Source organism: Myotis daubentonii, chromosome 13 (assembly GCF_963259705.1).
Source record: "Myotis daubentonii chromosome 13, mMyoDau2.1, whole genome shotgun sequence".
In the NCBI taxonomy this organism is placed as follows: Eukaryota; Metazoa; Chordata; class Mammalia; order Chiroptera; family Vespertilionidae; genus Myotis; species Myotis daubentonii.
In genome coordinates, this window is record NC_081852.1 from 13,940,153 (window position 1) to 14,083,468 (window position 143,316).

Sequence of the window (143,316 nt, forward strand, 5' to 3'; positions counted from 1 at the left end):
AATGGCTGCCTAAGTCCCAGGCTCAGGCATGACTCTGCCCATTCCTCTCTTGCTGCACTCTTCAGCCTTTACTGACTGTGGATCCAGATCTAGAATCCCCTGTGATGGGGGAAAGGCTGTGCCTCTGCGCACTCTTCTGCAGGCACTCCTCAGCCTTTCCTGATTGTGGACCCAGATCTAGAATCCCCTGCTGACCAGCAGTTCTGCGTACCTTTTTTTTCTCCCCACTGTGCCTGTCCCAAGGGACACGGCCCAAGCCCGTGCCGTGTGGATTCCCTCTGATCCTCAGGGCTCAAAGGTCTGGCTGATTATCCTTCCCAGAGCCTTGACTTTACCTTTCTTTGGGAGTCCTCTGCCTTTCCCGCTGCAAACTATCTCCCAGCTGAATCTCCTCTGCCAATTCAGGCTGGATGTTACTGGTTTCAGCTGCTCACCCTATTTGCTCCGGGACAGGGCACAGGACACCTCCGTCTATAACTGCCACCATTTTGTCTCTCCTGTCTGGAAATTTTCATTGGCTTTTATAGCACATCAAGCCCTAACCAGTTTGGCTCAGTGGATAGAGCATCAGCCTGTGGACTCAAGAGTCCCAGGTTCGATTCTGCCCTTTTCCTCTGAGCATAGCTTGAACTCTAGTCCATGAATTTTTGGATGCTTATTGCTGTTTAATTTGAGTTTCTTTAATTACTACTAAGATTGTACATTTTTCGTGTTTCATTACTATTGGCCATCAATATATCTTATTTCTTGAATTTTCTCTTCTCATTCTTAGATATTTCTCTTCTCATTCCTACTTTGATATTCACCATTTTCCTGTTGATTTGTCCGGTATATACTTTGCAAATAAATGAGCATTTCATTTTAATCTTACAGTGTTTTGCTTTTTGACAGAGAAGTTTTATATTTTAATTCTGATTTTATTTTTCATCTAAATGTTTACCCAATAACTGAGAATTATTAATTGAATCATTCATTATTTTCCTATAACCTTGGCAATCTATTTTATCATGCATATATGACATATATTTATAGACATATTTGGGCCTGGTTTTGGTAGCCTATACATTTGGTCCATCTAGTCCTGTGTTAGTAACACACTATCACAATTATGTTAGTTTTATAAAACCTTTTAACATAAGAGGACCAACTCCATTCTCATTGTACTTTAAGTAATTTTTTTCTGACCTAGGTTTTTTATTCAATCATAAGACCTCCTGATGAGGTCCTCCAGCCTGATTTTGTTTTGGAACTGAGTCTTTGGAGAACTCACATCCCTATCATCCTCTTGCTATCCTCTCAGGACCTCTGTGGCCAGGGCCAGTTGTCCTGGGATTGCTCAAAACTCAGCAGCACTTGTACCCTCCCTTCCTGCCCCAATCCAGGCCTCTGGTCACAGAATGCAGTCTCTTGGCCTGAAGATGCCATCTGACCTTTGGCCTTGACCTGACCAGAGCCACTTATATGTGAAATGAAGCATTCAGGGAATTAATAAAAGTGCAGAGGCTGGCAGTGGGGTCACAGTGCTATTTTCTCAAGTCAATGGGCCTGGAAATGTCTTGAAAACACTTTATTCAACCGTTCAAACAGGAATTCAGGATTTCATTCACTCAACTCTTTCATTTTTTTCATTCTGTCTTCTTACTGAACAAATAGGAAAAGTACTGTTTTTCTCAGGTAGGGAGGGCCTTCATGAGTCTTTCTGTGGCTCAAGATTGTTTGAGTCAGGCAGCCTGAGAGAGACTGTATTGCTAGGGTAACTGAAAGTCAAGTAGGTTAATATTCAAAATTTATGCAGTAAAGATGGGCTAGGTATGCTGCAGTGACTAACTCCAAATCTCACTCAAGATCCAGGTAGATCCATCCAGATAAATATTTAAATTATAAATATTTGGTTCCCACTAGTAGATACTTGGGTTGTTGGCTCTAGTATATAAACACCGGTAGCTTGAAAAGGTCAAGCACACCATTAAGCTTGAGTTAAGGATATCCGGAAGATAAGAGTGATTGAGAATGCCCCGAACTTAAGCAACTCAGTTCTCGGTGTTTTATACCGAGGGAATTCAGGACAAAAATAAAAGATCCTAACACCAGCAAACACCAGAGTGCGCCCCACTGTCCGTTCATAATGGGAAGTGGGTTGGTTGAGTAGCAGGAGGGTTGAGAACCAGGAGGTGATCTGAGAATATACTATGGAACTGAGCAGGGGCTTCCTCATGGAGCTGCTGTGGTTGTCACCCTCCCACGTGGAAGGACCCCAGGCTGCTTCCAGGATGTCACCTGGCACTGTGAGGGTCATAGCATCTCCTGAGAGGTCAGAGTCACGCAGTCCTGACTTCATGTGGCACCCAGGCTAGTACACTAGGAAACAAGGCTACAATGGGTGGAGCAGGGCTAATACTGTTTAATGCCTGTGTTCACCTCTGCCCATGAATGTGAGTGTAGGAGAGGTCTCTGTGCTAAGAAAGGGTTAAAACCTGAATTTTCTGAAATACTTGCCTTAATCGTTGGCTTTTGATGGGCTGTGTCTACAGAATCCGAATGACCCTCCTTACTTGTTCTCTGTGCTGGAGAGCGAACCGGACCCCGTGCTGAGGTGGATCTAAAGCTTCTCCTAGGGCCTGGGGTCTCAACAATCCTGGTCTTCAACCCCACCACAGGACACATCTTTTCTCCCTATTGAGTCAGTTTTGCCATTTCTCTCCATTTTTGTCAAAGAAATAGGTTGTCTTATATACTGGGATGGGAAGTGGTCACTTTTAGAGGGACTGCCAGACCACCATGACCTTCCATGGGTCCCAATGGCCATATTGTGCTGTGAGGTCCACCCCCAGGCATTGTCTATTGGGCCAGAGGCGGGCATCTGAGACAGGCAGATCCACTTCCACAGGAATTTTGACCTGATATCAAGCAAGCGTTTCTGATCTCTGTGTGACACATGAATCTGTGCTTGGGCAGCTCAGAGCCTGAAGCAGAAGAAGGTGGTGGGAGAAGGAGGAAGAGAGGCGAGGATGCAGAGGCAGAAGCAGGGAGACCGCACAGCGCTGCTTGTGCACCGAGTCCTTGAGCCACCTCAGAACTCTTTATTCTTAGAAAAAATGCTTCCCCGGGCTTAAACCATACCCACTGCTTTTTCCTTTGTATTTGCAATGAAATACCTTTCTAATCTCCCTGGCGGATGGTGTCCAGGTGTGACTTCTTAATTAAAGACTATTTACTCACTGTTGCATAACTGACATATTTCAGAAGCTGCCAGGACTTGGGTTTGTTTTTTTTTCCAGTAACAGAAAAAAGTTCTTAGCAGAGAGACTGAGCTGTGTGCTGTTGGGAAGTGTGGTTTTTGTTATCCTTTTTTTTTTTTTTTAACCTATCAATAATCACGTTATTTATTAAAATTATTTTTCATTTTTAAATTATAGGTGACATACTGTATTATATTAACTTCAGGTGTACATCCCAGTGGATAGTCATTACATAACTTACTAAGTGATCATCCCGATAAACCTCATACCCATCTGACACCATGGTTATTAGATGTGGCTTTTTGCTTTCAGACCTGCTGTCCTACATCTGAGGTGTGGCTGCTGAGGGGTGTGGCCTCTGGTCCCTGGGAACAAAGGGGGGCTGCTTTCCTGTCTTGTTGCCTCTCCTATGAGCCTGGGCTTCATCCAGGTGTCCTTCCAATTTCTTAAGCACAAGTGTCATTAAAATCAACTGGTATACAGAGGTCTTTGGCCTAAATGTTGACAGGCCAGAAATATAAGGTTTGGGATCAGATGACCTTTCACGAGACCAATTTGTAGCACTGACACACCTGAGGCCATGAGCAAGTCTCCCCGCATCTCTGTGGGAGGAGGAGGAGGAACTGCCCTGCTGTCTCTGAGGTGGCATTGGGGAAGAACCTCCTGGACGGAGGCCAGGGCAGGGCTGGGGGTGAACTTGAGCGTGGCTGGACCCTCTGTGCCTGAGATCTCAGCTGGAATGGGGATGTGCAGGAGGGACTCCCTCCCATGAGCCGACAGGCAGTCACAATGACAGGGTAGAATGAGGTCCTGGTGTGCAGGGATGCGGAGGAGGCTACTCAACTGGGCCACACAGTCCTGCCAGGGAGGCAGATGACCTGCCAGGTCAGCCCATGGCACTGTGCACCTTCTGGGACTCAGCCCTTGAAACAAGGAGCAGCCACAGGAACCACTCAGCCCTGTGGCTCCAGCTGGCATTGGCCAAGGGGTCCGGGGCTCCGGGAGGTCCTAGGCAGGCATGTAATGTGGGTGCCAGGGATCTGAGCCCTCGACATAATGAGCTCATCCCTGGAGTGTGGGTGAGGAGGGGAGAGAATGGAGAGGTAAGGCTTGAGCAGGTCACCATTGAGTGGTTAAGAAGAGGAGGAGGGGCTAGCAAAAGAGGAAGATAAGGAACTACCAGAAGGGTACACCAAAGCAAGAGGAGGGAGTGACAGAGGAGGGAGTGACAGAGGAGGGAGTGACAGAGGAGGGAGTGACTAGCTGGGTTGACAGTTTGAGGAGGCAGAGGACTGAGGAGAAGCCTTTGGATTTTGGGACTTAATTTTATCCCTTGCAACTGGGAAAGCAGACTGGCCCCTAATTCCTCTGACAGAACAGCCACTGAAGCAAGTTTTGTATTTTATTCTGACAGAGGAGTTCCATGGGAGCCCTTGGCTGGACTCATCCCACGGCTCTGTGCAGAAGCCCGGCCACAGAGCCCTCAGCTCTTTCTTGTCATGTCGGCAGCACACGTGACTGGGCCAGGAACCTGGACCCCGGCTGCCCCACCCATCCCAAGGGCTCAGAACTCGCAGATCACAAGGCGCTTCTCTCCACAGGACTTGTCGTTCCACTTGCCGTTGGTGAACATCTCCACACAGTTCTCATTGCCACCATTGTTGTTGGGCTCCCCAGGGGCCCAGTTGGTATAGACCAGGGGCTCCCCTCCTGGGTAGGTGAACCTGCCCTCCGTCTGGGAGTCAGTCATGCTCAGAAACACAGCTCCTTTGTTCTCAGCCTCCAGCAGGTGTTGCAAGGCCTCGTTTTCAGCTGCAGTGCGTGGGGAGGGCAGCTGCCCCCCGGCCTGTGCGCACACTTGCTCTGCCTCCTGGAAAGGTTTCTCAAAGCCTGCTGTCTTGAAGACCTTCTGGCCAACACCTCGGCCATTGGGGAAGAGCTCCACTAGGAGGAGAGGACAGTCGGGTTGGGGTTCTGGAGGCACCTGCCAACACTGGATGGCTCTGAGACCTTTGTGCTCCAACCAGAGCCCCAGGCCTTCCATATAGGGCCTGAGAGCACCAGGGAGGACAAAGGTGAGACCCCAGCTCCACGGTGCGCTCTGGGAGGTGGATCTGCCTGTCTAGTTACAGGTGAGGACACTGGGCTCAGAGAGGTTAAGTAAGAGGCTCAACATCATGTGACCATCACATGTAGAGTTGGGGGTCACCCTTATCTGATCTCACACTAGAGCTGAGATGTGCTCTTTCTATTGCACCCCATGTTGCATGGCAGAATCGGTCTCCCAGTTACTGGGTGGGACTGGGAAGCTTTGGCAACGTGCAGCGAAGTGGCATCACAGCCTCTGAGAGCTGGAAACAAGGACGGTGCTCCCTCTGATCTCACTGTGAACCCTGCATAACAGCAGGGCATGTGGCATTGACAGGGAGGTCCGTGCCGCGTGTGGGTGTGGGAAAGAAGAGGAGAGGGTGGGCCATCTGAGGGCAGCGCTGTGCTAATCTCTGCACTGTGTGCGCCCAGTGCTGGCCTCCAGGTGTGCATGTGGGGGAGGCTGGAGAGCTGGGAGAGAGGACAAGGACAGCTGAGAGGTGTGCATGGGCGTCAGGGGCAGGAGAGAGTCAGTGCTGGAGAGAGGCCTGTCTGGGAGTCAGAGAGCCAGGTGTTCAGCCCCACCTTGGCCATGACTGTCCAGGTGGACAAGGGAAAGTCAGTTCCTTTTTGGGGGTTTCCAGTTCCTCATCTCTAAGATGGGAATACAATTTAAAAGCATCATCTCTGTGACATTCAACTATATGTTTTCATTCCATCTAATTTTCCAAATCTTTGTTGTTGTTGTTGTTGTTGTTGTGTGTTTATGTGTGTTCTTTAATATATTTTTAGTGATTTCAGAGAGGAAGGGAGAGGGAGAGAGAGATAGAAACATAAATGATGACAGAGAGTCACTGATTGGCTGTCTCCTGCATGCCCCCTACTGGGGATCAAGCCCACAGACCAGGCACATGCGCTGACCAAGAATCAAACCATGATCTCCTGGTTCATAGGCTGTCTCTCATCCACTGGGCCACGCTGGCCGGGCTCATTTTCCATCCCTTTGACTTCTGGGTCTGTGCATAGAAGCCTTCAGGGCTCCTGAGAGGGATGTGCTCCAGCCCAAAGGACTGTTGAGGAGCCCAGGCTGCACCCTGATTCACTGTGACCCTTTCACAAGGGTTCAGGGGGCAGACTCTCCACAGGCTCAGGAGGGCATCCAGAGTAACCCTGGACAGGAATACCTGGGTGGGTCTGTGTGTGCATACACAAATATGGCCACATGCCCATCTGAAGGCACATGGGAGCACTGAAGGCCCACCTGGTATGTGTGAATATGCATGTGTGTTCGTGGGTGTAGATGACGTGAGGTGAGTGATGGCATGTGTGTAATACACATACATGTGGCAGGTACATATGATGACTTTTCCTTTGTATCAGTGTGCATGTGTTTGAGTGAGCACACATGCATGTTTGTGGAGCGGGGGAACATACTAAATGCTTGAAACCTCACCCTTGGTACGTGGGTACTTAGTGGTTTTAGGTACGTAGGAGCTAACTCCATGTCTCACCCCTGCATGCTCTCCTCCTTCAGAAACTCCTCTTTGGATCAATGAGATTTGCTGAATGATGTGAGCTCAAAGCTGATATGGGGAAAGCAGGGAGGAGGAGGGGCAAATTAGGGACTGAGGTGGAGATGCCACAGGCACAGGGCACTCGGCTGTGCTCCTGGAGCCTCTGACTCCGCAGCACCCAGGTTAGGGAAGAGTCTCCACGATGAACACCCAGGGAAGAGCGGGAGAGTCCAGCACTGGGCAGAGCCCAGAGGCAGCCTGCCCCCTGCCAGACCCAGGGCATGTCTCAGGTGAGACTCTCAATGGCCATATGCCAAGGTCAGACCTCACAGCCTTGAATGCAAGCACAGCATGCCAGCCCCAACTCTCAGGACAGTGTCAGGAGTCACTGCTGCTGTGGGCTGGGCAGCAACATCTTGAGGGGTGTGCACCCCTAGCCCCATAGAGATAAGAAATGCATCCTGTGGAGAAACCAAGATGGCGGCATAGGTAAACACCTGAAATTGCTGCCTCACACAACCACTTCAAAAATACAACTAAAAGACAAAACGGACATCACCCAGAACCACAGCAAGGCTGGCTGAGTGGAAATTCTACAACTAGAAGGAAAGAGAAAAGCACACTGACACACAGAGGAGGTGCGGAAGTCATGTGCAGAGGTACGGAGGCGCATGTGGAAAGGGCTGCAACTGAGGACACCATTGTCTTTTTCAATCAGGAGGGAGACACATGCTCCCTCTCTTATTCCAGTTCCTGGCTAGTCTCTGGGGACCCAACTCATACGGGGAGAAACTGGACTGTCTGGTATCGGGCGGAACTGGAGGGTGGCTTTCTCTCAGAGGTGCTTTCAGTGATTACCGCAGGTCACTGAGACCAGGGGCCTATTAGGGCAAGACTGAGGATCAGCCATAGCTGTTTGCTCCGCCCTGTTGATTCCCTGAGACCCCGCCCCACCCAAGCTGTGTGTCGAGGTTTTTGCATATGAATGGCCTGGCCCTTTGCAATCTAAGATTACCTAACAAAATGCAGCTGGGTCAGAGAGACCCAGAACTTCCAAAAGAAGGTCCAAGGCCACACAGCAGCTTGCATTGCTTCACAGCTGGGCCTCATCTGGTTACCTCCAAACCCCAAACAAAGAAGAGGAATCTGCAGATCTCTCCGTAGCTCCTGCTGGGTAGCCTCAAGCAGAGGCTAAATCATCACCTCCTTAGAGATCCAAGACCAGTGTACCCAGTGGTCAGAGTGGGACCATCCAGATTACAACTCCTCAGATCCATAAGGGACACACTCAGGGGGCAGACTCAGTGAGCACCAAAGGCCCACTGAAGCAAGTCTTGCCTCAGAAGGGTGTCTCCAGCACAGAAGTTCTCCCACCATAGACACATCTGATTCACACAACCAATTGGCCTGGAGGTCTATTCCCCCCAGTGATACCTACAACAATCAAGGCTTAACTACAACAATACTCTGCACAAAGTCCACAAAGTGGTGCACCAAGAGTGTCCACCTCAGGTAATTGGGGAGGCTGAGCCACTGAGCCCTATAGGACACGTAGCACAGAAAAGCCACTCTATCAATACAGGAAAGCAGCCAAAATGCAGAGACAAAGAAACAGGTCACAAATGACAGAAATGGAGGAAAGCAAACTACTGGATATAGAGTTCAAAGCCATGGTTATAAGGTTTTTCAAGAATTTTCTAGAAACCGCCTATAAATTAAGTGAGACCCTAGATAAATCTAGTGAGACCCTCGAGGAATGAAAAAGGACCAACTAGAAATTAAGCATACACTGAATGAAATAAAGAATATTATACAGAGATCCAACAGCAGACTAAAGCAGCGGTTCTCAACCTGTGGGTCGCAACCCCTTTGGGGATCACCTAAATACATCCTGCATATCAGATGTTTACATTATGATTCATAACAGTAGAAAAGTTACAGTTATGAAGTAGCAACAAAAATAATATTATGATTTGGGGTCACCACAACATGAGGAACTGTATTAAAGGGCTGTGGCATTAGGAAGGTTGAGAACCACTGGACTAGAGGATCTCAAGAATCAAGTCAAAGATGTGAAATACAAAGAAGCAAAAAACACCGAACTGGAAAATCAAAAAGAAAAAAGAATCCAAAAATATGAAGATAGTGTAAGGAGCCTCTGGGACAGCTTCACATGTACCAACATCCAAATTATGGGATGCCAGAAGAAGAGAGAGAGCAAGATATTGAAAACCTATTTGAAGAAATAATGACAGAAAATTTCCCCTACCTGGTGAAAGAAATAGACTTACAAGTCCAGGAAGTGCAGAGAACCCCAAACAAAAGGAATCAAAAGAGGACCACACCAAGACACATCATAATTAAAATGCCAAGAGCAAAAGCCAAAGAGAGAATCTTAAAAGCAGCAAGAGAAAAACAGTTAGTTACCTACAAGGGAGTACCCATACGACTGCCAGCTGATTTCTCAATAGAAACTATGGAGGCCAGAAGGGAGTGGCAAGAAATATTCAAAGTGATGAATAGCAAGAACCTACAACCAAGATTGCTTTACCCAGCAAAGCTATCATTCAGAATTGAAGGTCAGATAAAGAGCTTCACAGGTAAGAAAAAGCTAAAGGAGTTCATCACCACCAAACCAGTATTATCTGAAATGCTGAAAGGTATCCTTTAAGAAGAGGAAGAAAAAAAGTTAAAGATAAAAATTATGAACAACAAATACATCAACAAGTGAATCTAAAAATCAAGTGAATAAATAATCTGATGAATAGAATAAACTGGTGAGTCTAATAGAATCAGGGGCATAAAAAGGGAGTGGACTGACAATTCTTGGGGCGGAAAGGGGTATGGGGGGTGCAGGAAGAGACTGGAAAAAAATTGTACACCTATGGATCAGGACAGTGTGTGTGTGTGTGTCGGGGGGGGGGTAAGGGCAGAGGGTGGGGTGGGAACCGGGTGGAGTGGAGCTATGGAGCGGGGGTGGGGGGTGGGGGGGGAGAGGAACAACTGTAATAATCTGAACAATAAAAATTTAATTAAAAAAAGAAAGAAATGCATCCTGGGTAGTGGGGTGTCCAGGGACCATCACAGGTTGCAGGAGGTAAGGTCTGAACTGCACTGAGCTTGGGGCATTGACCTGGCTCGGGTCACAGGTGGCTGTGATGGTGGGGGCTGGAGCCTGGTAGCCTTGACCATGCTGACGCCAGCCCAATGAGCTGGTGTTGGGGCCACACCCTGCCCCATGTCCCTTAAATCTGCTTCCAGTTCCAGGAACATGTGGCAGCTCTGCTTTGCCCCACCCTATCCTTAGCCCCAGGTCCTGCCCATTGTCCAAACCCACTATCACCCTAGTGCAGTGATGGCAAACCTTTTGAGCTCGGTGTGTCAGCATTTTGAAAACCCTAACTTAACTCTGGTGCCGTGTCACATATAGAAATTTTTTGATATTTACAACCATAGTAAAACAAAGATTTATATTTTTATATTTATTTTATATATTTAAATGCCATTTAACAAAGAAAAATCAACCAAGAAAATGAGTTCGCTTGTCACATCTGACACGCGTGTGATAGGTTTGCCATCACTGTCCTCGAGCCCCCAATCCTAGAACCAGGCCTGCCTTAGGCCCGGCCAACTCCAAACCCAAACACAGACCCTGCCTGGGGCCTGCCCTTGGTGACTGGCTCAGGTTCAGGTCCAGGTCCAGAACTCACCTTTCTTATACTGAAGGAAGGCTCCCTGAAGTTGTCCTACCTGCCCCTGCAAGGCCTCCACCTGCTGCCTCAGAGCAGCGATGTCTGCAGGAGAGAGAGGCCCAGTGAAGACCAGTCCCTCACAGCCAGGGATTGGCTCAGAGTCGGGGTCCCAAGGGAAGGTGCTCAGTGACAGGCTTTCCTGGGGGAGGGTAAGGGGCTGGACCCCAGGAAGCCCACAGCCGCTGACACAGCTGGTTCTGCTGCCCACAGGTCCCTGAGGCTCTGTTGTGAGCACGCTGTACCCTGAGCAGGTGCTGGCACCCGACTAACTCTGATCCAGATGGCATTTCACAGCAAATTCTGAGTCTGGGAGCACATCTCTGGTGGGGGTAGGGGTGGCGGGGGCAGCGATTGCTCATTCCTCAAGCACTCCCCATCCCTGGGTTATTTGGTGCTCAAAGCTCTCTGATGAACTGGGAAGGGAGCTGAGGTGTCCCAGTGATCAGATGGGAAGTTGCTCAGGCAGGCGCTCCCCCGAGCACAGGGTCTATCCAGAGCCTCATCTTCCTACCTTCAGCCTGACAGCCTTTCCCAGTTTCACACCCGCCTCCTGCCCCCACAATGGACTGACCACTGAGCTAGAGGGCCCACCTCCCTCTGCACCCTGGTGGGGCGCTCAGAGCCAGGGGAGGAGACCTTACCTGGAAGCCCACTCTCTCCCTTTGGTCCTCTCTCCCCAGGAGCACCTCTGTCCCCCTTCAGTCCTGGGGGGCCCCTGGCACCTGGAGGTCCCTGTGGGCCCGGGGGTCCTGCAGGCCCTGAGATCAGACAAGAAGAGGAGGGTGAGCTCAGCACACATTTTCCCCCATTTTCCCCCTCCCGGCATAGGAACTGTGCTATTGTCCAGCTATACACCCTCCCATGTACAGTCTGTCCCAAAGCCAGCCACGCACCCTCTCTGCAGACTACTGACCCATCACCCCGCACCCAGCCTTCCCCGGATGCAGACTGTCCCTTCTGTTCACAACGCACTCTCCCCAGTTACAGAGCTCAAGCCCAGGGAGGCACCTCCTTTCACAGACTCCCCAAGGCCCAGTGTTGCAGCTCTGAGCTGGCCGGTGATGGGGGAGGGACAGGCATCTGCAGCTTCAGGTGGACACAGGAGGACCGAAGGCCCGCCCAGCTTTTCCCATCACTCACCTGCTGGCCCTGCACTCCCAGGGGCTCCACGCTCACCAGGGGCACCTTTCTCTCCTTTGGGACCTGGGGGTCCTCTTGTCCCTGCAGAGCCCTGCATGCCTGGGGCACCAACTTCTCCTGAGGAAGGAACAGATTGGGACAAAGGCTGCTGAGAGTGTCTGCAGGCTGAATCATTTCCTCGGTTCCACGTGGAGAAGGAGAACTGGGGTCTATGCACCCCACTGTCTGGGATCCTCCAGATGTGGGAATGTGGGGGGCAGGGGCCACAGCAGGGCCTTCCAGTGGTGATGGCCTGGCTTCCCTGGCACGCTGAGCATCCTTAGGTCACATCATGGGTTGCCACTGTCACTCCTCCCTCTCCCTTCCGGACCTCCACACACCAACCTCCTACCTTTGGGTCCAACGTCTCCTTTGGGGCCTGGTTTGCCTTGGGGTCCTACATTCCCCTGCATTCCTGAGGGACCCCCTGGTCCAGCCGGCCCGCGCATACCTGGAGGTCCCGGAGGTCCTGGGAAAAGGACCAGCCAGTTAGTGCATGGAGTCTTCTTGGGAGGGGGAGAGCGTGAGAAGGTGAGAGCAGTCATAGAGGTCAGAGAACAGCGCCATCCTACAGACGCCGCCCAGCAGTATTACCGACTTCCCTGTGTGAACCCAGCGCCACCCGCAGGGCACCCTCCTTCCTGGGATGGGTATGTGCATCGTCCTGCATGGCCTAGTGGCAGGCATTGCAGTCCATGCCCACTGCTCACCACGTGGTCCCAAGTCTCCCTTCGGTCCAGGTTCTCCAGCAGGACCGTTGTCCCCTTTGGGCCCAACTGGGCCAGCAGGTCCAGGCATCCCCATGGGTCCTCTAGCTCCTGGTGAACCTGCAGCAGCAGAAGAAATGGGCATAAACCTGGCCCTGGGACTAGGGGAAGCAGCACCTGCGGGTCAGCCCTGCATTCCTTCAGGTTCCGCAGGTGTAGACATTCCACCTCCACACTCCTCAGTCCAGTGGTGACCCAGGAGACGGGTGTGCACATCCCCATTTCACAGGTGAGGAACCAGGCCTGCCAGAGCTGGAGGGGGTCACGCCAAAAACTGTCTGATTTCCATGCAGTGCACCTTTCCTGACCAGAGGCTGAAGATTTACAGCAGGGGATCTGCCAGCTTTTACCCTGGATCATGGACACCTTGTTTTCCCCTTCCTAGGACCAAACTTTATATCAGAAATGATCCCTGACATGAGTCACCAAGGAAATGCAAATAAACCCACGAGATATCATCTCTCCCCTCCTAGAATGGCGACTATAAAAAACATAAAAGCTCACAAGTGTTGATGAGGATGTGGAGAAGAAGAACCCCTATGCACTGTTGGTGGGATTGTAAATTGGTACAGCCACCATGTAGATCAATATGGAGTTTCCTTAAGACATTAAAAAGATAATTAAAAAATATATATGATCCAGCAATACCACATCTGGGTTTTATCCAAAAGAAATAAAATACTAGTTTGAAAAGATATCTGGTTCATTGCAACTTTTTTTACAGTAGCCAAGAGGTGGAAACAACCTAATACTGTCCATAATGGATGAATGGATAAAAATGTCACACACACACTGGAATATTATTCAGCCATAAAAAAATCCTACCATTTGCCACAACATGAATGGACCTTGAAGGAATTATGCTAAGTGCCCTAAATCATACAAATTAAGACAGATACAGTATGATCTCACTTATATCTGGATTCTAAGAAACAAAACAAAGAACCTGAACTTAGAAGTGCAGAGGTCAGATTTTTGGTGGTTGCATAAGATGGGAGCTGGGTGGTAAGCAAAAAGGTTGAAGGTCAGTTATAAAATAAATAAGAGCTAGGGATGCAATGTACAGAATGGTGACTATATTTAATACTACTATCTCTCCATATAAAAGGCTATTATGCTAAGTATCTGAGCCTCCGTACAGCTGCTGTAACGCCCACTGACCACCAGGCAGCAGGCCCTCAACGCAGGAGCTGCTGAACTGCAGTGATTTGGCAGCGATGGCTCTCGGGTGATGCACCCCGAACCAGAAAGGAGGAAGCCCGATTCCTCGAGGGGCCATGCGATTCCACCTTTGGCCATGGGTTATGTTGTTGCTGGGGCACAGTTGACCCTGAATCTAGTTTACTGCACACTTGTGTTTGCGTTCCACACCCTGTATGACAGCAACTTTGCATCGTGCCCTCTTGCACTCTGGGACCCCTCGGGGGATGTTGGAGAGCCAGTTTTGGCCCAATCCCCACAGGCCAGGCCAAGGGACCCCACCTGGCAGAGGGACCCCACTGTTGCACCCTCCCAGGTGCAGCCGGCCACGGAGGGACCTCGGGAAGTTGGCTCCAGGGCATGTCCGGCCTGTCTCACCCAGTTACACCCCACTGACCACCTTCTAATTAATTTCCTTTCAATGTGCACGAATCCATGCACCAGGTCACTAGTATTATATATTTGAACATTGCCAAGAGAATATATCTTAAAAGCACTCATCACAAGGAAAAAAAAAAGTAACTATGGGTGATGTTGAGTGATCATTTCACAATATATACAAATATTGAATCATTATGTTGTACACCACCTAAGAGTAATACAATGTTATATGTCAACTAGAGGCCCAGTGCACGAATTCTTGCACAGATGGGGTCCCTCCACCTGTCTGGCAATTGGGGCCAATAGGGGCCAACTCTCCCAGTCCCTGTGGGAGGTTGGCTGGCCAGGGAGGAGCCGAGAAAGGGCTCCAGGGATGTCTGGCCAATATCATCCAGTCCCTGATTGGCCGACACCAGCAGCAAGCTAACCTACCTGTCAGAGCGTCTGCCCCCTGGTGATCAGTGCACCTCATAGTGAACAGTCGAGCAGTCAACAATTCGGTCGACCACTTGGTCGGACACTTAGCATATTAGGCTTTTATATATATAGGTTACATCTCCATAAAAAATAGAAAAAGCATTGTCACATGCTCTGGAACCTATAGAAAACAGACCAAATTATTATCTAATGCATCATTAAGGGGGGAAAGGACGTTGTAAATACTATATTGAATATGATTCTGTTTCATGAGCATCTACAGACATTGTAGGGTGTGTGCACATGTCATACTTATTGGAAAAACCCCAGGAAAGGCATATACAAAACGTTAAATAGTTTTTTTCTAAGTGTCACAAAGGTAATTTTAACTTTCTTCTTGTTGTTTATCTTTAGTGACCACATAGTATTTTTTATTGGAAAAATAGTCAAACATTTTAAAAAGACCTGTTACCCAAAGAAAGGCTGCTTAAGCCTTAAGTTTTACAAGATTTACCCAAAAAGAAAGGAAGCAGCGCCAGCCAGTTTTTCTCAGTGGTTAGAGCGGTGGTCAGGAAACTGCAGCTCGAGAGCCACATGCGGCTCTTTGGCCCCTTGAGTGTGGCTCTTCCTAAGCCTTAGGAGTACCCTAATTAAGTTAATAACAATGTACCTACCTATATAGTTTAAGTTTAAAAAATTTGGCTCTCAAAACAAATTTCAATCGTTGTACTGTTGATATTTGGCTCTGTTGACTAATGAGTTTGCCGACTCCTGGGTTAGAGCATCAGCTCGCAGACTGAAGGGTCCTGGGTTCGATGCTGGTCAAGGGCATGTACCTCGGTTGCAGGCTCCATCCGACCAATTGATGTATCTCTCTCACATCGATGTTCCTGTCTCTTTGTCTCTCCCCCTCCTTTTCCCTCTCTAAAAATCAATGGGAAAAACAGCCTGGGATGAGGATTAACAAAAAAAGACACTAAAGGGAGCAAATGGCTATTAATATTTAAGGATTTTACACTTAATTCTATGAGTTTGGTTCTTCCTTTTTATTGAAGTGAAAGTTGTGGGGAAGCACAGAACTTGGTTGGAATGTCTGTGAGGAGGATTCTCTGAAAGGTCAGGACCTCTGAGGGGACCTTGCCGAAGGCGGCAACCCCTGCCTTGACTTTTCCAAACAAGTCCCATTCCCTGGGGTGTTTTGCTAGAATCTCTATATTTAGTCTTTAAAGACCTGACCTTGTAGAAGCACATACTTTCTCAAGGATACTTGCCCTGCTGATTGTATCTTGAGGTTAATTTGAGTTCAAGCTGTTGTGACAATAAAAAGACAACAAGGCAGGCGAACAGGCCTGCTTTTAGGACTGAAGTAAAAGAGTCCCTTAGCCCTCTCTTTCACAGACACCTGTTTCGGAGTGACCTGTTCATCCGTCGCTCAGGGGCTGCTGGTCAGCCCTGGCAGAAAGTTCTAGAATGTAAAACCAACCTTTTTAAAGTATACAGTTTAGTGGCATTTAGCACCTTCACAATGTCGTGCAACTACCACTTCCATTTAGTTCAAAAACATTTAATCATCCCAAAGGAAAACCTCATAAGCATTGAGCAGTCACTCCCTACCCCCTCTCCCCCTCCCCACCTCTGGCTATCACAGCTCTGCTTCCTGTTTCTATTACCTACTCCAGATAATTCTTATCAATGGAATCATACAATATATGACCTTTTGTGTCTGCCTTCTTTAACTTGGAGTGAGTTCTTGAGGTTTATTCACTTTGTAGAATGTAACATTTTCTTTGTATAACTCAATAATACGCTATTGAATGGTTCAATACTATGCCATTGTATAACCGAATAATACACCATTTTATGGATAGAACACATATTGCTTATCTATTCATCAGTTGATGGACATTGGGTTATTGTGAATTAAGCTGCTATGAACCTTCATGGGCAAACAGAAAAGAAAAGACACCAGAAGGAAAGACAGGTGGGGGAAGGTAGGAGATGGTAAATGAGTGATAAATGGTGATGGAAGGAAACTTGACTTGGGGTGGTGAACACATAATACAATATACAGATGATGTATTATATTGAAACCTATATAATTTATTAACCAATGTCACCCCATAAATTCAATAAAAAATAAATGAGTAGCACTGATTTATTACAGTATGAGTAATGAAGCAAAGAGAGAGAGAGAGAGAGAGAGAGAGAGAGAGAGAGAGAGAGAGAGAGAAATAAACCCAACTTGTTCATTCACTTCCTTGTCCATTTGCTCATTATTTTATTTATTTGTTCACTGGAAACATAACTTCATGCTTCGCACCAGGTAAGATGCAAGTGTGAGCACCAGGTCCTGTTCTGTAAGGGATTAGTAGCAGAATATTGAACCGTGAGGCACAGTAATGAGTGTGGAAGACAATGTGTGAGGTGCCCCTCAACCCATCCCAGCTCCCCACTCAGAGCACACACTCCTGTACTCAGAGCTCTTTTCCTGATGGAGGAAATGGTGCTTCAAGGGTGAGGAAGATTTAGAGAGATTTGTAGAGGAGAGGTGAGTTTTCTGACATGGAATCCATGCTCCCAGGGCAGGGGGGCCAGGCCCAGTAGGGCAAGGTGGGGTGGGGAACTGGTGACTTTAAGAGGCTGTGTGCTGGGCATTGTGTCCTGCTTTCAGCTACAGCCTCACTAGGAAAGAAATGGAACCCAGAGGGCATCTCCATGGGACCCCGGCTCCACCCTTCTCCTCTGCTCAAGGGTCTCCTGTTCAAGTCCATCTTGACCTCGATGGCAACTTCTTGGGACCACGTGCATCGGAATCTGCAGGGCAGGTGGTCATAAGTCCCACCCAGACATACTTGGATCAGGGTCTGAGGCTGCCCCAAGCTCTCCAGGAAATTCTGGACCCATAAGGGTTACGTGACTGAAGTGCCTGGGATTAAGGAGCCAGGGTGGAATGTAGTCCCCAGTCTGACTGGGCACCGTTCTCTCTCCAAGCCCCAACCCAAGGCTAGGCTTGGAATGTGCATGAGGCACCTGCAGAATAGAGGGAGGTCTCAGCCATACTCCATGCCACAGTTCAGAGGGAAAGGCTCCCTCTCGGTTCAATTCAGGGCCCCACTGGGAGCTAAAGGGAGCTGGGATTCTCCAAGAGAGAGCTGGCACCTTGCATACCACCCTTCTTCTGGGTCCACTTCCAGGCGGCCTTCTTAAGCCCCAGCCCAGTCCCATTGGGAGCCACCTTCTCTCTGTAAGGGACAGATGAATACTTCCTTGTTCCTCACCCCACCAAGCTGGCAATGTTACCTATTCTTTCCAGCTTAAATGTCTTCTTCTTCCTTCAATCAAAATGCAAACTCCACAAAGATAAAGGTCACACTGGATCCCTCCTTAGCCCACCCAGGGCCACAAAGGCCCCTTCTTCCTTGTTGCCGGCTTATTGAATTCTCTCTTCTTGTCAATCAGACCCAGACTCTCCCCTATGGGGAGTATTTCTTGGATAACACCCTTAATCATAGCACCTTTAGAAAGCGCAGGAGAATTCATCTGATGGTACAGAGGGAGACACAACTTTATCCTGAAGACTCAACAAAGAATAAAGCCTTGGCTCAATTTTTGTCACCGTGTGGGATTCTTCCCACTTACAGATGAGCACACGGAGACTCAGACACTGAGCGGCTTGTCCCAGGGGTCCCTGCTGTGGAGGGGAGCCAGCAATCAAGCACAGATCTGCCTGGCACAGAAGCCCGTGTCCTTATCACCTTCCATATAGGGTGTCACAATTTCATTACCTGTCAAATGAGGTTAATATGTCACTTATAAGTAGGATTAAGTGAATTACCCAAGTGAATGGCCAAAAGAGGGCTGGACAAAGAAATATGAGCTCCCTTCCCTCCTCTCCATAGTGCATTTAGATAAATCCTTTTGATCAGGCCTGAGTGTGGGACCAGGGGGCCTCATCTTTGCCCACCGCTCAGGCAGTAGAATTAGTTAGATATTTCACACTCTGCACAGAAATCATCACACCACAATGAACAATTGCAAGTGCCGCAGCTTGGTTCTAGAGGGCCCTGAAGACCAGTCATTTACCCACAATTTGCTCATTGTTGGGGTGAGAGGAATCAGAAGATCCTAGGGGAGGAATTCTGACAGTTAGGGGAGGGGAATAACACCTCAGGGCTCAGGGCAGCCTGTCATTTGCCGACTGGTAACGAGGTGCTGTAGGTGGACTGAATGTCTAGGGGACTTCTCCCCAAGGAGGTGGGTTCCATTTCCAGGGCTTCCACGGCAGAACATCCAGAGTTGCTGAGTTGGTTACAATTCCAGTGCCCACCCATGCCCACCAGGACAAGCCTACCTGGATCCCCTTTCTCTCCCCGGGGGCCATCTCTCCCATCTCGTCCATCACGACCAGGCAGGCCATTCTCCACAGGGCTACACATGACCAGGGTGCAGGCGTCAATCAAAGGTTTCTGGGGAAGGATCGTCACTTCTGCTCCCCATGACCTTGGAGGCTGTGTGAGCAGGACCAGCACGGAGAGGAGAAGCATGGCCTTCAGGGGTGAACAGAAAGAGAAAGGACATGCTCTTGGTTCCAGAACATGAGTTAGTGCTTAGCCCAGCACCCGGAAGTGAGAGAGGCATTTTTCTACCACCTTGCTCCTTCTGTGGGATCATGAGCAGCAGGACTCCGAAAGCAATTTACAACAAGGCGGCCATACAGTCTGGCCTGGGAGGGCATGAGTTACCCAGCTGAACTCTGACATGGGTTATCAGCAACATCTACCTCTTCTCAGGTGCCCCGTTTTGTCCCTTCTAGTGACTTTCCTTTCACTGCCATCGGCATGGCTAGGATGAGAACTCCTCACTGAGGCCACCTGTCACATCAGGAAGGACTCATGAAGTGCCTTTGGGCAGGACAGTTCCCTCTTTGAACCTACGTCTCCCTGTCTGTATCAGCAAGGTGGCTGGGCACCCCATTTCCTGTCACTTGTAGCCTTGCATGGACCAGCACTGGCTGTTTCAGTGCTTGTCAGGAAAGAGAGAATGCTCAGTGACATGTGTCCTAACACAAGATGGGCACATGGCTACATGTTTGCCAGGTGGCCTGCCATTCCTGGACTAGACGCTGTCTCCATGAAGAAAATTCCAGATGGAACCCAGAAAAAGTTCTCAGAATAGCTGGAGAGCCCCTGGGACGCCTAGAGTGCTGCCCCTCCACCTGGGACGACTTGGGAGAGAGGCCTCGTGGAGGAGGGCATGTGAGGTGAGCTCCGTCAGGGAAAGGGTAGTTTCAGGTGGGGAAAAAACAGATGTTCAATAGGGTGTCCAGTGACATGTGAGAGGGACTCCGCAGCTAAGTGAGGTCAGGGTGGGTGCAGGACCTCGTCACTCCTAATGGTGGGCTTCTTTCCTCTTGAGAGAAACTGTAAAGTTAGGAGCCAGGAAAGCACGCACGGGAGTGGCAGAGGCTGAGAATAAGCCTGAGGGACAGAGCAAAGGAGAAGGGATCGCCAGGCAGCCTGAAGGGGAGGCAGTGGAGGGCCTTCCTGGCCACAGAAGTGCTTTCTTCTCCACCTGCTGGTGGTTCTGGGCTGCGGAGGACCCTGTTGGCACCAGTTCTTTCTCATTCTGAGTTTACCACTTCCTCAGGCATCATGGGAGTCTCTAAACACCAGGCAAGCTCACAGGCCAGCAGCGTGGCACTTGCTGGGGCAGAGGCTCAGCCATGAGCATCAAAGGATCCAGCCAGAGCCAGGACATTGCCCCCTGGTGTGCAGCCACAATTCAAGGGCCCTGTGCCCACATCTGGGGAAGACTGAAAAGCAACAGACATTCTGTCCAACAGCTCAAGATGGCACAGAGGGCACCACAGCTCATAGTAGCGGAAAGGGGCCTGGGCAGGAACCCCCTCATGCGGTTGGAGACCTAGGACTGGGATGAGGCCTTTTCGCTGGGCCTATAGCGGTACTGGGCAGAGCCACATCCCCTTCAATCAACATAGTGTTCACTTTATGCCTCAATGTCAGACTAAAGTATTATGGAAAAATGACTCCTCTAAAAATTAATTGGAAATCAGTAAACTTGTCCAGTAGGTGTATTTTTAAAACAAAGAATTGAAGCTAAGAGAAGATCATGTTTATCCATGTCCAACGGGCAGTTGGTACCAAGATGGACTTTGACCCCGGGCCTGGGAATGCCTGGGCTGTTTCTCCTCTACCACCTTCCTTCCTGAAGAAATCAGGGATGGAGAGAGCCAAGCGAGAAGTTGAAATTGCATGCCCACCTGAGGCTCCCTGACAATGGCATCTGGGGTCCGGGTGGGTGTCATATCCCACTCACCCACCCTCCCCCAGCCCAGAAGGCTAATCTCCCACTGAGCAAAGGAAGCAGAGTGAGGGGCAAAAGAATGGTCCTTCTTCCCCCACTACGCTGCCCTCTCACGCCCACACGCACACCTCCCAGAGCATAAGAGCCACATAGACCCTGTCTTCCTCAACACCAGTACATTAGACCACCCCAAATGGATAGGGGGACATTCGCTGGACACAGAGAAAACAAAAAGAGAGGCCGGCACTGACACTCACCATTGCTTCCTCGAGGGCTTGGGGTCTCCAGGCAAATGAGCGCTTTCCTGGCACACAATGGCTATTTATGCTGCCCTGTTACCTGAGCCACCAGGTGTTGGTCTTTTAAGAACTCCTTTGGACAATTTTCTTCCTTGTTGCCTCACTCACTCTCACCCCACCTGGGTTCTGGAAACTTTCCCAACAACACACACATGTCCCTTAGAGTTTACAAAGCACCCTCAGTGCATGACCTCATCTGCACCTCAGTGATCCCTGTGAGTTAAGCGGAATCATCAGTGTCTGGATTTTACAGATTTACACTAATCTGAGGTCCTGGGAAGACCAAAGCGAAGGAAGCAGAGTGAGGGGCAGATGAGGAAGCAAGTTGCACAATAACCTACAACTATTGCAAAAGCATTTACATATTTAAGAGGTGCTGTGCCAACCTCTCTTTGTCCTTCACCTCAACATTACTGCCCAGATAGTGGGAAAGAGCTGGGAGCTTCTTGGCATTTCTGGGCAGGGGAGGAGGAGCGAGAGGGGTTGCAGAGGCTGCAGCATTCTGTGAGGACAGTGGCTGGGGGAGCTGCCACCTGCAGGGGTCTAGATGTTGGAGAGCCCCTCATTTGCTTTTTATGGGATGGATGTCCTTAAATCCTTGCCTTCATCTCTACTTCCTTAGCTGGTGTTTACTCTTTGTATTGCTCTAGGAAGCAATTTGGACCCCTGAGCTGCTGATACACTAATGCGGGCATCCCCCAGAAACTCTGACTTCCAGTGGTCATGGGGCAGTTGCCTGCCCTACTGCTGTTGCTGTCATCTCCGCTCCCTTCCAGATCCCTGTGGCTTCACCTCTTGCATCGAGCCTTTGCCTGGGTCCACACACCAGCTGCCTATGCCTGCAATGCTCTCCTTTGGCCACTCCATTGGTGGTGCCAACTGCTCCTGGGTGCTGTTGCTGCTGTGGCATCTCCTTGTGTGCTGTAGAGGCTCTAATGCCAGTTTCCTCGGCTGGTAGGAGAGGGTCTTGTTTCCCATAATGTAATTTTTTGAAGCAGGATCCGATAGTAGAGCCACTTTTGACCCAAATGTTAAAACTCTTTCATTATTAACATCCCCATCCTAGGATGTTCGTGTGCCTCCCAGAGATCTGGATTAGCATGGGGGCTTAACTGAACTGAACCATTGCTCTCCATTCCCCACAGAGCCTACCTGACAAGTCTGATCCTGGTAACTAGACAAACTCCTATTTATGGTGACTTTTATTTCAGAAGACCTATATGTTTTCTCTGTTTGCAACTTAGCTTCTATTAGCTGCTACCTCCTAGCCTATTAAGTACTCCCTCTCAATGCCTTGGGATCCCCCTATAACACAGACTACAGTGTTTCCTTCATCTAACTCCACATTACAACAGGGTCTAATTTTATTTATGATCCATTCAGACACTTTTGTTACAATGATAATGTTTGCCTTTCTCAGTTACACCAACACAGGTGAGAAGAGTCAGATTTCAAATGATGATCACAATGGCTTTCATGAATAAGAAATGAAGATTACCATAGCTGACATGGTATGGTAAGTAGACTGGATGAAGCAGAGGATAGAATCAGTGATTTATGACAATGTACGAAAAAAACCCAATCAGAGCAACAACGACAACAAAAGAATTAAAAAAAACAAAACCAAGGATAGTGTAAGGGAACTTTTGGACAACATGAAACGTAACAATACCCACAAATAAGGGTACCAGAGGGAGCGGAGAGTGAACAAGGGAGAAAGAACCTGTTTGAATAAATAATGATAGGAAATTTCATAACCTAGAGAAGGAAAATGTCATACAAGTTAAAAAAGTCCCAATAAAGATGAAGACAAAGAGGCCCACATCAAGATACATCCCAATTAAAATGGTAAACTTTAAAGACAAGGACAGAATCATAAGGGCAGCAAAAGAAAGACAGTCAATTACCTACAAGTGAGCTCCCATAAAGCTGTCAGCTGATTTCTCAACAGAAACACTATAAGCCAGAAGTGAAGGGCATGAAGTATTCAAAGTCATGAAAAGCAAGGATCTGAATCCAAGACTACTCTATCCAGCAAAGCTGTCATTCACAATTGAAGGTGAAATAAAAAGCTTCCCAGACACACACACAAAAACCACACATAAAGCTAAAGGACTTTATTACCACCCAACCAGCATTGCAAGATTTGCTAAAGAGACTGTTGTAAAAAGAAAAAGAGAGAAGGGAGTGGATATAGGCATAAACACTAAAAATGGCAATAAATACAATAAGTAAGTATCTATTTATACTAATAAAAGAGTAGTATGCTAATTAGACCAGATATCTTCCGGATGTCCTTATGGACAAAAACATGGTGGCAGGAACCAAGGCAGAGGTGGTTAGGGAAGATCAGGCTGGCAGGTGAGGGCAGTTAGGGGTGATCAGCTGGCATGGAAGAGCAGTTAGGGGCAATCAGTCCAGCAGTGGGGAGCAATTAGGGGTGATCAGGCAGGCAGGCAGGCAGGCAGGCAGGCAGGCAAGTGGTTAGGAGCCAGAAGTCCCAGATTGTGAGAGGGATGTCTGATTGTGCGGGATGGTGCCTAAACCAGCAGTCGGACATCCCCAAGGGGTCCTGGATTGGAGAGGGTGCAGGCTGGGCTGAGGGGTTCATTCTGAGGGCACAAGGGCAGCTCAACATATACAATCAATCAGGATAACACACCACAGTCACAAAACAAAGGATAAAAAGTCATATGATCTTATAAATAGATGCAGAAAAAGCATTTGATAGGATAAAACACCCAGTTATGATTAAAATACTCAATAAAATAGGTATAAAAGGAAAGTACCTCAACATAATAAAGACCATGTATGACAAACCTCCAGCCTATATCATACTCAATGGTGTAAAACTGAAAGTTGCAGGATATAAAATCAATGTAAAAATTCCACTGCTTTCCTATATACTAACAATAAAACCTAAAAAATGAAAAAAAGTCCTTTTGCAATTTCAACCATAAGAATAAAATACCTTGGAATAAACTGAACAAAGGATGTGAAGGACCTATGTATTGAAAACTACAAAGTATGATTAAAAGACATTGAAAAAGACACAATGAAATAAAAAGATATTCCAGATTCATGAATTGGAAGAATCAATATAGCTAAAATGGCCATATTACCCAGAATAATATATAGATTTAATGTGATCCCCGTCAAAATCCAAAGTCATTTTTTTTAAACAAACAGAATCAAAAACATCAGCTTTGTATGGAACCACAAAGACCCCCTAATACCCAGAGCAATCCTGAGAAAAAGAATGAAGCCAGAGGTATCACACTACCTGGCTTCAAATTATACTACAGAGCTATAATAATCAAAACAGCATGACATTAGCAGAAAAACAAACACACAGACCAATGCAACAGAATTGAGAGCCCAGAAATAAAACCACATGTATATGGGCAAATAATTTTTGACAAAAAAGCCCAAAACACCATAAAGAGAAAAGAAAGCCTCCTCAATAAATGGCACTGGGAAAGTTGGAAAGCCAGATGCAAAAGGATGAAACTAGATTACAGTTTGTCCCCAGGTACAAAAATTAATACAAAGTGGATCAAGGACCTAAAAATAAGATCTCAAACAATAAATTGCATACAAGAAAACATAGATCCTAAACATAGGGACCTTGGTTGTAGAGAACATTTTATGAATTTGACCCCAAAGGAAAGAAAAGGAAAAAATAAGTGAAATGAACTATATCAAACTAAAAAATTCTGTGCAGCAAGAGAAACCGAGAACAACAACAACAACAAAAAAGGCAACCAACTGAATGGGAGATGATATTTTCAAACAAAAGCTCCAACAAGGGGTTAATATCCAAAATACATAAAGAACTCAGACAACACCAAGCAAACAAACAATCCAATTAAGAAATGGGCAGAGGACCTAAACAGGCAGCTCTCCCAAGAAGACGTACAGTCAACAGAATATGAAAACATGTTAAACTGCACTAGCTACTAGAGAAATGCAAAGAAACACTACAATGTGATACCTCGTCACACCTGTTAGAATGGCTATTATCAACAAGACAGGTAATAACAAGTGTTAGAGAGGTTGTGAAGAAAAAGGAACGTTCATTCACTGCTGGTGGGAATGTAAACGGGTGCAGCCACTATGGGAAACAGTATGGATGATTCTCAAAAAATTAAGAAGAGAGTTATCATAGAATCCAACAGTCCCTCTTCTGGGTCTCTACGCCCAAGCTCAAAAACATTTATTCACAAAGATATATATACCCCTGTGTTCATAGCAGCATTATTCACAGTGGCCAAGAAATGGAGACAACCCAAGTGTACTTCAATAGAGGATTGGATAAAGATGAGGTACATAGCTACTATGGCTATGGCTCAGCCATAAGAAAAAATGAAATACTGCCATTTGTGATAACATGAATTGACCTTGAGAATATTATCCTATGCAAAAAATGTCACTCAGGTCCAGCCGGCATGGCTCAGTGGTTAAGTGTTGACCTATGAACCTGGAGGTTAGGGTTCAATTCTCGGTCAGGGCCCATGCCCAGGTTGCGGGCTCGATCCCCAGAGTGGGGTGTGTAAGAGACAGCCAATTAATGATTCTCTCTCATCATTAATGTTTCTATCTCTTTCTCTTCCTCTCCATACCTCTCTGAAATCAATAAAAATACATTAAAAAAGAAAAAATGTCAGTCAGAGAATCCTAAGAACAATATGATTTAATTCATATGTGAGATATAAAACTGAAACTCATAGACACAGACAACACTATAGTGGTTACCAGACAAAAGAAGATGGAGGGTAGTAGAGGGTTAAAACAAAAAAAAAAGGCCAAATGTATGGTAATGGAAGATGATTTGACAAAGGGTTGTGGGCACACAATGCAATGTAAAGATCATGTATCATAGAAATATACATTTGAAACCAACATGTTCCTATTAACCAACCAGAGGCCCGGTACATGAAATTTGTGCACGTTGGGGGTGGGGGTTGGGCGGGAGGGGAGGCGGGTGTGTCCTTCAGCCCATCCTGCACCCTCTCCAATCCGGGACCTTTTGAGGGATGTCCGACTGCCCGTTTACTGGGATTGGGCCTAAACGGGCAGTGAAATTTCCCTCTCACAATCCAGGACTGCTGGCTCCCAACCACTCGCCTGCCTGCCTGCCTGATTGCCCCTAACTGCTTCTGCCTGCCAACCTGATCACCCCCTAATCACTCCCCTGCCAGCCTGATCAATGCCTAACTGCTCTCCTATAGGCCCTATTGCCCCTAACTGCCCTCCCCTGCCAGCGTGGTCACCCCTAACTGCCCTCCCCTGCCAGCTTGGTCACCCCTAACTGTCCTCCCCTGCACCCTGGTCACCCCAACTGCCCTCCCCTGCTGGCCTGGTTGCCAGTAACTGTCCTTCCCTGCAGGCCTGGTCACCCATAACTGCCCTCCTTTACCAGCCTGGTCGCCCATAACTGCCCTTCCTTGCCAGCCTGGTCCCCCCCTAAATGCCCTCCCCTGCCAGCCTGGTTGCCCCTAACTGTCCTCCCCTGTCGGCCTGATTGCCGCAAACTACCCTCCCCTGCTGGCCTGGTCACCTCCAACTGCCCTCCTCTGCAGGCATGGTTCCCCACAACTGCCCTCCCCTGAAAGCCTGGTCTCCCCCCAAATGCCCTTCCCTGTAGGCCTGATCTGTTTCTTTATTATGGGGCGGGGCCACAACATAGTAACAAAGAAACAGAATTTCTGGAGGATGAGGCCCAGAAATCAGGATTTTAAAAAGATTCCCAGGTGATTCTAAAGTGCGGCCAAGGTTGAGAACCACTGCTCGAAGAAGAGGAATATGACCAGCAGAACATAAAGCAGGTGAAAGTATGATTTTCTATTGGGGAAGTCAATGGCTGAGGTGCAGGCGGAGGGAGAATCTGACTTGATTCCAGCATAGATCACGCCTCCCCAACCAAAATGAGGGATAAGCACCAGGAACAGACTTGATGGGCAGATGACCTCATGGGGGCCTGTGAGTCCGGCCTGTAGATGGGTCCTGGCTGCTGCTAGGAGTTAGAGGCCTGGAGAGCTCAGCCAGCATCTGGGCCGCACTGGGTGTTCTGAGGTAAGAGAGAGTGACATTTGTGAAGGTGGAAGTGTTGAAGGAGTTTGGAGACTAAGAGAGCAAACCAAAGTAAGGTTCAGCCTAAACTCATTTATCTGCTGCTTTTTTCCTGCCCCAATAATCCAGAGTTCACATGAGGTTTTTTGGGTTTTATTTTTTCTCTCAGTACCTTGAATTCACACCAGGTGGCACCCTTCCCTGTGCCTCCTCTATCAAGCTGCTTCCAAAAAACATTTCCAGCAGACTTTCAATTCCTTGCTTTAATTCTTTTCTCAACTCCAGTCACTAGAGCCTCTGTGCCTACTCCATTATTTCAATCTCATTGGCAAAGGTCAACAAAAGCCCTAAATTGCCAGCCTTATGGTTAATCTTCTTCCCTCAGTCATCAAAATTTTTTAAAAAAACTCTCCAACTTCAGGTTCTTATTTTAAAGTTATTAATATAAAATACAAGTTTGTCTTGCCAGGTTTTACAAAACTAAGTTCATGTTATTTATCTCTGTTATAAAAGTTGTCAATAACAATAATAGATACAGAGGCAGAGCTGCCTCAAACAGATTGTCAAACTGCAGCGGGAAGGCCGGGGAGGGTTGTGGGGCAGGAGGTAGGGGGGTAAGAGATCAACTAAAGGACTTGTATGCATGCATATAAGCATAACCAATGGACATAAGACACTGGGTGATAGGGGAGGCTAGGGGACTGTCTAGGGCGGGGGGATAAAATGGATACATATGTAATACCCTTTGTAATACTTTAAGCAATAAAAAAATAAAATAAAATAAAATAAAATATTAAAATTTTTTAAAAAAATAAAAGTTGTCAATAAAATGGCTTGGGTAATAATTACCTTTAAAAGCTCATGCAGTTGGTAAGAGCAAATAAATTTGAATCTGTGAATGAATAGATTTTGTACTTTATTTGAAGTATGTCTCTTGCAAATGTGAGTCTATTTACCAATGAAAAATACCTGTTTCTAGAAGTTATGAAATGTATTCATAAATTTGACAATTCAAGAAATGGTAATTACTTGCTTTTAGGTGTCACTACCAGTTAAGTTTTCTAAGAATTAAGAATTCTAATTCAGTTGGAAAAACGTATATGGTGTTGGTAATGGAATGTGTAAGTTGTCTGTCTCCCTAGTAGCCTGGGAGAAACTCAGAGTCAAAGTTGGTGTGTCTGTGTCCCGAGCACAGGGGCCAGCACACTAGAGGTGGTAGCGGATGTTGGCTACACGGGATGAGATGCAATTCTTTCCCTCACTCCCTCCACTACCAGGTGAGGACCATGCTGTGGTTTGTATCACTTCCCACCCTTCTGTGTGTGGTGACAGTGTCCTTCTCAGAACCCACAACCTGTGAAGGTGCCCAGAAGGCCTGCTCAGTGATTGCCTGTGGCATCCCGGTCACCAATGGCACCCCAGGCAGAGATGGGCGAGACGGAGCCAGGGGAAAAAGGAGAACCAGGTACCCAGGCTGGTCTGACTTCTTGAATCTTTACTCCCCAGAGGGATCTGGGACAGAGCCATGAGCAGGCTCCCCTTACATTATGATGGGCTTGAATCTCTCAGGATAATTCCTGTACATTGTCATTCTCTCCTAAACAAAGACTCTGCTGTGACCTGGCTCCCACCTTTCCACGCAGGAATCGGTGGTGTGTGGTTGTCCGTAAGAGGCGGTATCTGCAGCCCGGGCAGCTGGCGCTGGAGGCAGGAGGCCTTTCTTTCTCAGGTCACCACTAGTTTGCCGTGGTTTCTGGAGTCAACGTGAATCTAGTGCTGAGCTTTTGGAGGAAGAGAATGAGAGACAAACACTGGGTCACATGTCCTTCATCTTCCATCCGGGCAGCGGCTCCGAGGCCTGCAGGGCCCTCCAGGGAAACTGGGGCCTCCAGGAAGTAGAGCGGCTCCTGGGCCGCAAGGAGTGAAGGGTCTAAAAGGAGATCGTGGAGACAGTTCAGGTAAGGGGCTCATCTCAGCACGGCGTGGGCTGTGGGGACCGGCCTGGGAACTGGAAGGCCGGGTTAGGAGGGGCCCTTCTCTGCTGCCCCACTGGCAGACCTCCCCTCTGCTTCCTGACCCAGCACTCTCACTCCCCCCAGTCCTACTTGGGTCCTGATGGGTTTCCCACAGGCGCCTGAGAACAGACTTGCAACCCTGCTGGCCACCCCTCGTGGCCCCTGCAGATGGATCAGCTCCCTCAGCTGCAGCAGCCAATGCCAGGCTCTAGGATGCGAGGTAGGAAACTGGTCCCTTCGGGAGTTGGGTTTAAGTCTATTGACACAAGAGTGGCATGAAGATCGTCTTCTTCATAAGATCCCTGGTGCAATCGAGTAATGAATAGGGCAAATAAATAAATTAATCCGAAGTGAAATAAAGTAATTAGTTACAACAAAAATAAAATGATGAACTCACATAAATATTTGCTCACTGGCACATCACAATTATATGAATATTAGTGACCCCACCACACCGCATGACTCCCCCGAGTCCCTCGGTGCTGCGAGACCCAGAGTCCAGTCCCTCCGCTCCTGGAGACCAAGATCAAGTCCCGGCCATTAGGGCACACCTCACCACGCACGCAGCCCCGCCCACTCGCACGCACCTCCCAGCGCACACAGTCTCCTGGTGACCAGTCTTTGGTCATTAAGGAGTGTCAGGGTCATGGCAAACGGGTTTTCATAATACAGATTAAAGAGCTCATCTCAAATAAGAAATATATGCATGATTAAGAAAATTTTTCAAAAAGAATGAGTTCATTTTTTTCCTATAAATGAGTATAATATTGCAGTATTTAAGCAGTATGTGAAGAAAAGAATCCAGAGCTACAGATTGCAAGTTACCGTTATTGCTGTTTCAGAGTTACAGTTTATAAAAGTTATGAATTATGTCTGAGAAGGCAGGAATACAGTTGTTTTGTTTTATCACCTCCTTTCGTTTTCATTTTTTTCTGGAATAAGAATACTTCTTAATAAGCTTTTATTCCCCTCCAAAATACTCTGTTCTTGAATTTAGGGTCTTTTTCTCAATATATGCCCTTCTCCCGTTGCTTTGCAGTTACGGAGACTAAGCTGGCTAACTTAGAGAGCGAGGAGCCTGGAGGCGGAACTGGACTGCATCAAAAACGTAAGCCTCCTCCTGCCCCCCTGGGTTCCCGCTCTCCCCTTGTCCTTGAGCGCTCTGGGCTTTCAGGAGGTGGAATAGAACTAACAATTGTGAAAACGTATTATATACCAGGGCCTGTGCTAGGTTGACATTTTCTCATAACATGGTTTCATTCTGTTCTCTCAACACTGCTGTTTGTGAGCATTACACTTGTTTAATTTACATGTGAGAGAAAATAGGTCCAGGATTTGTAGACAATTCATTCACCATCACCCAGGTGGGAAGCAGCAAAGAAAAGCTTGCATGGAGGTCTGCTGCCTCCACATCCTTTCTCCTTCCTCAGCACCCACTGTTCTCAGATGGCTGTCCCTGCCCCTTTCTATCCTGGCATCCAAGCCTGGCAGCGGTGCCCATGCCTGTATCCCTGTCCACCTGCACTGGGGTAGTTTGTGCTGGGGGACTGTCTCCAGGACAGGCGCCCCCAGGAGAGGCCGGGCTCTGCTACGGCCTTCCCTACGCTGAGGAGCTCCTCCTCACTAGGACCTCACCTCAGGGGCTTGCACATGGGCTCCTTTTCAGAGTCCTGACTGCCCAACAAGGGCGTGGTAACCTACTGGCCTGGGTTCCAGGCCCAGTTGTGGGGAACCAATATAGGGTTAAGCCTCGGACTGACCTGTTGGAAAAGTCACAAACAAGTCCCACCTTAGAGGGCACAGTCCTCTTAGTATAATTAGGCTTGACCTTATAACACTCCCTAGATCTTATCTGGGAAGCTAGTGGGCTGAGGGAGGTGCAGGAAATGAAACTATGGTCAAAACAAGTGAAACTCACAAGAACAGTGTAACTATGGTAACCACTACCTTGTTTACCTCTGACTATAAAAATGGTTGGTGCGGCCTGAGCACTGGTGGAAGTCCTTCCTCTTGAGTTGGACTTATCTCCCTGGCCCTCCAATATTCCCAAATTATCTCTTGTCTTTTCTCTTTCATTTGTGTGGAGCTCTTCTTCCAGATCCTGAACCCTGAGCCACGCGGGAAGTGGAGGGAAACATTTACAACACCAAGTCAATCCCACCCATCCTTTGTGATTTCAGTGCAAACCTTCTCCTTGGGCAAGAGATCTGGAAAGAAGCTCTATGTGACCAATGGTGAAAAGATGCCTTTGTGCTGAGCTCCAGGCCACCCCCCGGAATGCTGAGGAGAACAAAGCCATCATGGACATGACCAATGACCATGCCTTCCTAGGCATCACAGATGAAGCGACTGAAAGCCATTTTGTGTATGTGACAGGAGGGAGGCTGACCTATAGCAACTGGAAGAAGGATGAGCCTAATGACTTTGGTTCAGGGGAGGACTGTGTGTGCCTTCAGGAGAATGGGCTCTGGAATGACATCTCCTGCTCTTCCTCCTTCATGGCCTCTGTGAATTCCCAGCCTGAAATGGCAGTTCCTCAACCCCTCTTTGGCTCTGCTGAGCTCTCTGCTGCTCTAAAAGAAATTTTAGTGATGTTTTTCTCATGCACAGTGTTGACTCATTCTTTGGTGGGTATGGATGGAAAATGAAGGGATGGATTTGATTATGGGATTAGGGAGTGAAAAGAGGCTGACATGAGGGTTTCTGTTTCAGTTCTTGGCAGAGGTCACATTGTCTTGCCTGAGAGCAGCAGTTCTCAACCTGGGGGCCACGACCCCTTTGGCGGTCTAACGACCCTTTCACAGGGGTTGCCTAAGACCATCCTGCATATCAGATATTTACATTATGATTCATAACAGTAGCAACAGTACAGTTATGAAGTAGCAACAAAAATAACTTTATGGTTGGGTCACAACATGAGGAACTGTATTTAAAGGCTAGAGGATGGATTGCAGGGCAGGTGACAAGATTCCATGCTCTCTTGAGGGTGGTTTCTCTTGAGGGGTCTGCAAAGAGGCAGTTCAAAGGTGTGTTAACCCTTTTACTACAAATGCTAGATGCCTGGAGTGTGACTACTCACTGTGACCTGCCCAGTTAGAAATCTGTGATCCGATCACCCTGGGAGGTTACGGAACATGGAACCCCTTTTGCTTTCACACCAACATGGTACCATGATTAGTCTCCGGAATCCCCAAGTGGCTGTGGCCTCCTTAGAGGCACCAGGGCAATCTTGAGGACAAAGGACAGCCTTTCCTCCCAGCGTACTTCTAGGACTGATTTGATATGGCCCCTGCCAGCGTCACTGTGGGGGCAAAAGGTCAGGCAGACTCCTGACCCCCCTCTTCACAGGGCACTAGCAGTCTCAGTCTGTCCATGGTCAGTGTTCCCTCCCTACGGAGACATCCTCATCCCATTATAGGTCAATGGGTCCACTATTAGTAGACACAAGAGGAAACACTCCACAATGGTGAGCTTCACACACTGAGGGTCAAATGATGCAGCATCAACCAGTCGGCTGATCAAACCCCCTCTGAGCCGGATTCTGACGCTGTGGACCCATAAGCCTGCTCATGACCATGCATGTTTTTAGCAATCTCAGGGGCAGTGGAGCTGAGAGGCTGCAGAATCCATGCAGCAAACTGGGGAGAGAGTGAATTTCAGCTCCACTTTGATGCCATTCACCAAATAAGGTTGAAAAATAGTTCATGAATGTGCCAAAGGCCACTTAATGAAATGTTTTTATTACCCTGACCGGTTTGGCTCAGTGGATAGAGCATTGGCCAGAGGACTGAAGGGTCCTTGGTTTGATTCTGGTCAAGGACATGTACCATGGTTGCGGCACATCCCCAGTGGGAGGTGTGCAGGAGGCAGCTGGTTGATGTTTCTCTCTCATTAATGTTTCTAGTTCTCTATTCCTCTCCCTTCCTCTCTGTAAAAAAATCAATAAAAATGTGTTAAAAAATAAAACTTAAATTAAAAAATATTTTTATTAAAATTAGTTTGCTATTCTGTTTTTCTTTGTATCTGACCTACCAGAGAGAGTACCATAAGCTTAGGAAGTGCTTGATGAGTATTTGTAGAATGGGCACACCTCAAAAAATTCCCACATGGATGCATGGATTGGATCTGATAAGTGAATGTAGAGAGAGGCCTCTCCCAGGTGCCCTCCTTCTGCAGGACTGTAGGGCAGGGGTGAGAGGTGGCCTGGGAAATGCTGAAGGCTGGTAAAGTAGGGGTGACAGGGCAGGATCTGGCTGCTAGCATAACTAGGCTGTCGCATCACTGGATTTTCAATCCCAAGAGAATCTCCTTCAAGCACTGCACTTGGGGGCAATGCCAAGAGTAATTTTGTGATGTCAAGCAGAGCAATTCTCTATTTTAAATTAAAGTCCATTGTGCTTACCAGAGAGTGGGAGACTACTTCAAGTTCAGAGGCACCTATCAAACCAATCATCAAGGCAAATAGAAAAAGGAAAGAACAGAAACTTCCAAGAAGAAAGGAAGATACACATACGATGACTCAGCAAAGAAGGATTACTGCAACTAAGCATGGAAGTGAAGGCCTAAATATCCTCACAGCCAAGAAAACAAGGAGAAAACTCACTGGTATCCATTACATAATTATTTCTGTTTTCTGTAAGGGGTGGGGGATTCGTGCTCTGCCCTGAAGGGAATGTCTTCATGTTTATACTGTGCATAAAGGACAGTATCTTTAGATATAAAATTGTAGAAGACAGTCAGGTACTTCACATGGATTGTTTCCCCATATGTAGTGGTCGCCCCTAGTCAGAGAAACAGTAAAAATCTACAGGATAAGCTGAAATTCTTCCATTCCCCTTCCAGCCTTCTGCTCTGCCTGTTCTTCCCCTGACCTTGCACCAGATCGGCTTTTCAGACCTCCTCTCTCTAAATGCAACTGCCTGCCACAATTCTGCCTCAATTTAGAACTGAGGCAACCACCTTCCTGAGATTCACTTTCCAATTCTTATCAGCAAGTAGTGGACCCCATGCAAGTTAGCTCCTGTGAAGGTGGCATAAATCTAAAGATCCAGGATTCTCATGAGGGTCTAAAGATAGTAACTACAGGGAGAAAACCAAGATGGCGGCAAAGGTACACACCGGAAATTGCTGCCTTGATCAACCACTTCAAAAATACAACTAAAAGACAAAACAGACATCATCCAGAACCACAGGAAGGCTGGCTGAGTGGAAATTCTACAGCTAGAAGGAAAAAGAAAAGCACACTGAGACTCAGAGTTGGTACGGAATTAAAGTTCAGAGGTACAGAAAGGGCTGGCAACTGAGGACACCATTGTCTTTTTCAATCCAGAGGGAGTCTCAAGCTCCCGACTACTCTGAACTCCAGTTCTGGGAAAGTCTCTGGGGACCCAGACTCATACAGGGAGAAACTGGACTGTCTGGCATTGGTCGTAACTCGAGGGCGGCTTTATCTCAGAGGTGCTTGCAGCGATTATTGGGACACTGAGACTCGGGGCCTCTTAGGGTAGGACTGAGGATCAGCCATAGCTGTTTGCTCCGCCCTGTTGATTCCCTGAGACCCCACCCCACCCAAGCTGTGCGCAGAGGCTTTTGCATATGAAAGGCCCGGCCCATTGCAATCTGAAAATTACCTAAAACACTGCAGCTGGGTCAGAGAGATCCAGAACTTCCAAAAGAAGGCCCAAGGCCACACAGCAGCTTGCATTGCTTCACAGCTGGGCCTCATCTGGGCACCTCCAAACTCCAAACAAAGAAGAGGAATCTGCAGATCTCTCCATAGCTCCTGCTGGGTAGCCTCAGTAAGAAACTAAATTAGCACCTCCTTAGAGGTCCAAGAGCCAGTGTACCCAGTGGTCAGAGTGGGACCATCCAGATTACAACTACTCCGATCCATAAGGGACACACTCAGGGGGCAGACTCAGTGAGCACCAAAAGCCCACTGGAGCAAGTCTTGCCCCAGAAGGGTGTCTCCAACACAGAAGTTCTCCCACTGTAGACACAGCTGATTTTCACAGCCAATTGGCCTGGAGGTCAAATCCTCCCGGTGATACCTACAACAATCAAGGCTTAACTACAACAAGACTGTGCACAAAGCCCACAAAGGGGTGCACCAAGACTGTCCACCTCAGGTAATTGGGGAGGCTGAGCCACTGGGCCCTATAGGACACCTAGCACAGAAAGCCACTCTATCAGCACCGGGAAGCATAAAAAATGTGGAGACAAAGAAACAGGTCACAAATGACAGAAATGGAGGAAAGCAAACTAATGGAGGACATAGAGTTCAAAACACAGTTATAAGGTTTTTCAAGAATTTTCTAGAAACCGCTGATAAATTTAGTGATACCCTAGATAAATCTAGTGAGACCCTCGAGGATATGAAAAAGGACCAACTAGAAATTAAGCATACACTAACTGAAATAAAGGATATTATGCAGAGTTCCAATAGGAGACTAGAGGATCGCAAGAGTCAAGTCAAAGATTTGAAATACAAACAAGGAAGAAACACCCAACTGGAAAAACAAAAATAAAAAAGAATCCAAAAATATGAAGATAGTGTAAGGACCCTCTAGGGCAACTTCAAGTGTACCAACACCCGAATTATGTGGGTGCCAAAAGAAGAGAGAGAGCAAGATATTGAAAACCTATTTGAAGAAATAATGACAGAAAACTTCCCCTACCTGGTGAAAGAAATAGACTTACAAGTCCAGGAAGTGCAGAGAACCCCAAACAAAAGGAATCCAAAGAGCACCACACCAAGACACATCATAATTAAAATGCCAAGAGCAAAAGACAAAGAGAGAATCTTAAAAGCAGCAAGAGAAAAATAGTTAGTTACCTACAAGGGAGCACCCATACGACTGTCAGCTGATTCCTCAACAGAAACTTTGCAGGCCAGAAGGGATTGGCAAGAAGTATACAAAGTGATGAATGCCAAGAACCTACAACCAAGATTACTTTATCCAGCAAAGCTATCATTCAGAATTGAAGGTCAGATAAAGATTTTCACAGGTAAGAAAAAGCTAAAGGAGTTCATCACCACCAAACCAGTATTATATGTAATACTGAAAGGTATCCTTTAAGAAGAGGAAGAAGAAGAAAAAGGTAAAGATACAAATTATGAACAACAAATACACATCTATCAACAAGTGGATCTAAAAATTAAGGGAATAAATAATCTGATGAACAGAATAAACTGGTGAATATAATAGAATCAGGGGCATAGAAAGGAAAAGGACTGACTATTTTCGGGGGTGGGGGAAGGGGTGTGGGGAGTGCGGACAAAAGAGACTGGACAAAAATCGTACACCTATGGATGAGGACAGTGGCGGGGGGGGGGGGGAGTAAGGGCATAGGGTGAAGTGGGAACCGGGTGGAGGGGAGCTATGGGGGCGGGGGGAAGAGAGGAACAACTGTAATAATCTGAACAATAAGGATTTAATTTAAAAAATTAAAATAAAATAAAGGCATAATGACAATAAATAAATAAATAAATAAATAAATAAATAAATAAATAAATAAATAAATAAATAAATAAAATAAAATAACTACAGTTCATCCAGGCTTCCCAGGACCTGGAACAACAGGGACATATGGATTCAAGGAGACTCTCCAGACAGCCTCTCTCACTCCCTCACAGGCTAAGGGCTGGCAGTTCCCTTCACCCAGGGATATGGGATGATGACATCTCTTGCACAGGGGACCTAATGAAACCAGGGGCTCCAACGACAAACCTTTGGTCCTTAAGCAGCACATTCCCCTTGGACACCAGGAATGGGGAGGACTATCCATCCTCTTGAGCCCCACTGTTTGCCATGTCCCTCCCCAGGCTGGCTTTTGGACCAAGAAACTGGCAGGCCTATCTGAGCTGCAATTTTTCTCTGCTGCCTCTTCCAAAGAGTGAGGACCTGAAGGTCATGGCTCAGCGCATTCCTGGATAGGAGGCTGGTGCTGAGACCTCTGTGGAGCCTGGGCTCTGACTCCAGGGTTGTGCTCATTGGAGAACCAGGCCTGGGTGTCTGTGCCATGTTGAGGCTGGGGGAAAGGCAGTAGGTTGGTGGGAAATGCAAGGTTGGCAAGCATCTCCCTGCCTAATGCATTGAGTGGCATGTGAGCTCCCTGGGCCTCAATCTCTATCTAAATTGCTCTGTCAAGGCTTCTCCCTGCTAAAGCTGGAGGAGTCAATGGTCACACAGATTCAGATCCGTGGGGCCCATTTCAGGAGCAAACGCTGCAGGATCTCAGAACTGTTTTCAGTCTTTGTTACCTGCCATTGTGTCCAAAGTCATTGTGGCCTGAACACTGATCACCTGTTTCTCAAGTCCATAGAAAGCCAGACGGAGTAAGTTAGAATGGCGAGTCCACCTTGCTCTCAAAATGGGAACCTTGAATTTAAAGTACATGTAAGTAAGTGGTCTCCTGAGGGAGTATAGACCCAGCCAATGTGATTTGCTTCCGCAACCAGAGGGGAAACAGCTACGGAAGTTTTCAGTGTTCAAGGCCCGGCTCCAGCTGGGCTCTGCACCTGGAATTGCAGGGCCTCATTCCTGCAGGATCATCTTTCTATGAAGCCCCATGGCTCTGCTTTTCTCACTCTCAGCCATGCCCACAGCAGAGGATGGGGACTTGGGGTACTGGCTAATGGCCTAGCATTCGCATTCCTCAGCCCTCCTTTGTGCTCTGGCCACCTGCTTCCCTCTGTGTGGCCATTGGAGATCGACCAGGGCTGGGGCATAGTCAGAGCTGGACTTGTATTTGCACGTGGCAGAGGGCCTCTGACCTGGAAGGGTGTTTGTCACAACTGTGTAACTGATCTGTCCATTAGAACCTGCCAAGAATCACGGATTCATTTCCCATTAACCAGGAAGTGACCGAATGTCATCATGGGGATGTCGGGAAGTGAACTTTTCAAAGTGATATTGTATTTGTAACCCTGAGTGCCACTGTTACTGAAGACCAGAGCAAACCAAGCACCATTTTGAAAAATGGAGTGACACTTTATTATTACACGTGGGCCCAGAAGAAAATGCCTTTTAAATTCTGGTCCAAGAAACATGGAGAAAGCTTCTCTATTTATACTTTTTCTAGCTCTTTGTCTCCCAAATAAGGGTTTTTTTTCTGGTCCCCTTTGCAAATTTTTAAAGATCCCTATGTGCTGGGGCTTTGAGACATCAACCAAAGGCCTGGCCTGGCCATCACTGATAACTTCACCCGGGTAAGGTTTATGGCCTCTCTGGAATGGGAGTAGTCTTATTTTTCCTATTATTTAAGCAAGCAAACATTTATAGTTGCCAAACTAGCAGAGTTAAAATTTCAAACAGCAGTTTTTATATAAGATGGATGCTTCATTTCCCACTGGTTTTATGTACATGAGTGAAATCATTGACTCTTTTGGGTTATTGCTGGGGACAGAGTTATATTGACCCCTGAGGACAATGTGCTTGATATAATTAATTTTCTGCTGAATAAAGTTTGTGGGCCTTTTTATAAGATAAGGGCCCAGAATGAGGGCCAGGAGTAATCTTAGAGGTTCCAAAGAGTCTTGACTCTCTATTTTGCCTGGGCTGTCTCAATCCAGGTGTGATGAAGCCACGTCGGGATCCCATTTACCTTGACTGCCATGGGGGTGGTCCTTTCCAGGTAGGAGTCAGTCCTTGAGTGGAAAATTTCTTTACCTAAACAGAGTCACCAGGGCGGAGGGATGAACCAGATCAGAAGTTGGTGCAGGCAGAGCATCTTGGACGTGCTTCTGGACTGCTTTCTTGGTGGACTGTAAAGCCTGTAAGAACCTGAGTAAAGATTGGTTATAGATTGGGTTTCCATGTAAGCTGGTGAGGTGGGTAGGTCAGGGTCTGGAAGAGTTACTAGAATCTGTAAAGGCCCCACTGGTTTTAGGGTCGCCCCCCCAGGTGGCTTCATCTGCAGCCTATTTTCCTCTTGCTTCTGGGGATTCCCCTTGTCTCACATAGGAAGAGGTGGAAAGACTTAGTTACATTTGGTAGCGCTAGTTGGCCCATCATCCTTGCTCTGCTCATGTCTGTCTTACTGCCTAATATATTACCTCAAGGATCCTGGCTCTGAATTCTTTTAGGGAAAATGGACGTTAGATTTCTTCTGTAATTACTTCCTGCTGAGGTGGTTCAGAGGTTTCTTTCAGAGCAAAGAGGTCCTTGCTGTCTGTCAGAGGGACAAGGAGGCCTGGGCACAGAAGGAGGTGGGCTTGTGACCTGGCAGAGACAAACTGTATTATAAAATTTAGTATTATTGAGCAATTAGAATAGTAAGAGTTACAACAAATGGTCTGGTGGAAGGGAAAGAAAACATTTCACTTATAATAATTCCTACTGAAATAGAATTTTTCTCCTTAAAATTACCCCTCTGTTTATTAAAAGAGCCAAATCAAGACTAATTTATCTATTGTATTCCATTTGGCCTGATTGTTTGGATAAACACAACAAGAATGGTAACTGACTACCTTTGCTGGAATTTCATGATTGAATCTTATGTGCCCCATAGGGCCAGGAAGCCAAGCCATTCAGCAGCCATCAGGCCTGCCTGCAGTATCTGCTGAGTTAGGTGAATTCCTCACCTGTAGTGACTCCACCTGGGCCCGGGCCCTAGGCTTCAAGGCCCATCTAAGCAACCCTTCTACTCATCATGGCTCAGAGTGCGTGGGGGTTCTGCAGGGATGCAGAGGTGCCCTTATTGCTCCCCTTCTACTCTGACCAACTGCCAGTGATGGTAGGATGTGGGCCTGATGCTGCAGCGCCAGTTATTTTCAGGGCTACCAAGCAGGACACCAGGCTTTCTCCATGGCACTCTTATTGGCTTCAAGTCTTCAGAGCTCAGGCAGGATTCTTTAAAACATGATACTCCAGTCAAAGTTTTCGGTTAATAAAACCCCTATTGGAAACCGGTCTTATTGAATTTATGAAAAGAAACGTATTGCCATGATTTATTAAGTATTGCCAAATTTTGGAGGAATTGTATAAGGAGAAAAATATACTGACCTGCTTTAAGATCTTCTGATTTTCCTTGCCAGTCCTTTTTATGGACTCTCCAGAACAAAAGAGTAACTGTTGGATTTCTTTTATCAGTACCCCCTGGCATAATTATTTACCCTCTGTTTAGGGAGGCAGAATGTTAATTATTTACTCTTCCTGGCTTACTGGCCTGTATTATTTGATTAATTTCCTCTTCTCCTTCTTATTACATACACAACCTTTATAAATTTTACACTTCTAAATTAGCCTTCAAACCTTCTTTATGTGTTTTAAAAATGCATAGCCATGCTTCAGACCTTCTACTCAGTAATTCCTTATTCTTAGAAACCTCAATCCTTTAATGATTACTAAAAAGTAAACAGCCAGCATTTCTCAGATTACTAAGCGCAGGTAAATTAAAACTTGTCTTGTAAAAACTGCTATATTCTTCTTTATGCATTTTAAAAATGTATTTTATTGATTTTTTTACAGAGAGGAATGGAGAGGGATAGAAAGTTAGAAACATCAATGAGAGAGAAACATCGATCAGCTGCCTCCTGCACACTCCCCACTGGGGATGTGCCTGCAACCAAGGCACATGCCTTTGACCGGAATCGAACCTGGGACCCTTGAGTCCGCAGGCTGACACTCTATGCACTGAGCCAAACCGGTTAGGGCACAATTTTTAATTTAGTAAGGAAGGGTTAAAGAGAACAAAACGGGGCAGAGAAAGCTTATTGTGCTTAGTAGTAGCTAGCGGCCTTGAGTTCAGCATAGTTCAGAGAAGTAAAAATCAACAGAAACCTATCTCTTCCTGCCGGTACCCCCAGTTTTCTGTATTAACCATTTACTCTGTCCTTAGCTGCTCTCCCTCCCAGATTTTCCTTCTTTACTCTAAGCCCCAGAGGATCTCAAATACTCCTCCTCCTTTACCACTTTTGATCTCTCCAACCATCCCCCTGTCCCCCAGCCCAGGGCTCCTCTATCTCAGCAGGCTGAGAGCCTACCACCCTACCCAGCAAGTCCTACCGCCACCACCCTATCTCACACTCGAAGAATAGTTTTCAACTCTCCTCCTCCCCTAGTCAGAGTGGATGCTGCCCCTAACAGAGACCCACTGTACATCTATCAGGAAGGGCAGGCAGGTCGCAGGTCTCGGAACCACATGATAAAAATTCAGCAGTCCCTCTCCCTCGCCCTACACAGCCCATGAGAAAATGTACCAATCCTAACCAAACAAGCCTTTGTTTAAACTTCTCTGGGTTGCAACCTTTACAAATTAACCCTAGAATTCCAAAATGTTAAACTAACACAGCAAAATCACAAATCAGGGAAAAGCAAATTAGAGTCTCTACTGTACAAACATAGACAGAAATTCCATTAGCTAAGGGGGCTAATTATCTCCATGATAGAGAGCAAGAGCAACCTTGAGAAAAGAATTCCTAGCAGTTGCTTGGGACAGTTTCACCATACACAATGAGGCTTGCCCCTAAAGCGGAGTTTGCCCTATATTTGAACAAATTAAACAACAGAAAGAGATAACGAATACTCTCATGTGGACAGCCAGACGGTACGAAGTAGCTTTTGCTTCACACAGACTGTCACACTTACATTTATATGCCAGACAGTCAGAGTTTTTGGCTTCTACCAGACATTTACTCAGCGTTTAAACAGTCCACCTGATTCCTGATTAATTTGCCTGAGGAAGTCTCATGACCTCCAGGGAGTTGATCGAGCTCCCCCTTCCACTCACTCAGAGTGCGCCTGACTGATAGGGGCACCTACCTTACAGTTTTTGTTGACAGGTCCAGAAGTGTCCGTCCACTCTCTCCAGATGCTGGCCGGGTCCTAGACTGAGGTCTGGGAGTGCCTAGAGTCCCACAATTCAATTCTGCTAAATCACCAGAGTGGCGCCTCCCAGAGGCCTATCTGGCTTCCCCAGTCCCCAAACACGGTCCACTCACCAGAGGCCAAAAGGCCAACATGTTTGGCCTTCTTCTCGGTCAGGGAACCATTAATGTTACAGAAGAGAGAAGAAAAACCGTGCAACGCTTAGAGAAAGGGAGTTACATCTTAATTATGATTATGCGCAGGCTCAGAGAAAAATGTGTCTTTCAAATTCTGAGCCCCCCAACATGGAGGAAACTCACTCTATTTATACTTTTTCCAGTTCATTGTCTCCCAAATAACGGTATTCCTGGTCCCCTTTGCAAGTTCTTAAAGAACCCTATGTGCTGGGGCTTTAAGACCTCAATCAAAGACCTGGCCTGGTGCCAGCGCTGATAACTTCGTCCAGGGAAGGTTTATGGCCTCTCTGGAATGGGAGTAGTCTTATTTTCCCTATTATTTAAGCAAGCAAGCATTTACAGGAGCAAAATAGTAGAGTTAAAATTTCAAACAGCAGTTTTTATATAAGATGGATGCTTAACCACCTCATGTGGCTCTTCAGTGTAGTGCCAGCAGAGCTACCTGGAAGGCTTGGCAGAGTCATAGGGTCAAGTTGGTTCCACTCTGGACCCAGTGCATCAAAAGCTCACTACTTCACCGTTGTGAGGTCCCTAGGCGATCCAGATGTTTGGCCAGTTTTGGAAACCACTGCTCAAGGAAATACAACCATCCTAGCAGCTCTCTGGCTGCCTTTTACCTCCACAAGGAGAACCAGAAGCCGTGGGGCCCGGGCTTCTACATCCGTGTAGCCCTTCAGAAGGTGAAGGGGTCCTGCTTAACTCCACGGTGTCAGATGCCAAATAATCTCCTTTAACTGCTCATGTCCCTTTAGTAAAAAGCAGCTGCTGACCCAAATCCTTCCCTCTGCATTTCCTGGTCTGACTGCCTCCTGGCTTCAGGCAATTGGCCTGGCTCTGGAACATCTCTGCCAAGTGTCAGAGAAGGTGAGGCACCGCACAGGTGAACCCTGAGGAGGGAATTGTGCACATGAATTTGGGGTCTTTGTGCATGTGTGAGTGTGTGAGTTTCTGTATAGGAACCAGGAGACCCAGTGCTTGAAATTCCCAGCATCCTGCTGTTAACAGCCTCACCCCTACCTCCCACACCCCACCCCCAGCCTATATCCAGGTGTCTTACCCTACACACCGCTTAGGGAGCAGCATTGGCCTAGGTGGTGTCAGGGACTCTGGGTGAGGTACGTGCATGCTTGGTCATGGACAAAGTGCCCATAAGTGGCCTTGAGCTGAACATTACAACCCCTGGGCTCAACAGAGATTGTGTGGGTGATAACATGAATCCCCTCCTGCAGGTCCTGGCTCTTATTGTCACCATTATCCTCCCCTTCAAAGCCTTTATCTGACCATTGAATGTAAGGCTACTCCAACCCCAGTCCCCATTACAACACCCAGGTTTATTTTCTTATTGGCAGTTGTGGACATCTGAAATCATCCTGACCATTTACCTGTTGGATTTTCTCAGTGTAGCAAAGTCATTAAGAGGATGCTGGAGCCCTGGCTGGTTTGGCTCAGTGCATAGAGCGTCGGCCAACAGACAGAAGGGTCCCAGGTTGGATTCCAGTCAAGGGCACATGCCTGGGTTGCAGGCTTGATCCCCTGTGAGGGTCATGCAGGAGGCAGACAATCAATGATTCTCTCTCATCATTGATGTCTCTATCTTTCTCTCTTCTCTCTTCCTCTCTGAAATCAATAAAAATATATTTAAAAAAATAAAAAGAGGAAGTTGGAGCCAGACTGCCTGTGTTCACACCCTGTACAGCTGAAGTCCTGAGCAAGTCACACACACTCTGGGCGTTAGTTCCCTTCGTGGTAAACATGGGCTATGAATAGTGCCCCCCTCACAGGGCTGTGAGGAATAAATGGACTGGCACAAGCATGGCAGCCAGAAGAGCACTGGCCCTGATGAATGCCGTGCAAGCATTCCTTCTTGGTGTTACTGTGATTAGTATGATCACCTGAGTCATACAATGAAGTCCCAGGGCCCATAATAGGGCTGGGGACCACCTCACTCTCTGTAACTGTTGAGTGAATAAATGAATAAACAAATAAAAGAAGGAACTGCAGTCCTCCCCAAAAATGTGTGACCCCACAACATTCTCTGTAGCTTGACTCGGCTCCAAGCTGGAACCAAGAGGGAAGCTGTCAGACTCATTTTGGAAATGGCTCTGGGCATAGCTTCCTTTCTTGGGTAATTGGGCTTAGCTGGGCAGCAGGAGCAGTGGCTTCATGCTGCCCTCTGCTGGTGTCTCTAAGACAGGGCTAGCAAACTCAGAGAGCCAACATGGAGGGCCTGGTGAGTGGTAGGGCCCTTATCTGCAACTTCAGATGTTCCTGCTTTCTTCCCTTCTGCCCTAACTGCTATAACCAGTTAGAATGCATTTCCTAAATGCCCCTACTCTGTAGGGCCAGGTCCAGACATACTCTCCCACTGGGTGACCAGACAGCCCTCATGTCCAGCAATCCCTGGAACTGGTGGAATTCTTTGCTCCTTGTCTGTGTGTCTCTCATGTCCACACTTTCACTGTGAGCTCTTTAGAGTGCCACCCCATCCTCCTTCTTATCTGCCCGCCTCAGATTTCTGTGTCTAGGCTGATGTCAGAATCCCTGCAAGGACAGGACTGGCTGGTGGAGGCTGGGTGTGTGAGCATCCCCTTTAGCTACCTCTGTGTATCTTTGTGACCTTCAACCAGAATCAAGCTCTATGCTGCCCTCTTCCCCGCCCTCAGCATCAGCCAGGAGAGACTGAACTTCTCTCAGAACCAGGTTCCCTTTTACAACATTGCTAAGTGTTTACCTCTGACCTTTGTGGTGCAGAGGAGTTCAGGCTGAGGACCTGCAACTAAGGGAACTTGAGAGACTGTCCTGGGACCCATGAGGACACCTAGGAGGGCTCAGCCCACATAGAGATGGTGGGGATCTCCTGCAGGTCTCCAGTGGCGATGACATTGTTGTCCCACTAGCTGTCAGTCTGTGTTGTAACTGAACCTGGGCTTCCTGGAAGCCCAGCTGATGGGAGCACCAGGATTATTGCTGGAGACCCAGAAGGTGCCTTCACTTGCTCACTGATGCAGCTCAGTGGCTCCCCCTGGTTGGGTTCGCTGGGGTCCTGCGGAGCCTTGTCCACTTACACCAAGAACAGCAAACACTAGCACACATGTTGCCCATCTCCTCCCCCATATCAGCAGCAGACATGGCTACTCAACTGCCATATACTCAGCCGGGATGAGACACCAGGGCCATTTTAACCCTGCAGTGACTACCAACGGATCTGAGATGGTGTGTGGAAAAGAACCCACTGCCCAGCTCTGCCTGGTGCTTCTGCCAAGTTCAGCTTCTTGTTCACTTAACAAACTGTGCCATTGGGAGTGCTTTTGTGAGAGTTGCCTGTGTGACCCTTTACCCAGGAAGTGTATCCTCCGGAGAGAAAACCTTGGCCACCTGTGCTGACCCTTTCTCCTGCTCTGTCTGCAGTTCCTAGGTGAGCCTCTCCCCTTACATGAGGTCTGGTTCCCAAGCATCCCAAGGGCAGGGACCCGGAAAGGTGGGTGCATTTTGGATGCACATGTGGAAGGGGTCTGAGGAGTCCAGAGACAGAAGCACCCACAGTCTGAGATGGAGGATGGATAGATGCTTCAGAGATGGCCTAACACCACACTCAATGTCCATGCTTTTATTTTGTCATTTTTTACAATGAAAGTAAAGTACCTTTTCCTCTGAGTATAGTTTGAACTTTAGTCCATAATTTTTTGGATGCTTATTGCTATTTAATTTAAGTTTGTTTAATTACTACTAAGATTTTACATTTTTCATGTTTCATTACTATTGGCCATCAGTATATCTTATTTCATGAATTTTCTCTTCTCATTCTTAGATATTTCTCTTCTCATTCCTACTTTGATATTCATCATTTTCTTGTTGATTTGTCTGTTATATACTTTGCAGATAAATGAGCATTTCAATTTTAATTTTACATCGCTTTCCTTTTTGGCAGAGAAGTTTTATATTTTAATTCTGATTTTATTTTTCCTCTAAATGCTTACCCATTTAACACTAGAAAGACTGAAACTTAGTATATATCTATGTTGCCCAAAAAGCAGTCAAAATGACTGCATTGTGAAAGAATAATATCGGAGCACTCTTCACTTATGTTCCTTAGCTTTTCCAATAACTCACTTCTATTTGACATTTCTTCCATGAATTTAGGGCGCAAAAGAAATAAAACAAACAACTTATTAGAAGAAGTATCACTGCATAAAGATTCGAATAACAAGTACTAGTTTAGCTTATTGAGCAACTGCAACTTATCAAGTATCGACAATTTATCATGTACTTGTATGTTATCATGTGACGGTAATCAAAAAAAAATGAAAACTGTTATTTCTTTTTTTTTTAAATATATTTTATTGATTTTTTACAGAGAGGAAGGGAGAGAGATAGAGAGTTAGAAACATCGATGAGAGAGAAACATCGATCAGCTGCCTCCTGCACACTCCCCACTGGGGATATGCCCGCAACCCAGGCACATGCCCCTGACCGGAATCGAACCCGGGACCCTTCAGTCCGCAAGCCGACGCTCTATCCACTGAGCCAAACCGGTTTCGGCGAAAACTGTTATTTCAATACAGAGCCGAACTGGTCATATAAGAAATTTACTTAATTCAATAATAAGAGTCATTTGATTATTTAAAATTTCCCCAGGCAGTCAAAATGACTGCTTTTGGGCAATATAGGTATAACACACACACACACACACACACACACACATATATATATACCAGAAATGAAGGAGGGGAAGGTAACTACAATTATTAATAAACGCATTTATATGTTGTACAAAAAGTCACAAAATTCTAAGACATTGTGTCCTTATATACATAATTGTTTTTCTAATTGAAATTAAAAAGCAGTCAAAATGTCTTCCTTGGGCAATCTAGTGTTAACTGAGAATTATTAATTGAACCATGCATTATTTTCCTATAATCTTGTTAACCTGTTTTTATCATGCATATATGACATACATGTATAGACATACTTGGGCCTGGTTTTGGTGGCCTTTACATTTGGCCCATCTGTTCCTGTGTTAGTAATACACTGTCACAATTATGTTAGTTTTATAAAACCTTTTAACATAAGAGGACCAACTCCATTCTCATTGTTTTTTAAGTAATTTTTCTGACTGTTCTAGGATGTTTATTTGATCATAAGACCTTCTGATGAGGTCGTCCCAGCCTCACTCTTTTTAGGAACTGAGTCTTTGGAGAACTCACATCCCTCTCATCCTCTTCCTATCCTGTCAGGCCCTCTGTGGCCAGGGCCAGGCGTTCTGGGCTTGCTCAAAACCCAGCAGAGCTTGTACCCTCCCCTTCCTGCCCCAATCCAGCCCTCTGATCACAGAACACATTCCCTTGGCCTGAAGTTGTCATCTGACCTTGGCCTGACCCCAGCCACTTACATGTGAAATGAATCATTCAGGGAATTAATAAAAGTGCAGAGAGGCTGGCAGTGGGGTCACAGTGCTATTTCCTCAGGTCAGTGGGCCTGGAAATGTCTTGAAAGCACTTTATTCAACTGTACAAACAGGCTTACAAATAGGAAATCAAGATTTCATTCACTCAACTCTTTCATTTTTTCACTCTGTGTTCTCACTAAACAAATATGAAAAGTACCAATTTGCTCAGGTAGGGAGGGCACTCATGAGTTCCTCTGTGGCTCAAGGTTGTTTGAGTCAGGCAGCCTGAGAGAGACTATATTGCTTAGGTAACTGAAAGTCAAGTAAGTTAATATTCAAAATTTATGCAGTAAAGATGGGCTACATATGCTGCAGTGACTACCTCCAAATCTCACTCAAGGTCCGGGCAGATCCATCCTGATAAATATTTAAATTATAAATATGTTGTTCCCTCTAGTAGATACCTGGGTTCTTGGCTCTAGTATATAAACACTGTTAGCTTGAAAAGGTCAAGCACACCATTAAGCTTGAGTTAAGGATATCCGGAAGATAAGAGTGATTGAGAATGCCCCGAACTTAAGCAGCTCAGTTCTCGGTGTTTTTTTGTCTCAATGGAATTCAGGACAAAGATAGAAGACCCTAACACCAGCAAACACCAGAGTGCGCCCCACTGTCAGTTCATGCTGGGAAGTGGGTTGGTTGGGTAGCAGGAGGGTTGAGAACCAGGAGGTGATCTGAGAATATACTATGGAACTGAGCAGGGGCTTCCCCATGGAGCTGCTGTGGTTGTCACCCTCTACACGTGGAAGGTCCCCAGGCTGCTCCCAGGATGTCACCTGGCACTGTGAGGGGCATAGCATCTCCTGAGAGGTCAGAGTCACGCAGTCCTGGCTTCACTTGGCACCCAGGCTACTACACTAGGGACCAAGGCTACTATGGGTGGGGCAGGGCTAATACTCCTTAATGCCTGTGTTCACCTCTGCACATGAATGTGAGTGTAGGAGAGGTCTCTGTGCTAAGAAAGGGTGAAAACCTGAATTTTCTGAATTGCTTGCCTTAGTCCTTGGCTTTCGTCAGGTTTTGTCTACAGAACTCAAACGACCCTCTCTACTTGTTCTCTGTGCTGGAGAGCGAACCAGACCCCATGCTGAGGTGGATCTAAAGCTTCTCCTAGGGCCCGGGGTCTCAACAGTCCTGGCCTTCAACCCCACAGGACAGTTCTTTTCTTCCCATTGAGTCAGTTATGCCATTTCCCTCCACTGTTGTCAAAGAAATAGGTTATCTTATGTGCTGGGATGGGAAGAGGTCACTTTCAGAAGGACTGCCAGACCACCATGACCTTGCATGGGCCCCAATGGCCATACTGTGCTGTGTGGTCCACCCCCAGGCCTAGTCTATTGGGCCAGAGGTGGGCATCTGAGACAGGCAGATTCACTTCCACAGGAATTTTGACCTGATGTCAAGCCAAAGTTTCTGATCTCTGTGTGACACATGATTCTCTGCTTGGGCAACTGAGAGCCTGAAGCAGAAGAAGGTGGTGGGAGAAGGAGGAAGAGAGGCGAGGATGCAGAGGCAGAAGCAGGGAGACCGCACAGCGCTGCTTGTGCACCGCAGTCCTTGAGCCACCTCAGAACTCTTCATTCTTACAAGAAATGCCTCCCTGGGCTTAAACCATACCCACTGCTTTTTCCTTTCTATTTGCAATGAAATACCTTTCTAATCTCCCTGGTGGATTGGTGTCCAGGTGTGACATCTGAATTGAACATTATTTGCTCCCTGTTGCATAACTGACATATTTCAGAAGCTGCCAGGACTTGGGGCTTTTTTTTTTCAGTAACAGGAAAAAGGTCTTAGCAGAGAGACTGAGCTGTGTGCTATTGCGAGGTGTCGTTTTTGTTTTCCTTTCTTTTTTTTAACCTATCAAAAATCACTTTATTTATTTGAATTATCTTTCATTTTTAAATTGTAGGTGACATACTGTGTTATATTAACTTCAGGTGTACATCCCAGTGATTAGTCAGTACCTAACTTACTAAGTGATCATACCGAAAAACCTCGTACCCATCTGACACCATGGTTATTACATGTGGCTTTTTGCTTTCAGACCTGCTGTCCTACATCTGAGGTGTGGCTGTGGAGTGGTGGGAAGAGGGGTGTAGCCTCCGGTCCCTGGGAACAAAGGAGGGCTGCTTTCCTGTCTTGTTGCCCCTCCTATGAGCCTGGGCTTCATCCAGGTGTCCTTCCAATTTCTTAAGCACAAGTGTCATTAAAGTCAACTGGCATACAGAGGCCTTTGGCCTAAAGGTTGACACGCCAGAAATATAAGGTTTGGGATCAGATGACCTTTCACAAGACCAAGTTGTAGCACTGACACACCTGGGGCCTTGAGCAAGTCTTCCCCTCCATCCCCCCCGACCCTGTCTCTGTGGGAGGAGGAGGAGGAACTGCCCAGCTGTCTCTGAGGCAGCGTGGGGGAAGAACCTCCAGGACGGAGGCCAGGGCAGGGCTGGGGGTGAACCTGAGCGTGGCTGGACACTCTGTGCCTGAGATCTCAGCTGGAATGTCGGACTCCCTCCCATGAGCCGACAGGCAGACGCAATGACAGGGTAGAATGAGGTCCTGGTGTGCAGGGATGTGGAGGAGGCTACTCAACTGGGCCACACAGTCCTGCCACGGAGGCAGATGACCTGCCAGGTCAGCCCACTTCCAGGGCTCAGGCCTTGAAACAAAGAGCAGCCACTGGAACTGCCCAGCCCTGGGGCTCCAGCTGGCATTGGCCAAGGAGTCCGGGGCTCCAGTAGGACCTGCGCAGGCATGTAATGTGGGTGCCAGGGATCTGAGCCCTGGACAGAATGAGCTCCTCCCTGGAGTGAGGATGAGGAGGGGAGAGAACGGAGAGCTAAGGCTTGAGCAGGTCGCCATTAAGTGGTCAAGAAGAGGAGGAGGGGCTAGCAAAAGAGGAAGATAAGGAACTGCCATAAGGGGACACCAAAGCAAGAGGAGGGAGTGACAGAGGAGGGAGTGACAGAGGAGGGAGTGACAGAGGAGGGAGTGACAGAGGAGGGAGTGACAGAGGAGGGAGTGACAGAGGAGAGAGTGACAGAGGAGGGAGTGACAGAGGAGGGAGTGACAGAGGAGGGAGTGACTAGTGGGTTGACAGTTTGAGGAGGCAGAGGACTGAGAAGGAGCCTGTGGATTTTGGGACTTAATTTTATCCCTTGTGAAAGGGAAAGCAGGCTGGCCCCTAATTCCTCTGACAGAAGAGCCACTGAAGCAAGTTTCATATTTTATTCTGAGAGAGGAGTTCCATGGGAGCCCTTGGCTGGTCTCATCCCACGGCTCTGTGCAGAAGCCCGGTCACAGTGATGTCAGCTCTTCCTTGTCATGTGGGCAGCACACGGGTCTGGGCCAGGATCCTGGACCATGGCTGCCCCACCCATCCCAAGGGCTCAGAACTCGCAGATCACAAGGCGCTTCTCTCCACAGGGTGTGTCGTTCCACTTGCCATTGGTGAAGATCTCCACACAGTGCTCATTGCCGCCATAGTTGTTGGGCTCCCCGGGGGCCCAGTTGGAATAGACCAGGGGCTCCCCTCCTGGGTAGGTGAACCTGCCCTCCGTCTGGGAGTCAGTCATGCTCAGGAACGCAGCTCCTTTGTTCTCAGCCTCCAGCAGGTGTTGCAAGGCCTCGTTCTCAGCTGCAGAGCGTGGGGAGGGCAGCTGCCCCCCGGCCTGTGCGCACACTTGTTCTGCCTCCTGGAAAGGTTTCTCAAAGCCTGCTGTCTTGAAAACCTTCTGGCCAACACCTCGGCCATTGGGGAAGAGCTCCACTAGGAGGAGAGGATAGTCAGGTTGGGGTTGTGGAGGCACCTGCCAAAGCTCGATGGCTCTGAGACCTTTGTGCTCCAATCAGAGCCCCAGGCCTCCCATATAGGGCCTCAGAGCACCAGGGAGGACAAAGGTGAGACCCTGGGTCTGTGGTGCGCTCTGGGAGGTGGATCTGCCTGTCTAGTTACAGGTGAGGACACTGGGCTCAGAGAGGTTAAGTAAGAGGCTGAGCTCCATGTGACCATCACATGTAGAGTTGGGGGTCACCCTTATCTGATCTCACACTAGAGCTGAGATGTGCTCTTTCTATTGCACCCGTGTTGCATGGCAGAATCGGTCTCCCAGTTACTGGGCGGGACTGGGAAGCTTTGGCATCATGCAGTGAAGTGGCATCACGGCCTCTGAGCGCTGGAAACAAGGAAGAAGCTCCCTCTGACGTCACTGTGGACCCTGCATAACAGCAGGGCATGTGGCATTGACAGGGAGGTCCGTGCCAGGTGTGGATGTGGGAAAGAAGAGGAGAGGGTGGGCCATCTGAGGGCAGCGCTGTGCTAATCTCTGCACTGTGTGCGCCCAGTGCTGGCCTCTAGGTGTGCATGTGGGGGAGGCTGGAGAGCTGGGAGAGAGGACAAGGACAGCTGAGAGGTGTGCGTGGGCGTCAGGGGCAGGAGAGAGTCAGTGCTGAGAGAGGCCTGTCTGGGAGTCAGAGGGCCAGGAATTCAGCCCCACCTTGGCCATGACTGTCCAGGTGGACAAGGGAAAGTCAGTTCCTTTTTGGGAGTTTCCAGTTCCTCATCTCTAAGATGGAAATACAATTTATAAAAGCATCATCTCTGTGACATTCAACTATATGTTTTCATTCCATCTAATTTTCTAAATCTTTGTTGTTGTTGTGTGTGTGTGTATGTGTGTTCTTTAATATATTTTTAGTGATTTCAGAGAGGAAGGGAGAGGGAGAGAGAGATAGAAACATGAATGATGACAGAGAGTCACTGATTGGCTGTCTCCTGCATGCCCCCTACTGGGGATCAAGCCCACAGACCAGGCACATGCGCTGACCAAGAATCAAACCATGATCTCCTGGTTCATAGGCTGTCTCTCATCCACTGGGCCACTCTGGGCGGGCTCATTTTCCATCCCTTTGGCTTCTGGGTTCATGCATAGAAGCCTTCAGGGCTCCTAAGAGGGCTGTGCTCCACCCCCAAAGGGCTGGTGAGGTTCCCAGGCTGCCCTCTGACCCACTGTGACCCTTTCACAGGGGTTCAGGGGGCAGACTCTCCACAGGCTCAGGAGGGCATCCAGAGAAGCCCTGGACAGGAACACCTGGGTGGGTCTGTGTACATACACGAATATGGCCACGTGCCCATCTGAAGGCACATGGGAGCACTGAAGGCCCACCTGGTGTGTGTGAATATGCATGTGTGTTTGTGGGTGTAGATGACGTGAGGTGAGTGATGGCATGTGTGTAATACACATACATGTGGCAGGTACATATGATGACTTTTCCTTTGTATCAGTGTGCATGTGTTTGAGTGAGCACACATGCATGTTTGTGGAGCGGGGGAACATACTAAATGCTTGAAACCTCACCCTTGGTACGTGGGTACTTAATGGTTTTAGGTACGTAGGAGCTAACTCCATGTCTCACCCCTGCATGCTCTCCTCCTTCAGAAACTCCTCTTTGGATCAATGAGATTTGATGAATGATGTGAGCTCAAAGCTGACATGGGTAAAGCAGGGAGGAGGAGGGGCAAATTAGGGACTGTGGTGGAGATGCCACAAGCACAGGGCACTGGGCTGTGCTCCTGGAGCCTCTGATTCCTCAGCACCCAGGTTAGGGAAGAGTCTCCACTATGAACACCCAGGGAAGAGTGGGAGAGTCCAGCACTAGGCAGAGCTCAGAGGCAGCCTGCCCCCTGCCAGACCCAGGGCATGTCTCAGGCGAGACTCTCAATGGCCATATGCCAAGGTCAGACCTCACAGCCTTGAATGCAAGCACAGCATGCCAGCCCCAACTCTCAGGACAGTGTCAGGAGTCTCTGCTGCTGTGGGCTGGGCAGCAACATCTTGAGGGGTGTGCACCCCTAGCCCCATAGAGATAAGAAATGCATCCTGGGGAGAAACCAAGATGGCGGCATAGGTAAACACCTGAAATTGCTGCCTCACACAACCACTTCAAAAATACAACTAAAAGACAAAACGGACATCACCCAGAACCACAGCAAGGCTGGCTGAGTGGAAATTCTACAACTAGAAGGAAAGAGAAAAGCACACTGACACACAGAGGAGGTGCAGAAGTCATGTGCAGAGGTACGGAGGCACACGCAGAAAGGGCTGCAACTGAGGACACCATTGTCTTTTTCAATCAGGAGGGAGACACATGCTCCCGCTCTGAACTCCAGTTCCTGGCTAGTCTCTGGGGACCCAACTCATACGGGGAGAAACTGGACTGTCTGGTATCGGGTAGAACTCGAGGGTGGCTTTCTCTCAGAGGTGCTTGCAGTGATTACCAAGGGTCACTGAGACCAGGGGCCTGTTAGGGCAGGACTGAGGAAAAGCCATAGCTGTTTGCTCCGCCCTGTTGATTCCCTGAGACCCCGCCCCATCCAAGCTGTGTGCCGAGGTTTTTGCATATGAATGGCCTGGCCCTTTGCAATCTAAAATTACCTAACAAACTGCAGCTGGGTCAGAGAGACCCAGAACTTCCAAAAGAAGGTCCAAGGCCACACAGCAGCTTGCATTGCTTCACAGCTGGGCCTCATCTGGGCACCTCCAAACCCCAAACAAAGAAGAGGAATCTGCAGATCTCTCAGTAGCTCCTGCTGGGTAGCCTCAAGCAGAAGCTAAATCAGCACCTCCTTAGAGATCCAAGACCAGTGTACCCAGTGGTCAGACTGGGACCATCCAGATTACAACTCCTCAGATCCATAAGGGACACACTCAGGGGGCAGACTTAGTGAGCACCAAAGCCCCACTGAAGCAAGTCTTGCCTCAGAAGGGTGTCTCCAGCACAGAATTTCCCCCACCATAGACACATCTGATTCACACAACCAATTGGCCTGGAGGTCTATTCCCCCCAGTGATACCTACAACAATCAAGGCTTAACTACAACAATACTGTGCACAAAGTTCACAAAGGGGTGCACCAAGAGTGTCCACCTCAGGTAATTGGGGAGGCTGAGCCACTGAGCCCTATAGGACACCTAGCACAAAAAGCCACTCTATCAACACAGGAAAGCAGCCAAAATGCAGAGACAAAGAAACAGGTCACAAATGGCAGAAATGGAGGAAAGCAAACTACTGGATATAGAGTTCAAAGCCATGGTTATAAGGTTTTTCAAGAATTTTCTAGAAACCGCCTATAAATTAAGTGAGACCGTAGATAAATCTAGTGAGATCCTCGAGGAATGAAAAAGGACCAACTAGAAATTAAGCATACATGAATGAAATAAAGAATATTATACAGAGATCCAACAGCAGACTAAAGCAGCGGTTCTCAACCTGTGGGTCGCAACCCCTTTGGGGGTCGCCTAAGTACATCCTGCATATCAGATGTTTACATTATGATTCATAACAGTAGAAAAGTTACAGTTATGAAGTAGCAACAAAAATAATGTTATGATTGGGGGTCACCACAACATGAGGAACTGTATTAAAGGGTAGTGGCATTAGGAAGGTTGAGAACCACTGGACTAGAGGATCTCAAGTATCAAGTCAAAGATTTGAAATACAAAGAAGCAAAAAATACCCAACTGGAAAAACAAAAAGAAAAAAGAATCCAAAAATATGAAGATAGTGTAAGGAGCCTCTGGGACAGCTTCAAGCATACCAACATCCAAATTATGGGATGCCAGAAGAAGAGAGAGAGCAAGATATTGAAAACCTATTTGAAGAAATAATGACAGAAAACTTCCCCTACCCGGTGAAAGAAATAGACTTACAAGTCCAGGAAGTGCAGAGAACCCCAAACAAAAGGAATCCAAAGAGGACCACACCAAGACACATCATAATTAAAATGCCAAGAGCAAAAGCCAAAGAGAGAATCTTAAAAGCAGCAAGAGAAAAAGAGTTAGTTACCTACAAGGGAGTACCCATACGACTGTCAGCTGGTTTTCAACAGAAACTTTGCAGGCCAGAAGGGAATGGCAAGAAATATTCAAAGTGATGAATGCCAAGAACCTACAACCAAGATTACTTTATCCAGCAAAGCTATCATTCAGAATTGAAGGTCAGATAAAGATTTTCACAGGTAAGAAAAAGCTAAAGGAGTTCATCACCACCAAAGCAGTATTATCTGAAATGCTGAAAGGTATCCTTTAATAAGAGGAAGAAGAAAAAGTTAAAGATAAAAATTATGAACAACAAATACATCAACAAGTGAATCTAAAAATCAAGTGAATAAATAATCTGATGAATAGAATAAACTTGTAAGTCTAATAGAATCAGGGACATAAAAAGGGAGTGGACTGACAATTCTTGGGGTGGAAAGGGGTATGGGGGGTGCAGGAAGAGACTGGAAAAAAATTGTACACCTATGGATCAGGACAGTGTGTGTGTGTGTGTGGGGGGGTAAGGGCAGAGGGTGGGGTGGGAACCAGGTGGAGCTATAGGGGGGGGGGGGAGAGGAACAAATGTAATAATCTGAACAATAAAAATTTAATTTAAAAAAAGAAAGAAATGCATCCTGGGTAGTGGGGTGTCCAGGGACCATCACAGGTTGCAGGAGGGAAGGTCTAAACTGCACTGGGCTAGGGGCATTGATCTTGCTCGGGTCACAGGTGGCTGTGATGGTGGGGGCTGGAGCCTGGTAGCCTTGACCATGCTGACGCCAGCTCAATGAGCTGGTGTTGGGGCCACACCCTGCCTCATGTCCCTTAAATCTGCTTCCAGTTCCAGGAACATGTGGCTGCTCTGCTTTGCCCCACCCTATCCTTAGCCCCAGGTTCTGCCCATTGTCCAAACCCCCTATCACCCTAGAGCAGTGATGGCAAACCTTTTGAGCTCGGCGTGTCAGCATTTTGAAAACCCTAACTTAACTCTGGTGCCGTGTCACATATAGAAATTTTTTGATATTTACAACCATAGTAAAACAAAGATTTATATTTTTATATTTATTTTATATATTTAAATGCCATTTAACAAAGAAAAATCAACCAAGAAAATGAGTTCGCTTGTCACATCTGACACGCGTGTGATAGGTTTGCCATCACTGTCCTCGAGCCCCCAATCCTAGAACCAGGCCTGCCTCAGGCCCGGCCAACTCCAAACCCAAACACAGACCCTGCCTGGGGCCTGCCCTTGGTGACTGGCTCAGGTTCAGGTCCAGGTCCAGGAACTCACCTTTCTTATACTGAAGGAAGGCTCCCTGAAGTTGTCCTACCTGCCCCTGCAAGGCCTCCACCTGCTGCCTCAGAGCAGCGATGTCTGCAGGAGAGAGAGGCCCAGTGAAGACCAGTCCCTCACAGCCAGGGATTGGCTCAGAGTCGGGGTCCCAAGGGAAGGTGCTCAGTGACAGGCTTTCCTGGGGGAGGGTTAAGGGGCTGGACCCCAGGAAGCCCACAGCAGCTGACACAGCTGGCCCTGCTGCCCACAGGTCCCTGAGGCTCTGTTGTGAGCATGCTGTACCCTGAGCAGGTCCTGGCACCCAACTAACTCTGATCCAGATGGCATTTCACAGCACATTCTGAATCTGGGAGCACATCTCTGGTGGGGGTAGGGGTGGCGGGGGCAGCGATTGCTCATTCCTCAAGCACTCCCCATCCCTGGGTTATTTGGTGCTCAAAGCTCTCTGATGAACTGGGAAGGGAGCTGAGGTGTCCCAGTGATCAGATGGGAAGCTGCTCAGGCAGGCGCTCCCCGGAGCACAGGGTCTATCCAGAGCCTCATCTTCCTACCTTCAGCCTGACAGCCTTTCCCAGTTTCACACCCGCCTCCTGCCCCCACAATGGCCTGACCACTGAGCTAGAGGGCCCACCTCCCTCTGCACCCTGGTGGGGCGCTCAGAGCCAGGGGAGGCGACCTTACCTGGAAGCCCACTCTCTCCCTTTGGTCCTCTCTCCCCAGGAGCACCTCTGTCCCCCTTCAGTCCTGGGGGGCCCCTGGCGCCTGGAGGTCCCTGTGGTCCCGGGGGTCCTGCAGGCCCTGAGATCAGACAAGAAGAGGAGGGTGAGCTCAGCACACATTTTCCCCCATTTTCCCCCTCCCGGCATAGGGGCTGTGCTATTGTCCAGCAATACACCCTCCCATGTACAGTCTGTCCCAAAGCCAGCCATGCACCCTCTCTGCAGACTACTGACCCATCACCCCGCACCCGGCCTTCCCCGGATGCAGACTGTCCCTTCTGTTCACAGCGCACTCTCCCCAGTTACAGAGCTCAAGCCCAGGGAGGCACCTCCTTTCACAGACTCCCCAAGGCCCAGTGTTGCAGCTCTGAGCTGGCGGGTGATGGGGGAGGGACAGGCATCTGCAGCTTCAGGTGGACAAAGGAGGACCGAAGGCCCGCCCAGCTTTTCCCATCACTCACCTGCTGGCCCTGCACTCCCAGGGGCTCCACGCTCACCAGGGGCACCTTTCTCTCCTTTGGGACCTGGGGGTCCTCTTGTCCCTGCAGAGCCCTGCACGCCTGGGGCACCCACTTCTCCTGAGGAAGGAACAGATTGGGACAAAGGCTGCTGAGAGTGTCTGCAGGCTGAATCATTTCCTCGGTTCCACGTGGAGAAGGAGAACTGGGGTCTATGCACCCCACTGTCTGGGATCCTCCAGATGTGGGAATTTGGGGGGCAGGGGCACAGCAGGGCCTTCCAGTGGTGATGGCCTGGCTTCCCTGGCACGCTGAGCATCCTTAGGTCACATCATGGGTTGCCACTGTCACTCCTCCCTCTCCCTTCCGGACCTCCACACACCAACCTCCTACCTTTGGGTCCTATGTCTCCTTTGGGGCCTGGTTTGCCTTGGGGTCCTACATTCCCCTGCATTCCTGAGGGACCCACTGGTCCAGCCGGCCCGCGCACACCTGGAGGTCCCGGAGGTCCTGGGAAAAGGACCAGCCAGTTAGTGCATGGAGTCTTCTTGGGAGGGGGAGAGCGTGAGAAGGTGAGAGCAGTCATAGAGGTCAGAGAACAGCACCATCTTACAGACGCCGCCCAGGAGTATTACCGCCTTCCCTGTGTGAACCCAGCACCACCTGCAGGGCACCCTCCTTCCTGGGATGGGTATGTGCATCCTCCTGCATGGCCTAGTGGCAGGCATTGCAGTCCACACCCACTGCTCACCACATGGCCCCGAGTCTCCCTTCGGTCCAGGTTCTCCAGCAGGACCGTTGTCCCCTTTGGGCCCAACTGGGCCAGCAGGTCCAGGCATCCCCATGGGTCCTCTAGCTCCTGGTGAACCTGCAGCAGCAGAAGAAATGGGCATAAACCTGGCCCTGGGGCTAGGGGAAGCAGCACCTGCCGGTCAGCCCTGCATTCCTTCAGGTTCCGCAGGTGTGGACATTCCACCTCCACACTCCTCAATCCAGTGGTGACCCAGGAGGCGGGTGTGCACATCCCCATTTCACAGGTGAGGAACCAGGCCTGCCAGAGCTGGAGGGGGTCACGCCAAAAACTGTCTGATTTCCATGCAGTGCACCTTTCCTGCCCAGAGGCTGAAGATTTACAGCAGGGGATCTGCCAGCTTTTACCCTGGATCATGGACACCTTGTTTTCCCCTTCCTAGGACCAAACTTTATATCAGAAATGATCCCTGACATGAGTCACCAAGGAAATGCAAATAAACCCATGAGATATCATCTCTCCCCTCCTAGAATGGCGACTATAAAAAACATAAAAGCTCACAAGTGTTGATGAGGATGTGGAGAAGAAGAACCCCTATGCACTGTTGGTGGGATTGTAAATTGGTACAGCCACCATGTAGATCAATATGGAGTTTCCTTAAGACATTAAAAAGATAATTAAAAAATATATATGATCCAGCAATACCACATCTGGGTTTTATCCAAAAGAAATAAAATACTAGTTTGAAAAGATATCTGGTTCATTGCAACTTTTTTTTACAGTAGCCAAGAGGTGGAAACAACCTAATACTCTCCATAATGGATGAATGGATAAAAATGTCACACACACACTGGAATATTATTCAGCCATAAAAAAATCCTACCATTTGCCACAACATGAATGGACCTTGAAGGAATTATGCTAAGTGCCCTAAATCATACAAATTAAGACAGATACAGTATGATCTCACTTATATCTGGATTCTAAGAAACAAAACAAAGAACCTGAACTCAGAAGTGCACAGGTCAGATTTTTGGTGGTTGCATAAGATGGGAGCTGGGTGGTAAGCAAAAAGGTTGAAGGTCAGTTATAAAATAAATAAGAGCTAGGGATGCAATGTACAGAATGGTGACTATATTTAATACTACTATCTCTCCATATAAAAGGCTATTATGCTAAGTATCTGAGCCTCCGTACAGCTGCTATAACGCCCACTGACCACCAGGCAGCAGGCCCTCAACACAGGAGCTGCTGAACTGCAGTGATTTGACAGCGATGGCTCTCGGGTGATGCACCCCGAACCAGAAAGGAGGAAGCCCGATTCCTCGAGGGGCCATGCGATTCCACCTTTGGCCATGGGTTATGTTGTTGCTGGGGAACAGTTGACCCTGAATCTAGTTTATTGCACACTTGTGTTTGCGTTCCACACCCTGTATGACAGCAACTTTGCATCGTGCCCTCTTGCACTCTGGGACCCCTCGGGGGATGTTGGAGAGCCAGTTTTGGCCCAATCCCCACAGGCCAGGCCAAGGGACCCCACCTGGCAGAGGGACCCCACTGTTGCACCCTCCCAGGTGCAGCTGGCCACGGAGGGACCTCGGGAAGTTGGCTCCAGGGCATGTCCGGCCTGTCTCATCCAGTTCCACCCCACTGACCACCTTCTAATTAATTTCCTTTCAATGTGCACGAATCCATGCACCAGGTCACTAGTATTATATATTTGAACATTGCCAAGAGAATATATCTTAAAAGCACTCATCACAAGGAAAAAAAAGTAACTATGGGTGATGTTGAATGATCATTTCACAATATATACAAATATTGAATCATTATGTTGTACACCACCTAAGAGTAATACAATGTTATATGTCAACTAGAGGCCCAGTGCATGAATTCTTGCACAGATGGGGTCCCTCCACCTGTCTGGCAATTGGGGCCAATAGGGGCCAACTCTCCCAGTCCCTGTGGGAGGTTGGCTGGCCAGGGAGGAGCCGAGAAAGGGCTCCAGGGATGTCTGGCCAATATCATCCAGTCCCTGATTGGCCGACACCAGCAGCAAGCTAACCTACCTGTCAGAGCGTCTGCCCCCTGGTGATCAGTGCACCTCATAGTGAACAGTCGAGCAGTCAACAATTCGGTCGACCACTTGGTCGGACACTTAGCATATTAGGCTTTTATATATATAGGTTACATCTCCATAAAAAATAGAAAAAGCATTGTCACATGCTCTGGAACCTATAGAAAACAGACCAAATTATTATCTAATGCATCATTAAGGGGGGAAAGGACGTTGTAAATACTATATTGAATATGATTCTGTTTCATGAGCATCTACAGACATTGTAGGGTGTGTGCACATGTCATACTTATTGGAAAAACCCCAGGAAAGGCATATACAAAATGTTAAATAGTTTTTTTCTAAGTGTCACAAAGGTAATTTTAACTTTCTTCTTGTTGTTTATCTTTAGTGACCACATAGTATTTTTTATTGGAAAAATAGTCAAACATTTTAAAAAGACCTGTTACCCAAAGAAAGGCTGCTTAAGCCTTAAGTTTTACAAGATTTTCCCAAAAAGAAAGGAAGCAGCGCCAGCCAGTTTTTCTCAGTGGTTAGAGCGGTGGTCAGTAAACTGCGGCTCGAGAGCCACATGCGGCTCTTTGGCCCCTTGAGTGTGGCTCTTCCTAAGCCTTAGGAGTACCCTAATTAAGTTAATAACAATGTACCTACCTATATAGTTTAAGTTTAAAAAATTTGGCTCTCAAAACAAATTTCAATCGTTGTACTGTTGATATTTGGCTCTGTTGACTAATGAGTTTGCCGACTCCTGGGTTAGAGCATCAGCTCGCAGACTGAAGGGTCCTGGGTTCGATGCTGGTCAAGGGCATGTACCTCGGTTGCAGGCTCCATCCGACCAATTGATGTGTCTCTCTCACATCGATGTTCCTGTCTCTTTGTCTCTCCCCCTCCTTTTCCCTCTCTAAAAATCAATGGGAAAAACAGCCTGGGATGAGGATTAACAAAAAAAGACACTAAAGGGAGCAAATGGCTATTAACATTTAAGGATTTTACACTTAATTCTATGAGTTTGGTTCTTCCTTTTTATTGAAGTGAAAGTTGTGGGGAAGCACAGAACTTGGTTGGAATGTCTGTGAGGAGGATTCTCTGAAAGGTCGGGACCTCTGAGGGGACCTTGCCCAAGGCGGCAACCCCTGCCTTGACTTTTCCAAACAAGTCCCATTCCCTGGGGTGTTTTGCTAGAATCTCTATATTTAGTCTTTAAAGACCTGACCTTGAAGAAGCACATACTTTCTCAAGGATACTTGCCCTGCTGATTGTATCTTGAGGTTAATTTGAGTTCAAGCTGTTGTGACAATAAAAAGACAACAAGGCAGGCGAACAGGCCTGCTTTTAGGACTGAAGTAAAAGAGTCCCTTAGCCCTCTCTTTCACAGACACCTGTTTCGGAGTGATCTGTTCATCCGTCACTCAGGGGCTGCTGGTCAGCCCTGGCAGAAAGTTCTAGAATGTAAAACCAACCTTTTTAAAGTATACAGTTTAGTGGCATTTAGCACCTTCACAATGTCGTGCAACTACCACTTCCATTTAGTTCAAAAACATTTAATCATCCCAAAGGAAAACCTCATAAGCATTCAGCAGTCACTCCCTACCCCCTCTCCCCCTCCCCACCCCTGGCTATCACAGCTCTGCTTCCTGTTTCTATTACCTACTCCAGATAATTCTTATCAATGGAATCATACACTATATGACCTTTTGTGTCTGCCTTCTTTAACTTGGAGTGAGTTCTTGAGGTTTATTCACTTCGTAGAATGTAACATTTTCTTTGTATAACTCAATAATACGCTATTGAATGGTTCAATAATATGCCATTGTATAACCGAGTAATACACCATTTTATGGATAGAACACATATTGCTTATCTATTCATCAGTTGATGGACATTGGGTTATTGTGAATTAAGCTGCTATGAACCTTCATGGGCAAACAGAAAAGAAAAGACACCAGAAGGAAAGACAGGTGGGGGAAGGTAGGAGATGGTAAATGAGTGATAAATGGTGATGGAAGGAAACTTGACTTGGGGTGGTGAACACATAATACAATATACAGATGATGTATTATATTGAAACCTATATAATTTATTAACCAATGTCACCCCATAAATTCAGTAAAAAATAAATGAGTAGCACTGATTTATTACAGTATGAGTAATGAAGCAGAGAGAGAGAGAGAGAGAGAGAGAGAAATAAACCCAACTTGTTCATTCACTTCCTTGTCCATTTGCTCATTATTTTATTTATTTGTTCACTGGAAACATAACTTCATGCTTCGCACCAGGTAAGATGCAAGTGTGAGCACCAGGTCCTGTTCTGTAAGGGATTAGTAGCAGAATATTGAACCGTGAGGCACAGTAATGAGTGTGGAAGACAATGTGTGAGGTGCCCCTCAACCCATCCCAGCTCCCCACTCAGAGCACATACTCCTGTACTCAGAGCTCTTTTCCTGATGGAGGAAATGGTGCTTCAAGGGTGAGGAAGATTTAGAGAGATTTGTAGAGGAGAGGTGAGTTTTCTGACATGGAATCCATGTTCCCAGGGCAGGGGGGCCAGGCCCAGTAGGGCAAGGTGGGGTGGGGAACTGGTGACTTTAAGAGGCTGTGTGCTGGGCATTGTGTCCTGCTTTCAGCTACAGCCTCACTAGGAAAGAAATGGAACCCAGAGGGCATCTCCATGGGACCCCGGCTCCACCCTTCTCCTCTGCTCAAGGGTCTCCTGTTCAAGTCCATCTTGACCTCGATGGCAACTTCTTGGGACCACGTGCATCGGAATCTGCAGGGCAGGTGGTCATAAGTCCCACCCAGACATACTTGGATCAGGGTCTGAGGCTGCCCCAAGCTCTCCAGGAAATTCTGGACCCATAAGGGTTACGTGACTGAAGTGCCTGGGATTAAGGAGCCAGGGTGGAATGTAGTCCCCAGTCTGACTGGGCACTGTTCTCTCTCCAAGCCCCAACCCAAGGCTAGGCTTGGAATGTGCATGAGGCACCTGCAGAAGAGAGGGAGGTCTCAGCCATACTCCATGCCACAGTTCAGAGGGAAAGGCTCCCTCTGGGTTCAATTCAGGGCCCCACTGGGAGCTAAAGGGAGCTGGGATTCTCCAAGAGAGAGCTGGCACCTTGCATACCACCCTTCTTCTGGGTCCACTTCCAGGCGGCCTTCTTAAGCCCCAGCCCAGTCCCATTGGGAGCCACCTTCTCTCTGTAAGGGACAGATGAATACTTCCTTGTTCCTCACCCCACCAAGCTGGCAATGTTACCTATTCTTTCCAGCTTAAATGTCTTCTTCTTCCTTCAATCAAAATGCAAACTCCACAAAGATAAAGGTCACACTGGATCCCTCCTTAGCCCACCCAGGGCCACAAAGGCCCCTTCATCCTTGTTGCTGGCTTATTGAATTCTCTCTTCTTGTCAATCAGACCCAGACTCTCTCCCCTATGGGGAGTATTTCTTGGATAACACCCTTAATCATAGCACCTTTAGAAAGCGCAGGAGAATTCACCTGATGGTACAGAGGGAGACACAACTTTATCCTGAAGACTCAACAAAGAATAAAGCCTTGGCTCAATTTTTGTCACCGTGTGGGATTCTTCCCACTTACAGATGAGCACACGGAGACTCGGACACTGAGCGGCTTGTCCCAGGGGTCCCTGCTGTGGAGGGGAGCCAGCAGTCAAGCACAGATCTGCCTGGCACAGAAGCCCGTGTCCTTATCACCTTCCATATAGGGTGTCACAATTTCATTACCTGTCAAATGAGGTTAATATGTCACTTATAAGTAGGATTAAGTGAATTACGCAAGTGAATGGCCTAAAGAGGGCTGGACAAAGAAATATGAGCTCCCTTCCCTCCTCTCCATAGTGCATTTAGATAAATCCTTTTGATCAGGCCTGAGTGTGGGACCAGGGGGCCTCATCTTTGCCCACCGCTCAGGCAGTAGAATTAGTTAGATATTTCACACTCTGCACAGAAATCATCACACCACAATGAACATTTGCAAGTGCCGCAGCTTGGTTCTAGAGGGCCCTGAAGACCAGTCATTTACCCACAATTTGCTCATTGTTGGGGTGAGAGGAATCAGAAGATCCTAGGGGAGGAATCCTGACAGTTAGGGGAGGGGAATAACACCTCAGGGCTCAGGGCAGCCTGTCATTTGCCAACTGGTAACGAGGTGCTGTAGGTGGACTGAATGTCTAGGGGACTTCTCCCCAAGGAGGTGGGTTCCATTTCCAGGGCTTCCACAGCAGAACACCAAGAGTTGCTGAGTTGGTTACAATTCCAGTGCCCACCCATGCCCACCAGGACAAGCCCATGGTCCCAGCTCTACCTGGATCCCCCTTCTCGCCCCGGGGGCCTTCTCTCCCATCTCGTCCATCACGACCAGGCAGGCCATCCTCCACAGGGCTACACATGACCAGGGTGCAGGCATCAATCAAAGGTTTCCGGGGAAGGATCGTCACATCTGCTCCCCGTGACCTTGGAGACTGTGTGAGCAGGACCAGCATGGAGAGGAGGAGCAGGGCCTTCAGTGGTGGACAGAAAGAGAAAGGACATGCTCTTGGTTCCAGAACACAAGTTAGTGCTTAGCCCAGCGCCCGGAAGTGAGAGGCACTTTCCTACCACCTCGCCCCTTCTGTGAGATCAGGAGCAGCAGGACTCCGAAAGCAATTTAGGGCAAGGCGGCCATACAGTCTGGCCTGGGAGGGCATGAGTTACCCAGCTGAACTCTGACATGGCTATCAGCAACATCTACCTCTTCCCAGATGCCCCGTTTTGTCCCTTCTAGTGACTTCCCTTTCACTGCTATCGGCACAGCTAGGCTGTGAACTCCTCACTGAGGCCACCTGTCACATCAGGAAGGACTCATGAAGTGCCTTTGGACAGGACAGTTCCCCTCTTTGAACCTCCTTCTCCCTCTCTGTTACGGTAAGATGGCTGGGCAAACCCATTTCCTGTCACTTGTAACCTTGGATGGACCAGCACTGGTGGTTTCAGTGCTTCTCCCTGGACTAGACACTTTCTCCATGAAGAAAGTTCCAGATGGAACCCAGAAAAAGTTCTCAGAATAGCTGGAGAGACCCTGGGATGCCTAGAGTGCTGCCCCTCCACCTGGGAAGACTTGGGAGAGGGGACTCATTGAGGAGGGCATGTGAAGTGTGCTCCAACAGGAAAAGGTGGTTTTAGGTGGAGAAAAAACAGATGTTCAATAGGGTGTCCAGTGACATGTGAGAGGGACTCTGCAGCTAAATGAGGTCAGGGTGGGTGCAGGACCTGGTCACTCCCAATGGGGGGCTTCTTTCCTCTTGAGAGAAACTGTAAAGTTAGGAGCCAGGAAAGGGCCCACGGTAGTTGCAGAGGCTGGGAACAAGCCTGAAGGACAGAGCCAAAGGGAAGGGATCACCAGGCAGCCTGAGGGGGAGGCAGTGGAGGGCCTTCCTGGCCACAGAAGTGCTTTCTTCTCCACCTGCTGGTGGTTCTGGGCTGCGGAGGACCCTGTTGGCAACAGTTCCTTCTCATTCTGAGTTTACCACTTCCTCAGGAATCATGGGAGTCTCTAAACACCAGGCAAGCTCACAGGGCAGCAGCGTGGCCCTTGCTGGGGCAGAGGCTCGGCCATGAGCACCAAAGGCTCCAGGCAGAGCCAGGGCATTGCCCCCTGGTGTGCAGCTGCCACAATTCAAGGGCCCTGTGCCCACATCTGGGGAAGAATGAAAAGCAACAGGCATTTTACCCAACCGCTCAAGATGGCACAGAGGGCACCACAGCTCATAGTAGTGGAAAGGGGCCTGGGCAGGAGCCACCTCATAGGGTTGGAGACCTAGGACTGGGATGAGGCCTCTTCTCTGGGCCTATAGCGGCATTGGGCAGAGCCAAACCCCCTTAAACCCACATACTGTTCCCTTTATGCATCAATTTCAGACTAAAATATTATGGAAAAATGATTCTTCTAAAAAGTAATTGGAAATCAGTAAACTTGTCCAGTGGGTGTATTTTTAAAACAAAGAATTGAAGCTAAGAGAAAAGATGTTTATCCTTGTCCAATGGTCAGTTGGTACCAGGAGGGACTTTGACCCCGGGCCTGGGAATGCCTGGGCTGTTTCTCCTCCACCACCTTCCTTTCTGAAGAAATCAGGGATGGAGAGAGCCAAGCAAGAAGTTGAAATTGCATTCCCACCTGAGGCTTCCTGACAATGGCATCTGGGGTCCGGATGGGTGTCATATCCCACTCACCCAGCCTCCCCCAGCCCAGAAGGCTAATGTCCCACTGAGCAAAGGAAGCAGAGTGAGGGCCAGAAGAATTGTCCTTCTTTCCCAACTATGCTGCCCTCTCATGCCCACACCCACACCCACACCCACACCCACACCTCCCAGAGCAGAAGAGCTACATAGACCCTGTCTTCCTCAACACCAGTACATTAGAGCACCCCAAATGGCAGGGGGACATTCGCTGGACACAGAGAAAACAAAAAGAGAGGCCGGCACTGACACTCACCATTGCTTCCTCGAGGACTTGGGGTCTCCAGGCAAATGAGCGCTTCCCTGGCCCACACACACGGGCTATTTATGCTGCCCTGTTACCTGAGCCACCATGCGTTGGTCTTTTAAGAACTCTTTGGGAGAATTTTCTTCCTTGTTGCCTCACTCACCTTCACCCCACCTGGGTTCTGGAAACTTTCCCAACACCACACACATGTCCCTTAGCGTTTACAAAGCACCCTCAGTGCATGACCTCATCTGCACCTCACTGATCCCTGTGAGTTAAGCGGCATCATCAGTGTCTGGATTTTACAGATTTACACGAATCTGAATTCCTGAGAAGACCAAAGCCAGGGAAGCAGAGTGAGGGGCAGATGAGGAAGCAAGTTGCACAATAACCTACAACTATTGCAAAAGCATATGCATATTTAAGAGTTGCTGTGCCAACTTCTCTCTGTCCTTCACCTCAACATTACTACCCAGATAGTGGGAAAGAGCTGGGAGCTTCTTGGCATTTCTGGGCAGGGGAGGAGGAGCGAGAGGGGTTGCAGAGGCTGCAGCATTCTGTGAGGACAGTGTCAGGGGAGCTGCCACCTGCAGGGGTCACTCCTTTGCTTTCTGGTCTAGATGTTGGAGAGCCCCTCACTTGCTTTCTATGGGATGGAGTCCTTACATCCTTGCCTTCATCTCTCCACTTCCTTAGCTGGTGTTTCCTCTGTGTATTGCTCTAGGAAGTAGTTTGGACCCCTGAGCCACTGATACACTATTGCGGGCATCCCCCAGGAAACTCTGACTTCCAGTGGCCATGGGGCAGTTGCCTGCCCTACTGCTGTTGCTGTCATCTCTGCTCCCTTCTAAATCCCTGTGGCTTCATCACTTTTTTAAAAATATATTTTATTGATTTTTTACAAAGAGGAAAAGAGAGGGATAGAGAGTCAGAAACATTGATGAGAGAGAAACATCGATCAGCTGCCTCCTGCACACCCCACACTGGGGATGTGCCCGCAACCAAGGTACATGCCCCCGACAGGAATCGAACTTGGGACCCCTCAGTCTACAGGCCGTCACGCTATCCACTGAGCCAAACCAGTTAGGGTGTGACTTCACCTCTTGCATCAAGCGTTTGCTTAGGTCCACACACCAGCTGCCTATCTATGCCTGCAGTGCTCTCCATTGGCCACTCCATTGGTGGTGCTGACTGCTCCTGGGTGTTGTTGCTGCTGTGGCATCTCCTTGTGTGTTGTAGAGGCTCTAATGCCAGTTTCATCGGCTGGTAGTAGAGGCTCTTGTTTCCCATAATGCAATTTTTTTGAAGCAGTACCTCATAGTAGAGCCACTTTTGACCCAAATGCTAAAACTCTTTCATTATTAACATCCCCATCCTAGGATGTTTATGTGCCTCCCAGAGATCTGGATTAGCATGGAGGCTGAACTGAACTGAACCATTGCTCTCCACTCCCCACAGAGCCTACCTGACAAGTCTGATCCTGGTAGCTACACAAACTCCTATTTATGGTGACTTTTATTTCAGAAGCCCTATATGTTTTCTCTGTTTACAATTTAGCTTCTATTAGCTGCTACCTCCTAGCCTATTAAGTACTCCCTCTCAATGCCCTGGGATCCCGCTGTAACACAAACTATAGTGTTTTCTTCATCTAACTCCACATTACAACAGGGTCTAATTTTATTTATGATCCATTCAGATACTCTTGTTACAATGATAATGTTTGCCTTCCTCAGTTACACCAACACAGGTGAGAAGAATCAGATTTCAAATGATGATCACAATGGCTTTCATGAATAAGAAATGAAGATTACCATAGCTGACATGGTATGGTAAGTAGACTGGATGAAGCAGAGGATATAATCAGTGATTTAAGACAATGTTGGAAAGACACCCAGTCAGAGCAACAACAACAAAATAATTAAAAACAAAACAAAACCAAGGATAGTTTAAGGCAGGGGTGGGCAAACTTTTTGACTCGAGGGCCACAATGGGTTCTTAAACTGGACTCAGAAGAAGGAGCTGCGGCCGAGTTTCCTGATGTTGCCATGTTAACACTGCTGCTGGTGAAGGAGCGGAGGGGAGAGCAAGAGAACCCTCCGCTCTTTCGGCTCCGCGGGACAGATAGAACAGCCGAATGGGCCAGATCCAGCCCGCGGGCCGTAGTTTGCCCACGGCTGGTTTAAGGGAACTTTTAGACAACATGAAACATAACAATACCCACACATAGGGGTACCAGAGGGAGCGGAGAGTGAGCAAGGGAGAAAGAATCTGTTTGAAGAAAGAATGAAAGGAAATTTCGTAACCTAGAGAAGGAAAATGTCATACAAGTTCAGAAAGTCCCAATAAAGATGAAGACAGAGACCCACATCAAGATACATCCCAATTAAAATGGCAAACTTTAGCCGGTCCCTGTTTGGCTCAGTGGATGGAGTGTCGGCCTGCGGACTGAAGGGTCTCAGGTTCGATTCCGGTCAGGGGCATGTGCCTGGGTTGTGGGCACATCCCCAGTGGGAGATGTGCAGGAGGCAGCTGATCGGTGTTTCTCTCTCATCGATGTTTCTAACTCTCTATCTCTCTCCCTTCCTCTCTGTAAAAAATCAATAAAATATATTTTTAAAAACCCCCCCAAAAATAAAACGGCAAACTTTAAAGACAAAGACAAAATCATAAGGGCAGCAAAAGAAAGACAGTCAATTACCTACAAGTGAGCTCCCATAAAGCTGTCAGCTGATTTCTCAACAGAAACACTATAAGCCAGAAGTGAATGGCATGAAGTATTTAAAGTCATGAAAAGCAAGGATCTGAATCCAAGACTACTCTATCCAGCAAAGCTGTCATTCACAATTGAAGGTGAAATAAAAAGCTTCCCAGACACACACACAAAAACACACATAAAGGTAAAGGACTTTATTACCACCCAACCAGCATTGCAAGATTTGCTAAAGAGACTGTTGTAAAAAGAAAAAGAGAGAAGGGAGTGGACGTAGGCATAAACACTAAAAATGGCAATAAATACAATAAATAAGTATCTATTTATACTAATAAAAGAGTAGTATGCTAATTAGACCAGATATCTTCTGGACATCCATATGGACAAAAATATGGTGGCAGGGGCCAAGGCAGAGGTGGTTAGGGGCGATCAGGCTGGCAGGTGAGGGCAGTTAGGGGTGATCAGGTTGGCAGGGTAGGGCTGTTAGAGGTGATCAGGCTGGCATGGAAGAGCAGTTAGGGGCAATCAGTCCAGCAGTGGGGAGCAATTAGGGTGATCAGGCAGGCAGGGGATGGCAGATAGGGGTGATCAGGCCATCAGGCAGAGGCGGTTAGGGGTGATCAGGCAGGCAGGCAGGCAAGTGGTTAGGAGCCAGCAGTCCCAGATTGTGAGAGGGATGTCTGATTGTGCGGGATGGTGCCTAAACTGGCAGTCGGATATCCCCAAGGGGTCCTGGATTGGAGAGGGTGCAGGCTGGGCTGAGGCGTTCATTCTGAGGGCACAAGGACAGCTCAGCATATACAATCAATCAGGGTAACACACCACAGTCACAAAACAAAGGATAAAAAGTCATATGATCTTATCAATAGATGCAGAAAAAGCATTTGATAAGATATAACACCCAGTTATGATTAAAATACTCAATAAAATGGGTATAAAAGGAAAGTACCTCAACATAATAAAGACCATGTATGACAAACCTCCAGCCTATATCATACTCAATGGTGTAAAACTGAAAGTTGCAGGATATAAAATCAATGTAAAAATTCCACTGCTTTCCTATATACTAACAATAAAACCTAAAAAATGAAAAAAAGTCCTTTTGCAATTTCAACCATAAGAATAAAATACCTTGGAATAAACTGAACAAAGGATGTGAAGGACCTATGTATTGAAAACTAACTACAAAGTATGATTAAAAGACATTGAAAAAGACACAATGAAATAAAAAGATATTCCATATTCATGAATTGGAAGAATCAATATAGCTAAAATGGCCATATTACCCAAAATAATATATAGATTTAATGTGATCCCCGTCAAAATCCAAAGTCATTTTTTTTAAACAAACAGAATCAAAAACATCAGCTTTGTATGGAAACACGAAGACCCCCTAATACCCAGAGCAATCCTGAGAAAAAGAATGAAGCCAGAGGTTTCACACTACCTGGCTTCAAATTATACTACAGAGCTATAATAATCAAAACAGCATGACGTTAGCAGAAAAACAAACACACAGACCAATGCAACAGAATTGAGAGCCCAGAAATAAAACCACATGTATATGGGCAAATAATTTTTGACAAAAAAGCCCAAAACACCATAAAGAGAAAAGAAAGCCTCCTCAATAAATGGCACTGGGAGAGTTGGAAAGCCAGATGCAAAAGGATGAAACTAGATTACAGTTTGTCCCCAGGTACAAAAATTAATACAAAGTGGATCAAGGACCTAAATATAAGATCTCAAACAATAAATTGCATACAAGAAAACATAGGTCCTAAACATAGGGACCATGGTTGTAGAGAACATTTTATGAATTTGAGCCCAAGGGAAAGAAAAGGAAAAAATAAGTGAAATGAACTATATCAAACTAAAAAATTCTGTGCAGCAAGAGAAACCGAGAACAATAACAACAACAAAAAAGGCAACCAACTGAATGGGAGATGATATTTGCAAACAACAGCTCCGACAAGGGGTTAATATCCAAAATACATAAAGAACTCAGACAACACCAAGGAAACAAACAATCCGAAGAAGAAATGGGCAGAGGACCTAAACAGGCAGCTCTCCCAAGAAGACATACAGTCAACAGAATATGAAAACATGTTAAACTGCACTAGCTACTAGAGAAATGCAAAGAAAAACTACAATGTGATACCTCGTCACACCTGTTAGAATGGCTGTTATCAACAAGACAGGTAATAACAAGTGTTAGAGAGGCTCTGAGGAAAAAGGAACGCTCATTCACTGCTGGTGGGAATGTAAACGGGTGCAGCCACTATGGGAAACAGTATGGATGATTCTCAAAAAATTAAGAAGAGAATTATCATAGAATCCAACAGTCCCTCTTCTGGGTCTCTACGCCCAAGCTCAAAAACATTTATTCACAAAGATATATATACCCCTGTGTTCATAGCAGCATTATTCACAGTGGCCAAGAAATGGAGACAACCCAAGTGTACTTCAATAGATGATTGGATAAAGATGAGGTACATAGCTACTATGGCTATGGCTCAGCCATAAGAAAAAATGAAATACTGCCATTTGTGATAACATGAATTGACCTTGAGAATATTATCCTATGCAAAAAATGTCTCTCAGGTCCAGCCGGCATAGCTCAGTGGTTAAGTGTTGACCTATGAACCTGGAGGTTAGGGTTCAATTCTCGGTCAGGGCCCATGCCCAGGTTGCGGGCTCGATCCCCAGAGTGGGGTGTGTAAGAGACAGCCAATTAATGATTCTCTCTCATCATTAATGTTTCTATCTCTTTCTCTTCCTCTCCATACCTCTCTGAAATCAATAAAAATACATTAAAAAAGAAAAAATGTCAGTCAGAGAATCCTAAGAACAATATGATTTAATTCATATGTGAGATATAAAACTGAAACTCATAGACACAGACAACACTATAGTGGTTACCAGACAAAAGAAGATGGAGGGTAGTAGAGGGTTAAAACAAAACAAAAAAAGACCAGATGTATGGTAATGGAAGATAATTTGACAAAGAGTTGTGGGCACACAATGCAATGTAAAGATCATGTATCATAGAAATATACATTTGAAACCAACATGTTCCTATTAACCAACCAGAGGCCCGGTACATGAAATTTGTGCATGTTGGGGGTGGGGGTTGGGCGGGAGGGGAGGCGGGTGTGTCCTTCAGCCCATCCTGCACCCTCTCCAATCCGGGACCTTTTGAGGGATGTCCGACTGCCCGTTTACTGGGATTGGGCCTAAACGGGCAGTGAAATTTCCCTCTCACAATCCAGGACTGTTGACTCCCAACCACTCGCCTGCCTGCATGCCTGCCTGCCTGCCTGCCTAATTGCCCCTAACTGCTTCTGCCTGCCAACCTGACCACCCCCTAACCACTCCCCTGCCAGCCTGATCAATGCCTAACTGCTCTCCTACAGGCCCTATTGCCCCTAACTGCCCTCCCCTGCCAGCGTGGTCACCCCTAACTGTCCTCCCCTGCACCCTGGTTGCCCCAACTGCCCTCCCCTGCCAGCCTGGTCACCCCAACTGCCCTCCCCTGCTGGCCTGGTCGCCAGTAACTGTCCTTCCCTGCAGGCCTGGTCGCCAGTAACTGTCCTTCCCTGCAGGCCTGGTCGCCAATAACTGTCCTTCCCTGCAGGTCTGGTCACCCATAACTGCCCTCCCTTACCAGCCAGGTCGTCCATAACTGCCCTTCCCTGCCAGCCTGGTCACCCTCAACTGCCCTCCCTTGCTGGCCTGGTCCCCCCCCTAACTGCCCTCCCCTTCCAGCCTGGTTGCCCCTAACTGTCCTCCCCGGTCGGCCTGATTGCCGCAAACTACCCTCCCCTGCTGGCCTGGTCACCTCCAACTGCCCTCCTCTGTAGGCATGGTTCCCCGCAACTGCCCTCCCCTGAAAGCCTGGTCTCCCCCCAAATGCCCTTCCCTGTAGGCCTGATCTGTTTCTTTATTATGGGGCGGGGCCACAACATAGTAACAAAGAAACAGAATTTCTGGAGGATGAGGCCCAGAAATCAGGATTTTAAAAAGATTTCCAGGTGATTCTAAAGTGCGGCCAAGGTTGAGAACCACTGCTCTAAGAAGAGAAATATGACCAGCAGAACATAAAGCAGGTGAAAGTATGATTTTTTATTGGGGAAGTCAATGGCTGAAGTGCAGGCGGAGGGAGTTTCTGATTGATTCCAGCAGAGATCACGCCTCCCCAACCAAAATGAAGGATAAGCACCAGGAACAGACTTGATGGGCAGATGACCTCATGGAGGCCTGTGAGTCCTGCGTGTAGATGGGTCCTGGCTGCTGCTAGGAGTTAGAGGCCTGGAGAGCTCAGCCAGCATCTGGGCCGCACTGGGTGTTCTGAGGAAGGAGAGGCGACATGTGCGGAGCTGGAAGTGTTGAAGGAGTTTGGAGACTAAGAGAGAAACCAAAGTAAGGTTCAGCCTAAACTCATTTATCTGCTGCTTTTTTCCTCCCCCCAATATCCAGAGTTCACATGAGGTTTTTTGGGTTTTATTTTTTCTCTCAGTACCTTGAATTCACACCAGGTGGCACCCTTCCCTGTGCCTCCTCTATCAAGCTGCTTCCAAAAAACATTTCCAGCAGACTTTCAATTCCTTGCTTTATTTCTTTTCTCAACTCCAGTCACTAGAGCCTCTGTGCCTACTCCATTATTTCAATCTCATTGGCAAAGGTCAACAAAGGTGCTAAGTTGCCAGCCTTATGGTTAATCTTCTTCCCTCAGTCATCAAAATTTTTTTAAAAACTCTCCAACTTCAGGTTCTTATTTTAAAGTTATTAATATAAAATACAAGTTTGTCTTGCCAGGTTTTACAAAACTAAGTTCATGTTATTTATCTCTGTTATAAAAGTTGTCAATAAAATGGCTTGGGTAATAATTAACTTTAAAAGCTCATACAGTTGGTAAGAGCAAATAAATTTGAATCTGTGAATGAATAGATTTTGCACTTTATTTGAAGTATGTCTCTTGCAAACGTGAGTCTATTTGCCAATGAAAAATACCTATTTCTAGAAGTTATGAAATGTATTCATAAATTTGACAATTCAAGAAATGGTAATAACTTGCTTTTAGGTGTCACTACCAGTTAAGTTTTCTAAGAATTAAGAATTCTAATTCAGTTGGAAAAACGTATATGGTGTTGGTAATGGAATGTGTAAGTTGTCTGTCTCCTTACCAGCCTGGGAGAAACTCAGAGTCAAAGCTGGTGTGTCTGTGTTCCGAGCACAGGGGCCAGCTCACCAGAGGTGGTAGCGGATGTTGGCTACATGGGATGAGATGCAATTCTTTCCCTCACTCCCTCCACTACCAGGTGAGGACCATGTTGTGGTTTGTATCACTTCCTACCCTTCTGTGTGTGGTGACAGTGTCCTTCTCAGAACCCACAACCTGTGAAGGTGCCCAGAAGGCCTGCTCAGTGATTGCCTGTGGCATCCCGGTCACCAATGGCACCCCAGGCAGAGATGGGCGACACTGAGCCAAGGGGGAAAAAGGAGAACCAGGTACCCGAGGCTGGTCTGACTTCTTGATTCTTTACTCCCCAGAGGGATCTGGGACAGAGCCATGAGCAGGCTCCCCTTACATTATGATGGGCTTGAATCTCTCAGGATAATTCCTGTACATTGTCATTCTCTCTTAAACAAAGACGCTGCTGTGACCTGGCTCCCACCTTTCCACGCAGGAATCGGTGGTGTGTGGTTGTCTGTAAGAGGCAGTATCTGCGGTCCTGGCAGCTGGCGCTGGAGGCAGGAGGTCACCACTAGTTTGCTGTGGTTTCTGGAATCAACGTGAATCTCGTGCTGAGGTTTTGGAGGAAGAGAATGAGAGACAGACACTGGGTCACATGTCCTTCATCTTCCAACAGGGCAGGGCTCCGAGGCTTGCAGGGCCCTCCAGGGAAACTGGGGCCTCCAGGAAGTAGAGGGGCTCCTGGGCCACAAGGAGTGAAGGGTCTAAAAGGAGACCGTGGAGACAGTTCAGGTAAGGAGCTCATCTCAGCACGGCGTGGGCTGTGGGGACCGGCCTGGGAACTGGAATGCCGGGTTAGGAGGGGCCCTTCTCTGCTGCCCCACTGGCAGACCTCCCCTCTGCTTCCTGACCCAGCACTCTCACTCCCCCCAGTCCTACTTGGGGCCTGATGGGTTTCCCACAGGCGCCTGAGAACAGACTTGCAACCCTGCTGGCCACCCCTCGTGGCCCCTGCAGATGGATCAGCTCCCTAAGCTGGAGCAGCCAATGCCAGGCTCCAGGATGCGAGGGAGGAAACTGGTCCCTTCGGGAGTTGGGTTTAAGTCTATTGACACAAGAGTTGCATGATGATCGTCTTCTTCATAAGATCCCTGGTGCAATCGAGTAATGAATATGGCAAATAAATAAATTAATCCGAAGTGAAATAAAGTAATTAGTAACAACAAAAATAAAATGATGAACTCACATAAATATTTGCTCAATGGCCCATCACAATTATATGAATACTAGAGGCCCAGTGCACAAAAATTTGTGCACTCATGGGGGGAGGGGGGTCCCTCAGCCCGGCCTGTGCCCTCTCGCAGTCTGGGACCCCTTGGGAGATAACGACCTGCTGGCTTAGGCCTGCTCCCGGGTGGCAGAGGGCAGGCCCAATCCCTAGGTGCAGCCCCTGGTCGGGCTCAGAGAAGGGCCGATTGGGGAGTTGGGGCGCCGCCCCCTGTCATGCACAGAGCAGGGCGATCGATTGAGAGGTTGTGATGCCACCCTCAGTCATGCTCAGGGTAGGGCTGATTGGGGGGTTGGGGCACCGTCCCCTGTCACACTCAAGGCAGGGTTGATGGGGAGGTTGCGGCGCCACCCCCTGTCACGCACAGAGCAGGGCCCATCAGGGGGGTTGGGGCTCTGTACCCTGTCACGCACAGAGCAGGGCCAATCAGGGGGTTGGGGCACTGCCCCCTGTCACGCACAGAGCAGAGCCCATCAGGGGGTTGGGGCGCCGCCCTCTATCACCCACAGAGCAGGGCCAATCAGGGGGTTGGGGCGCCACCACTCTCACACTCAGGGCAGGGCGGATGGGGAGATTATGGCTCTACCCCATCACACACAGAGCAGGGTCCGTGGGGGAGGGGCGGGGTTGGGGCGCCGCACCCTGTCACACACAGAGCCGCAGGGCGATCAGGGGGTTTTGGAGCTCCCCCCTATCAGGCACAGAGCAGGGCTGATCAGGGGGTTGGGGCGCCTTCCCCTGTCACGAACAGAGCAGGGTGGATAGGGAGGTTGTGGCCCCGCCCCTGTCACACACAGAGCCACAGGGCAATTAGGGGGTTTGGGCGCTGCCCCCTGTCATGCTGATCCCGGTGCCGGGAGGCCTCATGGCTCCGCTGATCCCGGTGCTGGGAGGCATTTTACCCTTTTACTATATAGGGTAGAGGCCTGGTGCACGGGTGGGTGCCGGCTGGTTTGCCCTGAAGGGTGTCCTGGATCAGGGTGGGGGTCCCCACTGGGGTGCCTGGTCAGTCTGGGTGAGGGTCTGAGGGCTGTTTTCAGGCTGGGGGTGACTGAAGCTCCCAACCACTCCTTTTTTTCTTTTTTTTGTTTTTATTCTGGGCCAGATTTAGCTTTGAGGCTTGGCTCCAGCTCTTAGGCCTCCACTGCTGAAAGTAGGTTTCTGGCCTTTGCTTACAATGTTGCGATCCAGCTGGCTGAAGCCCGGCGGATATTTGTTACATAGTTGCTTAGAGTTGCAGCTCAGAGGCCTGCAGCAGCAGGCGGGGAACATTGGAGTCCTCCGTCACTGAAGCAAGCAAGCCTCATGTTAGTTTCAAGCTGCCTGGCTGCCGGCCGCCATCTTGGCTGGCAGTTAATTTGCATATTGCCCTGATTAGCCAATGGGAAGGGTAGCGGTCGTACACCAATTACCATGTTTCTCTTTTATTAGATAGGATTAGTGACCCCACCACACCGCATGACTCCCCCGAGTCCCTCAGTGCTGCGAGACCCAGAGTCCAGTCCCTCCGCTCCTCAAGACCAAGATCAAGTCCCAGCCATCAGTGCACACCTCACCACGCAAGCAGCCTCGCCCACTCGCACGCACCTCCCAGCGCACACAGTCTCCTGGTGACCAGTCTTTGGTCATTACGGAGTGTTGGGGTCATGGCAAACGGGTTTTCATAATACAGATTAAAGAGCTCATCTGGAATAATAAATATATGCATGATTAAGAAAATTTTTCAAAAAGAATGAGTTCATTTTTTTCCTATAAATGAGTATAATATTGCAGTATTTAAGCAGTATGTGAAGAAAAGAATCCAGAGCTACAGATTGCAAGTTACCGTTATTGCTGTTTCAGAGTTACAGTTTATAAAAGTTATGAATTATGTCTGAGAAGGCAGGAATACAGTTGTTTTGTTTTATCACCTCCTTTCGTTTTCATTATTTTCTGGAATAAGAATACTTCTTAATAAGCTTTTATTCCCCTCCAAAATACTCTGTTCTTGAATTTAGGGTCTTTTTCTCAATATATGCCCTTCTCCCGTTGCTTTGCAGTTACAGAGACTAAGCTGGCTAACTTAGAGAGCGAGGAGCCTGGAGGCGGAACTGGACTGCATCAAAAACGTAAGCCTCCTCCTGCCCCCATGGGTTCCCACTCTTTCCTTGTCCTTGAGCGCTCTGGGCTTTCAGGAGGTGGAATAGAACTAACAATTGTGAACACGGATTATATACCAGGGCCTGTGCTAGGTTGACATTTTCTCATAACATGGTTTCATTCTGTTCTCTCAACACTGCTGTTTGTGAGCATTAAGCTTGTTTAATTTACATGTGAGAGAAAATAGGTCCAGGATTTGTAGACAATTCATTCACCATCACCCAGGTGGGAAGCAGCAAAGAAAAGCTCGCATGGAGGTCTGCTGCCTCCACATCCTTTCTCCTTTCTCAGCACCCACTGTTCTCAGATGGCTGTCACTTGTCAGGGCCAGCCTGACAGGGTTGAGCCGGGCTGAGGCAGGGAGGTGGGAAATGAGAAAAGAAAGAAAGACAGGAAAGCGGGGTCGGGAGGACCCCAGTTCTCTTGATGAGCTGAAGCGAGTTTATTAGCTATACAATCGTATTTATATACAACACACTGAATCGGAGGTCTGTCAAGAGGAATGTATTCTTTGATCCTCTTAATCTCCAAGGGATAGATACAGCAGAAGGACAAGTTCTCAGTACAGCATATCTCAGTAAATAGTTATAGACTTCTTGGCAAGCTATGAAAGGCTGTTCTCATTCTACAAATGTTACTCCCATTCTACTGATAATCGCCATCCAAACAAGTCTGGGAAAACTGTGTGGGTAAGGGTCCCAGCCTTGCTAGCCCCTACAGGTGCAAGGACCTTGCCAGCTTACATCTGGCCCCCAACAGTCCCTGCCCCTTTCTATCCTGGCATCCAAGCCTGGCAGCGGTGCCCATGCCTGTTTCCCTGTCCACCTGCACTGGGGTAGTTTGTGCCAGGGGACTGTCTCTAGGACAGGCGCCCCCAGGAGAGGAGGGGCTCTGCTACCGCCTTCCCTACGCTGAGGAGCTCCTCCTCACTAGGACCTCACCTGAGGGGCTTGCACATGGGCTCCTTTTCAGAGTCCTGACTCCCCAACAAGGGCGTGGTAACCTACTGGCCTGGGTTCCAGGCCAAGTTGTGGGGAGCCGATATAGGGTTAAGCCTCGGACTGACCTGTTGGAAAAGCCACAAACAAGTCCCAGCTTAGAGGGCATAGTCCTCTTAGTATAATTAGACTTGACCTTATAACACTCCCTAGATCTTATCTGGGAAGCTAGTGGGCTGAGGGAGGTGCAGGAAATGAAACTATGGTCAAAACAAGTGAAATGCACAAGAACAGTATAACTATGGTAACCACTACCTTGTTTACCTCTGACTATAAAAATGGTTGGTGCAGCCTGAGCACTGGTGGAAGTCCTTCCTCTTGAGTTGGACTTATCCGCCTGGCCCTCCAATATTCCCAAATTATCTCTTGTCTTTTCTCTTTCATTTGTGTGGAGCTCTTCTTCCAGATCCTGAACCCCGAGCCACACGGGAAGTGGAGGGAAACATTTACAACACCAAGTCAATCCCACCCATCCTTTGTGATTTCAGTGCAAACCTTCTCCTTGGGCAAGAGATCTGGAAAGAAACTCTATGTGACCAATGGTGAAAAGATGCCTTTGTGCTGAGCTCCAGGCCACCTCCCGGAATGCTGAGGAGACCAAATCCATCACGGACGTGACCAATGACCATGCCTTCCTAGGCATCACAGATGAAGCGACCGAAGGCCAGTTTGTGTATGTGACAGGAGGGAGGCTGACCTATAGCAACTGGAAGAAGGATGAGCCTAATGACTTTGGTTCAGGGGAGGACTGTGTGTGCCTTCAGGAGAATGGGCTCTGGAATGACATCTCCTGCTCTTCCTCCTTCATGGCCTCTGTGAATTCCCAACCTGAAATGGCAGTTCCTCAACCCCTCTTTGGCTCTGCTAAGCTCTCTGCTGCTCTAAAAGAAAATTTAGTGATGTTTTTCTCATGCACAGTGTTGACTCATTCTTTGGTGGGTATGGATGGAAAATGAAGGGATGGATTTGATTATGGGATTAGGGAGTGAAAAGAGGCTGACATGAGGGTTTCTGTTTCAGTTCTTGGCAGAGGTCACATTGTCTTGCCTAAGAGCAGCAGTTCTCAACCTGGGGGCCACGACCCCTTTGGCGGTCTAACGACCCTTTCACAGGGGTTGCCTAAGACCATCCTGCATATCAGATATTTACATTATGATTCATAACAGTAGCAACAGTACAGTTATGAAGTAGCAACAAAAATAACTTTATGGTTGGGTCACAACATGAGGAACTGTATTTAAAGGCTAGAGGATGGATTGCAGGGCAGGTGACGAGATTCCGTGCTCTCTTGAGGGTGGTTTCTCTTGAGGGCTCTGAAAAGAGGCAGTTCAAAGGTGTGTTAACCCTTTTACTACAAATGCTAGATGCCTGGAGTGTGACTACTCACTGTGACCTGCCCAGTTAGAAATCTGTGATCAGATCACTCTGGGAGGTTATGTTCCATGGAACCCCTTTTGCTTCCACACCAACATGGTACCATGATTAGTCTCAGGAATCCCCAAGTGGCTGTGGTCTCCTTAGAGCCATCAGGGTAATCTTGAGGACAAAGGACAGCCTCTCCTCCCAGCAAACTTTTTTTTTTTTAAAGATATTTGATTGATTTTTTACAGAGAGGAAGGGAGATAGACAGAGAGTTAGAAACATCAATGAGAGAGAAACATCGATTAGCTGCCTCCTGCACATCTCTTACTGGGGATGTGCCCGCAACCCAGGTACATGCCCTTGACCGGAATCAAACCTGGGACCTTTCAGTCCGCAGGCCGACGCTCTATCCACTGAGCCAAACCGGTTTCAGCCCAGCATACTTGTAGGACACTGATTTGATATGGCCCCTGCCAGCATCACTGTGGGGGCAAAAGGTCAGGCAGACTCCTGACCTCCCTCTTCGCAGGGCACTATCAGTCTCAGTCTGTCCGTGTTCAGTGTTCCCTCCCTACGGAGACATCCTCATCCCATTATAGGTCAATGGGTCCATTATTAGTAGACACAAGAGGAAACACACTACAGGGAGTTTCACACCCTGAGGGTCAAATGATGCAGCATCAACCAGTCGGCTGATCAAACCCCCTCTGAGCCGGATTCTGACGCTGTGATCCCATAAGCCTGCTCATGACCATGCATGTTTTTAGCAATCTCAGGGGAATGGAGCTGAGAGGCTGCAGAACCCATGCAGCAAACTGGGGAGAGGGTGAATTTCAGCTCCACTTTGAGGCCATTCACCAAATAAGGTTGAAAAATAGTTCATGAATGTGCCAAAGGCCACTTAATGAAATGTTTTTATTACCCTGACCGGTTTGGCTCAGTGGATAGAGCATTGGCCAGCAGACTGAAAGGTCCTTGGTTTGAATCTGGACAAGGACATGTACCATGGTTGCGGCACATCCCCAGTGGGAGGTGTGCAGGAGGCAGCTGGTTGATGTTTCTCTCTCATTAATTTTTCTAGTTCTCTATTCCTCTCCCTTCCTCTCTGTAAAAAATCAATAAGAATGTGTTAAAAAATAAAACTTTAATTAATAAATATTTTTATTAAAATTAGTTTTCTATTCTGTTTTTCTTTGTATCTGACCTACCAGAGAGAGTACCATAAGCTTAGGAAGTGCTTGATGAGTATTTGTAGAATGGGCACACCTCAAAAAATTCCCACATGGATGCATGGATTGGATCTGATAAGTGAATGTAGAGAGAGGCCTCTCCCAGGTGCCCTCCTTCTGCAGGACTGTAGGGCAGGGGTGAGAGGTGGCCTGGGAAATGCTGAAGGCTGGTAAAGTAGGGGTGACAGGGCAGGATCTGGCCGCTAGCATAACTAGGCTGTCGCATCACTGGATTTTCAATCCCAAGAGAATCTCCTTCAAGCACCGCACTTGGGGGCAATGCCAAGAGTAATTTTGTGATGTCAAGCAGAGCAATTCTCTATTTTAAATTAAAGTCCATTGTGCTTACCAGAGAGTGGGAGACTACTTCAAGTTCAGAGGCACCTATCAAACCAATCATCAAGGCAAATAGAAAAAGGAAAGAACAGAAACTTCCAAGAAGAAAGGAAGATACACATAAGATGACTCAGCAAAGAAGGATTACTGCAACTAAGCATGGAAGTGAAGGCCTAAATATCCTCACAGCCAAGAAAACAAGGAGAAAACTCACTGGTATCCATTACATAATTATTTCTGTTTTCTGTAAGGGGTGGGGGATTCGTGCTCTGCCCTGAAGGGAATGTCTTCATGTTTATACTGTGCATAAAGGACAGTATCTTTAGATATAAAATTGTAGAAGACAGTCAGGTACTTCACATGGATTGTTTCCCCATATGTAGTGGTCGCCCCTAGTCAGAGAAACAGTAAAAATCTACAGGATAAGCTGAAATTCTTCCATTCCCCTTCCAGCCTTCTGCTCTGCCTGTTCTTCCCCTGACCTTGCACCAGATCGGCTTTTCAGACCTCCTCTCTCTAAATGCAACTGCCTGCCACGATTCTGCCTCAATTTAGAACTGAGGCAACCACCTTCCTGAGATTCACTTTCCAATTCTTATCAGCAAGTAGTGGAACCCATGCAAGTTAGCTCCTGTGAAGGTGGCATAAATCTAAAGATACAGGATTCTCATGAGGGTCTAAAGATAGTAACTACAGGGAGAAAACCAAGATGGCGGCAAAGGTAAACACCGGAAATTGCTGCCTTGATCAACCACTTCAAAAATACAACTAAAAGACAAAACAGACATCATCCAGAACCACAGGAAGGCTGGCTGAGTGGAAATTCTACAGCTAGAAGGAAAAAGAAAAGCACACTGAGACTCAGAGTTGGTACGGAATTAAAGTTCAGAGGTACAGAAAGGGCTGGCAACTGAGGACACCATTGTCTTTTTCATTCCAGAGAGAGTCTCAAGCTCCCGACTACTCTGAACTCCAGTTCTGGGAAAGTCTCTGGGGACCCAGACTCATATGGGGAGAAACTGGACTGTCTGGCATCGGTCGTAACTCAAGGGCGGCTTTATCTCAGAAGTGCTTGCAGCGATTATTGGGACACTGAGACTCAGGGCCTCTTAGGGTAGGACTGAGGATCAGCCATAGCTGTTTGCTCTGCCCTGTTGATTCCCTGAGACCCCACCCCACCCAAGCTGTGCGCAGAGGCTTTTGCATATGAAAGGCCTGGCCCTTTGCAATCTGAAAATTACCTAACACACTGCAGTTGGGCCAGAGAGATCCAGAACTTCCAAAAGAAGGCCCAAGGCCACACAGCAGCTTGCATTGCTTCACAGCTGGGCCTCATCTGGGCACCTCCAAACTCCAAACAAAGAAGAGGAATCTGCAGATCTCTCCATAGCTCTGGGTAGCCTCAGGAAGAAACTAAATTAGCACCTCCTTAGAGGTCCAAGAGCCAGTGTACCCAGTGGTCAGAGTGGGACCATCCAGATTACAACTCCTCCGATCCATAAGGGACACACTCAGGGGGCAGACTCAGTGAGCACCAAAAGCCCACTGGAGCAAGTCTTGCCCCAGAAGGGTGTCTCCAACACAGAAGTTCTCCCACTGTAGACACAGCTGATTCTCACAGCCAATTGGCCTGGAGGTCAATTCCTCCCGGTGATTCCTACAACAATCTAGGTTTAACTACAACAAGACTGTGCACAAAGCCCACAAAGGGGTGCACCAAGACTGTCCACCTCATGTAATTGGGGAGGCTGAGCCACTGGGCCCTATAGGACACCTAGCACAGAAAGCCACTCTATCAGCACCGGGAAGCATAAAAAATGTGGAGACAAAGAAACAGGTCACAAATGACAGAAATGGAGGAAAGCAAACTAATGGAGGACATAAAGTTCAAAAACACAGTTATAAGGTTTTTCAAGAATTTTCTAGAATCCGATGATAAATTTAGTGATACCCTAGATAAATCTAGTGAGACCCTCGAGGATATGAAAAAGGACCAACTAGAAATTAAGCATACACTGACTGAAATAAAGGATATTATGCAGAGTTCCAATAGGAGACTAGAGGATCGCAAGAGTCAAGTCAAAGATTTGAAATACAAACAAGGAAGAAACACCCAACTGGAAAAACAAAAATAAAAAAGAATCCAAAAATATGAAGATAGTGTAAGGACCCTCTAGGGCAACTTCAAGTGTACCAACACCCGAATTATGTGGGTGCCAAAAGAAGAGAGAGAGCAAGATATTGAAAACCTATTTGAAGAAATAATGACAGAAAACTTCCCCTACCCGGGGAAAGAAATACACTTACAAGTCCAGGAAGTGCAGAGAACCCCAAACAAAAGGAATCCAAAGAGCACCACACCAAGACAAATCATAATTAAAATGCCAAGAGCAAGAGACAAAGAGAGAATCTTAAAAGCAGCAAGAGAAAAACAGTCAGTTACCTACAAGGGAGCACCCATACGACTGTCAGCTGATTCCTCAACAGAAACTTTGCAGGCCAGAAGGGAGTGGCAAGAAGTATTCAAAGTGATGAATGCCAAGAACCTACAACCTAGATTACTTTATCCAGCAAAGCTATCATTCAGAATTGAAGGTCAGATAAAGATTTTCACAGGTAAGAAAAAGCTAAAGGAGTTCATCACCACCAAACCAGTATTATATGTAATACTGAAAGGTATCCTTTAAGAAGAGGAAGAAGAAGAAAAAGGTAAAGATACAAATTATGAAGAACAAATACACATCTATCAACAAGTGGATCTAAAAATTAAGGGAATAAATAATCTGATGAACAGAATAAACTGGTGAATATAATAGAATCAGGGGCATAGAAAGGGAAAGGACTGACTATTTTCGGGGGTGGGGGGAGGGGTGTGGGGAGTGCGGGAAGAGACTGGACAAAAGTCGTACACCTATGGATGAGGACAGTCGGGGGGGGGGGAGGGTAAGGACATAGGGTGAAGTGGGAACCGGGTGGAGGGGAGCTATGAGGGTGGGGGGGAAGAGAGGAACAACTGTAATAATCTGAACAATAAAGATTTAATTTAAAAAATTAAAATAAAATAAAGGCATAATGACAATAAATAAATAAATAAATAAATAAATAAATAAATAAATAAATAAAGTAACTACAGTTCATCCAGGCTTCCCAGGACCTGGAACAACAGGGACATATGGATTCAAGGAGACTCTCCAGACAGCCTCTCTCACTCCCTCACAGGCTAAGGGCTGGCAGTTCCCTTCACCCAGGGATATGGGATGATGACATCTCTTGCACAGGGGACCTAATGAAACCAGGGGCTCCAACGACAAACCTTTGGTCCTTAAGCAGCACATTCCCCTTGGACATCAAGAATGGGGAAGACTGTCCATCCTCTAGAGCCCCACTGTTTGCCATCTCCCTCCCCAGGCTGGCTTTTGGACCAAGAAACTGGCAGGCCTATCTGAGCTGCAATTTTTCTCTGCTGCCTCTTCCAAAGAGTGAGGACCCGAATGTCATGGCTCAGCGCATTCCTGGATAGGAGGCTGGTGCTGAGAAATCTGTGGAGCCTGGGCTCTGACTCCAGGGTTGTGCCCAAGGGAGAACCAGGCCTGGGTGTCTGTGCCATGTTGAGGCTGGGGGAAAGGCAGTAGGTTGGTGGGAAATGCAAGGTTGGCAAGCATCTCCCTGCCTAATGCATTGAGTGACATGTGAGCTCCCTGGGCCTCAATCTCTATCTAAATTGCTCTGTCAAGGCTTCTCCCTGCTAAAGCTGCAGGAGTCAATGGTCACACAGATTCAGATCCGTGGGGCCCATTTCAGGAGCAAACGCTGCAGGATCTCAGAACTGTTTTCAGTCTTTGTTACCTGCCATTGTGTCCAAAGTCATTGTGGCCTGAACACTGATCACCTGTTTCTCAAGTCCATAGAAAGCCAGACGGAGTAAGTTAGAATGGCGAGTCCACCTTGCTCTCAAAATGGGAACCTTGAATTTAAAGTACATGTAAGTAAGTGGTCTCCTGAGGGAGTATAGATCCAGCCAATGTGATTTGCTTCCGCAACCAGAGGGGAAACAGCTACAGAAGTTTGCAGTGTTCAAGGCCCGGCTCCAGCTGGGCTCTGCACCTGGAATTGCAGGGCCTCATTCCTGCAGGATCATCTTTCTATGAAGCCCCATGGCTCTGCTTTTCTCACTCTCAGCCATGCCCACGGCAGAGGATGGGGGCTTGGGGTACTGGCTAATGGCCTAGCATTCGCATTCCTCAGCCCTCCTTTGTGCTCTGGCCACCTGCTTCCCTCTGTGTGGCCATTGGAGATCGACCAGGGCTGGGGCATAGTCAGAGCTGGACTTGTATTTGCACGTGGCAGAGGGCCTCTGACCTGGAAGGTTGTTTGTCATAATTGTGTAACTGATCTGTCCATTAGAACCTGCCAAGAATCACGGATTCATTTCCCATTAACCAGGAAGTGACCGAATGTCATCATGGGGATGTCGGGAAGTGAACTTTTCAAAGTGTTATTGTATTTGTAACCCTGAGTGCCACTATTACTGAACACCAGAGCAAACCAAGCACCGTTTTGAAAAATGGAGTGACACTTTATTATTACACGTGGGCCCAGAGAAAAATGCCTTTTAAATTCTGGTCCAAGAAACATGGAGAAAGCTTCTCTATTTATACTTTTTCTAGCTCTTTGTCTCCCAAATAAGGGTTTTTTTTCTGGTCCCCTTTGCAAATTTTTAAAGATCCCTATGTGCTGGGGCTTTGAGACATCAACCAAAGGCCTGGCCTGGCCATCACTGATAACTTCACCCGGGTAAGGTTTATGGCCTCTCTGGAATGGGAGTAGTCTTATTTTTCCTATTATTTAAGCAAGCAAACATTTATAGTTGCCAAACTAGCAGAGTTAAAATTTCAAACAGCAGTTTTTATATAAGATGGATGCTTCATTTCCCACTGGTTTTATGTACATGAGTGAAATCATTGACTCTTTTGAGTTATTGTTGGGGAAAGAGTTATATTGACCCCTGAGGACAATGTGCTTGATATAATTAATTTTCTGCTGAATAAAGTTTGTGGGCCTTTTTATAAGATAAGGGCCCAGAATGAGGGCCAGGAGTAATCTTAGAGGTTCCAAAGAGTCTTGACTCTCTATTTTGCCTGGGCTGTCTTAAGCCAGGTGTGATGAAGCCACGTCGGGATCCCATTTACCTTGACTGCCATGGGGTGGTCCTTTCCAGGTAGGAGTCAGTCCTTGAGTGGAAAATTTCTTTACCTAAACAGAGTCTCCAGGGCGGAGGGATGAACCGGATCAGAAGTTGGTGCAGGCAAGCATCTTGGATGTGCTTCTGGATTGCTTTCTTGGTGGACTGTAAAGCCTGTAAGAACCTGAGTAAAGATTGGTTATAGATTGGGTTTCCGTGTAAGCTGGTGAGGTGGGTAGGTCAGGGTCTGGAAGAGTTACTAGAATCTGTAAAGGCCCCACTGGTTTTAGGGTCGCCCCCCCCCCCCAGGTGGCTTCATCTGCAGCCTATTTTCCTCTTGCTTCTGGGGATTCCCCTTGTCTCACATAGGAAGAGGTGGAAAGACTTAGTTACATTTGGTAGCGCTAGTTGGCCCATCATCCTTGCTCTGCTCATGTCTGTCTTACTGCCTAATATATTACCTCAAGGATCCTGGCTCTGAATTCTTTTAGGGAAAATGGATGTTAGATTTCTTCTGTAATTACTTCCTGCTGAGGTGGTTCAGAGGTTTCTCTCAGAGCAAAGAGATCCTTGCTGTCTGTCAGAGGGACAAGGAGGCCTGGGCACAGAAGGAGGTGGGCTTGTGACCTGGCAGAGACAAACTGTATTATAAAATTTAGTATTATTGAGCAATTAGAATAGTAAGAGTTACAGCAAATGGTCTGGTGGAAGGGAAAGAAAACATTTCACTTATAATAATTCCTACTGAAATAGAATTTTTCTCCTTAAAATTACCCCTCTGTTTATGAAAAGAGCCAAATCAAGACTAATTTATCTATTGTATTCCATTTGGCCTGATTGTTTGGATAAACACAACAAGAATGGTAACTGACTACCTTTGCTGGAATTTCATGATTGAATCTTATGTGCCCCATAGGGCCAGGAAGCCAAGCCATCCAGCAGCCATCAGGCCTGCCTGCAGTATCTGCTGAGTTAGGTGAATTCCTCACCTGTAGTGACTCCACCTGGGCCCGGGCCCTAGGCTTCAAGGCCCATCTAAGCAACCCTTCTACTCATCATGGCTCAGAGTGCGTGGGGGTTCTGCAGGGATGCAGAGGTGCCCTTATTGCTCCCCTTCTACTCTGACCAACTGCCAGTGATGGTAGGATGTGGGCCTGATGCTGCAGCGCCAGTTATTTTCAGGGCTACCAAGCAGGACACCAGGCTTTCTCCATGGCACTCTTATTGGCTTCAAGTCTTCAGAGCTCAGGCAGGATTCTTTAAAACATGATACTCCAGTCAACGTTTTCGGTTAATAAAACCCCTATTGGAAACCGGTCTTATTGAATTTAGGAAAAGAAATGTATTGCCATGATTTATTAAGTATTGCCAAATTTTGGAGGAATTGTATAAGGAGAAAAATATACTGACCTGCTTTAAGATCTTCTGATTTTCCTTGCCAGTCCTTTTTATGGACTCTCCAGAACAAAACAGTAACTGTTGGATTTCTTTTATCAGTACCCCCTGGCATAATTATTTACCCTCTGTTTAGGGAGGCAGAATGTAAATTATTTACTCTTCCTGGCTTACTGGCCTGTATTATTTGATTAATTTCCCTTTAACATTTCTCTTCTCCTTCTTATTATATACACAACCTTTATAAATTTTACACTTCTAAATTAGCCTTCAAACCTTTTTTGTATGTGTTTTAAAAATGCATAGCCATGCTTCAGACCTTCTACTCAGTAATTCCTTATTCTTAGAAACCTCAATCCTTTAATGATTACTAAAAAGTAAACAGCCAGCATTTCTCAGATTACTAAGAGCAGGTAAATTAAAACTTGTCTTGTAAAAACTGCTATATTCTTCTTTATGCATTTTTAAAATGTATTTTATTGATATTTTTACAGAGAGGAAGGGAGAGGGATAGAAAGTTAGAAACATCAATGAGAGAGAAACATCAATCAGCTGCTTCCTGCACACTCCCCACTGGGGATGTGCCTGCAACCAAGGTACATGCCTTTGACCGGAATCGAACCTGGGACCCTTGAGTCTGCAGGCTGACACTCTATGCACTGAGCCAAACCAGTTAGGGCACAATTTTTAATTTAGTAAGGAAGGGTTAAAGAGAACAAAACGGGGCAGAGAAAGCTTATTGTGCTTAGTAGCAGCTAACGGCCTTGAGTCCAGCATAATTCAGATAAGTAAAAATCAACAGAAACCTATCTCTTCCTGCCGGTACCTCCGCTTTTCTGTATTAACCATTTACTCTGTCCTTAGCTGCTCTCCCTCCCAGATTTTCCTTCTTTACTCTAAGCCCCAGAGGATCTCAAATACTCCTCCTCCTTTACCACTTTTGATCTCTCCAACCATCCCCCTGTCCCCCAGCCCAGGGCTCCTCTATCTCAGCAGGCTGAGAGCCCACCACCCTACCCAGCAAGTCCTACCGCCACCACCCTATCTCACACCCGAAGAATAGTTTTCAACTCTCCTCCTCCCCTAGTCAGAGTGGATGCTACCCCTAACAGAGACCCACTGTACATCTATCAGGAAGGGCAGGCAGGTCGCAGGTCTCGGAACCACATGATAAAAATTCAGTAGTCCCTCTCCCTCGCCCTACACAGCCCATGAGAAAATGTACCAATCCTAACCAAACAAGCCTTTGTTTAAACTTCTCTGGGTTGCAACCTTTACAAATTAACCCTAGAATTCCAAAATGTTAAACTAACACAGCAAAATCACAAATCAGGGAAAAGCAAATTAGAGTCTCTACTGTACAAACAGACAGAAATTCCATTAGCTAAGGGGGCTCATTATCTCCATGATAGAGAGCAAGAGCAACCTTGAGAAAAGAATTCCTAGCAGTTGCTTTGGACAGTTTCACCATACACAATGAGGCTTCCCCCTAAAGCGGGGTTTGCCCTATATTTAAACAAATTAAACAACAGAAAGAGATAACAAATACTCTCATGTGGACAGCCAGATGGTACGAAGTAGCTTTTGCTTTACACAGACCGTCACACTTACATTTATATGCCAGACAGTCAGAGTTTTTGGCTTCTACCAGACATTTACTCAGAGTTTAAACAGTCCACCTGATTCCTGATTAATTTGCCTGAGGAAGTCTCATGACCTCCAGGGAGTTGATAGAGCTCCCCCTTCCACTCACTCAGAGTGCGCCTGACTGATAGGGGCACCTACCTTACAGTTTTTGTTGACAGGTCCAGAAGTGTCCGTCCACTCTCTCCAGATGCTGGCCGGGTCCTAGACTGAGGTCTGGGAGTGCCTAGAGTCCCACAATTCAATTCTGCTAAATCACCAGAGTGGCGCCTCCCAGAGGCCTATCTGGCTTCCCCAGTCCCCAAACACGGTCCACTCACCAGAGGCCAAAAGGCCAGCATGTTTGGCCTTCTTCTCGGTCAGGGAACCATTAATGTTACAGAAGAGAGAAGAAAAACCATGCAACGCTTAGAGAAAGGGAGTTACATCTTAATTATGATTATGCGCAGGCTCAGAGAAAAATGCGTCTTTCAAATTCTGAGTCCCCCAACATGGAGGAAACTCACTCTATTTATACTTTTTCCAGTTCATTGTCTCCCAAATAACGGTATTCCTGGTCCCCTTTGCAAGTTCTTAAAGAACCCTATGTGCTGGGGCTTTAAGACCTCAATCAAAGACCTGGCCTGGTGCCAGCGCTGATAACTTCGTCCAGGGAAGGTTTATGGCCTCTCTGGAATGGGAGTAGTCTTATTTTCCCTATTATTTAAGCAAGCAAGCATTTACAGGAGCAAAATAGTAGAGTTAAAATTTCAAACAGCAGTTTTTATATAAGATGGATGCTTAACCACCTCATGTGGCTCTCCAGTGTAGTGCCAGCAGAGCTACCTGGAAGGCTTGGCAGAGTCATAGGGTCAAGTTGGTTCCACTCTGGACCCAGTGCATCAAAAGCTCACTACTTCACCGTTGTGAGGTCCCTAGGCGATCCAGATGTTTGGCCAGTTTTGGAAACCACTGCTCAAGGAAATACAACCATCCTAGCAGCTCTCTGGCTGCGTTTTACCTCCACCAGGAGAACCAGAAGCCGTGGGGCCCGGGCTTCTACATCCGTGTAGCCCTTCAGAAGGTGAAGGGGTCCTGCTTAACTCCACGGTGTCAGATGCCAAATAATCTCCTTTAACTGCTCATGTCCCTTTAGTAAAAAGCAGCTGCTGACCCAAATCCTTCCCTCTGCATTTCCTGGTCTGACTGCCTCCTGGCTTCAGGCAATTGGCCTGGCTCTGGAACATCTCTGCCAAGTGTCAGAGAAGGTGAGGCACCGCACAGGTGAACCCTGAGGAGGGAATTGTGCACATGAATTTGGGGTCTTTGTGCATGTGTGAGTGTGTGAGTTTCTGTATAGGAACCAGGAGACCAAGTGCTTGAAATTCCCAGCATCCTGCTGTTGACAGCCTCACCCCTACCTCCCACACCCCACCCCCAGCCTATATCCAGGTGTCTTACCCTACACACCGCTTAGGGAGCAGCATTGGCCTAGGTGGTGTCAGGGACTCTGGGTGAGGTACGTGCATGCTTGGTCATGGACAAAGTGCCCATAAGTGGCCTTGAGCTGAACATTACAACCCCTGGGCTCAACAGAGATTGTGTGGGTGATAACATGAATCCCCTCCTGCAGGTCCTGGCTCTTATTGTCACCATTATCCTCCCCTTCAAAGCCTTTATCTGACCATTGAATGTAAGGCTACTCCAACCCCAGTCCCCATTACAACACCCAGGTTTATTTTCTTATTGGCAGTTGTGGACATCTGAAATCATCCTGACCATTTACCTGTTGGATTTTCTCAGTGTAGCAAAGTCATTAAGAGGATGCTGGAGCCCTGGCTGGTTTGGCTCAGTGCATAGAGCGTCGGCCAACAGACAGAAGGGTCCCAGGTTGGATTCCAGTCAAGGGCACATGCCTGGGTTGCAGGCTTGATCCCCTGTGAGGGTCAGGCAGGAGGCAGACAATCAATGATTCTCTCTCATCATTGATGTCTCTATCTCTCTCTCTTCTCTCTTCCTCTCTGAAATCAATAAAAATATATTTAAAAAAATAAAAAGAGGAAGTTGGAGCCAGACTGCCTGTGTTCACACCCTGTACAGCTGAAGTCCTGAGCAAGTCACACACACTCTGGGCGTTAGTTCCCTTCGTGGTAAACATGGGCTATGAATAGTGCCCCCCTCACAGGGCTGTGAGGAATAAATGGACTGGCACAAGCATGGCAGCCAGAAGAGCACTGGCCCTGATGAATGCCGTGCAAGCATTCCTTCTTGGTGTTACTGTGATTAGTATGATCACCTGAGTCATACAATGAAGTCCCAGGGCCCATAATAGGGCTGGGGACCACCTCACTCTCTGTAACTGTTGAGTGAATAAATGAATAAACAAATAAAAGAAGGAACTGCAGTCCTCCCCCAAAATGTGTGACCCCACAACATTCTCTGTAGCTTGACTCGGCTCCAAGCTGGAACCAAGAGGGAAGCTGTGAGACTCATTTTGGAAATGGCTCTGGGCATAGCTTCCTTTCTTGGGTAATTGGGCTTAGCTGGGCAGCAGGAGCAGTGGCTTCATGCTGCCCTCTGCTGGTGTCTCTAAGACAGGGCTAGCAAACTCAGAGAGCCAACATGGGAGCCAGGTGAGTGGTAGGGCCCTTGTCTGCAACTTCAGATAGTCCTGCTTTCTTCCCTTCTGCCCTAACTGCTATAACCAGTTAGAATGCATTTCCTAAATGCCCCTACTCTGTAGGGCCAGGTCCAGACATACTCTCCCACTGGGTGACCAGACAGCCCTCATGTCCAGCAATCCCTGGAACTGGTGGAATTCTTTGCTCCTTGTCTGTGTGTCTCTCATGTCCACACTTTCACTGTGAGCTCTTTAGAGTGCCACCCCATCCTCCTTCTTATCTGCCCGCCTCAGATTTCTGTGTCTAGGCTGATGTCAGAATCCCTGCAAGGACAGGACTGGCTGGTGGAGGCTGGGTGTGTGGGCATCCCCTTTAGCTACCTCTGTGTATCTTTGTGACCTTCAACCAGAATCAAGCTCTATGCTGCCCTCTTCCCCGCCCTCAGCATCAGCCAGGAGAGACTGAACTTCTCTCAGAACCAGGTTCCCTTTTACAACATTGCTAAGTGTTTACCTCTGACCTTTGTGGTGCAGAGGAGTTCAGGCTGAGGACCTGCAACTAAGGGAACTTGAGAGACTGTCCTGGGACCCATGAGGACACCTAGGAGGGCTCAGCCCACATAGAGATGGTGGGGATCTCCTGCAGGTCTCCAGTGGCGATGACATTGTTGTCCCACTAGCTGTCAGTCTGTGTTGTAACTGAACCTGGGCTTCCTGGAAGCCCAGCTGATGGGAGCACCAGGATTATTGCTGGAGACCCAGAAGGTGCCTTCACTTGCTCACTGATGCAGCTCAGTGGCTCCCCCTGGTTGGGTTCGCTGGGGTCCTGCGGAGCCTTGTCCACTTACACCAAGAACAGCAAACACTAGCACACATGTTGCCCATCTCCTCCCCCATATCAGCAGCAGACATGGCTACTCAACTGCCATATACTCAGCCGGGATGAGACACCAGGGCCATTTTAACCCTGCAGTGACTACCAACGGATCTGAGATGGTGTGTGGAAAAGAACCCACTGCCCAGCTCTGCCTGGTGCTTCTGCCAAGTTCAGCTTCTTGTTCACTTAACAAACTGTGCCATTGGGAGTGCTTTTGTGAGAGTTGCCTGTGTGATCCTTTACCCAGGAAGTGTATCCTCCGGAGAGAAAACCTTGGCCACCTGTGCTGACCCTTTCTCCTGCTCTGTCTGCAGTTCCTAGGTGAGCCTCTCCCCTTACATGAGGTCTGGTTCCCAAGCATCCCAAGGGCAGGGACCCGGAAAGGTGGGTGCATTTTGGATGCACATGTGGAAGGGGTCTGAGGAGTCCAGAGACAGAAGCACCCACAGTCTGAGATGGAGGATGGATAGATGCTTCAGAGATGGCCTAACACCACACTCAATGTCCATGCTTTTATTTTGTCATTTTTTACAATGAAAGTAAAGTACCTTTTCCTCTGAGTATAGTTTGAACTTTAGTCCATAATTTTTTGGATGCTTATTGCTATTTAATTTAAGTTTGTTTAATTACTACTAAGATTTTACATTTTTCATGTTTCATTACTATTGGCCATCAGTATATCTTATTTCATGAATTTTCTCTTCTCATTCTTAGATATTTCTCTTCTCATTCCTACTTTGATATTCATCATTTTCTTGTTGATTTGTCTGTTATATACTTTGCAGATAAATGAGCATTTCAATTTTAATTTTACATCGCTTTCCTTTTTGGCAGAGAAGTTTTATATTTTAATTCTGATTTTATTTTTCCTCTAAATGCTTACCCATTTAACACTAGAAAGACTGAAACTTAGTATATATCTATGTTGCCCAAAAGCAGTCAAAATGACTGCATTGTGAAAGAATAATATCGGAGCACTCTTCACTTATGTTCCTTAGCTTTTCCAATAACTCACTTCTATTTGACATTTCTTCCATGAATTTAGGGCGCAAAAGAAATAAAACAAACAACTTATTAGAACAAGTATCACTGCATAAAGATTCGAATAACAAGTACTAGTTTAGCTTATTGAGCAACTGCAACTTATCAAGTATCGACAATTTATCATGTACTTGTATGTTATCATGTGACGGTAATCAAAAAAAAATGAAAACTGTTATTTCTTTTTTTTTTTAAATATATTTTATTGATTTTTTACAGAGAGGAAGGGAGAGAGATAGAGAGTTAGAAACATCGATGAGAGAGAAACATCGATCAGCTGCTTCCTGCACACTCCCCACTGGGGATATGCCCGCAACCCAGGCACATGCCCCTGACCGGAATCGAACCCGGGACCCTTCAGTCCGCAAGCCGACGCTCTATCCACTGAGCCAAACCGGTTTTGGCGAAAACTGTTATTTCAATACAGAGCCGAACTGGTCATATAAGAAATTTACTTAATTCAATAATAAGAGTCATTTGATTATTTAAAATTTCCCCAGGCAGTCAAAATGACTGCTTTTGGGCAATATAGGTATAACACACACACACACACACACACACACACACACACACACACACACATATATACCAGAAATGAAGGAGGGGAAGGTAACTACAATTATTAATAAACGCATTTATATGTTGTACAAAAAGTCACAAAATTCTAAGACATTGTGTCCTTATATACATAATTGTTTTTCTAATTGAAATTAAAAAGCAGTCAAAATGACTTCCTTGGGCAATCTAGTGTTAACTGAGAATTATTAATTGAACCATGCATTATTTTCCTATAATCTTGTTAACCTGTTTTTATCATGCATATATGACATACATGTATAGACATACTTGGGCCTGGTTTTGGTGGCCTTTACATTTGGCCCATCTGTTCCTGTGTTAGTAATACACTGTCACAATTATGTTAGTTTTATAAAACCTTTTAACATAAGAGGACCAACTCCATTCTCATTGTTTTTTAAGTAATTTTTCTGACTGTTCTAGGATGTTTATTTGATCATAAGACCTCCTGATGAGGTCGTCCCAGCCTCACTCTTTTTAGGAACTGAGTCTTTGGAGAACTCACATCCCTCTCATCCTCTTCCTATCCTGTCAGGCCCTCTGTGGCCAGGGCCAGGCGTCCTGGGCTTGCTCAAAACCCAGCAGAGCTTGTACCCTCCCCTTCCTGCCCCAATCCAGCCCTCTGATCACAGAACGCATTCCCTTGGCCTGAAGTTGTCATCTGACCTTGGCCTGACCCCAGCCACTTACATGTGAAATGAATCATTCAGGGAATTAATAAAAGTGCAGAGAGGCTGGCAGTGGGGTCACAGTGCTATTTCCTCAGGTCAGTGGGCCTGGAAATGTCTTGAAAGCACTTTATTCAACCGTACAAACAGGCTTACAAATAGGAAATCAGGATTTCATTCACTCAACTCTTTCATTTTTTCACTCTGTGTTCTCACTAAACAAATATGAAAAGTACCAATTTGCTCAGGTAGGGAGGGCACTCATGAGTTCCTCTGTGGCTCAAGGTTGTTTGAGTCAGGCAGCCTGAGAGAGACTGTATTGTTTAGGTAACTGAAAGTCAAGTAAGTTAATATTCAAAATTTATGCAGTAAAGATGGGCTAGGTATGCTGCAGTGACTACCTCCAAATCTCACTCAAGGTCCGGGCAGATCCATCCTGATAAATATTTAAATTATAAATATGTTGTTCCCTCTAGTAGATGCCTGGGTTCTTGGCTCTAGTATATAAACACTGTTAGCTTGAAAAGGTCAAGCACACCATTAAGCTTGAGTTAAGGATATCCGGAAGATAAGAGTGATTGAGAATGCCCCGAACTTAAGCAGCTCATTTCTCGGTGTTTTTTTTGTCTCAATGGAATTCAGGACAAAGATAGAAGACCCTAACACCAGCAAACACCAGAGTGCGCCCCACTGTCAGTTCATGCTGGGAAGTGGGTTGGTTGGGTAGCAGGAGGGTTGAGAACCAGGAGGTGATCTGAGAATATACTATGGAACTGAGCAGGGGCTTCCCCATGGAGCTGCTGTGGTTGTCACCCTCCACACGTGGAAGGACCCCAGGCTGCTCCCAGGATGTCACCTGGCACTGTGAGGGGCATAGCATCTCCTGAGAGGTCAGAGTCACGCAGTCCTGGCTTCACTTGGCATCCAGGCTACTACACTAGGGACCAAGGCTACTATGGGTGGGGCAGGGCTAATACTCCTTAATGCCTGTGTTCACCTCTGCACATGAATGTGAGTGTAGGAGAGGTCTCTGTGCTAAGAAAGGGTGAAAACCTGAATTTTCTGAATTGCTTGCCTTAGTCCTTGGCTTTCGTCAGGTTTTGTCTACAGAACTCAAACGACCCTCTCTACTTGTTCTCTGTGCTGGAGAGCAAACCAGACCCCGTGCTGAGGTGGATCTAAAGCTTCTCCTAGGGCCCGGGGTCTCAACAGTCCTGGACTTCAACCCCACAGGACAGTTCTTTTCTTCCCATTGAGTCAGTTATGTCATTTCCCTCCACTGTTGTCAAAGAAATAGGTTATCTTATGTGCTGGGATGGGAAGAGGTCACTTTCAGAAGGACTGCCAGACCACCATGACCTTGCATGGGCCCCAATGGCCATACTGTGCTGTGTGGTCCACCCCCAGGCCTAGTCTATTGGGCCAGAGGTGGGCATCTGAGACAGGCAGATTCACTTCCACAGGAATTTTGACCTGATGTCAAGCCAAAGTTTCTGATCTCTGTGTGACACATGATTCTCTGCTTGGGCAACTGAGAGCCTGAAGCAGAAGAAGGTGGTGGGAGAAGGAGGAAGAGAGGCGAGGATGCAGAGGCAGAAGCAGGGAGACCGCACAGCGCTGCTTGTGCACCGCAGTCCTTGAGCCACCTCAGAACTCTTCATTCTTACAAAAAAATGCCTCCCTGGGCTTAAACCATACCCACTGCTTTTTCCTTTCTATTTGCAATGAAATACCTTTCTAATCTCCCTGGTGGATTGGTGTCCAGGTGTGACATCTGAATTGAACATTATTTGCTCCCTGTTGCATAACTGACATATTTCAGAAGCTGCCAGGACTTGGGGCTTTTTTTTTTCAGTAACAGGAAAAAGGTCTTAGCAGAGAGACTGAGCTGTGTGCTATTGCGAGGTGTCGTTTTTGTTTTCCTTTCTTTTTTTTAACCTATCAAAAATCACTTTATTTATTTGAATTATCTTTCATTTTTAAATTGTAGGTGACATACTGTGTTATATTAACTTCAGGTGTACATCCCAGTGATTAGTCAGTACCTAACTTACTAAGTGATCATACCGAAAAACCTCGTACCCATCTGACACCATGGTTATTACATGTGGCTTTTTGCTTTCAGACCTGCTGTCCTACATCTGAGGTTTGGCTGTGGAGTGGTGGGAAGAGGGGTGTAGCCTCCGGTCCCTGGGAACAAAGGAGGGCTGCTTTCCTGTCTTGTTGCCTCTCCTATGAGCCTGGGCTTCATCCAGGTGTCCTTCCAATTTCTTAAGCACAAGTGTCATTAAAGTCAACTGGCATACAGAGGCCTTTGGCCTAAAGGTTGACATGCCAGAAATATAAGGTTTGGGATCAGATGACCTTTCACTAGACCAAGTTGTAGCACTGACACACCTGGGGCCTTGAGCAAGTCTTCCCCTCCATCCCCCCGACCCTGTCTCTGTGGGAGGAGGAGGAGGAACTGCCCAGCTGTCTCTGAGGTGGCATGGGGGAAGAACCTCCAGGACGGAGGCCAGGGCAGGGCTGGGGGTGAACCTGATCGTGGCTGGACCCTCTGTGCCTGAGATCTCAGCTGGAATGAGGATGTGCAGGAGGGACTCCCTCCCATGAGCCGACAGGCAGTCACAATGACAGGGTAGAATGAGGTCCTGGTGTGCAGGGATGCGGAGGAGGCTACTCAACTGGGCCACACAGTCCTGCCATGGAGGCAGATGACCTGCCAGGTCAGCCCACTTCCAGGGCTCAGGCCTTGAAACAAAGAGCAGCCACTGGAACTGCCCAGCCCTGGGGCTCCAGCTGGCATTGGCCAAGGAGTCCGGGGCTCCAGTAGGACCTGAGCAGACATGTAATGTGGGTGCCAGGGATCTGAGCCCTGGACAGAATGAGCTCCTCCCTGGAGTGAGGATGAGGAGGGGAGAGAATGGAGAGCTAAGGCTTGAGCAGGTCGCCATTAAGTGGTCAAGAAGAGGAGGAGGGGCTAGCAAAAGAGGAAGATATGGAACTGCCATAAGGGGACACCAAAGCAAGAGGAGGGAGTGACAGAGGAGGGAGTGACAGAGGAGGGAGTGACAGAGGAGGGAGTGACAGAGGAGGGAGTGACGGAGGAGGGAGTGACAGAGGAGGGAGTGACAGAGGAGGGAGTGACAGAGGAGGGAGTGACTAGTGGGTTGACAGTTTGAGGAGGCAGAGGACTGAGAAGGAGCCTGTGGATTTTGGGACTTAATTTTATCCCTTGTGAAAGGGAAAGCAGGCTGGACCCTAATTCCTCTGACAGAAGAGCCACTGAAGCAAGTTTCATATTTTATTCTGAGAGAGGAGTTCCATGGGAGCCCTTGGCTGGTCTCATCCCACGGCTCTGTGCAGAAGCCCGGTCACAGTGATGTCAGCTCTTCCTTGTCATGTGGGCAGCACACGGGTCTGGGCCAGGATCCTGGACCATGGCTGCCTCACCCATCCCAAGGGCTCAGAACTCGCAGATCACAAGGCGCTTCTCTCCACAGGGTGTGTCGTTCCACTTGCCATTGGTGAAGATCTCCACACAGTGCTCAATGCCGCCATAGTTGTCGGGCTGCCTGGGGGCCCAGTTGGAATAGACCAGGGGCTCCCCTCCTGGGTAGGTGAACCTGCCCTCCGTCTGGGAGTCAGTCATGCTCAGGAACGCAGCTCCTTTGTTCTCAGCCTCCAGCAGGTGTTGCAAGGCCTCGTTCTCAGCTGCAGAGCGTGGGGAGGGCAGCTGCCCCCCGGCCTGTGCGCACACTTGTTCTGCTTCCTGGAAAGGTTTCTCAAAGCCTGCTGTCTTGAAGACCTTCTGGCCAACACCTCGGCCATTGGGGAAGAGCTCCACTAGGAGGAGAGGATAGTCAGGTTGGGGTTGTGGAGGCACCTGCCAAAGCTCGATGGCTCTGAGACCTTTGTGCTCCAACCAGAGCCCCAGGCCTCCCATATAGGGCCTCAGAGTACCAGGGAGGACAAAGGTGAGACCCTGGGTCTGCGGTGCGCTCTGGGAGGTGGATCTGCCTGTCTAGTTACAGGTGAGGACACTGGGCTCAGAGAGGTTAAGTAAGAGGCTCAGCTCCATGTGACCATCACATGTAGAGTTGGGGGTCACCCTTATCTGATCTCACACTAGAGCTGAGATATGCTCTTTCTATTGCACCCGTGTTGCATGGCAGAATCGGTCTCCCAGTTACTGGGCGGGACTGGGAAGCTTTGGCATCATGCAGTGAAGTGGCATCACGGCCTCTGAGCGCTGGAAACAAGGAAGAAGCTCCCTCTGACCTCACTGTGGACCCTGCACAACAGCAGCGCATGTGGCATTGACAGGGAGGTCCGTGCCAGGTGTGGATGTGGGAAAGAAGAGGAGAGGGTGGGCCATCTGAGGGCAGCGCTGTGCTAATCTCTGCACTGTGTGCGCCCAGTGCTGGCCTCTAGGTGTGCATGTGGGGGAGGCTGGAGAGCTGGGAGGGAGGACAAGGACAGCTGAGAGGTGTGCGTGGGCGTCAGGGGCAGGGGAGAGTCAGTGCTGAGAGAGGCCTGTCTGGGAGTCAGAGGGCCAGGAATTCAGCCCCGCCTTGGCCATGACTGTCCAGGTGGACAAGGGAAAGTCAGTTCCTTTTTGGGGGTTTCCAGTTCCTCATCTCTAAGATGGAAATACAATTTATAAAAGCATCATCTCTGTGACATTCAACTATATGTTTTCATTCCATCTAATTTTCTAAATCTTTGTTGTTGTTGTGTGTGTATGTGTGTGTGTGTATGTGTGTGCTTTAATATATTTTTAGTGATTTCAGAGAGGAAGGGAGAGGGAGAGAGAGATAGAAACATGAATGATGACAGAGAGTCACTGATTGGCTGTCTCCTGCATGCCCCCTACTGGGGATCAAGCCCACAGACCAGGCACATGCGCTGACCAAGAATCAAACCATGATCTCCTGGTTCATAGGCTGTCTCTCATCCACTGGGCCACTCTGGGCGGGCTCATTTTCCATCCCTTTGGCTTCTGGGTTCATGCATAGAAGCCTTCAGGGCTCCTAAGAGGGCTGTGCTCCACCCCCAAAGGGCTGGTGAGGTTCCCAGGCTGCCCTCTGACCCACTGTGACCCTTTCACAGGGGTTCAGGGGGCAGACTCTCCACAGGCTCAGGAGGGCATCCAGAGAAGCCCTGGACAGGAACACCTGGGTGGGTCTGTGTACATACACGAATATGGCCACGTGCCCATCTGAAGGCACATGGGAGCACTGAAGGCCCACCTGGTGTGTGTGAATATGCATGTGTGTTTGTGGGTGTAGATGACGTGAGGTGAGTGATGGCATGTGTGTAATACACATACATGTGGCAGGTACATATGATGACTTTTCCTTTGTATCAGTGTGCATGTGTTTGAGTGAGCACACATGCATGTTTGTGGAGCGGGGGAACATACTAAATGCTTGAAACCTCACCCTTGGTACGTGGGTACTTAGTGGTTTTAGGTACGTAGGAGCTAACTCCATGTCTCACCCCTGCATGCTCTCCTCCTTCAGAAACTCCTCTTTGGATCAATGAGATTTGATGAATGATGTGAGCTCAAAGCTGACATGGGTAAAGCAGGGAGGAGGAGGGGCAAATTAGGGACTGTGGTGGGGATGCCACAAGCACAGGGCACTGGGCTGTGCTCCTGGAGCCTCTGATTCCTCAGCACCCAGGTTAGGGAAGAGTCTCCACTATGAACACCCAGGGAAGAGTGGGAGAGTCCAGCACTAGGCAGAGCTCAGAGGCAGCCTGCCCCCTGCCAGACCCAGGGCATGTCTCAGGCGAGACTCTCAATGGCCATATGCCAAGGTCAGACCTCACAGCCTTGAATGCAAGCACAGCATGCCAACCCCAACTCTCAGGACAGTGTCAGGAGTCTCTGCTGCTGTGGGCTGGGCAGCAACATCTTGAGGGGTGTGCACCCCTAGCCCCATAGAGATAAGAAATGCATCCTGGGGAGAAACCAAGATGGCGGCATAGGTAAACACCTGAAATTGCTGCCTCACACAACCACTTCAAAAATACAACTAAAAGACAAAACGGACATCACCCAGAACCACAGCAAGGCTGGCTGAGTGGAAATTCTACAACTAGAAGGAAAGAGAAAAGCACACTGACACACAGAGGAGGTGCAGAAGTCATGTGCAGAGGTACGGAGGCACACGCAGAAAGGGCTGCAACTGAGGACACCATTGTCTTTTTCAATCAGGAGGGAGACACATGCTCCCGCTCTGAACTCCAGTTCCTGGCTAGTCTCTGGGGACCCAACTCATACGGGGAGAAACTGGACTGTCTGGTATCGGGTAGAACTCGAGGGTGGCTTTCTCTCAGAGGTGCTTGCAGTGATTACCACGGGTCACTGAGACCAGGGGCCTGTTAGGGCAGGACTGAGGAAGAGCCATAGCTGTTTGCTCCGCCCTGTTGATTCCCTGAGACCCCGCCCCACCCAAGCTGTGTGCCGAGGTTTTTGCATATGAATGGCCTGGCCCTTTGCAATCTAAAATTACCTAACAAACTGCAGCTGGGTCAGAGAGACCCAGAACTTCCAAAAGAAGGTCCAAGGCCACACAGCAGCTTGCATTGCTTCACAGCTGGGCCTCATCTGGGCACCTCCAAACCCCAAACAAAGAAGAGGAATCTGCAGATCTCTCAGTAGCTCCTGCTGGGTAGCCTCAAGCAGAAGCTAAATCAGCACCTCCTTAGAGATCCAAGACCAGTGTACCCAGTGGTCAGACTGGGACCATCCAGATTACAACTCCTCAGATCCATAAGGGACACACTCAGGGGGCAGACTTAGTGAGCACCAAAGCCCCACTGAAGCAAGTCTTGCCTCAGAAGGGTGTCTCCAGCACAGAATTTCTCCCACCATAGACACATCTGATTCACACAACCAATTGGCCTGGAGGTCTATTCCCCCCAGTGATACCTACAACAATCAAGGCTTAACTACAACAATACTGTGCACAAAGTCCACAAAGTGGTGCACCAAGAGTGTCCACCTCAGGTAATTGGGGAGGCTGAGCCACTGAGCCCTATAGGACACCTAGCACAAAAAGCCACTCTATCAACACAGGAAAGCAGCCAAAATGCAGAGACAAAGAAACAGGTCACAAATGGCAGAAATGGAGGAAAGCAAACTACTGGATATAGAGTTCAAAGCCATGGTTATAAGGTTTTTCAAGAATTTTCTAGAAACCGCCTATCAATTAAGTGAGACCGTAGATAAATCAAGTGAGACCCTTGAGGAATGAAAAAGGACCAACTAGAAATTAAGCATACATGAATGAAATAAAGAATATTATACAGAGATCCAACAGCAGACTAAAGCAGCGGTTCTCAACCTGTGGGTCGCAACCCCTTTGGGGGTCGCCTAAGTACATCCTGCATATCAGATGTTTACATTATGATTCATAACAGTAGAAAAGTTACAGTTATGAAGTAGCAACAAAAATAATGTTATGATTGGGGGTCACCACAACATGAGGAACTGTGTTAAAGGGTTGTGGCATTAGGAAGGTTGAGAACCACTGGACTAGAGGATCTCAAGTATCAAGTCAAAGATTTGAAATACAAAGAAGCAAAAAATACCCAACTGGAAAAACAAAAAGAAAAAAGAATCCAAAAATATGAAGATAGTGTAAGGAGCCTCTGGGACAGCTTCAAGCATACCAACATCCAAATTATGGGATGCCAGAAGAAGAGAGAGAGCAAGATATTGAAAACCTATTTGAAGAAATAATGACAGAAAACTTCCCCTACCCGGTGAAAGAAATAGACTTACAAGTCCAGGAAGTGCAGAGAACCCCAAACAAAAGGAATCAAAAGAGGACCACACCAAGACACATCATAATTAAAATGCCAAGAGCAAAAGCCAAAGAGAGAATCTTAAAAGCAGCAAGAGAAAAACAGTTAGTTACCTACAAGGGAGTACCCATACGACTGTCAGCTGGTTTTCAACAGAAACTTTGCAGGCCAGAAGGGAATGGCAAGAAATATTCAAAGTGATGAATAGCAAGAACCTACAACCAAGATTACTTTACCCAGCAAAGCTATCATTCAGAATTGAAGGTCAGATAAAGATTTTCACAGGTAAGAAAAAGCTAAAGGAGTTTATCACCACCAAACCAGTATTATCTGAAATACTGAAAGGTATCCTTTAATAAGAGGAAGAAGAAAAAGTTAAAGATAAAAATTATGAACAACAAATAAATCAACAAGTGAATCTAAAAATCAAGTGAATAAATAATCTGATGAATAGAATAAACTTGTAAGTCTAATAGAATCAGGGACATAAAAAGGGAGTGGACTGACAATTCTTGGGGCGGAAAGGGGTATGGGGGGTGCAGGAAGAGACTGGAAAAAAATTGTACACCTATGGATCAGGACAGTGTTTGTGTGTGTGGGGGGGGGTAAGGGCAGAGGGTGGGGTGGGAACCAGGTGGAGCTATGGGGGGGGGGAGAGGAACAAATGTAATAATCTGAACAATAAAAATTTAATTAAAAAAAAGAAAGAAATGCATCCTGGGTAGTGGGGTGTCCAGGGACCATCACGGGATGCAAGAGGGAAGGTCTAAACTGCACTGGGCTAGGGGCATTGATCTTGCTCGGGTCACAGGTGGCTGTGATGGTGGGGGCTGGAGCCTGGTAGCCTTGACCATGCTGAAGCCAGCTCAATGAGCTGGTGTTGGGGCCACACCCTGCCCCATGTCCCTTAAATCTGCTTCCAGTTCCAGGAACATGTGGCAGCTCTGCTTTGCCCCACCCTATCCTTAGCCCTAGGTCCTGCCCATTGTCCAAACCCACTATCACCCTAGAGCAGTGATGGCAAACCTTTTGAGCTCGGCGTGTCAGCATTTTGAAAACCCTAACTTAACTCTGGTGCCGTGTCACATATAGAAATTTTTTGATATTTACAACCATAGTAAAACAAAGATTTATATTTTTATATTTATTTTATATATTTAAATGCCATTTAACAAAGAAAAATCAACCAAGAAAATGAGTTCGCTTGTCACATCTGACACGCGTGTGATAGGTTTGCCATCACTGTCCTCGAGCCCCCAATCCTAGAACCAGGCCTGCCTCAGGCTCGGCCAACTCCAAACCCAAACACAGACCCTGCCTGGGGCCTGCCCTTGGTGACTGGCTCAGGTTCAGGTCCAGGTCCAGGAACTCACCTTTCTTATACTGAAGGAAGGCTCCCTGAAGTTGTCCTACCTGCCCCTGCAAGGCCTCCACCTGCTGCCTCAGAGCAGCGATGTCTGCAGGAGAGAGAGGCCCAGTGAAGACCAGTCCCTCACAGCCAGGGATTGGCTCAGAGTCGGGGTCCCAAGGGAAGGTGCTCAGTGACAGGCTTTCCTGGGGGAGGGTTAAGGGGCTGGACCCCAGGAAGCCCACAGCCGCTGACACAGCTGGCCCTGCTGCCCACAGGTCCCTGAGGCTCTGTTGTGAGCACACTGTGCCCTGAGCAGGTGCTGGCACCCGACTAACTCTGATCCAGATGGCATTTCACAGCAAATTCTGAGTCTGGGAGCACATCTCTGGTGGGGGTAGGGGTGGCGGGGGCAGCGATTGCTCATTCCTCAAGCACTCCCCATCCCTGGGTTATTTGGTGCTCAAAGCTCTCTGATGAACTGGGAAGGGAGCTGAGGTGTCCCAGTGATCAGATGGGAAGCTGCTCAGGCAGGCGCTCCCCCGAGCACAGGGTCTATCCAGAGCCTCATCTTCCTACCTTCAGCCTGACAGCCTTTCCCAGTTTCACACCCGCCTCCTGCCCCCACAATGGCCTGACCACTGAGCTAGAGGGCCCACCTCCCTCTGCACCCTGGTGGGGCGCCCAGAGCCAGGGGAGGCGACCTTACCTGGAAGCCCACTCTCTCCCTTTGGTCCTCTCTCCCCAGGAGCACCTCTGTCCCCCTTCAGTCCTGGGGGGCCCCTGGCGCCTGGAGGTCCCTGTGGTCCCGGGGGTCCTGCAGGCCCTGAGATCAGACAAGAAGAGGAGGGTGAGCTCAGCACACATTTTCCCCCATTTTCCCCCTCCCGGCATAGGGGCTGTGCTATTGTCCAGCAATACACCCTCCCATGTACAGTCTGTCCCAAAGCCAGCCACGCACCCTCTCTGCAGACTACTGACCCATCACCCTGCACCCAGCCTTCCCCGGATGCAGACTGTCCCTTCTGTTCACAGCGCACTCTCCCCAGTTACAGAGCTCAAGCCCAGGGAGGCACCTCCTTTCACAGACTCCCCAAGGCCCAGTGTTGCAGCTCTGAGCTGGCGGGTGATGGGGGAGGGACAGGCATCTGCAGCTTCAGGTGGACACAGGAGGACCGAAGGCCCGCCCAGCTTTTCCCATCACTCACCTGCTGGCCCTGCACTCCCAGGGGCTCCACGCTCACCAGGGGCACCTTTCTCTCCTTTGGGACCTGGGGGTCCTCTTGTCCCTGCAGAGCCCTGCACGCCTGGGGCACCCACTTCTCCTGAGGAAGGAACAGATTGGGACAAAGGCTGCTGAGAGTGTCTGCAGGCTGAATCATTTCCTCGGTTCCACGTGGAGAAGGAGAACTGGGGTCTATGCACCCCACTGTCTGGGATCCTCCAGATGTGGGAATTTGGGGGGCAGGGGCCACAGCAGGGCCTTCCAGTGGTGATGGCCTGGCTTCCCTGGCACGCTGAGCATCCTTAGGTCACATCATGGGTTGCCACTGTCACTCCTCCCTCTCCCTTCCGGACCTCCACACACCAACCTCCTACCTTTGGGTCCAACGTCTCCTTTGGGGCCTGGTTTGCCTTGGGGTCCTACATTCCCCTGCATTCCTGAGGGACCCTCTGGTCCAGCCGGCCCGCACACACCTGGAGGTCCCGGAGGTCCTGGGAAAAGGACCAGCCAGTTAGTGCATGGAGTCTTCTTGGGAGGGGGAGAGCGTGAGAAGGTGAGAGCAGTCATAGAGGTCAGAGAACAGTGCCATCCTACAGACGCCGCCCAGCAGTATTACCGCCTTCCCTGCGTGAACCCAGTGCCACCTGCAGGGCACCCTCCTTCCTGGGATGGGTATGTGCATCCTCCTGCATGGCCTAGTGGCAGGCATTGCAGTCCACACCCACTGCTCACCACATGGCCCCGAGTCTCCCTTCGGTCCAGGTTCTCCAGCAGGACCGTTGTCCCCTTTGGGCCCAACTGGGCCAGCAGGTCCAGGCATCCCCATGGGTCCTCTAGCTCCTGGTGAACCTGCAGCAGCAGAAGAAATGGGCATAAACCTGGCCCTGGGCCTAGGGGAAGCAGCACCTGCGGGTCAGCCCTGCATTCCTTCAGGTTCCGCAGGTGTAGACATTCCACCTCCACACTCCTCAATCCAGTGGTGACCCAAGAGGCGGGTGTGCACATCCCCATTTCACAGGTGAGGAACCAGGCCTGCCAGAGCTGGTGTGGGGGTCAAGCCAAGAACTGTCTGATTTCCATGCAGTGCACCTTTCCTGACCAGAGGCTGAAGATTTACAGCAGGGGATCTGCCAGCTTTTACCCTGGATCATGGACACCTTGTTTTCCCCTTCCTAGGACCAAACTTTATATCAGAAATGATCCCTGACATGAGTCACCAAGGAAATGCAAATAAACCCATGAGATATCATCTCTCCCCTCCTAGAATGGCGACTATAAAAAACATAAAAGCTCACAAGTGTTGATGAGGATGTGGAGAAGAAGAACCCCTATGCACTGTTGGTGGGATTGTAAATTGGTACAGCCACCATGTAGATCAATATGGAGTTTCCTTAAGACATTAAAAAGATAATTAAAAAATATATATGATCCAGCAATACCACATCTGGGTTTTATCCAAAAGAAATAAAATACTAGTTTGAAAAGATATCTGGTTCATTGTAACTTTTTTTACAGTAGCCAAGAGGTGGAAACAACCTAATACTGTCCATAATGGATGAATGGATAAAAATGTCACACACACACTGGAATATTATTCAGCCATAAAAAAATCCTACCATTTGCCACAACATGAATGGACCTTGAAGGAATTATGCTAAGTGCCCTAAATCATACAAATTAAGACAGATACAGTATGATCTCACTTATATCTGGATTCTAAGAAACAAAACAAAGAACCTGAACTCAGAAGTGCAGAGGTCAGATTTTTGGTGGTTGCATAAGATGGGAGCTGGGTGGTAAGCAAAAAGGTTGAAGGTCAGTTATAAAATAAATAAGAGCTAGGGATGCAATGTACAGAATGGTGACTATATTTAATACTACTATCTCTCCATATAAAAGGCTATTATGCTAAGTATCTGAGCCTCCGTACAGCTGCTATAACGCCCACTGACCACCAGGCAGCAGGCCCTCAACACAGGAGCTGCTGAACTGCAGTGATTTGACAGCGATGGCTCTCGGGTGATGCACCCCGAACCAGAAAGGAGGAAGCCCGATTCCTCGAGGGGCCATGCGATTCCACCTTTGGCCATGGGTTATGTTGTTGCTGGGGAACAGTTGACCCTGAATCTAGTTTACTGCACACTTGTGTTTGCGTTCCACACCCTGTATGACAGCAACTTTGCATCGTGCCCTCTTGCACTCTGGGACCCCTCGGGGGATGTTGGAGAGCCAGTTTTGGCCCAATCCCCACAGGCCAGGCCAAGGGACCCCACCTGGCAGAGGGACCCCACTGTTGCACCCTCCTAGGTGCAGCCGGCCACGGAGGGACCTGGGGAAGTTGGCTCCAGGGCATGTCCGGCCTGTCTCACCCAGTTCCACCCCACTGACCACCTTCTAATTAATTTCCTTTCAATGTGCACGAATCCATGCACCAGGTCACTAGTATTATATATTTGAACATTGCCAAGAGAATATATCTTAAAAGCACTCATCACAAGGAAAAAAAAGTAACTATGGGTGATGTTGAATGATCATTTCACAATATATACAAATATTGAATCATTCTTTTGTACACCACCTAAGAGTAATACAATGTTATATGTCAACTAGAGGCCCAGTGCACGAATTCTTGCACAGATGGGGTCCCTCCACCTGTCTGGCAATTGGGGCCAATAGGGGCCAACTCTCCCAGTCCCTGTGGGAGGTTGGCTGGCCAGGGAGGAGTCGAGAAAGGGCTCCAGGGATGTCTGGCCAATATCATCCAGTCCCTGATTGGCCGACACCAGCAGCAAGCTAACCTACCTGTCAGAGCGTCTGCCCCCTGGTGATCAGTGCACCTCATAGTGAACAGTCGAGCAGTCAACAATTCGGTCGACCACTTGGTCGGACACTTAGCATATTAGGCTTTTATATATATAGGTTACATCTCCATAAAAAATAGAAAAAGCATTGTCACATGCTCTGGAACCTATAGAAAACAGACCAAATTATTATCTAATGCATCATTAAGGGGGGAAAGGACGTGGTAAATACTATATTGAATATGATTCTGTTTCATGAGCATCTACAGACATTGTAGGGTGTGTGTACATGTCATACTTATTGGAAAAACCCCAGGAAAGGCATATACAAAATGTTAAATAGTTTTTTTCTAAGTGTCACAAAGGTAATTTTAACTTTCTTCTTGTTGTTTATCTTTAGTGACCACATAGTATTTTTTATTGGAAAAATAGTCAAACATTTTAAAAAGACCTGTTACCCAAAGAAAGGCTGCTTAAGCCTTAAGTTTTACAAGATTTTCCCAAAAAGAAAGGAAGCAGCGCCAGCCAGTTTTTCTCAGTGGTTAGAGCGGTGGTCAGTAAACTGCGGCTCGAGAGCCACATGCGGCTCTTTGGCCCCTTGAGTGTGGCTCTTCCTAAGCCTTAGGAGTACCCTAATTAAGTTAATAACAATGTACCTACCTATATAGTTTAAGTTTAAAAAATTTGGCTCTCAAAACAAATTTCAATCGTTGTACTGTTGATATTTGGCTCTGTTGACTAATGAGTTTGCCGACTCCTGGGTTAGAGCATCAGCTCGCAGACTGAAGGGTCCTGGGTTCGATGCTGGTCAAGGGCATGTACCTCGGTTGCAGGCTCCATCCGACCAATTGATGTGTCTCTCTCACATCGATGTTCCTGTCTCTTTGTCTCTCCCCCTCCTTTTCCCTCTCTAAAAATCAATGGGAAAAACAGCCTGGGATGAGGATTAACAAAAAAAGACACTAAAGGGAGCAAATGGCTATTAACATTTAAGGATTTTACACTTAATTCTATGAGTTTGGTTCTTCCTTTTTATTGAAGTGAAAGTTGTGGGGAAGCACAGAACTTGGTTGGAATGTCTGTGAGGAGGATTCTCTGAAAGGTCGGGACCTCTGAGGGGACCTTGCCCAAGGCGGCAACCCCTGCCTTGACTTTTCCAAACAAGTCCCATTCCCTGGGGTGTTTTGCTAGAATCTCTATATTTAGTCTTTAAAGACCTGACCTTGAAGAAGCACATACTTTCTCAAGGATACTTGCCCTGCTGATTGTATCTTGAGGTTAATTTGAGTTCAAGCTGTTGTGACAATAAAAAGACAACAAGGCAGGCGAACAGGCCTGCTTTTAGGACTGAAGTAAAAGAGTCCCTTAGCCCTCTCTTTCACAGACACCTGTTTCGGAGTGATCTGTTCATCCGTCACTCAGGGGCTGCTGGTCAGCCCTGGCAGAAAGTTCTAGAATGTAAAACCAACCTTTTTAAAGTATACAGTTTAGTGGCATTTAGCACCTTCACAATGTCGTGCAACTACCACTTCCATTTAGTTCAAAAACATTTAATCATCCCAAAGGAAAACCTCATAAGCATTCAGCAGTCACTCCCTACCCCCTCTCCCCCTCCCCACCCCTGGCTATCACAGCTCTGCTTCCTGTTTCTATTACCTACTCCAGATAATTCTTATCAATGGAATCATACACTATATGACCTTTTGTGTCTGCCTTCTTTAACTTGGAGTGAGTTCTTGAGGTTTATTCACTTCGTAGAATGTAACATTTTCTTTGTATAACTCAATAATACGCTATTGAATGGTTCAATAATATGCCATTGTATAACCGAATAATACACCATTTTATGGATAGAACACATATTGCTTATCTATTCATCAGTTGATGGACATTGGGTTATTGTGAATTAAGCTGCTATGAACCTTCATGGGCAAACAGAAAAGAAAAGACACCAGAAGGAAAGACAGGTGGGGGAAGGTAGGAGATGGTAAATGAGTGATAAATGGTGATGGAAGGAAACTTGACTTTGGGTGGTGAACACATAATACAATATACAGATGATGTATTATATTGAAACCTATATAATTTATTAACCAATGTCACCCCATAAATTCAATAAAAAATAAATGAGTAGCACTGATTTATTACAGTATGAGTAATGAAGGAGAGAGAGAGAGAGAGAGAGAGAGAGAGAGAGAGAGAGAGAGAGAGAGAGAAATAAACCCAACTTGTTCATTCACTTCCTTGTCCATTTGCTCATTATTTTATTTATTTGTTCACTGGAAACATAACTTCATGCTTCGCACCAGGTAAGATGCAAGTGTGAGCACCAGGTCCTATTCTGTAAGGGATTAGTAGCAGAATATTGAACCCTGAGGCACAGTAATGAGTGTGGAAGACAATGTGTGAGGTGCCCCTCAACCCATCCCAGCTCCCCACTCAGAGCACATACTCCTGTACTCAGAGCTCTTTTCCTGATGGAGGAAATGGTGCTTCAAGGGTGAGGAAGATTTAGAGAGATTTGTAGAGGAGAGGTGAGTTTTCTGACATGGAATCCATGCTCCCAGGGCAGGGGGGCCAGGCCCAGTAGGGCAAGGTGGGGCGGGGAACTGGTGACTTTAAGAGGCTGTGTGCTGGGCATTGTGTCCTGCTTTCAGCTACAGCCTCACTAGGAAAGAAATGGAACCCAGAGGGCATCTCCATGGGACCCCGGCTCCACCCTTCTCCTCTGCTCAAGGGTCTCCTGTTCAAGTCCATCTTGACCTCGATGGCAACTTCTTGGGACCACGTGCATCGGAATCTGCAGGGCAGGTGGTCATAAGTCCCACCCAGACATACTTGGATCAGGGTCTGAGGCTGCCCCAAGCTCTCCAGGAAATTCTGGACCCATAAGGGTTACGTGACTGAAGTGCCTGGGATTAAGGAGCCAGGGTGGAATGTAGTCCCCAGTCTGACTGGGCACTGTTCTCTCTCCAAGCCCCAACCCAAGGCTAGGCTTGGAATGTGCATGAGGCACCTGCAGAAGAGAGGGAGGTCTCAGCCATACTCCATGCCACAGTTCAGAGGGAAAGGCTCCCTCTCGGTTCAATTCAGAGCCCCATTGGGAGCTAAAGGGAGCTGGGATTCTCCAAGAGAGAGCTGGCACCTTGCATACCACCCTTCTTCTGGGTCCACTTCCAGGCGGCCTTCTTAAGCCCCAGCCCAGTCCCATTGGGAGCCACCTTCTCTCTGTAAGGGACAGATGAATACTTCCTTGTTCCTCACCCCACCAAGCTGGCAATGTTACCTATTCTTTCCAGCTTAAATGTCTTCTTCTTCCTTCAATCAAAATGCAAACTCCACAAAGATAAAGGTCACACTGGATCCCTCCTTAGCCCACCCAGGGCCACAAAGGCCCCTTCATCCTTGTTGCTGGCTTATTGAATTCTCTCTTCTTGTCAATCAGACCCAGACTCTCCCCTATGGGGAGTATTTCTTGGATAACACCCTTAATCATAGCACCTTTAGAAAGCGCAGGAGAATTCACCTGATGGTACAGAGGGAGACACAACTTTATCCTGAAGACTCAACAAAGAATAAAGCCTTGGCTCAATTTTTGTCACCGTGTGGGATTCTTCCCACTTACAGATGAGCACACGGAGACTCAGGGACACTGAGCGGCTTGTCCCAGGGGTCCCTGCTGTGGAGGGGAGCCAGCAATCAAGCACAGATCTGCCTGGCACAGAAGCCCGTGTCCTTATCACCTTCCATATAGGATGTCACAATTTCATTACCTGTCAAATGAGGTTAATATGTCACTTATAAGTAGGATTAAGTGAATTACGCAAGTGAATGGCCTAAAGAGGGCTGGACAAAGAAATATGAGCTCCCTTCCCTCCTCTCCATAGTGCATTTAGATAAATCCTTTTGATCAGGCCTGAGTGTGGGACCAGGGGGCCTCATCTTTGCCCACCTCTCAGGCAGTAGAATTAGTTACATATTTCACACTCTGCACAGAAATCATCACACCACAATGAACAATTGCAAGTGCCGCAGCTTGGTTCTAGAGGGCCCTGAAGACCAGTCATTTACCCACAATTTGCTCATTGTTGGGGTGAGAGGAATCAGAAGATCCTAGGGGAGGAATCCTGACAGTTAGGGGAGGGGAATAACACCTCAGGGCTCAGGGCAGCCTGTCATTTGCCAACTGGTAACGAGGTGCTGTAGGTGGACTGAATGTCTAGGGGACTTCTCCCCAAGGAGGTGGGTTCCATTTCCAGGGCTTCCACAGCGGAACACCAAGAGTTGCTGAGTTGGTTACAATTCCAGTGCCCACCCATGCCCACCAGGACAAGCCCATGGTCCCAGCTCTACCTGGATCCCCCTTCTCGCCCCGGGGGCCTTCTCTCCCATCTCGTCCATCACGACCAGGCAGGCCATCCTCCACAGGGCTACACATGACCAGGGTGCAGGCATCAATCAAAGGTTTCCGGGGAAGGATCGTCACATCTGCTCCCCGTGACCTTGGAGACTGTGTGAGCAGGACCAGCATGGAGAGGAGGAGCAGGGCCTTCAGTGGTGGACAGAAAGAGAAAGGACATGCTCTTGGTTCCAGAACACAAGTTAGTGCTTAGCCCAGCGCCCGGAAGTGAGAGGCACTTTCCTACCACCTCGCCCCTTCTGTGAGATCAGGAGCAGCAGGACTCCGAAAGCAATTTAGGGCAAGGCGGCCATACAGTCTGGCCTGGGAGGGCATGAGTTACCCAGCTGAACTCTGACATGGCTATCAGCAACATCTACCTCTTCCCAGATGCCCCGTTTTGTCCCTTCTAGTGACTTCCCTTTCACTGCTATCGGCACAGCTAGGCTGTGAACTCCTCACTGAGGCCACCTGTCACATCAGGAAGGACTCATGAAGTGCCTTTGGACAGGACAGTTCCCCTCTTTGAACCTCCTTCTCCCTCTCTGTTACGGTAAGATGGCTGGGCAAACCCATTTCCTGTCACTTGTAACCTTGGATGGACCAGCACTGGTGGTTTCAGTGCTTCTCCCTGGACTAGACACTTTCTCCATGAAGAAAGTTCCAGATGGAACCCAGAAAAAGTTCTCAGAATAGCTGGAGAGACCCTGGGATGCCTAGAGTGCTGCCCCTCCACCTGGGAAGACTTGGGAGAGGGGACTCATTGAGGAGGGCATGTGAAGTGTGCTCCATCAGGAAAAGGTGGTTTTAGGTGGAGAAAAAACAGATGTTCAATAGGGTGTCCAGTGACATGTGAGAGGGACTCTGCAGCTAAATGAGGTCAGGGTGGGTGCAGGACCTGGTCACTCCCAATGGGGGGCTTCTTTCCTCTTGAGAGAAACTGTAAAGTTAGGAGCCAGGAAAGGGCCCACGGTAGTTGCAGAGGCTGGGAACAAGCCTGAAGGACAGAGCCAAAGGGAAGGGATCACCAGGCAGCCTGAGGGGGAGGCAGTGGAGGGCCTTCCTGGCCACAGAAGTGCTTTCTTCTCCACCTGCTGGTGGTTCTGGGCTGCGGAGGACCCTGTTGGCAACAGTTCTTTCTCATTCTGAGTTTACCACTTCCTCAGGAATCATGGGAGTCTCTAAACACCAGGCAAGCTCACAGGGCAGCAGCGTGGCCCTTGCTGGGGCAGAGGCTCGGCCATGAGCACCAAAGGCTCCAGGCAGAGCCAGGGCATTGCCCCCTGGTGTGCAGCTGCCACAATTCAAGGGCCCTGTGCCCACATCTGGGGAAGAATGAAAAGCAACAGGCATTTTACCCAACCGCTCAAGATGGCACAGAGGGCACCACAGCTCATAGTAGTGGAAAGGGGCCCTGGGCAGGAGCCACCTCATAGGGTTGGAGACCTAGGACTGGGATGAGGCCTCTTCTCTGGGCCTATAGCGGCATTGGGCAGAGCCAAACCCCCTTAAACCCACATACTGTTCCCTTTATGCCTCAATTTCAGACTAAAATATTATGGAAAAATGATTCTTCTAAAAAGTAATTGGAAATCAGTAAACTTGTCCAGTGGATGTATTTTTAAAACAAAGAATTGAAGCTAAGAGAAAAGATGTTTATCCTTGTCCAATGGTCAGTTGGTACCAGGAGGGACTTTGACCCCGGGCCTGGGAATGCCTGGGCTGTTTCTCCTCCACCACCTTCCTTTCTGAAGAAATCAGGGATGGAGAGAGCCAAGCAAGAAGTTGAAATTGCATTCCCACCTGAGGCTTCCTGACAATGGCATCTGGGGTCCGGATGGGTGTCATATCCCACTCACCCAGCCTCCCCCAGCCCAGAAGGCTAATGTCCCACTGAGCAAAGGAAGCAGAGTGAGGGCCAGAAGAATTGTCCTTCTTTCCCAACTATGCTGCCCTCTCATGCCCACACCCACACCCACACCCACACCCACACCCACACCTCCCAGAGCAGAAGAGCTACATAGACCCTGTCTTCCTCAACACCAGTACATTAGAGCACCCCAAATGGCAGGGGGACATTCGCTGGACACAGAGAAAACCAAAAGAGAGGCCGGCACTGACACTCACCATTGCTTCCTCGAGGACTTGGGGTCTCCAGGCAAATGAGCGCTTCCCTGGCCCACACACACGGGCTATTTATGCTGCCCTGTTACCTGAGCCACCATGCGTTGGTCTTTTAAGAACTCTTTGGGAGAATTTTCTTCCTTGTTGCCTCACTCACCTTCACCCCACCTGGGTTCTGGAAACTTTCCCAACACCACACACATGTCCCTTAGCGTTTACAAAGCACCCTCAGTGCATGACCTCATCTGCACCTCACTGATCCCTGTGAGTTAAGCGGCATCATCAGTGTCTGGATTTTACAGATTTACACGAATCTGAATTCCTGAGAAGACCAAAGCCAGGGAAGCAGAGTGAGGGGCAGATGAGGAAGCAAGTTGCACAATAACCTACAACTATTGCAAAAGCATATGCATATTTAAGAGTTGCTGTGCCAACTTCTCTCTGTCCTTCACCTCAACATTACTACCCAGATAGTGGGAAAGAGCTGGGAGCTTCTTGGCATTTCTGGGCAGGAGTGGAGGAGCGAGAGGGGTTGCAGAGGCTGCAGCATTCTGTGAGGACAGTGTCAGGGGAGCTGCCACCTGCAGGGGTCACTCCTTTGCTTTCTGGTCTAGATGTTGGAGAGCCCCTCACTTGCTTTCTATGGGATGGAGTCCTTACATCCTTGCCTTCATCTCTCCACTTCCTTAGCTGGTGTTTCCTCTGTGTATTGCTCTAGGAAGCAGTTTGGACCCCTGAGCCACTGATACACTATTGCGGGCATCCCCCAGGAAACTCTGACTTCCAGTGGCCATGGGGCAGTTGCCTGCCCTACTGCTGTTGCTGTCATCTCTGCTCCCTTCTAAATCCCTGTGGCTTCATCACTTTTTAAAAAATATATTTTATTGATTTTTTACAAAGAGGAAAAGAGAGGGATAGAGAGTCAGAAACATTGATGAGAGAGAAACATCGATCAGCTGCCTCCTGCATACCCCACACTGGGGATGTGCCCTCAACCAAGGTACATGCCCCCGACAGGAATCGAACTTGGGACCCCTCAGTCTACAGGCCGTCACGCTATCCACTGAGCCAAACCAGTTAGGGTGTGGCTTCACCTCTTGCATCAAGCATTTGCTTAGGTCCACACACCAGCTGCCTATCTATGCCTGCAGTGCTCTCCTTTGGCCACTCCAATGGTGGTGCTGACTGCTCCTGGGTGTTGTTGCTGCTGTGGCATCTCCTTGTGTTCTGTAGAGGCTCTAATGCCAGTTTCATCGGCTGGTAGTAGAGGCTCTTGTTTCCCATAATGCAATTTTTTTTGAAGCAGTACCTCATAGTAGAGCCACTTTTGACCCAAATGCTAAAACTCTTTCATTATTAACATCCCCATCCTAGGATGTTTATGTGCCTCCCAGAGATCTGGATCAGCATGGAGGCTGAACTGAACTGAACCATTGCTCTCCACTCCCCACAGAGCCTACCTGACAAGTCTGGTCCTGGTAGCTAGACAAACTCCTATTTATGGTGACTTTTATTTCAGAAGCCCTATATGTTTTCTCTGTTTACAATTTAGCTTCTATTAACTGCTACCTCCTAGCCTATTAAGTACTCCCTCTCAAATCCTTGGGATCCCGCTGTAACACAAACTATAGTGTTTTCTTCATCTAACTCCACATTACAACAGGGTCTAATTTTATTTATGATCCATTCAGACACTTTTGTTACAATGATAATGTTTGCCTTCCTCAGTTACACCAACACAGGTGAGAAGAATCAGATTTCAAATGATGATCACAATGGCTTTCATGAATAAGAAATGAAGATTACCATAGCTGACATGGTATGGTAAGTAGACTGGATGAAGCAGAGGATATAATCAGTGATTTAAGACAATGTTGGAAAAACACCCAGTCAGAGCAACAACAACAAAATAATTTAAAAACAAAACAAAACCAAGGATAGTTTAAGGCAGGGGTGGGCAAACTTTTTGACTCGAGGGCCACAATGGGTTCTTAAACTGGACTCAGAAGAAGGAGCTGCGGCCGAGTTTCCTGATGTTGCCATGTTAACACTGCTGCTGGTGAAGGAGCGGAGGGGAGAGCAAGAGAACCCTCCGCTCTTTCGGCTCCGCGGGACAGATAGAACAGCCGAATGGGCCAGATCCAGCCCGCGGGCCGTAGTTTGCCCACGGCTGGTTTAAGGGAACTTTTGGACAACATGAAACATAACAATACCCACACATAGGGGTACCAGAGGGAGCGGAGAGTGAGCAAGGGAGAAAGAATCTGTTTGAAGAAAGAATGAAAGGAAATTTCGTAACCTAGAGAAGGAAAATGTCATACAAGTTCAGAAAGTCCCAATAAAGATGAAGACAGAGACCCACATCAAGATACATCCCAATTAAAATGGCAAACTTTAGCCGGTACCTGTTTGGCTCAGTGGATGGAGTGTCGGCCTGCGGACTGAAGGGTCTCAGGTTCGATTCCGGTCAGGGGCATGTGCCTGGGTTGTGGGCACATCCCCAGTGGGAGATGTGCAGGAGGCAGCTGATCGGTGTTTCTCTCTCATCGATGTTTCTAACTCTCTATCTCTCTCCCTTCCTCTCTGTAAAAAATCAATAAAATATATTTTTAAAAACCCCCCAAAAATAAAACGGCAAACTTTAAAGACAAAGACAAAATCATAAGGGCAGCAAAAGAAAGACAGTCAATTACCTACAAGTGAGCTCCCATAAAGCTGTCAGCTGATTTCTCAACAGAAACACTATAAGCCAGAAGTGAATGGCATGAAGTATTCAAAGTCATGAAAAGCAAGGATCTGAATCCAAGACTACTCTATCCAGCAAAGCTGTCATTCACAATTGAAGGTGAAATAAAAAGCTTCCCACACACACACACAAAAACACACATAAAGGTAAAGGACTTTATTACCACCCAACCAGCATTGCAAGATTTGCTAAAGAGACTGTTGTAAAAAGAAAAAGAGAGAAGGGAGTGGACATAGGCATAAACACTAAAAATGGCAATAAATACAATAAATAAGTATCTATTTATACTAATAAAAGAGTAGTATGCTAATTAGACCAGATATCTTCTGGACATCCATATGGACAAAAATATGGTGGCAGGGGCCAAGGCAGAGGTGGTTAGGGGCGATCAGGCTGGCAGGTGAAGGCAGTTAGGGGTGATCAGGTTGGCAGGGTAGGGCTGTTAGAGGTGATCAGGCTGGCATGGAAGAGCAGTTAGGGGCAATCAGTCCAGCAGTGGGGAGCAATTAGGGTGATCAGGCAGGCAGGGGATGGCAGATAGGGGTGATCAGGCCATCAGGCAGAGGCGGTTAGGGGTGATCAGGCAGGCAGGCAGGCAAGTGGTTAGGAGCCAGCAGTCCCAGATTGTGAGAGGGATGTCTGATTGTGCGGGATGGTGCCTAAACTGGCAGTCGGACATCCCCAAGGGGTCCTGGATTAGAGAGGGTGCAGGCTGGGCTGAGGCGTTCATTCTGAGGGCACAAGGACAGCTCAGCATATACAATCAATCAGGGTAAAACACCACAGTCACAAAACAAAGGATAAAAAGTCATATGATCTTATCAATAGATGCAGAAAAAGCATTTGATAAGATATAACACCCAGTTATGATTAAAATACTCAATAAAATGGGTATAAAAGGAAAGTACCTCAACATAATAAAGACCATGTATGACAAACCTCCAGCCTATATCATACTCAATGGTGTAAAACTGAAAGTTGCAGGACATAAAATCAATGTAAAAATTCCACTGCTTTCCTATATACTAACAATAAAACCTAAAAAATGAAAAAAAGTCCTTTTGCAATTTCAACCATAAGAATAAAATACCTTGGAATAAACTGAACAAAGGATGTGAAGGACCTATGTATTGAAAACTAACTACAAAGTATGATTAAAAGACATTGAAAAAGACACAATGAAATAAAAAGATATTCCATATTCATGAATTGGAAGAATCAATATAGCTAAAATGGCCATATTACCCAAAATAATATATAGATTTAATGTGATCCCCGTCAAAATCCAAAGTCATTTTTTTTAAACAAACAGAATCAAAAACATCAGCTTTGTATGGAACCACGAAGACCCCCTAATACCCAGAGCAATCCTGAGAAAAAGAATGAAGCCAGAGGTTTCACACTACCTGGCTTCAAATTATACTATAGAGCTATAATAATCAAAACAGCATGACGTTAGCAGAAAAACAAACACACAGACAAATGCAACAGAATTGAGAGCCCAGAAATAAAACCACATGTATATGGGCAAATAATTTTTGACAAAAAAGCCCAAAACACCATAAAGAGAAAAGAAAGCCTCCTCAATAAATGGCACTGGGAAAGTTGGAAAGCCAGATGCAAAAGAATTAAACTAGATTACAGTTTGTCCCCAGGTACAAAAATTAATACAAAGTGGATCAAGGACCTAAATATAAGATCTCAAACAATAAATTGCATACAAGAAAACATAGGTCCTAAACATAGGGACCATGGTTGTAGAGAACATTTTATGAATTTGAGCCCAAGGGAAAGAAAAGGAAAAAATAAGTGAAATGAACTATATCAAACTAAAAAATTCTGTGCAGCAAGAGAAACCGAGAACAATAACAACAACAAAAAAGGCAACCAACTGAATGGGAGATGATATTTGCAAACAACAGCTCCGACAAGGGGTTAATATCCAAAATACATAAAGAACTCAGACAACACCAAGGAAACAAACAATCCGAAGAAGAAATGGGCAGAGGACCTAAACAGGCAGCTCTCCCAAGAAGACATACAGTCAACAGAATATGAAAACATGTTAAACTGCACTAGCTACTAGAGAAATGCAAAGAAAAACTACAATGTGATACCTCGTCACACCTGTTAGAATGGCTGTTATCAACAAGACAGGTAATAACAAGTGTTAGAGAGGCTCTGAGGAAAAAGGAACGCTCATTCACTGCTGGTGGGAATGTAAACGGGTGCAGCCACTATGGGAAACAGTATGGATGATTCTCAAAAAATTAAGAAGAGAATTATCATAGAATCCAACAGTCCCTCTTCTGGGTCTCTACGCCCAAGCTCAAAAACATTTATTCACAAAGATATATATACCCCTGTGTTCATAGCAGCATTATTCACAGTGGCCAAGAAATGGAGACAACCCAAGTGTACTTCAATAGATGATTGGATAAAGATGAGGTACATAGCTACTATGGCTATGGCTCAGCCATAAGAAAAAATGAAATACTGCCATTTGTGATAACATGAATTGACCTTGAGAATATTATCCTATGCAAAAAATGTCTCTCAGGTCCAGCCGGCATGGCTCAGTGGTTAAGTGTTGACCTATGAACCTGGAGGTTAGGGTTCAATTCTCGGTCAGGGCCCATGCCCAGGTTGCGGGCTCGATCCCCAGAGTGGGGTGTGTAAGAGACAGCCAATTAATGATTCTCTCTCATCATTAATGTTTCTATCTCTTTCTCTTCCTCTCCATACCTCTCTGAAATCAATAAAAATACATTAAAAAAGAAAAAATGTCAGTCAGAGAATCCTAAGAACAATATGATTTAATTCATATGTGAGATATAAAACTGAAACTCATAGACACAGACAACACTATAGTGGTTACCAGACAAAAGAAGATGGAGGGTAGTAGAGAGTTAAAACAAAACAAAAAAAGGCCAAATGTATGGTAATGGAAGATGATTTGACAAAGGGTTGTGGGCACACAATGCAATGTAAAGCTCATGTATCATAGAAATATACATTTGAAACCAACATGTTCCTATTAACCAACCAGAGGCCCGGTACATGAAATTTGTGCATGTTGGGGGTGGGGGTTGGGCGGGAGGGGAGGCGGGTGTGTCCTTCAGCCCATCCTGCACCCTCTCCAATCCGGGACCTTTTGAGGGATGTCCGACTGCCCGTTTACTGGGATTGGGCCTAAACAGGCAGTGAAATTTCCCTCTCACAATCCAGGACTGCTGGCTCCCAACCACTCACCTGCCTGCCTGCCTGATTGCCCCTAACTGCTTCTGCCTGCCAACCTGATCACCCCCTAACCACTCCCCTGCCAGCCTGATCAATGCCTAACTGCTCCCCTACAGGCCCTATTGCCCCTAACTGCCCTCCCCTGCCAGCCTGGTCACCCCTAACTGTCCTCCCCTGCAGCCTGGTTGCCCCAACTGCCCTCCCCTGCCAGCCTGGTCACCCTAAGTGCCCTCCCTTGCCAGCCTGGCCACCCCAACTGCCCTCCCCTGCCGGCCTGGTCGCCAGTAACTGTCCTTCCCTGCAGGTCTGGTCACCCATAACTGCCCTCCCTTACCAGCCAGGTCGCCCATAACTGCCCTTCCCTGCCAGCCTGGTCACCCTCAACTGCCCTCCCTTGCTGGCCTGGTCCCCCCGCAACTGCCCTCCCCTGCCAGCCTGGTTGCCCCTAACTGTCCTCCCCGGTCGGCCTGATTGCCGCAAACTACCCTCCCCTGCTTGTCTGGTCACCTCCAACTGCCCTCCTCTGCAGGCATGGTTCCCCGCAACTGCCCTCCCCTGAAAGCCTGGTCTCCCCCCAAATGCCCTTCCCTGTAGGCCTGATCTGTTTCTTTATTATGGGGCGGGGCCACAACATTAGTAACAAAGAAAGAGAATTTCTGGAGGATGAGGCCCAGAAATCAGGATTTTAAAAAGATTCCCAGGTGATTCTAAAGTGCAGCCAAGGTTGAGAACCACTGCTCTAAGAAGAGAAATATGACCAGCAGAACATAAAGCAGGTGAAAGTATGATTTTTTTATTGGGGAAGTCAATGGCTGAGGTGCAGGCGGGGGGAGTTTCTGATTGATTCCAGCATAGATCACGCCTCCCCAACCAAAATGAAGGATAAGCACCAGGAACAGCCTTGATGGGCAGATGACCTCATGGGGGCCTGTGAGTCCGGCCTGTAGATGGGTCCTGGCTGCTGCTAGGAGTTAGAGGCCTGGAGAGCTCAGCCAGCATGTGGGCCGCACTGGGTGTTCTGAGGAAGGAGAGGCGACATGTGCGGAGCTGGAAGTGTTGAAGGAGTTTGGAGACTAGGAGAGCAAACCAAAGTAAGGTTCAGCCTAAACTCATTTATCTGCTGCTTTTTTCCTGCCCCCCAATAATCCAGAGTTCACATGAGCTATTTTTTGGTTTTATTTTTTTCTGTCAGTACCTTGAATTCACACCAGGTGGCACCCTTCCCTGTGCCTCCTCTATCAAGCTGCTTCCAAAAAACATTTCCAGCAGACTTTCAATTCCTTGCTTTAATTCTTTTCTCAACTCCAGTCACTAGAGCCTCTTGCCTACTCCATTATTTTGATCTCATTGGCAAAGGTCAACAAAGGCCCTAAGTTGCCAGCCTTATGGTTAAACTTCTTCCCTCAGTCATCAAAATTTTTTTAAAAACTCTCCAACTTCAGGTTCTTATTTTAAAGTTATTAATATAAAATACAAGTTTGCCTTGACAGGTTTTACAAAACTAAGTTCATGTTATTTATCTCTGTTATAAAAGTTGTTAATAAAATGGCTTGGGTAATAATTAACTTTAAAAGCTCATGCAGTTGGTAAGAGCAAATAAATTTGAATCTGTGAATGAATAGATTTTGTACTTTATTTGAAGTATGTCTCTTGCAAATGTGAGTCTATTTGCCAATGAAAAATACCTGTTTCTAGAAGTTATGAAATGTATTCATAAATTTGACAATTCAAGAAATGGTAATTACTTGCTTTTAGGTGTCACTATCAGTTAAGTTTTCTAAGAATTAAGAATTGTAATTCAGTTGGAATACGTATATGGTGTTGGTAATGGAATGTGTAAATTGTCTGTCTCCTTAGCAGCCTGGGAGAAACTCAAAGCTGGTGTGTCTGTGTTCCGAGCACAGGGGCCAGCTCACCAGAGGTGGTAGCGGATGTTGGCTACACGGGATGAGATGCAATTCTTTCCCTCACTCCCTCCACTACCAGGTGAGGGCCATGTTGTGGTTTGTATCACTTCCCACCCTTCTGTGTGTGGTGACAGTGTCCTTCTCAGAGCCCACAACCTGTGAAGGTGCCCAGAAGGCCTGCTCAGTGATTGCCTGTGGCATCCCGGTCACCAATGACACCCCAGGCAGAGATGGGCGAGACGGAGCCAAGGAGAAAAAGGAGAACCAGGTACCCGAGGCTGGTCTGACTTCTTGAATCTTTACTCCCCAGAGGGATCTGGGACAGAGCCATGAGCAGGCTCCCCTTACATTATGATGGGCTTGAATCTCTCAGGATAATTCCTGTACATTGTCATTCTCTCTTAAACAAAGACACTGCTGTGACCTGGCTCCCACCTTTCTACGTGGGAATCGGTGGTGTGTGGTTGTCCGTAAGAGGCGGTATCTGCAGCCGGGGCAGCTGGTGCTGGAGGCAGGAGGTCTTTCTTTCGCAGGTCACCACTGGTTTGCTGTGGTTTCTGGAGTCAACATGAATCTAGTGCTGAGCTTTTGGAGGAAGAGAATGAGAGACAGACACTGGGTCACATGTCCTTCATCTTCCAACAGGGCAGGGGCTCCGAGGCTTGCAGGGCCCTCCAGGGAGACTGGGGCCTCCAGGAAGTAGAGGGGCTCCTGGGCCACAAGGACTGAAGGGCCAACAAGGAGATCGTGGAGACATTTCAGGTTAGGAGCTCATCTCAGCATGGTGTGGGCTGTGGGGACCGGCCTGGGAACTGGAAGGCCGGGTGGGAGGGGCCCTTCTCTGCTGCCCCACTGGCAGACCTCCCCTCTGCTTCCTGACCCAGCACTCTCACTCCCCCCAGTCCTACTTGGGTCCTGATGGGTTTCCCACAGGCGCCTGAGAACAGATTTGCTACCCTGCTGGCCACCCCTCGTGGCCCCTGCAGATGGATCAGCTCCCTCAGCTGCAGCAGCCAATGCCAGGCTCCAGGATGCGAGTTAGGAAACTGGTCCCTTCGGGAGTTGGGTTTAAGTCTATTGACACAACAGTGGCATGAAGATCGTCTTCTTCATAAGATCCCTGGTGCAATCGAGTAATGAATAGGGCAAATAAATAAATTAATCCGAAGTGAAATAAAGTAATTAGTAACAACAAAAATAAAATGATGAACTCACATAAATATTTGCTCACTGGCACATCACAATTATATGAATACTAGAGGCCCAGTGCACAAAAATTTGTGCACTCATGGGGGGAGGGGGGTCCCTCAGCCCGGCCTGTGCCCTCTCGCAGTCTGGGACCCCTTGGGAGATAACGACCTGCTGGCTTAGGCCTGCTCCCAGGTGGCAGAGGGCAGGCCCAATCCCTAGGTACAGCCCCTGGTCGGGCTCAGAGAAGGGCCGATTGGGGAGTTGGGGCGCCGCCCCCTGTCATACACAGAGCAGGGCGATTGATTGAGAGGTTGTGATGCCACCCTCAGTCATGCTCAGGGTAGGGCTGATTGGGGGGTTGGGGCACCGTCCCCTGTCACACTCAATGCAGGATTGATGGGGAGGTTGTGGCGCCACCCCCTGTCACGCACAGAGCAGGGCCAATCAGGGGGTTGGGGCACTGCCCCCTGTCACGCACAGAGCAAAGCCCATCAGGGGGTTGGGGCGCCGCCCTCTATCACCCACAGAGCAGGGCCGATCAGGGGGTTGGGGCGCTGCCACTCTCACACTCAGGGCAGGGCCCATGGGGGAGGGGCGGGGTTGGGGCACTGCACCCTGTCACACACAGAGCCGCAGGGCGATCAGGGGGTTTGGGAGCTCCCCCCTATCAGGCACAGAGCAGGGCTGATCAGGGGGTGGGGCGCCTTCCCCTGTCACGAACAGAGCAGGGTGGATAGGGAGGTTGTGGCCCCGCCCCTGTCACACATAGAGCCACAGGGCAATTAGGGGGTTTGGGCGCTGCCCCCTGTCACGCTGATCCCGGTGCCGGGAGGCCTCGTGGCTCCACTGATCCCAGTGCTGGGAGGCATTTTACCCTTTTACTATATAGGGTAGAGGCCTGGTGCACGGGTGGGTGCCAGCTGGTTTGCCCTGAAGTGTGTCCTGGATCAGGGTGGGTGTCCCCACTGGGGTGCCTGGTCAGTCTGGGTGAGGGTCTGAGGGCTGTTTTCAGGCTGGGGGTGACTGAAGCTCCCAACCACTCCTTTTTTTCTTTTTTTTGTTTTTATTCTGGGCCAGATTTAGCTTTGAGGCTTGGCTCCAGCTCTTAGGCCTCCACTGCTGAAAGTAGGTTTCTGGCCTTTGCTTACAATGTTGCGATCCAGCTGGCTGAAGCCTGGCGGATATTTGTTACATAGTTGCTTAGAGTTGCAGCTCAGAGGCCTGCAGCAGCAGGCGGGGAACGCTGGAGTCCTCCGTCACTGAAGCAAGCAAGCCTCATGTTAGTTTCAAGCTGCCTGGCTGCCCGCTGCCATCTTGGCTGGTAGTTAATTTGCATATTGCCCTGATTAGCCAATGGGAAGGGTAGCGGTCGTACGCCAATTACCATGTTTCTCTTTTATTAGATAGGATTAGTGACTCCACCACACCGCATGACTCCCCTGAGTCCCTCGGTGCTGCGAGACCCAGAGTCCAGTCCCTCCGCTCCTCAAGACCAAGATCAAGTCCTGGCCATCAGTGCACACCTCACCACGCACGCAGCCCCGCCCACTCGCACGCACCTCCCAGCGCACACAGTCTCCTGGTGACCAGTCTTTGGTCATTACGGAGTGTCGGGGTCATGGCAAACGGGTTTTCATAATACAGATTAAAGAGCTCATCTGGAATAATAAATATATGCATGATTAAGAAAATTTTTCATAAAGAAGGAGTTCATTTTTTTCCTATAAATGAGTATAATATTGCAGTATTTAAGCAGTATGTGAAGAAAAGAATCCAGAGCTACAGATTGCAAGTTACCGTTATTGCTGTTTCAGAGTTACAGTTTATAAAAGTTATGAATTATGTCTGAGAAGGCAGGAATACAGTTGTTTTGTTTTATCACCTCCTTTCGTTTTCATTATTTTCTGGAATAAGAATACTTCTTAATAAGCTTTTATTCCCCTCCAAAATACTCTGTTCTTGAATTTAGGGTGTTTTTCTCAATATATGCCCTTCTCCCGTTGCTTTGCAGTTACAGAGACTAAGCTGGCTAACTTAGAGAGCGAGGAGCCTGGAGGCGGAACTGGACTGCATCAAAAACGTAAGCCTCCTCCTGCCTCCCTGGGTTCCCACTCTTTCCTTGTCCTTGAGCGCTCTGGGATTTCAGGAGGTGGAATAGAACTAACAATTGTGAACACGGATTATATACCAGGGCCTGTGCTAGGTTGACATTTTCTCATAACATGGTTTCATTCTGTTCTCTCAACACTGCTGTTTGTGAGCATTACACTTGTTTAATTTACAAGTGAGAGAAAATAGGTCCAGGATTTGTAGACAACTCATTCACCATCACCCAGGTGGGAAGCAGCAAAGAAAAGCTCGCATGGAGGTCTGCTGCCTCCACATCCTTTCTCCTTCCTCAGCACCCACTGTTCTCAGATGGCTGTCCCTGCCCCTTTCTATCCTGGCATCCAAGCCTGGCAGCGGTGCCCATGCCTGTTTCCCTGTCCACCTGCACTGGGGTAGTTTGTGCCAGGGGACTGTCTCTAGGACAGGCACCCCCAGGAGAGGCCAGGCTCTGCTACGGCCTTCCCTACCCTGAGGAGCTCCTCCTCACTAGGACCTCACCTGAGGGGCTTGCACATGGGCTCCTTTTCAGAGTCCTGACTGCCCAACAAGGGCGTGGTCACCTACTGGCCTGGGTTCCAGGCCAAGTTGTGGGGAGCCGATATAGGGTTAAGCCTCGGACTGACCTGTTGGAAAAGTCACAAACAAATCCCAGCTTAGAGGGCACAGTCCTCTTAGTATAATTAGACTTGAACTTATAACACTCCCTAGAGCTTATCTGGGAAGCTAGTGGGCTGAGGGAGGTGCAGGAAATGAAACTATGGTCAAAACAAGTGAAACGCACAAGAACAGTGTAACTATGGTAACCACTACCTTGTTTACCTCTGACTATAAAAATGGTTGGTGCGGCCTGAGCACTGGTGGAAGTCCTTCCTCTTGAGTTGGACTTATCCGCCTGGCCTTCCAATATTCCCAAATTATCTCTTGTCTTTTCTCTTTCATTTGTGTGGAGCTCTTCTTCCAGATCCTGAACCCTGAGCCACGCGGGAAGTGGAGGGAAACATTTACAACACCAAGTCAATCCCACCCATCCTTTGTGATTTCAGTGCAAACCTTCTCCTTGGGCAAGAGATCTGGAAAGAAGCTCTATGTGACCAATGGTGAAAAGATGCCTTTGTGCTGAGCTCCAGGCCACCCCCCGGAATGCTGAGGAGAACAAAGCCATCACAGACGTGACCAATGACCATGCCTTCCTAGGCATCACAGATGAAGCGACCGAAGGCCATTTTGTGTATGTGACAGGAGGGAGGCTGACCTATAGCAACTGGAAGAAGGATGAGCCTAATGACTTTGGTTCAGGGGAAGACTGTGTGTGCCTTCAGGAGAATGGGCTCTGGAATGACATCTCCTGCTCTTCCTCCTTCATGGCCTCTGTGAATTCCCAGCCTGAAATGGCAGTTCCTCAACCCCTCTTTGGCTCTGCTGAGCTCTCTGCTGCTCTAAAAGAAAATTTAGTGATGTTTTTCTCATGCACAGTGTTGACTCATTCTTTGGTGGGTATGGATGGAAAATGAAGGGATGGATTTGATTATGGGATTAGGGAGTGAAAAGAGGCTGACATGAGGGTTTCTGTTTCAGTTCTTGGCAGAGGTCACATTGTCTTGCCTAAGAGCAGCAGTTCTCAACCTGGGGGCCACGACCCCTTTGGCGGTCTAACGACCCTTTCACAGGGGTTGCCTAAGACCATCCTGCATATCAGATATTTACATTATGATTCATAACAGTAGCAACAGTACAGTTATGAAGTAGCAACAAAAATAACTTTATGGTTGGGTCACAACATGAGGAACTGTATTTAAAGGCTAGAGGATGGATTGCAGGGCAGGTGACGAGATTCCGTGCTCTCTTGAGGGTGGTTTCTCTTGAGGGGTCTGCAAAGAGGCAGTTCAAAGGTGTGTTAACCCTTTTACTACAAATGCTAGATGCCTGGACTGTGACTACTCACTGTGACCTGCCCAGTTAGAAATCTGTGATCAGATCACCCTGGGAGGTTATGTTCCATGGAACCCCTTTTGCTTCCACACCAACATGGTACCATGATTAGTCCCAGGAATCCGCAAGTGGCTGTGGCCTCCTTAGAGCCACCAGGGCAATCTTGAGGACAAAGGACAGCCTTTCCTCCCAGCGTACTTTTAGGACTGATTTGATATGGCCCCTGCCAGCGTCACTGTGGGGCAAAAGGTCAGGCAGACTCCTGACTTCCCTCTTCACAGGGCACCATCAGTCTCAGTCTGTCCATGGTCAGTGTTCCCTCCCTACGGAGACATCCTCATCCCATTATAGGTCAATGGGTCCACTATTAGTAGACACAAGAGGAAACACTCCACAATGGTGAGCTTCACACCCTGAGGGTCAAATGATGCAGCATCAACCAGTCGGCTGATCAAACCCCCTCTGAGCAGGATTCTGACGCTGTGATCCCATAAGCCTGCTCATGACCATGCAGGTTTTTAGCAATCTCAGGGGCAGTGGAGCTGAGAGGCTGCATAATCCATGCAGCAAACTGCGGAGAGAGTGAATTTCAGCTCCACTTTGACACCATTCACCAAATAAGGTTGAAAAATAGTTCATGAATGTGCCAAAGGCCACTTAATGAAATGTTTTTATTACCCTGACCGGTTTGGATCAGTGGATAGAGCATTGGCCAGAGGACTGAAGGGTCCTTGGTTTGATTCTGGTCAAGGACATGTACCATGGTTGCGGCACATCCCCAGTGGGAGGTGTGCAGGAGGCAGCTGGTTGATGTTTCTCTCTCATTAATGTTTCTAGTTCTCTATTCCTCTCCCTTCCTCTCTGTAAAAAAATCAATAAAAATGTGTTAAAAAATAAAACTTAAATTAAAAAATATTTTTATTAAAATTAGTTTTCTATTCTGTTTTTCTTTGTATCTGACCTACCAGAGAGAGTACCATAAGCTTAGGAAGTGCTTGATGAGTATTTGTAGAATGGGCACACCTCAAAAAATTCCCACATGGATGCATGGATTGGATCTGATAAGTGAATGTAGAGAGAGGCCTCTCCCAGGTGCCCTCCTTCTGCAGGACTGTAGGGCAGGGGTGAGAGGTGGCCTGGGAAATGCTGAAGGCTGGTAAAGTAGGGGTGACAGGGCAGGATCTGGCTGCTAGCATAACTAGGCTGTCGCATCACTGGATTTTCAATCCCAAGAGAATCTCCTTCAAGCACTGCACTTGGGGGCAATGCCAAGAGTAATTTTGTGATGTCGAGCAGAGCAATTCTCTATTTTAAATTAAAGTCCATTGTGCTTACCAGAGAGTGGGAGACTACTTCAAGTTCAGAGGCACCTATCAAACCAATCATCAAGGCAAATAGAAAAAGGAAAGAACAGAAACTTCCAAGAAGAAAGGAAGATACACATAAGATGACTCAGCAAAGAAGGATTACTGCAACTAAGCATGGAAGTGAAGGCCTAAATATCCTCACAGCCAAGAAAACAAGGAGAAAACTCACTGGTATCCATTACATAATTATTTCTGTTTTCTGTAAGGGGTGGGGGATTCGTGCTCTGCCCTGAAGGGAATGTCTTCATGTTTATACTGTGCATAAAGGACAGTATCTTTAGATATAAAATTGTAGAAGACAGTCAGGTACTTCACATGGATTGTTTCCCCATATGTAGTGGTCGCCCCTAGTCAGAGAAACAGTAAAAATCTACAGGATAAGCTGAAATTCTTCCATTCCCCTTCCAGCCTTCTGCTCTGCCTGTTCTTCCCCTGACCTTGCACCAGATCGGCTTTTCAGACCTCCTCTCTCTAAATGCAACTGCCTGCCACGATTCTGCCTCAATTTAGAACTGAGGCAACCACCTTCCTGAGATTCACTTTCCAATTCTTATCAGCAAGTAGTGGAACCCATGCAAGTTAGCTCCTGTGAAGGTGGCATAAATCTAAAGATACAGGATTCTCATGAGGGTCTAAAGATAGTAACTACAGGGAGAAAACCAAGATGGCGGCAAAGGTAAACACCGGAAATTGCTGCCTTGATCAACCACTTCAAAAATACAACTAAAAGACAAAACAGACATCATCCAGAACCACAGGAAGGCTGGCTGAGTGGAAATTCTACAGCTAGAAGGAAAAAGAAAAGCACACTGAGACTCAGAGTTGGTACGGAATTAAAGTTCAGAGGTACAGAAAGGGCTGGCAACTGAGGACACCACTGTCTTTTTCAATCCAGAGGGAGTCTCAAGCTCCCGACTACTCTGAACTCCAGTTCTGGGAAAGTCTCTGGGGACCCAGACTCATACAGGGAGAAACTGGACTGTCTGGCATTGGTCGTAACTCGAGGGCGGCTTTATCTCAGAGGTGCTTGCAGCGATTATTGGGACACTGAGACTCGGGGCCTCTTAGGGTAGGACTGAGGATCAGCCATAGCTGTTTGCTCTGCCCTGTTGATTCCCTGAGACCCCGCCCCACCCAAGCTGTGGGCAGAGGCTTTTGCATACGAAAGGCCCGGCCCTTTGCAATCTGAAAATTACCTAACACACTGCAGCTGGGCCAGAGAGATCCAGGACTTCCAAAAGAAGGTCCAAGGCCACACAGCAGCTTGCATTGCTTCTCAGCTGGGCCTCATCTGGGCACCTCCAAACTCCAAACAAAGAAGAGGAATCTGCAGATCTCTCCATAGCTCCTGCTAGGTAGCCTCAGGAAGAAACTAAATTAGCACCTCCTTAGAGGTCCAAGAGCCAGTGTACCCAGTGGTCAGAGTGGGACCATCCAGATTACAACTCCTCAGATCCATAAGGGACACACTCAGGGGGCAGACTCAGTGAGCACCAAAGGCCCACTGAAGCAAGTCTTGCCCCAGAAGGGTGTCTCCAACACAGAAGTTCTCCCACTGTAGACACAGCTGATTCTCACAGACAATTGGCCTGGAGGTCAATTCCTCCCGGTGATTCCTACAACAATCAAGGCTTAACTACAACAAGACTGTGCACAAAGCCCACAAAGCGGTGCACCAAGACTGTCCACCTCAGGTAATTGGGGAGGCTGAGCCACTGGGCCCTATAGGACACCTAGCACAGAAAGCCACTCTATCAACACCGGGAAGCATAAAAAATGTGGAGACAAAGAAACAGGTCACAAATGACAGAAATGGAGGAAAGCAAACTAATGGAGGACATAAAGTTCAAAAACACAGTTATAAGGTTTTTCAAGAATTTTCTAGAAACCGATGATAAATTTAGTGATACCCTAGATAAATCTAGTGAGACCCTCGAGGATATGAAAAAGGACCAACTAGAAATTAAGCATACACTGACTGAAATAAAGGATATTATGCAGAGTTCCAATAGGAGACTGGAGGATCGCAAGAGTCAAGTCAAAGATTTGAAATACAAACAAGGAAGAAACACCCAACTGGAAAAACGAAAATAAAAAAGAATCCAAAAATATGAAGATAGTGTAAGGACCCTCTAGGGCAACTTCAAGTGTACCAACACCCGAATTATGTGGGTGCCAAAAGAAGAGAGAGAGCAAGATATTGAAAACCTATTTGAAGAAATAATGACAGAAAACTTCCCCTACCTGGTGAAAGAAATAGACTTACAAGTCCAGGAAGTGCAGAGAACCCCAAACAAAAGGAATCAAAAGAGGACCACACCAAGACACATCATAATTAAAATGCCAAGAGCAAGAGACAAAGAGAGAATCTTAAAAGCAGCAAGAGAAAAACAGTCAGTTACCTACAAGGGAGCACCCATACGACTGTCAGCTGATTCCTCAACAGAAACTTTGCAGGCCAGAAGGGAGTGGCAAGAAGTATTCAAAGTGATGAATGCCAAGAACCTACAACCAACATTACTTTATCCAGCAAAGCTATCATTCAGAATTGAAGGTCAGATAAAGATTTTCACAGGTAAGAAAAAGCTAAAGGAGTTCATCACCACCAAACCAGTATTATATGTAATACTAAAAGGTATCCTTTAAGAAGAGGAAGAAGAAGAAAAAGGTAAAGGTACAAATTATGATACATATTATGAACAACAAATACACATCTATCAACAAGTGGATCTAAAAATTAAGGGAATAAATAATCTGATGAACAGAATAAACTGGTGAATATAATAGAATCAGGGGCATAGAAAGGGAAAGGACTGACTATTTTTGGGGGTGGGGGAAGGGGTGTGGGGAGTGCGGGAAGAGACTGCACAAAAATCGTACACCTATGGATGAGGACAGTGGCGGGGGTGGGGGGTAAGGGCATAGGGTGAAGTGGGAACTGGGTGGAGGGGAGCTATGGGGGCGGGGGGGGAAGAGAGGAACAACTGTAATAATCTGAACAATAAAGATTTAATTTAAAAAATTAAAATAAAATAAAGGCATAATGACAATAAATAAATAAATAAATAAATAAATAAATAAATAAATATATAAATAAAGCAACTACAGTTCATCCAGGCTTCCCAGGACCTGGAACAACAGGGACATATGGATTCAAGGAGACTCTCCAGACAGCCTCTCTCACTCCCTCACAGGCTAAGGGCTGGCAGTTCCTTTCACCCAGGGATACTGGATGATATCTCTTGCACAGGGGACCTAATGAAACCAGGGGCTCCAACGACAAACCTTTGGTCCTTAAGCAGCACATTCCCCTTGGACACCAGGAATGGCGAGGACTGTCCATCCTCTTGAGCCCCACTGTTTGCCATGTCCCTCCCCAGGCTGGCTTTTGGGCCAAGAAACTGGCAGGCCTATCTGAGCTGCAATTTTTCTCTGCTGCCTCTTCCAAAGAGTGAGGACCTGAAGGTCATGGCTCAGCGCATTCCTGGATAGGAGGCTGGTGCTGAGAAATCTGTGGAGCCTGGGCTCTGACTCCAGGGTTGTGCCCAAGGGAGAACCAGGCCTGGGTGTCTGTGCCATGTTGAGGCTGGGGGAAAGGCAGTAGGTTGGTGGGAAATGCAAGGTTGGCAAGCATCTCCCTGCCTAATGCATTGAGTGGCATGTGAGCTCCCTGGGCCTCAATCTCTATCTAAATTGCTCTGTCAAGGCTTCTCCCTGCTTAAGCTGCAGGAGTCAATGGTCACACAGATTCAGATCCGTGGGGCCCATTTCAGGAGCAAACGCTGCAGGATCTCAGAACTGTTTTCAGTCTTTGTTACCTGCCATTGTGTCCAAAGTCATTGTGGCCTGAACACTGATCACCTGTTTCTCAAGTCCATAGAAAGCCAGACGGAGTAAGTTAGAATGGCGAGTCCACCTTGCTCTCAAAATGGGAACCTTGAATTTAAAGTACATGTAAGTAAGTGGTCTCCTGAGGGAGTATAGATCCAGCCAATGTGATTTGCTTCCGCAACCAGAGGGGAAACAGCTACAGAAGTTTTCAGTGTTCAAGGCCCGGCTCCAGCTGGGCTCTGCACCTGGAATTGCAGGGCCTCATTCCTGCAGGATCATCTTTCTATGAAGCCCCATGGCTCTGCTTTTCTCACTCTCAGCCATGCCCACGCCAGAGGATGGGGGCTTGGGGTACTGGCTAATGGCCTAGCATTCGCATTCCTCAGCCCTCCTTTGTGCTCTGGCCACCTGCTTCCCTCTGTGTGGCCATTGGAGATCGACCAGGGCTGGGGCATAGTCAGAGCTGGACTTGTATTTGCACGTGGCAGAGGGCCTCTGACCTGGAAGGTTGTTTGTCATAATTGTGTAACTGATCTGTCCATTAGAACCTGCCAAGAATCACAGATTCATTTCCCATTAACCAGGAAGTGACCGAATGTCATCATGGGGATGTCGGGAAGTGAACTTTTCAAAGTGATATTGTATTTGTAACCCTGAGTGCCACTGTTACTGAAGACCAGAGCATACCAAGCACCATTTTGAAAAATGGAGTGACACTTTATTATTACACGTGGGCCCAGAGAAAAATGCCTTTTAAATTCTGGTCCAAGAAACATGGAGAAAGCTTCTCTATTTATACTTTTTCTAGCTCTTTGTCTCCCAAATAAGGGTTTTTTTTCTGGTCCCCTTTGCAAATTTTTAAAGATCCCTATGTGCTGGGGCTTTGAGACATCAACCAAAGGCCTGGCCTGGCCATCACTGATAACTTCACCCGGGTAAGGTTTATGGCCTCTCTGGAATGGGACCAGTCTTATTTTTCCTATTATTTAAGCAAGCAAACATTTATAGTTGCCAAACTAGCAGAGTTAAAATTTCAAACAGCAGTTTTTATATAAGATGGATGCTTCATTTCCCACTGGTTTTAAGTACATGAGTGAAATCATTGACTCTTTTGGGTTATTGTCGGGGACACAGTTATATTGACCCCTGAGGACAATGTGCTTGATATAATTAATTTTCTGCTGAATAAAGTTTGTGGGCCTTTTTATAAGATAAGGGCCCAGAATGAGGGCCAGGAGTAATCTTAAAGGTTCCAAAGAGTCTTGACTCTCTATTTTGCCTGGGCTGTCTTAAGCCAGGTGTGATGAAGCCACGTCGGGATCCCATTTACCTTGACTGCCATGGGGGTGGTCCTTTCCAGGTAGGAGTCAGTCCTTGAGTGGAAAATTTCTTTACCCAAACAGAGTCACCAGGGCAGAGGGATGAAACGGATCAGAAGTTGGTGCAGGCAGAGCATCTTGGACGTGCTTCTGGACTGCTTTCTTGGTGGACTGTAAAGCCTGTAAGAACCTGAGTAAAGATTGGTTATAGATTGGGTTTCCGTGTAAGCTGGTGAGGTGGGTAGGTCAGGGTCTGCAAGAGTTACTAGAATCTGTAAAGGCCCCACTGGTTTTAGGGTCGCCCCCCCAGGTGGCTTCATCTGCAGCCTATTTTCCTCTTGCTTCTGGGGATTCCCATGTCTCACATAGGAAGAGGTGGAAAGACTTAGTCACATTTGGTAGTGCTAGTTGGCCCATCATCCTTGCTCTGCTCATGTCTGTCTTACTGCCTAATATATTACCTCAAGGATCCTGGCTCTGAATTCTTTTAGGGAAAATGGACGTTAGATTTCTTCTGTAATTACTTCCTGCTGAGGTGGTTCAGAGGTTTCTCTCAGAGCAAAGAGACCCTTGCTGTCTGTCAGAGGGACAAGGAGGCCTGGGCACAGAAGGAGGTGGGCTTGTGACCTGGCAGAGACAAACTGTATTATAAAACTTAGTATTATTGAGCAATTAGAATAGTAAGAGTTACAACCAATGGTCTGGTGGAAGGGAAAGAAAACATTTCACTTATAATAATTCCTACTGAAATAGAATTTTTCTCCTTAAAATTACCCCTCTGTTTATTAAAAGAGCCAAATCAAGACTAATTTATCTATTGTATTCCATTTGGCCTGATTGTTTGGATAAACACAACAAGAATGGTAACTGACTACCTTTGCTGGAATTTCATGCTTGAATCTTATGTGCCCCATAGAGCCAGGAAGCCAAGCCATCCAGCAGCCAGCAGGCCTGCCTGCAATAACTGCTGAGTTAGGTGAATTCCTCACCTGTAGTGACTCCACCTGGGCCCGGGCCCTAGGCTTCAAGGCCCATCTAAGCAACCCTTCTACTCATCATGGCTGAGAGTGCGTGGGGGTTCTGCAGGGATGCAGAGGTGCCCTTATTGCTCCCCTTCTACTCTGACCAACTGCCAGTGATGGTAGGATGTGGGCCTGATGCTGCAGCGCCAGTTATTTTCAGGGCTACCAAGCAGGACACCAGGCTTTCTCCATGGCACTCTTATTGGCTTCAAGTCTTCAGAGCTCAGGCAGGATTCTTTAAAACATGATACTCCAGTCAACGTTTTCGGTTAATAAAACCACTATTGGAAACCGGTCTTATTGAATTTATGAAAAGAAATGTATTGCCATGATTTATTAAGTATTGCCAAATTTTGGAGGAATTGTATAAGGAGAAAAATATACTGACCTGCTTTAAGATCTTCTGATTTTCCTTGCCAGTCCTTTTTATGGACTCTCCAGAACAAAACAGTAACTGTTGGATTTCTTTTATCAGTACCCCCTGGCATAATTATTTACCCTCTGTTTAGGGAGGCAGAATGTAAATTATTTACTCTTCCTGGCTTACTGGCCTGTATTATTTGATTAATTTCCTCTTCTCCTTCTTATTACATACACAACCTTTATAAATTTTACACTTCTAAATTAGCCTTCAAACCTTCTTTGTATGTGTTTTAAAAATACATAGCCATGCTTCAGATCTTCTACTCAGTAATTCCTTATTCTTAGAAACCTCAATCCTTTAATGATTACTAAAAAGTAAACAGCCAGCATTTCTCAGATTACTAAGAGCAGGTAAATTAAAACTTGTCTTGTAAAAACTGCTATATTCTTCTTTATGCATTTTTAAAATGTATTTTATTGATATTTTTACAGAGAGGAAGGGAGAGGGATAGAGAGTTAGAAACATCGATGAGAGAGAAACATTGATCAGCTGCCTCCTGCCACTGGGGATGTGCCTGCAACCAAGGTACATGCCCTTGACCGGAATCGAACCTGGGACCCTTGAGTCTGCAGGCTAACACTCTATGCACTGAGCCAAACCAGTTAGGGCACAATTTTTAATTTAGTAAGGAAGGGTTAAAGAGAACAAAACGGGGCAGAGAAAGCTTATTGTGCTTAGTAGCAGCTAACAGCCTTGAGTCCAGCATAGTTCAGATAAGTAAAAATCAACAGAAACCTATCTCTTCCTGCCAGTACCCCCACTTTTCTGTATTAACCATTTACTCTGTCCTTAGCTGCTCTCCCTCCCAGATTTTCCTTCTTTACTCTAAGCCCCAGAGGATCTCAAATACTCCTCCTCCTTTACCACTTTTGATCTCTCCAACCATCCCCCTGTCCCCCAGCCCAGGGCTCCTCTATCTCAGCAGGCTGAGAGCCTACCACCCTACCCAGCAAGTCCTACCGCCACCACCCTATCTCACACCCGAAGAATAGTTTTCAACTCTCCTCCTCCCCTAGTCAGAGTGGATGCTGCCCCTAACAGAGACCCACTGTACATCTATCAGGAAGGGCAGGCAGGTCACAGGTCTCGGAACCACATGATAAAAATTCAGTAGTCCCTCTCCCTCGCCCTACACAGCCCATGAGAAAATGTACCAATCCTAACCAAACAAGCCTTTGTTTAAACTTCTCTGGGTTGCAACCTTTACAAATTAACCCTAGAATTCCAAAATGTTAAACTAACACAGCAAAATCACAAATCAGGGAAAAGCAAATTAGAGTCTCTACTGTACAAACATAGACAGAAATTCCATTAGCTAAGGGGGCTAATTATCTCCATGATAGAGAGCAAGAGCAACCTTGAGAAAAGAATTCCTAGCAGTTGCTTGGGACAGTTTCACCATACACAATGAGGCTTGCCCCTAAAGCGGGGTTTGCCCTATATTTGAACAAATTAAACAACAGAAAGAGATAACGAATACTCTCATGTGGACAGCCAGACGGCACAAAGTAGCTTTTGCTTCACACAGACTGTCACACTTACATTTATATGCCAGACAGTCAGAGTTTTTGGCTTCTACCAGACATTTACTCAGCGTTTAAACAGTCCACCTGATTCCTGATTAATTTGCCTGAGGAAGTCTCATGACCTCCAGGGAGTTGATCGAGCTCCCCCTTCCACTCACTCAGAGTGCGCCTGACTGATAGGGGCACCTACCTTACAGTTTTTGTTGACAGGTCCAGAAGTGTCCGTCCACTCTCTCCAGATGCTGGCCGGGTCCTAGACTGAGGTCTGGGAGTGCCTAGAGTCCCACAATTCAATTCTGCTAAATCACCAGAGTGGCGCCTCCCAGAGGCCTATCTGGCTTCCCCAGTCCCCAAACACGGTCCACTCACGAGAGGCCAAAAGGCCAGCATGTTTGGCCTTCTTCTCGGTCAGGGAACCATTAATGTTACAGAAGAGAGAAGAAAAACCATGCAACGCTTAGAGAAAGGGAGTTACATCTTAATTATGATTATGCGCAGGCTCAGAGAAAAATGTGTCTTTCAAATTCTGAGCCCCCCAACATGGAGGAAACTCACTCTATTTATACGTTTTCCAGTTCATTGTCTCCCAAATAACGGTTTTCCTGGTCCCCTTTGCAAGTTCTTAAAGAACCCTATGTGCTGGGGCTTTAAGACCTCAATCAAAGACCTGGCCTGGTGCCAGCGCTGATAACTTCGTCCAGGGAAGGTTTATGGCCTCTCTGGAATGGGAGTAGTCTTATTTTCCCTATTATTTAAGCAAGCAAGCATTTACAGGAGCAAAATAGTAGAGTTAAAATTTCAAACAGCAGTTTTTATATAAGATGGATGCTTAACCACCTCATGTGGCTCTTCAGTGTAGTGCCAGCAGAGCTACCTGGAAGGCTTGGCAGAGTCATAGGGTCAAGTTGGTTCCACTCTGGACCCAGTGCATCAAAAGCTCACTACTTCACCGTTGTGAGGTCCCTAGGCGATCCAGATGTTTGGCCAGTTTTGGAAACCACTGCTCAAGGAAATACAACCATCCTAGCAGCTCTCTGGCTGCGTTTTACCTCCACAAGGAGAACCAGAAGCCGTGGGGCCCGGGCTTCTACATCCGTGTAGCCCTTCAGAAGGTGAAGGGGTCCTGCTTAACTCCACGGTGTCATATGCCAAATAATCTCCTTTAACTGCTCATGTCCCTTTAGTAAAAAGCAGCTGCTGACCCAAATCCTTCCCTCTGCATTTCCTGGTCTGACTGCCTCCTGGCTTCAGGCAATTGGCCTGGCTCTGGAACATCTCTGCCAAGTGTCAGAGAAGGTGAGGCACCGCACAGGTGAACCCTGAGGAGGGAATTGTGCACATGAATTTGGGGTCTTTGTGCATGTGTGAGTGTGTGAGTTTCTGTATAGGAACCAGGAGACCCAGTGCTTGAAATTCCCAGCATCCTGCTGTTGACAGCCTCACCCCTACCTCCCACACCCCACCCCCAGCCTATATCCAGGTGTCTTACTCTACACACCGCTTATGGAGCAGCATTGGCCTAGGTGGTGTCAGGGACTCTGGGTGAGGTACGTGCATGCTTGGTCATGGACAAAGTGCCCATAAGTGGCCTTGAGCTGAACATTACAACCCCTGGGCTCAACAGAGATTGTGTGGGTGATAACATGAATCCCCTCCTGCAGGTCCTGGCTCTTATTGTCACCATTATCCTCCCCTTCAAAGCCTTTATCTGACCATTGAATGTAAGGCTACTCCAACCCCAGTCCCCATTACAACACCCAGGTTTATTTTCTTATTGGCAGTTGTGGACATCTGAAATCATCCTGACCATTTACCTGTTGGATTTTCTCAGTGTAGCAAAGTCATTAAGAGGATGCTGGAGCCCTGGCTGGTTTGGCTCAGTGCATAGAGCGTCGGCCAACAGACAGAAGGGTCCCAGGTTGGATTCCAGTCAAGGGCACATGCCTGGGTTGCAGGCTTGATCCCCTGTTAGGGTCAGGCAGGAGGCAGACAATCAATGATTCTCTCTCATCATTGATGTCTCTATCTCTCTCTCCTCTCTCTTCCTCTCTGAAATCAATAAAAATATATTTAAAAAAATAAAAAGAGGAAGTTGGAGCCAGACTGCCTGTGTTCACACCCTGTACAGCTGAAGTCCTGAGCAAGTCACACACACTCTGGGCGTTAGTTCCCTTCGTGGTAAACATGGGCTATGAATAGTGCCCCCCTCACAGGGCTGTGAGGAATAAATGGACTGGCACAAGCATGGCAGCCAGAAGAGCACTGGCCCTGATGAATGCTGTGCAAGCATTCCTTCTTGGTGTTACTGTGATTAGTATGATCACCTGAGTCATACAATGAAGTCCCAGGGCCCATAATAGGGCTGGGGACCACCTCACTCTCTGTAACTGTTGAGTGAATAAATGAATAAACAAATAAAAGAAGGAACTGCAGTCCTCCCCAAAAATGTGTGACCCCACAACATTCTCTGTAGCTTGACTCGGCTCCAAGCTGGAACCAAGAGGGAAGCTGTCAGACTCATTTTGGAAATGGCTCTGGGCATAGCTTCCTTTCTTGGGTAATTGGGCTTAGCTGGGCAGCAGGAGCAGTGGCTTCATGCTGCCCTCTGCTGGTGTCTCTAAGACAGGGCTAGCAAACTCAGAGAGCCAACATGGGAGCCAGGTGAGTTGTAGGGCCCTTGTCTGCAACTTCAGATAGTCCTGCTTTCTTCCCTTCTGCCCTAACGGCTATAACCAGTTAGAATGCATTTCCTAAATGCCCCTACTCTGTAGGGCCAGGTCCAGACATACTCTCCCACTGGGTGACCAGACAGCCCTCATGTCCAGCAATCCCTGGAACTGGTGGAATTCTTTGCTCCTTGTCTGTGTGTCTCTCATGTCCACACTTTCACTGTGAGCTCTTTAGAGTGCCACCCCATCCTCCTTCTTATCTGCCCACCTCAGATTTCTGTGTCTAGGCTGATGTCAGAATCCCTGCAAGGACAGGACTGGCTGGTGGAGGCTGGGTGTGTGGGCATCCCCTTTAGCTACCTCTGTGTATCTTTGTGACCTTCAACCAGAATCAAGCTCTATGCTGCCCTCTTCCCCGCCCTCAGCATCAGCCAGGAGAGACTGAACTTCTCTCAGAACCAGGTTCCCTTTTACAACATTGCTAAGTGTTTACCTCTGACCTTTGTGGTGCAGAGGAGTTCAGGCTGAGGACCTGCAACTAAGGGAACTTGAGAGACTGTCCTGGGACCCATGAGGACACCTAGGAGGGCTCAGCCCACATAGAGATGGTGGGGATCTCCTGCAGGTCTCCAGTGGCGATGACATTGTTGTCCCACTAGCTGTCAGTCTGTGTTGTAACTGAACCTGGGCTTCCTGGAAGCCCAGCTGATGGGAGCACCAGGATTATTGCTGGAGACCCAGAAGGTGCCTTCACTTGCTCACTGATGCAGCTCAGTGGCTCCCCCTGGTTGGGTTCGCTGCGGTCCTGCGGAGCCTTGTCCACTTACACCAAGAACAGCAAACACTAGCACACATGTTGCCCATCTCCTCCCCCATATCAGCAGCAGACATGGCTACTCAACTGCCATATACTCAGCCGGGATGAGACACCAGGGCCATTTTAACCCTGCAGTGACTACCAACGGATCTGAGATGGTGTGTGGAAAAGAACCCACTGCCCAGCTCTGCCTGGTGCTTCTGCCAAGTTCAGCTTCTTGTTCACTTAACAAACTGTGCCATTGGGAGTGCTTTTGTGAGAGTTGCCTGTGTGACCCTTTACCCAGGAAGTGTATCCTCCGGAGAGAAAACCTTGGCCACCTGTGCTGACCCTTTCTCCTGCTCTGTCTGCAGTTCCTAGGTGAGCCTCTCCCCTTACATGAGGTCTGGTTCCCAAGCATCCCAAGGGCAGGGACCCGGAAAGGTGGGTGCATTTTGGATGCACATGTGGAAGGGGTCTGAGGAGTCCAGAGACAGAAGCACCCATAGTCTGAGATGGAGGATGGATAGATGCTTCAGAGATGGCCTAACACCACACTCAATGTCCATGCTTTTATTTTGTCATTTTTTACAATGAAAGTAAAGTACCTTTTCCTCTGAGTATATTTTGAACTTTAGTCCATAATTTTTTGGATGCTTATTGCTATTTAATTTAAGTTTGTTTAATTACTACTAAGATTTTACATTTTTCATGTTTCATTACTATTGGCCATCAGTATATCTTATTTCATGAATTTTCTCTTCTCATTCTTAGATATTTCTCTTCTCATTCCTACTTTGATATTCATCATTTTCTTGTTGATTTGTCTGTTATATACTTTGCAGATAAATGAGCATTTCAATTTTAATTTTACATCGCTTTCCTTTTTGGCAGAGAAGTTTTATATTTTAATTCTGATTTTATTTTTCCTCTAAATGCTTACCCATTTAACACTAGAAAGACTGAAACTTAGTATATATCTATGTTGCCCAAAAG

General features: G+C 47.6%; 3 protein-coding genes across 6 annotated transcripts; all 3 read right to left on the minus strand.

The window, feature by feature from the left end:
* Nucleotides 1-3,589: 3,589 nt before the first annotated feature.
* Nucleotides 3,590-67,429, minus strand: LOC132214771 (pulmonary surfactant-associated protein D-like). Of its 3 annotated transcripts, XM_059662195.1 has the most exons (8): nt 21,119-21,293; nt 18,889-19,084; nt 12,483-12,599; nt 12,125-12,241; nt 11,734-11,850; nt 11,235-11,351; nt 10,552-10,635; nt 3,590-5,183 (listed from the first exon to the last, which is right to left on the minus strand). In XM_059662195.1, the coding sequence occupies exons 1-8, from the start codon at nt 21,119-21,121 to the stop codon at nt 4,804-4,806; spliced, it is 1,131 nt and encodes a 376-aa protein (XP_059518178.1). In that variant the 5' UTR covers nt 21,122-21,293; the 3' UTR covers nt 3,590-4,803. The 3 variants fall into 3 exon arrangements, with proteins under 3 accessions (XP_059518178.1, XP_059518177.1, XP_059518176.1); XM_059662194.1 differs by lacking the exons at nt 11,734-11,850; nt 21,119-21,293 and adding an exon at nt 67,301-67,429; XM_059662193.1 differs by lacking the exon at nt 11,734-11,850.
* Nucleotides 50,863-65,325, minus strand: LOC132214769 (pulmonary surfactant-associated protein D-like). Its single transcript, XM_059662191.1, has 7 exons — nt 65,135-65,325; nt 58,738-58,854; nt 58,380-58,496; nt 57,990-58,106; nt 57,491-57,607; nt 56,807-56,890; nt 50,863-51,468 (listed from the first exon to the last, which is right to left on the minus strand). Exons 1-7 carry the CDS (start codon nt 65,310-65,312, stop codon nt 51,089-51,091), a joined length of 1,110 nt encoding a protein of 369 aa, XP_059518174.1. The 5' UTR covers nt 65,313-65,325; the 3' UTR covers nt 50,863-51,088.
* A 32,387-nt stretch (nt 67,430-99,816) lies between the features above and the next one.
* LOC132214776 (pulmonary surfactant-associated protein D-like) lies at nt 99,817-116,390 on the minus strand. Of its 2 annotated transcripts, none has more exons than XM_059662208.1 (8): nt 116,248-116,390; nt 114,075-114,270; nt 107,653-107,769; nt 107,295-107,411; nt 106,904-107,020; nt 106,405-106,521; nt 105,721-105,804; nt 99,817-100,375 (listed from the first exon to the last, which is right to left on the minus strand). In XM_059662208.1, exons 1-8 carry the CDS (start codon nt 116,248-116,250, stop codon nt 99,996-99,998), a joined length of 1,131 nt encoding a protein of 376 aa, XP_059518191.1. In that variant the 5' UTR covers nt 116,251-116,390; the 3' UTR covers nt 99,817-99,995. The 2 variants fall into 2 exon arrangements, with proteins under 2 accessions (XP_059518191.1, XP_059518192.1); XM_059662209.1 differs by having other exon boundaries at nt 114,075-114,231; nt 116,248-116,388.
* Nucleotides 116,391-143,316: the final 26,926 nt, after the last annotated feature.

Excerpts from the sequence above, each read along its gene's own strand:
- LOC132214776 (XM_059662208.1), bottom strand. Across the intron at positions 107,412-107,652 it reads GGGAGACTCGGGGCCATGTG|GACCTCCGGGACCTCCAGGT; the intron begins GTGAGCAGTGGG and ends TCCTTTTCCCAG. Across the intron at positions 100,376-105,720 it reads CTTCCTTCAGTATAAGAAAG|TGGAGCTCTTCCCCAATGGC; the intron begins GTGAGTTCCTGG and ends CTCTCCTCCTAG.
- LOC132214769 (XM_059662191.1), bottom strand. The coding sequence starts at position 65,312 with ATGCTGGTCCTGCTCACACAGTCTCCAAGGTCACGGGGAGCAGATGTG. Across the intron at positions 58,855-65,134 it reads GGGCGAGAAGGGGGATCCAG|GTTCACCAGGAGCTAGAGGA; the intron begins GTAGAGCTGGGA and ends CTGCTGCTGCAG. Across the intron at positions 58,107-58,379 it reads AGGAGACATAGGACCCAAAG|GAGAAGTGGGTGCCCCAGGC; the intron begins GTAGGAGGTTGG and ends TTCCTTCCTCAG.
- LOC132214771 (XM_059662195.1), bottom strand. Across the intron at positions 11,352-11,733 it reads TGGGAGTGCAGGGCCAGCAG|GGCCTGCAGGACCCCCGGGC; the intron begins GTGAGTGATGGG and ends GTCTGATCTCAG. Across the intron at positions 10,636-11,234 it reads GGGAGAGAGTGGGCTTCCAG|ACATCGCTGCTCTGAGGCAG; the intron begins GTAAGGTCTCCT and ends TCTCTCCTGCAG.